General features: G+C 42.5%; 3 protein-coding genes across 6 annotated transcripts; 2 read left to right on the top strand and 1 right to left on the bottom strand.

Moving 5' to 3' along the window:
- Positions 1 to 59007: 59007 nt before the first annotated feature.
- Positions 59008 to 120005, bottom strand: EDA14 (embryo sac development arrest 14). Of its 4 annotated transcripts, XM_086778713.1 has the most exons (10): positions 119825 to 120005; positions 119638 to 119695; positions 119460 to 119550; positions 91183 to 91274; positions 90939 to 91032; positions 90714 to 90793; positions 59844 to 59933; positions 59617 to 59716; positions 59371 to 59491; positions 59008 to 59272 (listed from the first exon to the last, which is right to left on the bottom strand). In XM_086778713.1, the coding sequence occupies exons 2-9, from the start codon at positions 119691 to 119693 to the stop codon at positions 59399 to 59401; spliced, it is 696 nt and encodes a 231-aa protein (XP_086634839.1). In that variant the 5' UTR covers positions 119694 to 119695; positions 119825 to 120005; the 3' UTR covers positions 59008 to 59272; positions 59371 to 59398. The 4 variants fall into 4 exon arrangements, with proteins under 4 accessions (XP_086634839.1, XP_086634838.1, XP_086634837.1 ...); XM_086778712.1 differs by having other exon boundaries at positions 59008 to 59491; positions 119638 to 119698; positions 119838 to 120001; XM_086778711.1 differs by having other exon boundaries at positions 59008 to 59491; positions 119638 to 119698; positions 119825 to 119999.
- On the top strand, positions 63312 to 64982 carry LOC147616077 (uncharacterized). Its single transcript, XM_086778714.1, has 2 exons — positions 63312 to 64402; positions 64524 to 64982. Exons 1-2 carry the CDS (start codon positions 63368 to 63370, stop codon positions 64950 to 64952), a joined length of 1464 nt encoding a protein of 487 aa, XP_086634840.1. The 5' UTR covers positions 63312 to 63367; the 3' UTR covers positions 64953 to 64982.
- On the top strand, positions 72900 to 74220 carry LOC147616078 (uncharacterized). The gene has a single exon (XM_086778708.1). The coding sequence runs from the start codon at positions 73040 to 73042 to the stop codon at positions 74078 to 74080; it is 1041 nt and encodes a 346-aa protein (XP_086634834.1). The 5' UTR covers positions 72900 to 73039; the 3' UTR covers positions 74081 to 74220.
- Positions 120006 to 144179: the final 24174 nt, after the last annotated feature.

Raw genomic sequence — 144179 nt, forward strand, 5'->3', positions numbered from 1 at the left:
AATATAATTAATCTTTGGCACAAAATGTAGATATCCCAATAACCTTTAAGGTACGCTTAGTGCCCATTTTGAATGCAACCAAGATGGCTAAGCCAATAGATCATAGATGATAAAGAGAACTACAAAGTGTATAAAAATGGTAGAGTGTAGAAATGTGACAAGAATGCAAAAGTTGATGAGACGACGCTGATGAGAAAGCTTTTGAAGATGAGCTTAAAGATACTACGTTAATGATGAGGAGAATCAACGATGATGATGGCCCTATTTATATATGCTGTTGCAGTGTAAAAAACCTAAAATTGAACAAACATAGTTCCAACTGACACTCCCCTAGGATGTCTATAAAAACCTTATAGTATGCAAATGAGCCTCAAAACACTTTGCTTGCTTACTACATCTGTGTGTGTATTTTTACCTTTGTTTGCACTCCAAATTTTTTTTAAACTAGTCCTACAATTGAGTGATAAAAGTGGCTCTATCAAGACTATTTTAAAATTTTATAAAAATCAATTTAAAATTTTATAAAACTACTTGAGAGTGATTGGTTAATGCATGTACCCATGGTAAAAGTTTTGGAAAAAAATCATGTCTAAATTTATAATTTTTTAAATTTACTAAAAATAGCATAAAAATGCTACAATAGCCTCTTCTTCAAGGAGACGTGTAATAAAAAGTGTCTTTTAACTGATATAAGGTACATGTAAATGGCCTAAATACATATATATTAAATTTTATATTGCATTCATAGTGTGCTTAAATCTTTTTTGAAGGCATTTACAAAGTTAATACCTTCAAAATATTTTTTAAAGATAGTGTGCTTAAATCTTTTTTGAAAATATTCACAAAATACATTTTAAAATTTAAACATTATTTAGAAAAATTTGCTAAATGATGACCATGGAAGGCTATATTTTAAAACTTTTTGACCCATTTTTTAAACTAATACCTTATCTTAAGAGTGTTTTCATAGTATGACTTTTTTTGAAGCAATATACATTAAGTGAAATGTATTTTCTATGAAAGCCTCTAGTATCTTGTCTTGAGATTATTTTCATAGAATGGTTTTTTTAAAAACAATATACGTTAAGAGAAATGTGTTTTTTCACAAAAGCCAGAAAAGTGGCATTCTCTTTACAAGACTAATGTTGACTTGATGAAGGACCTATTCTCAATTGGAGTAATGATAAAAAGAATTGCATAAATAATGTCCATGAAAACAAATGTGTTATATAATGACAATTCTAAGCATGACTTGTTGGTAATTGCCAAAGTTATGAAGTAAGGTAAGTTTTTTGAGATTATGACTAGTTCATACAATTTTTCTACCAATTTTGAACACTTTGATTCTAGTTTGTGCAATTTTTGCCAATTGTGAGCACTTTTATGGTAACAAATTGTGGTATAAGAGGTATAAATTATAATCACTTGAATTTCAAATCGTTAGCTTTATTAAAATAGCAAAAGATGGTGACTAGTATTCCACAACTCTTTACTTTTGGGTAAAATATGCAAAGTTTTTTGGATGGCAAACAAGTAAGTGCTAATCACATCACAATTAAATTAAGAGAAGAATTACACATTATGTACTCAAATATGTAGGGGACATCACGAATTTTAAGCATGAGATAGTAGAAAGTAAAAGTGGGTCCCTTCTTAGCAAAGAGAGCCTAATCTATGATCAATGATGAGAAGAGGCTACCATGTTAGTACTATGTCGAAGACAAAATTGATTCTTAGTGTGAAGAGGATGTCTATATGCCATCCAAGGTGAGTCATCTTATAAATATTTGCATAAAAGAAAATCATTTCACATTTAGGATCTTTGGATACCTAGCTTATGCATATATACTAAATAATAGAAGAAAACTTGATGCTAAGTTAAAGATGATGGAATACTTATAGGAAAGTAGATCTCACAAGTGTTATTTTTCTATAATAAATAGAGATATGATGTTTAATAATGAAGTCGTTTGTGACATTTTTGCTTCAACATTAGTTTAAGATAGCCTATTATTTTTTATAAAAAATAAATTTTAATCAAAATAAAAAACCTTTGTAGCCTAAAGGATCAACAACCTTTGTAGCCTAAAAGTTCAACCCATTGCTCATCTAAGTTGACATAGCATCCAATGACTATGGAAACTAACTATACATTGATGGCTACTATGTTGTAGGTGTATGAACCACTATTCTATGATGATATATGCAATCCTCCTCAAGGTAAAGCGCACATTGATAACATGACAAACACACTATAGAAGTATTAAAAAGGGGAATTGACTCCCTTGGTAGCTAGAAAAATGACATTTAGCCATAAGTAGCTCATACTAGCCTAAGAGTTAATTGCTAAGTATAAGGTTAGGTCAATGGCAATGGACATTAGCCAACATTATGGGATGGATTATGAGGAGACCTTCACTCCAATTCACTCCAATGGATAGCATCACAATGTTGTTTTCCTTACCAATGGACCAAATATGAGGAGACATTCACTCCAATGGATAGCATCAAAATGTTGTTTTCCTTTCCAATGGACCAAAGATGCAATTGAAATGAGCATCATATGTATGCAAAAGTTATTTTCTCAAAAATAATCTTAATGAATAAAGATGCATGGAGCATACACAATGACTTGTGATATAAGAGCAAGAGGATTGGTTTATAGACTTAACAGAAGTCTTCGTAGATTCATACAAAGACCTCGAAGTTATCATGCTAGAATTTAAAGGACGATGATCTATGAATAAAGTGATGGAAATTATAGTCATAGTTCTTTTATACATCAATGATGTACATGTGGTGGCCAATAATTAGGCTTCAATAGCTATAACTAAAAGCTAATAAAGTTTATAAGATCAAGATGCTATTTAACATCAAGGATATTGCCATCACTTAGTATTAAAGTTTATAGATATATGTACTACTTTCATAAGTGCAGAAAAAGTATTTGGATCGATCTCGGTTCATTAATCTCAATTGTCGATCTTGTTATCACATCATCCGGATCACCTATTCTTTCAGATCTTTACCTGTATTTGATCAGGTGATTTTCATGGACATCTTTCGATTGGCAATCCTATTTCTAGATCGCAGATATACTAAGACCGTCGACCTAATCCTTGGATTGTTGAGATCAATTAGATCGCTAGATTTTGAGATCGTAGCTTGTCCAGGTTGCCCATCTGTTATCTAAATTTCCTTAAAAAAGACAAAAAAGAATTCATAATTGCATTATTTATATGCATCTTGCATGTTTCTTCTATTCTTTTGTAACTTTATTTTCCTAAAAAAATATTGAAAAATACAAAAACATTATAAAAAGATAATTAAAAATCCATAAAGAACTCAAAAATCATAAAATTATCATAAAAAGAATTTTTGCAAGCCATTGTGGCATTGGATCAAGTTATTATGCATTACAATCAGATTGAATCATTGCTCAGTCCTATTCTAACCCTACCTTTGAATACGAGACTTTATTTCATGCATCAACATAAGGGAGTGATCCTAGACCCCACGAGTAGAATTATCCTCCCTCATTGGTACCATACACTAGTTAGGAAGCACAGCGAGAGTCCTTCAAGTTAATGTCAAAGCTCAATGCAATTGTAGATCCCATTGGACACTTGGAAGTGTTTGATCAAATGTGTGATGATACATGTGGTCGACCTGATGAGACATGAAGAATCAATTAGAAACTACATCAAGAGAGTGAGATACCTCCACTCTCGATGTGTTGACATTTTTTCCTAATGAATAGTTAATTGGAATGTTTCTAGAAGGAATCCTTGGCTTAACCTTACATAATGCTTTGTACTCTAAAAAACATAAGAACTTTGAGCCATGTTATAGGAGTGACATAGAATTCGATGATAACTTCATGGGAACCACTTCAAGGAGTTTCCTTGAAAGGACCCCATCAGAAGCATCATTTGGCATAGTGCCTTCAAAGGTCAATGTGACAAAGGGAAAGAACCGCATGCCACACAGGCAATAGAAGACCTAGCTAGCTACACTCATGCATGAAATGATTGAGCAATGGAAAGTTAGGTTAAGAAAAGCTAACATAAGAAAACCACATCTATATCCTAGACGTGAGTTGGTATGGTGTTCAACATGTCATGTTAACCACACAAGCACAGAATGCCCCTACCTAAGATCTAGACAAGGAAGAATCTGGTGTGCATACAGGAAACCATGATATTACCCATTGCTATAAGAGTTAACCTTAGAGGTAATAATCAGTCACACCATCTCCACCCGTTAATCACTTGGCTTCACCTCACCCAGGGCAGTACATGCCTCAAAAAGGAGTACTAAGAATTCCAAAATTAACTCTATCACCTCCACCCATTCATCACTTGGCTTTGCCAACACCATCGACAAGGAATATGCTTGCTAATGGACCTCACCTAGGGTAGTACATGCCTCAAAGAGGAGCACTAAGAATTCCAAAGTTACCCCTACCACCTTAACATTTGCTATAGCAACCACTCATTCTCCTCGGCGGGTGACCCCCATGAACCAATCAACCCTACAACCTCTAGTGTTGCCATATCAACCACCCTTTCTCCATGGCAGTGACCCCTATGAGCTAATTAACCCTAATGGAAATACCTAATGGGGAGGAGGAGGGAATGGGTGGGCACTATGTACCTAGAATCCTTAGAGGCTCAGAGTCACCCAAGTTAAATCCTCAGTCTCACTTCGTTTAAGATGGTGACAGTGTCTATGGTATAGTGTCTCACTATGTTCAAGATGGTGACAGTGTCTATCATACAATGTCTCACTATGTTCAAGATGGTAGCAGTGTCTACCCTATAGTGTCTCACTATGTCTAAGATGGTGACAGTGTCTACCCTACAGTGTCTCACTATGTTCAAGATGGTGATAGTGTCTACCCTGTCTATACACAAGTTGCAACATTGGTCACATGTATAAGGATCACCCATTGAGAGAAACCACCCCTAGGTCTAGTCCAAGAGCATAAGCCGATTACAAGCATTAACTTACGAAGTGTCAAAGGTGGGATATTTATGAATGGTTTCTCTTAATGTGGTGATAAGAATGTAAAATAGGAGGAGATCTGCCACTCACAAAACTGAATAAGCTTTAGTTTCTTGTAAAAGGGCGTAGACATTAGCTTGAGTCCTACCAAACCGGTGAAGTTTCGAAACATGCCATAGACACCTTAGAATTAAAAGATGAAGATCCATGAAGATAGGATAAGGGGAAGACTTCATGACGGTTCAATAGGGTTGGTTTAGGCAAGGATACAACTTCTAACATCTCTGCATTGTCTTCAGAGAATGAATTGAATCCTCAGCATGCCATGGACCAAGAAGATCTATTTATAGACTCCAAAAGTTGGTAGAGCATCCTAATTGACTTGAGGAGAAAAGGAGTCTAGCATAGGAATTGGTAAGAGCATGCTAAGTGTAATTAGATGTTGAAACTCAAGTATTTCCCACTATTGAAGTGGAAGTTGGCATAGATGCCACCTTCACTTTGCTCAAGAGAGGACCAAAAAAAGAACCAATCTATCCTATAACACAAGGGGATTTGGAACAAAGGAGATTAGGTGAAGAGGACAAATTTGAAGTCATTGCCTATCGTTGGAGATGATAAAAGAGTTTCACACTTGAAGGGGACACATTCCATATACCATTATTGGTCTTGATAGCTATGTAAGTGATAATGGACATACTCTAAGAGACATAGCAGGACTCACATTGCCTTCCTCTTTTCCCAAGTCCTGATAGCTATGCTATGTAAGTGATAGTGGACATACTCTAAGAGACATAGCAAGATACACTGCTAGCCATTAAAGCATAGGTCCTATTAGATGAATCCAAAATACTTGAGGATGGCAAGGACAAAATTAACAAACTCATCGAAGCCAAGTTCATTTATGAGATAGAGCATATGGAATGGCTATCCCTAATAATCATAGTGCATAAGAAAAATGAATCTTCATTTGTGTTAACTTCAAAAAGGTTAATGCTTTCATGATAAAAGATCACTACCCATTGCCACCATAACTGAGCATGTGCTAGAACCACGTATAAGGCAAGGAGGCCTACAATGTCCTTGATGGATTTTTGAGTTATAACCAAGTGGATATAGAACCAAGTGGATATAGAACCAAATGATCAAACTACAATAACATTTGCTAGGGAATGGGGTCACATATGCATATAGAGTTATGCCATGTCATTTGGCCTATTGAACACCCCATGCACTTTCCAAATGCTCATGTGCATGGCATACAAGGAATACCTTAGGGAAATTATTGAGGTTTTCATGGATAAACTTTGCATTAGTTCCAAATGGAAAGTGCATCTCTGGTGCTACTTGAGAAAGGCAATTGAGAAATGTAGATTGTATTGAATCTCCCCTAGAATCCACTTAAATACCAATTTTGGATAAGACATAGGGTAATACTTGGCTACATGGTTTTCAAACATGGCATTTAAAATGGATGATAGCAAGGTGAAGCTAATTCTTGAGCTCCCACCACCCACAAACTTCAAGGGTGTCCAATGATTCATGGGACACATTGTTTACTATAGACGATTCATAACAAGGCCCTTGTATAGACGATTCTATACAAGGCCCTTGTATAGACTACTTGTCATCTTTAAATGGACATATGAGTGTTAAAAAACCTATGACACTCTCAAGAAAGCTTTAGCAAGTGCACCAATATTAAGATCTCCTAAGTGAGACATTATCTTCCACGTGCACGATGTTGACACTTTGGCCTTTGCAATTGGCTACCTATTGGCACAACGAGGAGAAAATAAGATGGATTTCTCTGTTAGCTTTTCCAATTGAATGATGTTGAATAGAACTACGCCACCATAAAAAGAGAAGGGCTTTCCATAGTCTACGTAGTAAAAAAGTAGTGCCATTATCTTTGGCCAACAAATCATGTTTTTAATAGACCATCAAGTGATTCTTTACTTGGTCAATAAGCCTTGTGCTATGGGAAAAATAACCCAATGGCCTTTGATCTTGCTAGAGTTTGATTTCATTTGTGATTGTGTGGAAGGGCTCACAACATGTGCACATCAACCACTTAGTATCTTTAATGGAGAACCACTAGTTGGAGTAGAGGACACACTACTTGGTGCCCCACTACTTGTCGCACGACATCCCCTAATTGGGTCGGAGTGGAGGACACACTACTTGATGCCCACTATTAAAACTTTGCATTATTCTAGAATGGGATGAATGTTAAATATTGTATCTCTCATGCTGTCATGGAGCTGTCGGCCTATTTTCCTACAGCCGACTGCTTCATGTACAAGTATATAAGAGGTGCTCCCTTTATTCATTCATCATATCATTCCTTGCCCTATTTGCTGGTTCTTGTACTCTGTAACCTCAAGCTAATAAAGCTCAGCTCTTGCTTGAAATCTTTCTCTCTCTTATTTTCATTGCTTTCACTTGTGCACATTCTTTCATGGTATCATACGCCTAGGCTCTGGCTGCTGCACAATCTGTTCCTCTACATTTTCTACTTCCCTAGATTCTCCAGGCTATAGATCCTTCAAAACAGTGGCTGTGTTTCTCTCTCTTAGCTGCGTTTTTGCTCTACAAGCCCTCCAACTGCTGTCGGCTAGCCCTGGCTGTGTTTTCTTCTACAGAGGAAAGTGGATGAGGTCTAGCTGCTGCAGATTTAGCAAGTGCATCAGACAAGTGGCACATCAGCTCCTCTCCCTCCAAGATCTATGGAAAGGTGCTTGAGAGAGCATGTGGATTGCTTAGCTACCTACAGAGGTTGTTTGAGACATAGCTTCTTTGAGGCAGACATGGGTCCCCCCTGCATGAACAAGGAGGACAAGCTCAGTGGTACAACCTATGATCATTGAAAGCTACAGATGAAGGTTTGGTTCACACACAAGGGTCTCTGGGTGGTGGGAGATTGTTCAGGGCCACAAACAAAAGCCCGAACGCCCTACCAGCTCTAGGAAGTGGACTCAGGACCAGAAGGATGCCTTTCTCCTTCAAACTTTCAGCTTGGGAGAATCAAGACTCAAAAGCTCACTCTGCACTTATACGAGCCATCTCACCCCAGAGGTCTCCCCCATCATGGAAACATTGGATTGTGCTGCCTCTGTTTGGAGAAAGCTGATAGACCTATATGCACGGGACTCTACAATGCGGTCTGTCAACCTATTGGGTCAGCTCTTTTCTCTGGAGTTTACAGTAGGGACTTCCATGCAGTCATTTGTGATGAAGGTTAAGCCATTCATGACCAATTAGTGGCAATGGGTACTGCCCTGACCTCTTCTCAACAATTAGCTGCTCTCCTCCTCATCAGGCTTCCTGTAGATTATGACATGGTTTCCCGAGCTTTGCGGGTTCAGATCACAACACGTTCCCTCGAGTTTGATGATTTGTGTACTCTCCTCTTGGAAGAGGAGAGGAAGAGGTATCCATCCTAGTTTCTCAGGGGGAATTGAAAGTTTCATCGTTTTTTGGACTTGATCAGGCACTCTCGACAGTGCAGAAGAAAGTTCGGAGTCGGTGTTACAAGTGTGGAAAGAAAGGCCACCTGTTAAAGGATTGTCAGTCAAAGGACCAAGGCCACCTGTTAAAGGATTGTCAGTCAAAGGACAAAGGCAAAGCCAAGGACAAGGGCAAGTCTTCCAAGAAGGGCAAAGACAAGTCACATGACACTGACACTGACTCGTCTAGTGACAACCCCAGCTCTCCCAAGGCCTTACAGTCTGGAGAGAATATGACTGGTGTCCTTCTCTGATCCTAAGAGGGCATCCCCCACGTGCTGTTTTCTAGAAGCGGCTTGTGGGTGGGAGAGGGGGCTTTCAAAAGCTCTCTTATATTACATTTTAATCATGGGACCCATGTGTTGGAGTTCCAAGTATAAAGACAGGCAAGTTCACTTGATGGTCCGGATGAGTTCCAAAACTATTGGTTAGCAGAGACTATGGACAGGATGTGTTCCATGTTCATTTGTTCGAGGTTATTGGATGTGATGTGTTCACAATTCTACTTTGAGTTTGGAGCCAAGTAGATTTTCTTTTGCTCTTTATAGTGGCATTATGTTCTCTGAAGACAACAAGCTGACATGTGCATTTTTCGAGGTGTACTCTCAGTACTAGCCATGTTGAGGTGTCCATGGTCGCATCTTCATTCATCAGTTTTCTTCTGACTTTTTTGCACACTTCAAGATGCAGAGGGGGTGTTAAATATTGCATCTCTCAAGCTGTTGTGGAGCTCTTGGCATGTTTTCCTATAGCCGACTACTTCATGTACAAGTATATAAGAGGTGCTCCCTTTATTCATTCATCATATCATTCCTTGCCCTATTTGCTGGCTCTTGTGCTCTGTAACCTCAAGCTAATAAAGCTCAATTCTTGCTTGTAATCTTTCTCTCTCTTATGTTCATTGCTTCTTCTTGTGCACATTCTTTCAATGAAGAGATAGTCCACTATTTGGCTAATGATATTCCCCAAGAGAGACCCCTTAATTAAGACAAAGCACTATGCCTTATTAAGAAGGCATCCCTCTGCTAGGGAAATTGTACAAGGTTGACAAAGATGGAATCATGAGGCAATTTACTTAAGAATTTAAATATGTTGATGTCCTTAAGCAAGCCCAGTCTGGTGTGGTTAGTGGGTGTGGCTAGTGGACATTTCTCAGTATAGACATCACTGTAAAGAAATTTCTACTAGCAAGTGTGTGGTGGCCTACGTTGTTTGGAGATGTAGTAAAATTTATAAAAGGCTACATTGGATGCTAGCATTTTGCTGGGGTTTACAACTGTGAGATAGAATCAGGGATTTCATTAACGTCTTCACAATTTCGTGATCACATTAACAAAACCTATTGTTAACATATTAAAACTTGTGATCACATTGTATATTCACATGACCTAAGCAATGACCTGCCAGAACCCACTAGTCCCGTAACACCTCCGGGATTTTAGCTTTCCCGACGGGCCCGTCGGGATACCAGATATCCCGGCGGCCCGCCGGGAAAACAAAGGAACCCCGGCGGGGTTCTGTTCTGTATATAAACACTGCCCGACACCCATCATGGAACAGAACCCCGGCGGGGTTCTGTTTTGTATATAAACACTGCCCGATAAACACTGCCCGACACCCATCGTGGAACTTTTATATAAACAGTGTTTTGTATATAAACACTGCCCGACACCCATCGTGGAACTTTTGGGGAGATAGTCCTTGTTTTGGGGGCATGATATCTCTCCTCAAAGTACTTGTAGAGCTCTCGAGTTGCTAGAAGTGTCCTCTTGGGAAGAACGTCCTTATCTTAGGGGCTGTCGACTTTCCTAGTAGGCACTCCTAAGGCTATTGAGCCACTTGTCCTTAGTTCTTTGAATTGGGGGCAGGGTGTGGTTCGTAGCTAATACTTGCGGAGATTTAGGGACAAATTTGGAGTCATTCAGCTTTGCATTTGAGCTACGTAGGTAATCTACCTCATTCTGCTTTATGAATGGTTGGATGGAGCCAAGAGTCCTGCTTAGGGGCTTGTATTGGTTCTTGATACTTGATATAGTTTAGAGTAGACAAGGGTCTATTGTCCTATACTAGAGTATTGGGCAAGCATAGATCTTTGATTTTCTTTGTGAATGTTAGAGAAGGTCTATTGTCCTATAGTAGAGTATTGGGCAAGCATAGATCTTTGATTGTGTAAAGTATCCTTAATTGGGTACAAAAGGCATCCTTCATTGGGGGTACAATGTGCATGATAGTTTCGAAGTAGTTTTGTAGTAAGACCTTGCAAGATAGTTTGAAGTAGTTTTGTGTTATGTGATGATCTTTTGTATTTGTCAAGATAGTTTCAAAGTACTTTGTGTGCTAATGTATGTTTTGTAATACGTGAGTGACTTTGTTGTTTTTTCATTTGTGTATTCATTGTTACATGCTTGGTTGAATAGGTTATTTGTTCAGATGGAGGACAATGTTGGATCCAGTGATACCTCCAATAGAGTCCAAATTTTAAATAGCAGGAAAAAAAAGGCACGTGGGATAGAGTGGCAATATGCAATTAACGTTGGTGATCGATTCATAGATTGGGAGTGTAAGCTATGCCATGCAGTAAAATCAGGTGGGGCGCCTCGACTAAGAGAACACTTTTTAGGCGAACTGAAGAAAAAGTCATGTACCCACCCCTCTGCACCTATAGTCGCATAAGAGAAGAAATTCAAAAGAAAGATTCAAGAAAACATGACACTCCTACCGTTAATGTATCAAGGCAGCAAGAACACTGTTGTTCTAATCATCAAACTCCCGCTATATCGCCTACTTGTACCCCGAACGGCAATGTGCAACCAGAAAGTAATCTACCCAGTGCATCTTCCTGCAAGCAAAACTTTGACGTAGGAAATATACCCATGTGTCAAACTTCATTGCAAGAAAGCCTATGTCAAGGTCGACTCGATGATGCACAACTCGCCCTTGCTGAAGTGATTTACTTTTCTGGGAGTGCTATGATGATGGTGGACAGTGAACATTGGAAGAGAGCATGGAAGAAAATTGGTGAGTTTGGACCAGGGTTTTCACCACCTACGTACCATGCTATGCGAAATGATCTATTAGAGAAATGTTATGCGCAAGTAAAAGAACATGTACAAAGAATAATTCTTAGCAATATAGAGCTTTCTGGATGTAGTATAGTAAGTGATGGATGGTCTAATGTACAAAGAAAACCATTAATTAATATAATGGTTATTTCACCTAGAGGTGAGGCTTTCATCCGTGCCGTGGATTCAGCTGGTTCAATCAAAACTGGGGCTTACATTGCTCAAGTCATTAGCTCTGTGAGATAGAGGAAGTGGGTGCCAAAAATGTAGTCCAAGTCGTCATGGACAATGCAAAAAATTGCAAAAATGCATCCAAAATCCTACAGCGACAATATCCACATGTTTTTCTGGTAGGCTGTAATACTCATAGTTTGAATCTTGTATTAAAAGATTGGTATAAAAGTGATGATACTAAATGGTTTGCCTCAATCGTCGACACTGCTCACCAGCTTGTGAGATTCATGCTCAAGAGACAGAGAGTGTTAGATATTTTTCGACCTTGCATGTCAGTTATGTTAAAGCTTCCAGCGGAGACTAGGTTTTGCACTCACTTTTACACTTTTGAGTCTCTTCTTAGAAATAAAGATGCAGTTTGCGAAACATTTACATGCATGGCATTTCATGACTGGGAGAACACTCCACTTGAAAAAGTGAAAGAGAAAATCAAAGTCTTGAAGGCAGCGCTTACGAGAAGAAGTTGGTGGAACAGTGTGATGGATGCATACCATGTAATGATGCCTGTTATGTATGCCGTACGAAGTCTTGATCAAAGAGCGCTTAATCTCAGGAAAGCATGGATGCAATGGTGGACTGTCTAGCGGAGTTTGGAGTGTCCTGAGAAATTAGAGTATTCAGTGGTGGAAAAGCAATGGCGTGTACCATTTTCCAGTAGACAAAGAAAAGTTCTATTGAAGTACTTTCATGCTAGATGGATTAGAGCGCATTCACCACTACACAGTGCTGCTTACATGTTAGATCCTGAATATTGGAATATGGATTTGATGTCCAATGTTGAGGTAGTGCAAGATTTTTATAAAGTGGTAAACACTTTCTATAATAATGTTGATGATCGTGTAAAGTGCATAAAGGAGATGACCTCATTTCGATTGAAAGAGGGTTTATTTTCCAACTCCCTTGTTCAACAAATGGCTAAAGAGCAACCTGCATGGAAGTGGTGGATGATGAATGGTGGTGAGCATTATGCTTTATTGCGCAACCTTGCGATGAAGGTTCTAAGTCAATGCTCTTCAAACTCGGGCTCAGAAAGAAACTGGAGCATGTACAAATATATTCACAGTACTATTCGCAATCGACTTCTTGCAGATCGAGCAGATAAACTTGTTTACATGTATTGCAATGAAAAGATCTTGCGAGACATTGAAAGCGAAGAGTATGAAGAAGATATGCCCAGATGGATGTACAATTGTGATGATGTAGTAGACGAGAACTTTGATGTTGGATGCACGTTGTGCACCACCCTAGACATTGACTTAGATGAGCTTAATTTAGCAGACGAGAGAGTAAACGGTGAAAGAATTTTGGAGCAAGATACTGACATAGAGGAAGAAGTCATTTCATTAATTTCATAAAAAGTACTTGTACAAATGATCGTATTTAGAGAAATTATCAATACAAAAGTAGGATTTTTCTTTCTTAGCTTTCATCTTGAAATAAATTACGAATTGCACTAGGAGTTTCATCTAAAGGTCCTGGTGGTTTATATTCGCTAGCCATGCCGAACACTGTATAAATACCTTGATTTATTGGGACACTGCACAATGCACATGTGGAAGTATTTTGCATTTGCCTCACTAAACATATTAAGTGGTAGTAGTGTCCACAGGGTAGTATATACTAGCCGCTCCACCCATCGAATACTTTGTAACATACAAAGACATTGGGGGGTGGAGGAACTAGTAGCCTCAGCAGAAACTCCCACAAGATCAGGATGTATCAAAAAATGAGAGATGTGGTTTCCTTGGCACACAGGAGCAATACGTGAAGAGATGCTCTGTACATCTTGGCTGATCTTTGTGAGCTGCTCTTGAATCCCTCTATTGGCCGGGGGAGGAGTTGACGCTTGAGATAATCGCTCAGCTTCTTTCTCCTTCTCTGCTAGCTATGCCCCTAAGCTTTCTTTGACCTTGTTTAACTCCAATCCAATGCCCTCCACCATGAGAGCAAGTTCTTCCCTTGTGAATGTCACTGTCTCTTCACGTATGTCGTGGGTGTTGAAAGTGGCCTCTTTGGAGGCGAAGTCCACTGGAGTTTCTAGGATAAATTGTGCATATAGCATCTTAGCAAAATAGAGTGGAGCATCGGCGTTAATGGAGAGGACGACCGTACACCTCCAAGAAAATGCGCTCGGCATTAGTTTTGATATCATTGTGAGTGCAACGTGAAATCTTCCATCTTCCCTTCTTAATCTCGCCATCTGGACATGGCCATATTTCCTTTATCATCTCTGTGGTGGTTACACATTTGTTTATGTCTTTCCATTGGGCATAAGTAGGATTTGTCCATTTCGACAACCTGCATGCTGTTCTTGTAGCTTCGCAGGCTGTCAGGCCATGTGCAAGGGCCTTCATTCGCTTATATGCCTTCTTGGCTAACTCTTGATGCTCGTTTGCTTGCGCCTCTGCCATATCTGCATGAACATAAATGACTTTAGGATTTTAATGAACTGTAAAGATCAACGTAAGATAAATTGACCATTACCCTCAAAAACTTAAAGTTTAACACCACGAGAGGAGATATGTATTGCAAAGACTCAATGAGAAATATCCACTTGACTCCAAAAATACTTCAAACAATGCGTGCACATCAAATTTTGAAGAGAAAACATAAACTTAAACACCACAAGAGGAGAGAGATATTGCAAAGACTCAATGAGATAATATTTCAAACAATGGACACATCAAATGTTGAAGAGAGAAACAAAGTGCTATTCCTGAAACTTAATCTCCTGATACTGTATCATTACAAAATCAGGGTGAATGACACCGATAGCTCTACAAGAGGACGTTGTGCCCTCGTTGGGTCAGTATTTAGTGATCTAAAAAATTCAACTACTTGCAAAATTGATTTTCGCTCATCGCGATTAGGCAGAAACATCCAATTTTTGACTCTATAAATAATAGTATCCATGGTTACTTTGTCATAGGAACTATTATCCATCCACAACTCTTGTACTTTCTGCCAAAAGTCATATAAAGTTTGTAATAAATATCCCAAGGCAAAAACATCAGATGCAGGAGTGTATGCATCTGCCAAAAACGGATCATAAAGCTCCGGGGCTATCCACAGCCATTTATTTTGCTCTCTGTGCATAGGAGACCGCCTGTGCCACCTTCTCAGGGTTCTTGTCTGCTTCAAATACAAAATTGAGAGACACTCGTTTTTTGGGCGCTCTCAGCAGTAACCCCCAATCGATAATACCTATGCGTGGCTTCAACTCTTTTGTAAAATCCAACACTACATTGAATGGATGTAGGTCGGTATGTACAATTCCTGCCAGATGTGCTGCCACTAGGCCTTCCACCAGGGCATGCATAATATGTGGCATGGTTATTACTATTTGTTTTATTTTAGAAAGTTCTAGATGACTTAAAGGAATATTATCGGGCGGGGGTTGTCTCCATCCTCGATCCAAACGGAAAATTGCTCTTGTGAACTCACTGAATCTGAAGGGAACCTTCAGAAGAGTATCACCAAGCGAGCCGCCATTATAGTACGGGAAAATAGAGATCCAAGGAGATTCTTTTGTGAAGGCAATACACCTGACAATCGATAGGTGTAGAACCTGCATGCCCTGCTCTGCCTGGAAGCTCTCGAACTTGGCGTTGCCTTCTCCTTTGTAGTGCTTTCCGCAAAAAGTAATGTGCTCCGGCAAAAATGATATACCTTTAACTGTATACTCTTTTACTGTGCCAAAAACACCAAAGCCTATTGTTCGCCCTTCGAACAGAGCCTCGTGCGGGATGCCAATGAGGTGTGTGCACATAGAATTGTAGATGGTACGATTAATGACACCTGTACCACTTGCATCTGCATGGCTTGACGTTGCAACGATGACGTCTTGGGCAATGCGCACTCTTTTGGGGAGGGACTCTGCATCCAGCGCCTTCATGCGCTTGCTCTTGGCTCTTTGCTCGCTCCATACAATGTCCCATAACTATAGACGTTGCATATTAGCTTCAGGCGGGGCAGCATCTCTAAGATCACTGCATGCTACATGCATGCTCCCCAAAATGGTTCGTGTTATATGTTGATGGGTTGAAATCTGCTATCTTCTATCTATTAAGCAACTCAACGTTGCCTCCGCCGCTTCGAAGCCGACGCTGTGCATTTTCCCATATCTGGTCTATTAGATCTCGCATGAGTATCTCAGACTCATTGATCTTTTTGACGACATCATCAGCACATTGTGACACTGTGATGACTGCTTCAATGCGAATTGCTCGTAGAACGATTTTACGCTCTTCAAGGGAAAGCATGTTGGTCGTCTTCGTAAATCTAGCAAATATCACTAAACACAAAAAAACAGAATATCAAACATTATTGAAATCAACATCAAGCAAACGTGAGAGAACAGCAACAAGTGTATCATTACTTATCAATGTTCAAACAAAAACGGAATATCAAATAATTTTAATGAACTCAACATCATCCAATACATCATCAAACGTGAGAGAACAGCAACAAGTGTATCATTGCTTATCAATGATCAAACAAAAACGGAATATCAAACAATATTACTGAACTCAACATCATGCAATACATTATCGAACGTGAGACAACCGCAACAAGTGCATTATTACTTATCAAGTGTATACATTATCGAACGAGAGAGAGAGGGGGGGGAAGGAAGAGAGAGAGGTGTGACAGATAGAGAGAGAGGAAACATTAGATGACATTTTTAATAGTTTTGTGAGTTCCTAAAGAGAGGAAAATAATGTTTTGTAATCCTAAAGCACTCCTCATCTACACACCTATCATGATAGAGAGAGAGATGTGAAGTGTATCATAAGAGAGAGAGAGAGAGAGAGAGAGAGAGAGAGAGAGGAGAGGAAGAGAGAGTTGTGACAAATAGAGAGAAGAAACATTAGATGACATTTTTAATGTTTTTGTGAGTTCCTAAAGAGGAAAATAATGTACTGTTTTAATTTTTAAGTAAATAGAGGGAGAAAAAAGAAATTATTAGGAATTATGTATATTTTAAGAGAAAAAAAAGGAAATCCTTATCTACACATCTATCGTGTTGTGAAGTGTATCATGAGAGAGAGAGAGAGAGAGAGAGAGAGAGAGAGAGAAAGAGTTGTGAAGTGTATCATGAGAGAGAGAGAGAAGGGGGTAGGAAGAGAGAGATATATTCATTTTTTCGAGTTATGAATCACGATATTATAAAATAAAACATTTAGACAATATGATGTAAACTTTGATCCATGAAATACTCATGCCACGTTAGCAACCAAGTATGGCATGGATCAAACACAATAAAAACAATACAAGTCAAATCAAACAAATTTACGTCATTTTTTCGATCGCGTTAACGATCATATGCCGTAATATGCAAGCAAATTTACGATATTTTTTTGACCACGTTAACGATCAAATGCCGTAATATGCAAAAAACAATTTATGCACTAGCGGACGACACCAACTTGCCGCGTTAATGACAAAATGCCGCCCGATTCTATGGGAATACGAATAGGATATGAACATACACTGGCTACGTTACCGACCATATGCCCGCATTTGACAAAGGGAAGGGAAGGGAAGGTAACATCGCCATAACGATACTATGCTTGCCGCGTTACCGACTAGTACCGCTAGGGCGTGCCATACTTACCATAGGACACAGACTAGCCGCGTTACCGACTAAGTGCCCTAGGGTAAGCACCATTCTGAAGAATGGCCTTACACACACACCTGTCGTGTGGCGGACCACCCACATCCTACCGCGCATTGCGACAATGGGCGGCTGCCCGCACGAACACACACCCACACACACATCCCTCGTGTGGCGGACCACCCACATCCTACCGCGCATTGCGACAGTGGGCGGCTGCCCGTACGAACACACACCCACATACACACACACACACACACACACACACACACACACACACACAAGTTTCATTACCTGTGTATGCTGTCAGTAATGAACTCCCAAAGGGCCCCCCGGGCCCATATATATAGGAAATTGTACCCCGCCGGGCTGGATGATGACCCCGCGAGACCCACCGGGGTTTCCTTTTTCCCAGCGGGACCGCCGAGTATAGCAAAAGCCCGGCGGGATTTTATCCGATTACCAGGTTGCTTCCCACCGGATTTTTTGGGAACATGTTAACACATGTTATTAACAAAAAAAATTTGTGATCACGTGAATATAAAATCATTGGATAGAATGCTCCTGCACCCACCAATAGTTTCCCTACAGCCAATTGAAAAATGGAGTATTGAATTTATCAGGCCCATTAGTCCAACTGCTTATCATTACTTCCCATGGACTATTATACTAAATAGGTTGAGGCTTGTGCTACCACAAAGGCTAATGCCATATCAACATCAAAGTCCCTTTATGAGAATATAATCACTAGATTTGGGTGTCCACTTGAACTAGTAAAAGTGATAGGGAAAGTTACTTCATTACTGATGTGATCAAGTTCTTGTTTAGTAAATTTATGGTAGTACATTGCAAATCCTTGCCGTACTATCCCCAGGCTAATGGCTAGACTAAAAGCAGCACCAAGATTATCTATGTTATCCTAACTAAGACAATTGAAGCCTCACTTACTGACTAGGAAAATAAGTTACTAGTCATATAGAACCACCCATAAGGTGCTACTCTATGGGCATATAGGACCACCTACAAGGTGGCCATCCACACCACACCTTTCAACTTGACATACGGAATGTAAGCTACTAGTCATAGAGAACCAACCACCCACAAGGTGTGCTGCTCTATGGGCATATAGGACCAACTACAAGTTGGCCACCCACACCACACATTTCAACTTGACATATGGAACAAATGTCATCATGTCCATGGAATTCTTAGTACCAAGCTTAAGAATTGTCATCAAGGAAAGGTTAACAGGAAACATCTTGACTAGTCAAGCTAATCGAGTGCCCAAAGGGAACCTATACTCCGACCATGTCTCTGAAGAAGAGGTCGATTCTTTACTTGCCCATAGGGATAAGTAACCAAGTTCCTTCAAATGCCTCACCCAAGACAATTCAACTTGACATATGGAACAAATGTCATCATGTCCATGGAATTCTTAGTACCAAGCTTAAGAATTGTCATCAAGGAAAGGTTAACAGGAAACATCTTGACTAGTCAAGCTAATCGAGTGCCCAAAGGGAACCTATACTCCGACCATGTCTCTGAAGAAGAGGTCGATTCTTTACTTGCTCATAGGGATAAGTAACCAAGTTCCTTCAAATGCCTCACCCAAGACAATTCAACACTCACCAGCATACCCCCTAACATACGGAATGTAAGTTACTAGTCATATATAACCACCCACAAGGTGCTACTCTATGGGCATATAGGACCACCTACAAGGTGGCCATCCACACTACACCTTTCAACTTAACATATGGAATGTAAGTTACTAGTCATAGAGAACCAACCACCCACAAGGTGCTGCTCTATGGGCATATAGGACTGTGAGATCCCACTATGCAGGAAGACAGATTGGCTGTGTAGACACTGTGTGCCATTGGGTGTATGTATGCACATTGAGGTCACTGGTTGTGACATTTGAGTGTACTACAGTACCGTTGCAAAAAATACAGCAGTTGTGCTGGACAAACCAGTGTGCTATTTCTGGTAAATTTGTGTGTCTGGCAAGATGTCAAATGATGGCATAAACTAGATTGTTGTTGCTGAGAAGCTTGATAAGAACAACTTCCATGCTTGGAGATTGAGGCTGATAAATTTCCTGATGGGAAAGGGCTACTGGGACTATATAGAAGGTGAGCATGAAGAGGCACCGGAGATACCGGACATCAATCTGATTTTGCTGCAGCAGATGTGAAAGAATTCAAGGATTGGAACCAAGGAGCCATAAAAGTTATGTATTGGCTCTCTATCAGTATACAGGACACCATGATTGGACACATACAGGATGCCAAGTCCCCCAAGGAGGTGTGGGATACCTTGGTAAAACTCTATGAAACGAATACCAAGGCACGAAAGATACAGTTGAAGAATGAACTTCATATTGTGGAGAAAAAGAGTATGTCTATGAATGACTATGCATTGAAGATAAAGGGTATTCTGGAATCCCTTGCATCTATTGGTGTTTCAGTAGATGATGATGATAAGGTGGAAGTTTGTCTACGTGGTCTCGGGCCACAATACAAGGCGTTCAAGACGTCTATTCAAACTCGAGAAAACATTCCCAATTTTACAGATTTGGTGTCTATGTTGATTATAGAAGAGAAGACCTTGGGTGAAGACCAACAGTCTTCACAAAACAAAAACAGTCTTGTGAAGACCAACAATCTTCACAAAACAAAAACAGTTTAGAGCAACATGCCTTCTACACAAGTTCAGGAAGAGGACGAGGTAGAGGAAGCCGTGGACGCAGCCAAGGAGGTGGCCAAACAGGTAATCAGAATTATGGCTAGCAGCAGCAACAACAACAGTCCCAGAATTCACAACAACAACAACAACAACACGCAGGTGGAAGAGGCCAATTCAGAGGCAGGGGGAGCCCAAGAGGTCGTGGAAATTGGCAAAGGCAGTATAATGATACACGTGGATGCTTTTATTGTGGTAAGCCTGGACACGTGCAGGCAGATTGTTATAAGAAGCAGGCTGACATGAAAAATGGAAAATTGCAGCAAAACAACTATGCATCCTCGAGCAGAAACAATGAAGATAATGAAAGGTTGTTTGTTATGCAACATGTCGCTAATGCCATGTCTGAAAATGTAAAAGCAGCACATAAAGATGATGTATGGTACATTGATTCAGGTGCTTCGAACCACATGACAAGTCATGGGGAGTGGTTCAAGGAGATGAAAAACCTTGAAAGACCAGGTTTTGTGGAAACTGGGGATGAAACTGCTCATCCAATTGCCCATGTTGGAGATGTGCCACTGTCTATGCAAGATGGCAAAGTGAAGTACCTTGCAGATGTACTTCATGTTCCAAACATAATAAAGAATCTGGTTTCAGTTGGCTAGATGATTGAGCAGGGTTTGCAGGTTCGGTTTAATCCTGATGGTTGTTATGTTGAAGACTTTAAAGACAAGTGCAAGTTGGTTTTGCAAAAGGCAACAGAGTGGGTAGAATGTTTACATTGAATGTAAACATGCCTGAAGTGAGTGCTGCGATGTTTGCAAATGGTTCAAGAATTGTTACAGGCACAGACATTTGGCAAAAAAAGAATTGGACATGTGAATGTACAGAGAATGAAGTCTATGCAGACTAAAGGAATTGTGATAGGGCTGCCAAAATTTAAAGTTGAAGGTATGCAGAGAATATGTGAAGCATGCCAATTTGGAAAGCAAACAAAGCATGTATTTCCACGTAACAGAAATGTGAGCAAAAATGCACTAGATGTTGTGCATTCGGATGTATGGGGTCCTACAAAGACCATGTCTATGGGAGATTGTAGGTATTAAGTGTGGGTATACTTCATGAAGGAGAAGGGTGAGGTGTTCACTCACTTTCAGAATTTCAGAGTTATGGTTGAAAAGCAAACAGGGAAATATGTAAAGTGCCTAAGGTCAGATGGAGGGGGAGAGTACTTCTCCAATGAGTTCTCTGAATTTCTAAAGAAAAATGGTATTCGGAGACAGTTTACATGTAGATACACTCCGTAGCAAAATTGAGTTGCTGAGCAGAAAAACAAGCACACTGCTGAGATTGCGCGAGCATTGATGGAAGAGAAGAATATGCCGCATAGCTATTGGGCTGAGGTTGTTTCTACAGTAGTTTTCATCATGAACAGGACTCCAACTGCAGCCATACATGATGTAACTCCAGAGGAGAGGTTTATTGGTAGAAAACTTGATTTGTCTCATCTGAAAGTCTTTGGATGCATTCCATATGTGCATGTGCCAGATGAGCTGAGAACTAAGCTGGATCCAAAAGCTGAAAAATGTGTGTTTATTGGATACTCCCTTGAGCAAAAGGGATACAGGTGTTATAACCCTGCTACACGTGAGTTGAGGGTAAGCAGGAATGTTATTTCTGATGAGATGAGCGGCTGGTATGCTCCTGAAAAAGAAGCTGTTGGGGGCTGATGTGAGTGGAAATGTGGTTGCACAGAATGCAAGTCAGCAATCACAGTCTTTGAGCGGCTGGTATGCTGCTGAAAAAGAAGCTGTTGGGGCTGATGTGAGTGGAAATGTGGTTGCACAGAATGCAAGTCAGCAATCATAGTCTTTGAGTGGACCAAGAGAGTCATCATCTAGTGGTTCAGTGGATAGACCATGGAGTGGCAGGCTACGTCATAATACCAGTCCTGCAAATGTGATTAGTATATCACATAAAGGCAAAGAGAAAGTGGTTGAGACCCTTAGTATGCCTAACATTTCTGCAGGGCATTCTCATGTTAATGGAGAGTCTAGTGGCTCAGAGATGAGCCTTGATGAGGAGCTTGGGATACTAGCTATGAGAACACCTGGTATAAAGAAGGCTATGGAAGCCATGAATACAAAGCTGCGAAGATCTGGAAGAGTGAAGAATCCCGTGCAAAGGTTTACCTATGATGGTTATGTGGCACATCACTATGCATACATGGCAAAGGTTGTGCAGGTTGTAGAGCCCACATGCATTGATGAGGCTATTGGAAATGTGTGTTGGGAGAAAGCTATGGATGAGGAGATGGATGCACTATATGGAAATGAGACTTGGGATTTAGTGCAATTGTCTAAAGGCAAGAAAGCCATTGGATGCATAGGTTATGTAGAAACAGGTGATGATACTACGTACCCCATTGCACATGTTAAAGTGTCATTGTCCATGCAGGATAGCATAATGAAGTACTTGGTAGATGTACCTCATGTCCCAAACATTACAAAGAACTTGGTTTCTATTAAATAGATAGTTGAGCAGGGTTTACAAGTGAGGTTCAATCCTCAAGGGTGTTTTATAGAAGACTTCCAAAATCAATGTCGCTTGATTGTAAAGGTAACAAAAATGGTAGGCTGTTTACTTTAGATGTGAGCATGCCTAAGAAGATAGCCATGTTTGCACATAAGAGAGGTGTCATTGTAGATATTGACATATGGCACAAGTGCATTGGTCATATGAATATATAGTGGGGCTGAAGTCTATGTAGGCCTAAAATATTGTTATTGCAAGTTTGCCAAAGTTTAAATTTGATTATGTGTATTGCAACAATTACAGGTTGCAAGTATTATATTACATTCATTCATAATCACACTAGGAAAGTATGGGTTTATTTCATGATGATCGTATGGGTTTATTTCATGAAGGAGACAAGTGAGGTGTTTGCTCACTTTTAGAGATTTAAAGCCAATGTCAAGAAGGAAAAAGGCATGCAAAAAAAATGCCTAAGATTAGATGGTGGAGAAGAGTATTCATATAAGTTCAGTGATTTCTTAAGAAATCAAGGAATCAAGAGACAGTTTACAAATAGATACACTTTGCAACATAATGGTATTGTAGAAAGGAAAAATAGACATATTGTAGAAGTGACATATGCCTTAATGTCTGAAAGAATATGCCAGATTATTTTTTGGTAGAAATGCAACTACTATTTACATTATGAACATGACCCCCACTACACTTGTTCATGGTATGATGTCTAAACAAAAGTTTACAGGCATAAAGGTATTTACATTATGAATAGGATCCCCACTGGTATTACGCCTGAATAGAAGTTTACAAGTATAAAACTACTTGAAAGTGTTTGGATGTGTTACATATGTGCATATTCTTGACGAAGTGAAAATAAATTTGGATCCAAAGGTAGAGAAATGCATCTTAATTGGTTATACTTTGGAGTAGAAAGGTTATATATGTTATAACCCCACCATTCATGAGATGCGAGTAAGTATAGATGTTGTCCTTAATGAGATGAGTAGTTTGGTATGTATTAGTGAAGGCAATAGAAGATGCAGCTATAAGAAGGAATGATGTTACCCCACATGTAGAGCAATCATAGGTGCTTTCCTCTAACCAATGGATCCAATGCTAGTTCATGGTCAGGCAAGTTGAGGATAGGTACACATGTATCGCGCAAAGGGAAGGAAAAAATAGATCAACCTTTTGGGTCTCATCTATCAATCATAAATCACTCATATGTGAATGGACTCTAATAGCTCCAGGAAGAGCCTAATGAGGAGCTTGGCACTTCGTTAGTGGTGGTTGCTCCTAGTGCAAGGAAAACCATAGTTGTTTTGAGGACTGATCCAGGTGTACGTAGGTCTAGAAGGGTTAAATACCCTATTGTGGTGATAGGTGAGATATGATAAATACACAACCCATCATTGTGCTTACATGGTTAAAGTAATATAGGAGTTGAAGCCCACTTGTTTTGATAGGCACTTGGAAATAAACAATGGAAAGATGACAAGAATGAGAAGATGGCAGCATTGGTGGATGCAAATACAACATGATGGGAGTTAGTGACTTTACCTAAGGAAAAGAAGGCAATTGGATGTAAGTGGGTGTATAAGGTCAAGCATAACTCAGATGGATCAGTGAGTAAGTACAAGGCAAGATGGTTTTTGATAAAAAACAGGAGCAGGATGTAACACACACAAGAGAAGCAAACCCTAATCCATATCCATCAACCATAAAGAAGGAGAGAAGCCATAGTCACCATCTCTCTCACACACACAAAAGGAGAACACAACATAGTGTTATGTCCACACTACAAAGTAAACCTAATGTAATGTCCACACCACACATGACCAGCTGGACGTGGTCAACACACCACATGATATCTATCTACCATACTGTCACTCTGTCAGCACCCATGTGCTATCCTCCAGCTGTATACGAGCTTGATATTTCAACACTCCCCCTCAAGCTCGACATGTCCATCTCTAGGACTCCCAATCGAGTACGGAAATACTCAAACTTATCCTTACCAAGTGCTTTGGTAAAGATATCTGCAACCTGCTCATCTGTCTGCACATATGTCAAATCAACATGCCCATCTAGCACTTTCTCTCTGATGAAGTGATAGTGGACCTCAATATGTTTGGTCCTGGCATGATAAACTGGGTTGCTAGCAAGCTGAATACTACTCATGTTGTCACAATGAATGACAACTCTCATATCACTCTGTATCCTGACATCATCTAGCAACTTCTTCAACCACATAGCCTCACATGCAGCTATGGCTGCTCCACGATACTCTGCCTCTGTGGTAGATAAAGCAACTGTAGGTTGCTTTTTACTGCTCCAACTCACAGCTCCACTACCAAGGCTGAAAACATAGCCACTGGTAGATCTCCTGTCATATGCACTACCGGCCCAATCTGCATCTGTATATCCATAGACATGCATGTCTTTTCCTGCCTCATAGAAAAGACCATAATGCGCGGTAGTTTTGACGTATCTCAGAATCCGTCTCACAGCATCCAAGTGAGGTTTACGAGGACTCTGCATAAACTGACTCACCAAACCAACTGCATAACTGAGATCTGGCCTCGTAATGGTCATGTAGATAAGGCTACCAACCATTTTCCTGTACATGGTGATATCATCAAGCTCATCACCCAAATCAGCCCTAAGCTTCATGTTTTGCTCTAATGGTGTCAACATTGGTTTGCATGCTGTCATACCATACTTTGCCAGCATGTCAAGTGCATATTGCCTTTGCACCAACCATATACCCTTGCCTGTTTCTAATCACCTCAATGCCAAGAAAGAACCTCAAATCACCAAGGTCTTTCATATCAAACTCTTTGCATAAAGAGGCCTTAACCTCATCAATGCCTTTCCCACAATCACCTGTGATAATCAAATCATCAACATAAATGACTATCATCACAATACCATCATGTGTCTTCTTCACATAAAGTGAAGAGTCTGCATTTCCAACCACAAATCCAATACTGACAAGATATCTGCTGATCTTGTCACTCCAAGCACGAGGTGCTTGCTTCAAACCATAGAGTGCTTTCTTTAACCTGCAAACAAAAGTCGGATATTTTGGATGTACATAACCTTCTGGCTGTTCCATGTACACCTCTTCTTGTAGATCACCATTCAAGAAAGCATTTTTGACATCCATTTGATGTAAAGCCCAACCTTTTTGTGCTGCTAATGCAATGATAGACCTCACTGTAGCCATTTTAGCCACTGGGCTGAAAGTTTCATCATAATCAAGACCATAAGTTTGTGCATATCCTTTAGCGACCAGCCTTGCCTTATGTCTCTCTAGGCTGCCATCTGACTTGCACTTTACCTTATACACCCATTTGCATCCAATTGCATTCTTTCCTTTAGGTAACTCAGCCAATTCCCATGTATCATTTTTGTCCAAAGCATCCATCTCTTCATCCATGGCTTTCTGCCATACATGCTCTCCAATAGCCTCTGAATAGCATGTAGGTTCCACATGCTTTACCATAGATGTCATGTATGCATAATGCATAGCAAAATCTCTATATGTCAATCTTTCCACTGGATATCTGACTCTCTGGGATCTCCGCAATGCATGCGGGTCACTCTGTACACCTGTAACTCGAGCATGTGGTGGCACATATCTGTCTTGCCTAACACCAGGTGTGCGTACAACAGGTATCCCGAGCTCCTCATCCAAACTCTCTGAGCTAGAAGACTCATAACCTGTGATCCCAATTCCTTCAACTTTCTTCTTGCCTTTATCCATAGCACTACTGCCAGTGCTAACACTCTCATGTCTCAGACGTCCTGACCACGGACGGACACTGCTACTACTCTCAGCTTCTGCTCTGCTGCGCTGGCCCAGACATAGTAGTAGAACTAGAACTTGCTTGTGAGGGCAAGTTCACAGGCACATTAGCCTCAAGTGTGTCAATGACTCCCTCATCTTTGGCTTTATACCAACTAGCAAGCTCATCGAATACCACATCTCGTGAGATGACTACTTGTCTAGTTTGAGGGTTATAGCATTTGTAAGCCTTTCGATCCTGTGCATATCCAACAAATACACATTTCTCTGCCTTAGGATCCAACTTCCGTCTTCTTTCATCATGCACATGAACATAAGCTACACATCCAAAGACTTTCAGATGTCCAATATCTGGCCTGTAACCTGTAAGCCGCATCTCAGGCGTGCTTCCATGAATGGCTGCTGTAGGTGATTTGTTCAGGATATACACTGCAGTAGCACATGCTTCTGCCCAATAGTAATCTGGCATGCTCTTTTCATTGAGCATTGCCCTTGCCACTTCACATATGACACGATTCTTTCTCTCAGCCACACCATTCTGCTGAGGTGTATACCTGCATGTCAACTGTCTTCTTATCCCATGCTTCCGCAAGAAATGCTCAAATGCTTTTGAGGTGTATTCACCACCTCCATCTGTTCTCAGGCACTTAATCCAACAGCCATATTGTTTTTCTACAAGAGCTTTGAAATCCATGAATTTTTCCAGCACTTCACTCTTCTCTCTCAAGAAATATATCCATGTCATCCTGCTGAAGTCATCTATAAATGTCACATAGTATAGACTTCCTTTGATAGATGGATTTTGTGCTGGGCCCCATACATCACTGTGCACTATCTCAAGTGGTCTATTACTCATGTTTCCTTCTCTAGGAAACCTCAACCTTGCCTGCTTCCCAAACTGACAGGCTTCACAAACATGCATATGACCATCATATTTGAATCGAGGCAATCCACTGACAATGCCCCTTGTTTGCATGTTCTTTAATCTCTGTATATTGACATGTCCAATCCTCTTGTGCCACATGTCAATGTCCTGCACAATCCCATTGCTCTTTGAAAACATGGCTGAGCTCAATTCTGGTATGCCTGCATCCAATTTGAACAACCTTCCTTCCTTCTTGCCCTTGGCAACCAATCTACAGCCATGCTTAAAATCTTCCACAAAACAGCCTTTCTCTCATTGAATCTGACTTGTAGTCCCTGCTCAACCATCTGTCCTACTGATGCCAAACTCTTTGTGATGGATGGTACATATAACACTTCTGACATATTTTTCACATTTCCATCATGCATCTTCAAAGGCACACTGCCAACATGTGTTATAAGATGCTGAGTATCATCTCCTGTGACCACATAACCATTTGTATCCAATGGTTGCATCTTCTTAAACCACTCACCATGACATGTCATGTGGTTTGAGGCACCTGAATCCATATACCATGACTCATCTCGAGCATTCTGAGAATCCATTGTCCCCATAACATGCTTCATTGCAAAAAGATGGTTTGAACTCCCATCATTGTTACTGGTAGATGCATAATTTCCATGTTGTGGTCTTCCATTCCTCGCATCATTCTGCTTTTTGTAACAATCTTTTGCCAAATGTCCAAGTTTGCCACAATAATAACATTCAATCCCATTCAAATTTTGTTGAGGACCTTGCCATCGTCCTCTACCACGAGTACCTGCTCCAAATCTCCCCCTATGGGATTGAAATCCACGTCCTCCACGTGATCCAAATGATGACTGTGAATTCTGAAAATTCTGATTTGATTGTGGTTGAGTAGACCTATCATTCCAACCACGTCCTCCACGGCCTCGAGGGGTAAATCTCCCCCTGCCTCGAGAGCCTCTAGATGAGTAAAAAGCCTGATTTCTTGCATGTTCATCATTGCTTGACGAGGATGCACCACCTGTAACACTCATACCTCCAAGGCCAAGCTTCAATTCTTCCACAATGAGCAAGGACACAAGCTCATTAAAATCTGGCATTCCTCCCAACCTTACTGAGATGGAAGTGTCAAAAGATTTGTATTCTTTGCCTAAACCACGCAATGTGAGAGCAACCAAATCATCATCATCCATCGGGGCATGGATCGATGACAAGGAGTCAGCATAACCCTTGATTTCCTGAACATACTCATGTATGCTCCTATTCCTTCGTGTGACACTGTGAATCTGTTGCTTAAGTTGTATTTTCCTTGCACCAGTGTCTGTCTCATACATTCGGCACAATATACCCCATGCTTCTTTCGGTGTATCTGCATCTTGGATGTGAATGAGCAAGGCATCTGTTACACATATTGAAAAATAATGCAACACCTTCGAGGACCGCTCTACCCATTGCTTGTGAGCCAGTAACTGAGCATTATTTGGTTGAGGAGGTAGGTATGGCTCCGGATCTTCCTCCGAGACGAGACTCCATAAACCTTTGCCTTTCAAAAAACTCTTCATTCTAAACTTCCACACTTGAAAGTTAGTGCGATCAAGCTTCTCTCCAACAATCTGTATCGGACCATCTCCCATTGTTGCAAAAAAATAGAGTAGATGTACCCTTTCGATCACAGTGTACGAAGTACCTGTAATGCTCCAAATCTCTCCAAATCACATCAAATGCTTGCAAATTGTGTGCATTAACATCCCACAATGATTCACCAACAATGTACACTCGATCAAAGTTGAAATCAAATGAAACTCCTTCACAAAAAAATTTCTGGTTTTTTTCTCGCCAGTAAATTCTCGGTAACCAGTCAAGATTATGCTCTAAATCCTTCAAATCTTGTCCAAATTCAATGATTCAACTTGCATTAGCTTCCCAACACATTGCTCCAACATATCCTAGAAGGGTTTGATCAAATTCTTCAAGGGGAATGAGAACCACCAATTTTTGTAACCTCTGGTTTTGAATTTTTCTGCACCTGTCAGGTACCACCTCTCACTAAAATTGCTCTATCTCCTTCAAATCTTCTCCAAATCCAAAACTTTTTGATTCAAAAGTTTAGCAACTCATAGGACTTTACTTGTACCAAAGGAATTAGGCCAATTTGATATACACAAAGATTAATGCCTTGATTAAAAATGCTCTGTTTCTGGACAGAATTTCTGCAAACCTGCACACCTCTGATAAATCACTTCAATGAGCTCCAAATACATGAAATGAGCTGCAACCAAGCATCACAAGGCCTTAGCAATGTATTTGCTAAACTCTCCAAGCTTTAAAGCATTCAATTTGGTGTCCAAATGAGTGAATTAGGATGAAATCTTTGAAAACTGTCCAGAATTCTGCATCTTCATGCACCGCCTGCTCCAGAGGGCTGTAGAGAGAGGGGAAATCACAATTGAATAGATAGGCCTCTTAGCAATGACCTAATCTACCTTGGGTATGAAGGGTTTAGCTCAATTTTGCCTCTAGCTCCTGCAATTGATCCTCCACAGGGGGTATGTTTTCTGTTTTTGTGAAAAACCAGAAATTTTTGCATAAACTCACTTTCACTTGATTTTGCTCAAATCTGTATGCATCAATCTGCTTCAAGATCCTGTATGTTGTTTGTGTCCACTTTGTTAATACATTTGCAAGCCCGAATACATGTGCCTTTGTGTATACATTTGCCAAGAGTATACATTCACTTCAAGCTTTCCATGGAAGCTTTGAGAAAAAACCAGAATTTTTCACTTGCTCTATGCACTTCAATCTTCACTGAACTTGCTCTTTGATACCTGCAATCCGCAGAGGGGGTCTTGCTACACTCACCAATGGTCCTTAGCTCTCAGATCTGATGCCGGTGTGTGCTCCACAGCTTTCTTTTGCTCCACAGCTTCAATGGCTTCCTTCACAGCTTTTTCTTCTTCTTCCCTCTTCTCTCACTCACTCACACAACACAGCTAATGAGCTCTTGGCTCTGATACCATGATAAAAAAACAGGAGCAGGATGTAACACACACAAGAGAAGCAAACCCTAATCCATATCCATCAACCATAAAGAAGGAGAGAAGCCATAGTCACCATCTCTCTCACACACACAAAAGGAGAACACAACATAGTGTTATGTCCACACTACAAAGTAAACCTAATGTAATGTCCACACCACACATGACCAGCTGGACGTGGTCATAAACACACCACATGATATCTATCTACCATACTGTCACTCTGTCAGCACCCATGTGCTATCCTCCAGCTGTATACGAGCTTGATATTTCAACAGTTTTGCCAAGGATTATGCATAAACCTGTGACATTGACTATGAGGAGATATTCAGCCCGGTTGCAACAAGAATGGTAACCGTGAGAGCTGTCATTGCTATGGCTACAAAAAAGGGGCTGGGTGGTCTTACATCAAATGGATGTAAAGAATAATTTCTTGCATGGTGATTTGTAATACATGATGTAGATTGGGTTATGAGAGTGATGCACACCCAGATTTTATATACAGGTTTATATACAGGTTACACAAAGCCTTGTATGGCTTGAAACAGGCACACAGAGCATGGTCAAACAAGATTAGGGCTACCATTAGACTTCAGATATCCAATACAAAATTTTTGCTTTATGTAAAAAATACAAATAGATGGATCATGCTATTAGTTATTTATGTCGATGACTTGATTATAACTAGTGATAGTGATATTGACATACATTTTATCAACATGCTTTGAAGCAAAAGTTTGAGATAAAGGATTTAGGTAAGCTATGATATTTTTTAGGTATAGAGGTGAGATCACACCTCATGGAATTTTGTTGGTGTGATAGGCTGTAAGCCTATTTCTATGCCATTGGAGCAGAACACAAAGCTTTTTGTGGTAGATAGATACAAGTGAGCTTTTGGAGAAACCCACTATATATAGGTGCATAGTGGGTAGCTTAATCTACATGACCATTACTAGGCTAGACTTAAGCTATACTGTTGGACTTGTGATCATGTAGCTTAATCTACATGACCATTACTAGGCCATACTTGAGCTTTACTTTTGGACTTGTGAGTCAGTTTATGTAGTCCCCCACGCTACAGTTGGATGTGGCTAGATGAATTCTCAATAGGTACATAAATTCCACAGTTGATTATGGACTTTTTTATGAGACTGGCATAGAGACATGCGTACACAAATTCTAATTGGGCTAGTAGTGTTGCACATAGGAGATCTATGAGGGGCTTATGTTTTCTTTTAGGAGTGCTGCCTATGAATTGGAGTAGAAAAAGAAATAGCCAACAGTTGTCTTGTTAAGCACAAAGGTAGAGTATAGAGGTACTAATGGTTTTGATAAGAGAAGAAGATAGAAGAAAATTTAGCCATCCATCTCTCTCTCATGTGTGTGTGTTTGCTTGCAAGGAACTCAAGCTCTCCCTCTCCCCTGCATTCTCTACACTCTGCCTCTAGAGGTAGAGTATAGAGGTGCTAATAGTTGTGAGAAGATAGAAGAAAATTCAGCCATCCATCTCTCTCTCTCTCTCTTGTGTGTGTATGTTTGCTTGTTTTGCAAGGAAATCAACCTCTCCCTCTCCCCCGCATTCTCTTTATTTATCATATCATGGTAATGTTGTAAAAGTATATTTATTATGTTATGAGCATCTAGAGGATGTCTACACATCTTAAGCATCAAGTTTGTATTATGAGGAAATCAAAAAATAAGACAAATCTATAAAAAAGACCTAGAACTAGATTTTATTATGAGGAAATCAAAAAATAAGACCAATTCTATAAAAAAGAGCTAGAACTAACAATGGGTGCCCTCTGGTCACTTACTCTCCAATGGCCTAGTGAGAAAAGGCTTATGAAGAATAAAAACCCATTCCTCATGTATGATTTCAATCTTCCCATTCGTGAAATAGAATTGAGTGTTATCTTCAACCTCTCTCTCTAACTTGCAACACTTTGTGAGTCTATGCGGGCATGCTATTGCTTAGGGTTTTTGAGGGTAATGGCCTCCTCAAGGCCTTGTAATTTATTCCTCTCCTCTCTAATCTCTTAATGTGGGTCTAGGCATTGTAAGCATGCAACTAGGGGCTTTCATTGATCACTCGAGCCATTGCTTTATTGGATGCACTACCTCTAATGCTTGAAACTGCGATGTGAAACTAAGCGCAAGAGGACCATTTTGATGAGGAGCTTTCAACAAATGATGGTGAAGCTCCACCTCAAGCTTGGAAATTTAGTAAATCCTTAATGACCCTTGCACATTAAGGCTAAACAATATTTTTAGGATTTTGGAGGGTAATGCCCTCCTCATCCTTGTAATTTATTCCTTCTCCTCTCTCCTCTTATACTACTATGGATCTAGGAATTGTAAGCATGCAACTAGGACAACTCGAGCCATTGCTTTATTAGATGCACTACCTACAATGGTTGGAGCCTTAATGTGAAACTAAGCACAAGAGGACCATTTTGATGAGAACTTTCAACACATGATGGTGAAGCTCCACCTCAAGCTTGGCAATTTACTAATTCCTTTAATGACCCTTGCACATTAAGGCTAAACAATATTTTTAAAAGCACATGAGCATCTTTTATCTATAGCGTTATCAAGATAGTGTCACCTAGCTCCTTGTAGATTCTTGTAATTTATACATCTACCTTGGGATCCATGATGAAGTAGGATGATCCCAAGAAATAAATCATTATGTTTAATTTTCTCATTAACCTTTTAAAAGACATTATCTTTGTTTAGTCTTGCAAATTTGTAACTTTGCCTTGCCTCTATGTACATTGTTAACCACATGCTAACATGTTTCTACGACAACTGTGTCCACACACTTATGTGACGAGCACCCATACTATATAATTCTATCATTTTTATAAGGAAGACATCCTAAAGACACTTATGTAATGAGCACCCATACTATATTGTAAATCTCGTCATTTTTATAAGGAAAATATCCAAAAGATGCTCCCAAGTCCTGAGCTTCAAAGAACAGACAAGAGGATCTCAGCTAATTGGGCAAACCATAAAGAAAAGCCTTGTAACTATGTTCCGCTCCCCTCGCGTCACTTACTCTTGGGCATCCTAGTGGGAAAAGGCTTGAAACTATAAAAGCTAGTTTCTCTTGTTTATAACTCATTCTCCCATTTATGCAATAGAATTGGAGTGTTCTCTCTCCCTCTCTCTTACAACTCTAATCTAGCATGTGTGGTATGCTAGGATTAGGGTTTGGGTGTGATTAGTGCTTATCTCTCATTCTCTCATGCTTTCCTCTTGCTTCTTCTCTCAGTCTTGCTTAAGTGATTATGCTATCACCGCCGCGATCGACTTTCGCAGAGATCCCACATGATCTTCGCGAGAGCGGTTGCACCACCCATGGGATTAAGAACTACCTCGGTGTGATGAGTGCAGGAGGATCGCACAACGAGCCGCTATCCACACGTGACGATGGAGCTCTTGAACACGGCTCGAGCTTGGTGGATTGGCAACTTTCCACGATAAGTTTTGGTTAGGTTACCATCTTTGGCACCACCCCGCTTCTTATCAAAGCCTTCCTTGTTCGAATATGATGGAGTCTCCATTGCCCGATGTGTCAAGTAACTATGGCATTCGGTTTTGGGTTGTTTGATTTGTTTTATTGATTATTTTGTTGTTTTTATTGTTTTGGTTTTGGTTTTTTGCATAGCTTATGATTTGGAATAGGATTAGTAAGTGTTTAAGCTAAAAAACTATAGATTTGAGTGATTAGAGAGCTCAAAAGAGAGGGTTTTTGCTTAAACCTAGAGTGTGTTATGCTAATTTTTAGCTTTCAATCATGTTTTTTGTTATATTTGTGTACATAGTAGGTTAGGAAAGTATGATATAACCTTAAACAAACCAAAAATACACAAAAAAAATCACAAATAATCTCTTAATTTTCACTAATTATCACCAATCTATTGGTTAGTGTGATTAATAAGTTTATAGAGAGCAAAAAACCAAAAAAATAAGCCTAATTGCTTGCAATTGGACTAATTGGAGTGAAATTAGTGTTTTTCACACTTGCCTTGACCTAAATCCATGCTTAGACCACTTCCATTAGGTCACAATTAGTACTAATTGGGTCTCATTTCCTTATTTTTTTCCTCTTTTGAGTGGGTTAATTGGAGGCTTAATTAGAAGGGTTAATTGGGAATAATCATATAATTAGGTTAGCCTTGACATTGTTAATCCACCTATCAAATTCCCATCTCAAAACTCCTTACCATTAAGGAGTTTTTGGCGAGCAAAGAAATAGGGTTAAAGGATGATTAGCAAAGATTAAGGTGGATTAAGTTTTAGTCAAGTTAGAGAATCTCTAGATTAGTTAAAACCCACTTATTTGGAGTTGAAATCTAACTTTAGCCTCTTCCCACCTACTTGTCATTAAGAGGGAATCTTAGTTGTCTCCCACTCAAAAATTTAAATCCCCACCCACCCCCCCAATTCAAAATCACACGACTGTTCACACATAAGTGTATGAACATACCTACCTAAGCGTACAACCATACCTATCCAAAACAAATAGTTCACTCATAAGTATACGGATGTACCTATCTAAGCATGTGAATGTACCTACCTAAGCGTACAGACGTACCTATCCAAAAAAAAAAGTTCAATCATAAGTATACGGATGTACCTATCTAAGCATGTGTACCTACCTAAGCGTACAGATGTACCTACTCAAAAAAATAAATCACTCATTAAAGCATATAGGCGTACCTATCTAAGCGTATAGACGTACCTGCATAAGTGTACGGACATACCTGCTTGAGCGTACAGACGTACCTACATGGGAAAAAAATCTTGAAAAAAACTATTCACTTGTAAACATATGGGCGTACCTATCTAAGCATACAGACATACCTACATAAGCATACAAACGTACCTACCTAAGCGCACGGACATACCTACCCAGAAAAAAATGTTCACTTGTGAAGCCATATGTGAAGCCATAGTTGTTCCCTCACGAAGCCACAGCCATTCACTCACTAAGCCATGATCGTTCCTTCACACAAAGCCACATCCATTCACTCATAAGCATATGGATGAACCTACCCAAGAAAAAAAAACTTGAAAAAATCTCGAAAAAAAAATTGTTCATAAGCATATAAACGTACCTATCTAAGCGTATGGATGTACCTACCTAAACGTACAAATGTATCTATGCAAAAAAAAAAATATTCACTTATATAAGCGTATGGATGTACCTATCTAAGCATACGAACATACCTACCTAAGCGCACAAACGAACTACCCCCAGGAAAAAAAATCTCAAATCCTTGGGGTCATGCAAGAATGGCCCTGGGGCCATGCTTTGATGCTCTAGGGCCAATCTTGCACTAGTTGTGCATGAAAAGAATGGCCCTAGGGCCATTCTTACACCTGTTGTGCATGAAAAGAATGGCAAAAGAATGGCCTATGGCCGTTTGTTTTGCCCACAAGAGCATGTAAGAAGGTTGGGTGGCACCAAGGCTATGTTAGAATGGCCCTAGGGCCATTCTAGGATGCCCCATGGCCAAACTTGCACCTCTTGTATAAGAAAACAATGGCCCTATGGCCATTCTTGGATGCCCAAGAGCATGCAAGAAAGTTGGGTGCCACCAAGGCCATGCTAGAATGGCCCCATATCCATTCTTGCATGTAGAAGAGCATCAAGAATGGCCCTAGGGCCATTCTTGGATGCCCCATGGCCATTTCCAACATGATCTATGTGTCTTGGGGTCATGCAAGAATGGCCATGGGGCCATGCTTTGATGCCCTAGGGCCAATCTTACATGCTCTTTGAGGCCTTTAAGGCAAAGAAATGACCTCATTTGCCATGAAAGAATGGCCCTTGGGCTATTCTTGCACCGGTTGTGCATGAAAAGAATGACCCTATGGCCATTCTTGTTTGCCATTCTTGTTTGCCCAAGAGGATGCAGCAAGAAGGTTGGGTGGCACCAAGGCTTTGCTAGAATGCCTCTAGGGCCATTGTTGCATGCATAAGAGTATCAAGATTGGCCCTAGGGCCATTCTAAGTGCCCCATGGCCATTCTTACACCTGTTGTATAAGAAAAGAATGGCCCTAGGGCCATTCTCTAGCCACTCTAGCCCTTTCAAACATACCCTAGTATTATGAACAAAATTGAGTGTATTATATTTTCATCCTTGGAGATTTGCACGATCTACCCTTGACTCTATGATGTTATCATTGATAGGTATGGATGCTCGACCTAGAGACAAGGTCTTTATGATGCTAGCAACAAGGGAATGTGTTGGAGTTGGTTGCATCTCTAGAACAGATCGAGAGATGTTTTGTAGTGGCTCTAAGATCGGTCAAGGGAATGTGTATGTGTTTGTAGAGAAATGTGTGAAGGATGTAGACCTTAGAGAAATGTGTGAAGGATGTAGACCTTCCCCTTCCAAATATGGATGCAAGAGATCTAAGAGGTGCAGTTTGGACTTCCATCCATTGGCCTACAGTTAAGATAATGCCTTTTAGAGATTCTCCAAATTTTGGAGAGCAAATGGAAATGCAGATGGACAAGCCGGTCCTATGGAACCTCCAATTGTGGATGCTATACTAGTGGCATTTTCAGAGTATGACATCACAACTCGAGTCTTGGAAGAGCAAAAATGTCCTTTTATGGGATGGGAGCAACACCCAGATGATGTACAAGGGTTTGATACTATATGTGCTTCCAGAAAACTGTGTCAACTTTGAACAACTTGGTGAGCATTGTGTAGGTGTGGCCTGTTGATAGGGCGCAAGAGGGTACATTAAGTGGAAATGGTTATGAGGTGGACAACATCAACTTAGTTACGTGGCCTATCAAGCAAATTACAATGTTAGACAATACTCCATTGTAGCGCAATGTAGCCTTTGATGAAGACATGCAGGAGGGTGATGGGCGACGACGAGCGGAACACTGTTGAGTATCCAATGGTGGCTCAGGAGGTCCTAACCTTAAAAAAAAGAAGCTATACTTTCATAAAAAGAACTCCAAATGAGAGAAAACCACCAACTTCGAGTTTCTATTTGTTAATGGAATTAGTGCAAAGGGTTGCCTCGATTGATTGTTGTAAAAACAAATGTTGTCAGCTTGCAGATCGCGACATGATAATGCGCATACGCCAAGATTTTTAGGGACAATATCAAGAAATTCGGACATACTATGTATATGATGTGCATAATGCGCATAATGCGACATGATAATGCGCATAATGCGCATACGCCAAGATTTTTAGGGACAATATCAAGAAATTCGGACATACTATGTATATGATGTGCTCTATGTGTCTTTGCTACAAGACTCAAAAACAAAGAAGATTAAATATGAATTTAAACTTAATGGGATGGGTGTCTGTTTGCCGATCATGGTATGAGGTACATGGAATCCCGAAGACATCCTTTTACCACTACAGGGAAAAGTTTGAGGTTGGTGTGCATCAACATGTACATGGAAACATAGGGATAGTCCGAAGAAGCCTTGAGCATAGTGGGATGGCTAGAGCACTACTTGAGGACTTCATCAACGTTAACTCAGAGCGGATGCCTAAGAACTATGCTGGATGGCTCAAGGGAGACTCAGTTAAGGATACCCAAAACATATAAGCAGGTTGACATATTAGATGAGATCAATACAATGCTTGATCAATTGGGATATGAAAAGAAGTTATCCAAGTCTTCTTTTGGAAGAATATGGAACCAAGAGTATCCCCATGTGGCATTGACAAAGACAAGTGAGTTCTCTAAATGCAGTTTGTGTAGTTCATTGAAGGCTAGAATGGGAGCCAAGCCAAGTCTACAAGAAAGAGCAAAGATCAACGAGGAAATAAAAGTTCACATGAGTCAGCAACAGAGTTGTAGAAACATGTAGTATGCATGGCGTGCATTTTTAGAATTACAACTAGAGAAATATGTGTGCATCATCTATGATAAAATGGATCAAAAGAAGATGGCCATTCCTAGACTATGAATGGTGTAACAAAGGACACAAATTCAGCATGGCAGCAATAGGTGGCATTGATTGGTATGATCACTCATGGACATGGGGAGGGGCAGTAGATGACCCCATGATTTCGTCCTCGGAGACTAACACAACCCATTGATAGTTAACCAGTCCGTAGAGACTAGTAATACACTGTTGGACCCGAGAATAGATGACGAGTTCGATGACGCAGATCCCAGTGCTCTATTCGAGGCTAATGTCTCGGAATAGGAGGTCTCACACGAGTCTATTTTATATTTTTTTACCAGGACCCAAATGTTAGAACAAAATCAAAATGAAATTTTGACCATCCTTAGGAGTTTGCACCATTGTTTGTAGGGCTATGAGGCTATGCCTGATTTCCAGGTCATGCATTTAGCTAGGGTAATTGTCTATCTTGGTAAGGGGTGGTTGTATAACCTAGAAAAACACACACACACACACAGACAATAATGTCTCTATTGCAAGATCTACACGGTTTTTTGACCCAGTGGCTGCTTAGTAAGCTTAGATTTGAAGTCTACACGGTTTTTTGACCCAGTGGCTGCTTAGTAAGCTTAGATTTGAAGCAGCCCATGAAAGCCCGCCACCATAATCCAGACATTCACAAACCCTTCTAGTTTCAACGAAAGGCAAGGAACCCTTTTGACTCAACGTCTCTGTGTGTGTGCGCAGGAGCTTGCTGGGAATGCCGATTTCAGCAACTTCTTCTCTATAGTAGCAGTAGCATTTTCAATTCACGTGCTATTTTCACCGCCCACTTGCATTTCTCATGCTTGCAGGCTACGATGAAACTGTTGCTGCTGCAATGACGAAGCCCGCCCTCACACCTTCTAGGTGGTGAACGTTCCGGCCTGACACGTGGTCCTCGCCACTGCAGGGAATGGTAGACAATGTCACGCTCAAACTTACACTTGAGCCATTCATAGTCTATGTTATGTTAAGGAAATTTCCTTAGTCTGAGCCTCTCATATTTTCTCATATGTGAAGCCTATGTCCCATGGCTTAAACTACATTTTGAGCGTTGTGGGTGATTGCCTTCAAATTCTTTGTATGAGAGAGTCTCAAGTAGTAGTTTTAGCTTCTAAAGATGTCATTTTCACACAAAATAGACTACAAGAGGCTCAAATTTGACTTTCGAGCATCAAGGATAATCTTCTCAAACACAATAGAATCTAAGAGGTCCATGAACATCATATAATTAGAATTATCATGCAACTACAATGTACCCACATCATCTCTTTAACAATATCTTTATGTTCATTGTTCATTTCATCGCTCTCAAAAAATAGAGAATTTAATAAGGATTTGAAAAAATGGCACTTGAATAAGTGCCAAAATTCCTAAATTGGTATTAATTGGGGGATCACATCCAAAATTCCTAAATTGGTATTAATTGGGGGATCACAAAATTCCTAAATTGGTATTAATTGGGGGATCACATCCAACTTGTAAGATGCAAGTCTAGTTCCAATGTAGAACTCTACTTTAAAACAATCAACTGTCATGGATTGGCTATTGTTTGCCATGGTGAGGGGGTAGTTGTGAATGGTGTTAGGAGCAGGGACCCAATTCAAATCCCAAGATGAATCTCCCCAAGATATTAAGTTATGATTGGCCCTGGTGTGTTAACCAAGGCTAGCCACATAGCTAAGTGGCCTTTTTTAGAACACTCTAGCAGCCTTGAGATGAGCAAGTTTCACCGTTGTTTCTATTTCAGCTATTGCACCATAGAGTTCGGCTTTGTGTACCGAAATTTGAGCACTTGTACCTCTTTGGCACTACCCTTTTTGTCTCAAGGTTTGTTTCTCCTTCATTTTCTTATTAATTTGATAGAGCATATACTAGATGAGAGGCCCATTATTGTTGGCCTTGCTATCATTAAAGTACCCTTCCACCATCTCAGCTCCATCCAAGGTCTCTATCTTTATTACACCACGAGGAGTGATTTTTGTGATGCCTCTGTACTTCAGTTTCCATTTGTTATTCTTAGCATGTCACCTTCCTTCATGTATTTGTCTTTTATTTTGTCATCAAGTGCCATAGTTTTTAAACCATCAATTCATAAGTGGATCACAATCTTTGCTCACTCAGAACAAAACCAACCTCTCTATGAGGGGGTTTTGTGAAGATTATGTCTTCTTGTGATTGAAAGTCTTAGAAACAAGTGTTCTACTGCCATGACTATGTCAAGCTTAAATGTAAGCTAGAAAGATGTATAGTTAATGGCCATGTTGTAGTAGGTGGTGCAGTAGGCCCATAGTGCTAGTAGAGTACAACTTTGCTCCTAGTCACATGTGTTTGGATGCCTTTACTATCTTAATGAGGATGAAACATAACTCGTCTTTGAATGGCACACAGTCTTCTCTTGACTTAGGCATTTTCTTATGGGTGGTAAGGTGTTAATTTTTTGTACATCACAAGGAATTCCTTAAGCAAGAACTCTACCACTCCATTTATAAAATGCATACTACAATCACTCATTTCTCATTTCTAGTGGGCAACCAAAGCGAGTAAACATGTTTTCGTAAAGAAACTTAGTGGTAGATCTTTTATGATAACTTTTTGTGTAGCTTGGGCTCAACCCACTTGGTGAAGTAGTAGCATGTCTGGGTTTCCTTAGCGCGCTTGGCTAATGACACAAAGACTATGCCCCCCTTTTTAAATAGTTGTTCTAAGATTATGGGGGTTAGAGGTGATCCTTATTTTGAACCATGGAAAACGTCTTGCATTCATCACAACGTTTGATGTATTTCATTGTATCTCCAAAGAGTGTAGGCCATTATAGGCCAAATTGGAGGAATGTGTGGGCTAACATGTCTATGTGCCAAAGTTTCCTCTGTCGATGCCAAAAAATGGGCTTCCTCAAGAATGGTAATGAAAGCTTGACCCTTCTTATAAAGCATTCCTACTACTGACAGGGGTCAACCTTCTTAATGAGATGTCTGGCCCTATTTTTTTAATTATGTCCTTTTTTACATTTTTTGAAAGTCCATTAGCCAAGAAGGGTGAGATCTTCATGCTCCATTTAGATACATGGTTAATGTAAATCAAAGAAGCATCAAGATGATCACCTTCCACTTCTAGAGGGAGTTATCCATTTGGAATTCTAGAAAGGTGACTAACATGAACATGCATCGACCCCTTGGAAAAGATAAGTTTCAAAAGTGTCACAAAAACCATTTGGTGATGCAAGTGCAAGGCTTATTCACCAAATAAAATAAGTCTTGTTCATGGCTGATAAAGAAAACAAATTTGATCTATGTACTTGTTTTTTTACAGTGTACACAAACCTTCTCTCTCTATGGTGGTGTAATATATTCAGTGGTGCCATTGAGTTGACAGCTAGCAAAGGTCATAATAGAGAAGTCCATGTTGTGCTCACCTATGTTGAATTTAAACATACAGAAGATAAAAATAGTAATCTATTTGCTCATTAAAATAATAACCCCAACATGAAGCTGTATATCACTTAATCAAGATATTGCACTCGCATACACAGTAGTAGTTGTTTATGGATAACACACACGACGATGATGTATACAACCATGGTGGCTGAGCTATAAGACCATAACAAAAAAACATAGTATACTAAATACACATCTCTCATGCACATAGTTGAAATCGGATTGTATATGTAAAAAGACAATTGAGCCATGTGATACCAAAAATTTTCCACGTAGAAATATTCTTAAGTTTTTATGTTATCCCTTCCATTCTACCTACCACAATGGTTACCCATATCTTAAATTGCCTTACGTCTAGCTACTACAAATCGGCTGAGCTGTAAGACCATAACAAAAAAACATAGTATACTTAATACACTTCTCTCATGCACATAGTTGAAATCAGACTGTATATGTAAAAAGACAATTAAGCCATGTGATACCAAAAATTTTCCACGTAGAAATATTCTTAAGTTTTTATGTTATCCCTTCCATTCTACCTACCACGATGGTTACCCATATCTTAAATATGCCTTACGTCTAGCTACTACAAATTGGCGATCCTAGACTATACCACTTTATTTCACATGCTAATCCATGGCATATCATTCTGGACCATTCACACCTTTCCACCTTGTGATAACAGCTTTACCATCGACTTGGGTGATTGGCTTAGGTGACACGCAGATTAGGAAGCAATTTATGCTAACCACTCTATAGGTTAACATGGTTTCACCTACCTAACCTATAGTAAGATGCTTTTGTATCTTAAATGTTTGAACAGGCCTCAAAAGTGGTGCTAGAACATATAAAGTAGCCTTACCCTATGCTTAATGTTAAATAGGGAATGTCTACAGACTCTGTGAATATACTTTCTTAAGACTAGCAATAGAGGCCGAACCATTTTTTAGTTTGGCTAGCCTAGTGTGAAACCAATACACAATCGTTCCTTTGCAATAGAATACTTATGAGCTCCCCTCCTTCTCTTCTTACTCATATGTATACTATTAAATCTTACTTGCTTGATGGGGATATATGCTAGATAGGATTGGTTGTAGATTTTCTACTTTTGCAATGGCTTCCTCTTCTTCCTCTACCATTTAAGAAAACCATCATAAAGGACCTTCTATTTGCCTCCATCTAGGTAAAGAGATCTCTTCCGACGACACACCCCTCGGGGCACCAAAGTGAGGATGCAACATGGACGAGCTAGTGCACCCACATTGGGAAGTTGCAATTGTGTCTCTAGGCAAACGGATCTCTTCCTACACCTCATTGTGTCTCTAGGCAAAAGTTGCAATTGTGTGTCTCTAGGCAAAAGGATCTCTTCCTACACCCCATTGTGGCAACAGAGTGAGGATACGATAGACAACGGGCTAGCATACCCACATTGGGAAATTATAATTTCAGCTCTGAGGCAAGGCCCAATGACACATGCTTCAACAAGGCTAAGTTAAGCTCTTGACTTAAACACTTTTGTAAGACGATGCTAGAACATATTAAACAATCTTACCATGCTTTGGCAAGGCTAAGGTAAGCTCTTGACTTGAGCACTTCTATAAACCGGTACTAGAAGTGCTCAATTCAAGACCTTAATATCAAATAGAGAAAGTTTAAAGACTTCATGTACATAGTTTCTTAAGACTGGTAATAGTGGTATGGAGAAAGTTTAAAGATTTCGTGTCCATAGTTTCTTTAGTGGTGTGACCATTGTTAAGTTTTGGCCAGTAATAGTTTCATGGAGGCTCAAATGCATCAAGCAAGCTCATGATTTAGGCATGATGAAGCTATTGTGATGCTAAATAATAAGACTAATACTAAGTAAATAAATTAACATAATCATATCATAATGATAATGTGATGAAGTAGAATGAAGTGTATTGATCTTAAATTAGAAAGCCTCTTAAATAGGCAAGTATAAAAAGTGATTACAATAATCTAGATGCTAATGAGATACATAATCTTCTCCTAGATTGTCGCCTTGAATCTATCCTAGCCCCACTACTTTCCCATGATTCTAGCATTCCTAGATGTATGATGGGCTGATTGGCATCTTCTAGGCTACTTGCAAAAGTAGATTCCTCATCACAATAACTTGAAGGCATCTACTGATAGATAATTACAATGACAAATAACCTTAGACCAAATGAACCTTACATACATAAGTGACTATGGATATTTGGTGAACGCTATGTTAACCCAACAAATCCCCCCTCAATAAATATCTCGTTAAGTAATGGTCAGTTACCTTAGGTAACGCTATGGGTAAAAAGGTAGTCTATTGCATCCTAGTACACACAAAGGCATATGTGAGAGCCCACGCTATGGGGTAGTCGAAGATGAGGGTCTTGGTCCTTGGCTTTTTTGAAAGCCCAATCACCTGCAATTATGCTTGATGATGCATAATTGCCTTACTGTAACTTTTCACTTTTGGTATCATTCTGCTTTTTATAGTAGTCCTCTACCATGTGCCCTAGTTTGCCACAGTAATAGCACTCTATGCTATATGCACTTTGACTTCTTTGCCAAACCACATCGGCCTCTCTGGCTCCTCCTGAGTGGCCTCTTCCATGTGTTTGTACATTTGATTCATAATGTTATTGTTTCCCATGATTTCCATTTCCAAAATGGCTCTCCATCTCAGCTTCTAGATGATGATGTTCCTCTACCTCTACCTGCATCATCTAAATAGAAGGCTTGCTTATTTTGGATTTCTAGAGGATGAACCTCCCCCAATATTATCTCCTCATGGGGGATAAGAAGAGCAATTAGTTCCTAAAAACTAGGAAAGTTCTCTCGAAATCCAATATAGGTGTAAAACTAGCTGTATTCCTTGCCAAGATAATTCAAGGTCATCATCATCCCCAAAACCATATCATCATCATCTATTGTTGATCTAATAGAAGAATGGGCATCTACAAGCCTTTAACCTTAATCATTTATACTCAGCTTTCCGCTGGTCACATTATGTAGCTTCTACTTTAGCTACATCTTCTAAGCTTGGGTGTTTGTAATGAATATTTTCACCAAGGTGTTCCAATCCTCCTTTAGGTGTTTGTGTATCCTATATATGCACAATCATAGAATCTATCACACTAACAAAAATTGGTACAACATCTTTCTAGCTCTTTTATACCATGCTTTATATGCCTACACATGATGTAGAGTCTGATTTTCTTCAGCAATCTCAATCTCCTTTTCATCCTTTGTCCTATAGTCGAACCCTTATATATTTTCAGTGTGTAGTCAATCCTCTTCACTCACATCTGTTTGCCATCGGCACTTAGGCACATAGAACCAGATCGTCCCTACCTTGTGGTCCATATGCCACCTATCCATGCACCTATTCTTTCCACCGATCACCCCCAATGGTCTCGTCTGCAAGGCACTCCGAAATCAGATCCATTTTTTGCATGTGGCATCCATGCCCCATGCCAACACTTTGCATGTTTGCCTTCGATCTAATTATTTTGCTTAGTATCATCTTCTTCATTGATTTAAATTCTTGCTCAATCTAGCCCTCTTCCCATCCATGACACAATTTCAGTGTCTGCACACTCACAAGGGCTGCTAGCCTTCCATCTGTGTGTAGCACGCTTAGACTTCATGAAGATGCCCATTGGAGAATCCTCCATCTAGCCCAATCAAATGGGCTTTCCAATTGCGGTCCTTGGAGCATCAGACTCATACACCCAAGCAACAATCTTCACACAAAATAGGGACTCAATCAACCATGCTCTATTGTAATGCTTCCCTTCTTTTTGCTAACATTGCCATGCTTCAAGCACCCAGACTACCAAATGTTCACAATGCAGCTCAAGAACCACTTGGATCCATGTCTAATAAGCCATACATCGTTCATGGCTTACCAATGTCCTTGCCAGACTGGGTGTCCTAAATTCTTCCATTCTAAGGAATAACCCAACCTCATGTTAGATCTATAAACACACACACACACACACACACACACACACACACACACACATGCAATGGAGCAAAGACGTGGAGGTATGCAGGATGGCTAGCTCAATAGGAGAGAGATATGTGAAGCTCTCAACAACTAGTACAAATGAGTAGCAACCTTGAACAATGTGAGGTGTTACTTATATACTAACTGCCCCTAAGGTGTCTATTCACACCTAGATGTCTGGGGGAAAAACCTAGTGGGAAAAACTACCCTTGGGGTGAAGGACATGGGTGGTCTCACATGTAGTCCTACTATAAATAGTTGGCAAACCCCCTTGTAGTACAAACATGAGGCTTATAGAGATTTCAGATCAACCTCGGAAGGGGATGAGGCATAAAGCTTTAGGAAAGGCCTTAAACTTTTCATGTGATTAGGCTTTGGTGAGAAAATCAGCCACATTGTCATATGTACTATAATAGATTAGACTGATCTCACTTGCATGGGGTCCCTCTCTAACAAGGTGGTCGTGCACTTCAATGTACTTGGTCCTGGCATGAAAGGAGCATGAAAGACATGATACTTTGCAACTGCCATTTCACTTTGGCTATCAACAAGAATAGGAGTGGGAGTGTCTAAAGAGACACAAAGGTTTTCCATCAATCTTCTCAACCATACACATTCAACTACCACTATGAATGTTGTCCTATATTCAGCTTCATAAGACGATGTTACCACACTTGGTTGCTTCTTGGCTTAGCCAAGATATGCATGAGTTGCCAAGAGAAAAGTAGTTTCTAGATGTGTAGAATGTTGTATATCATAATCACCTGCCCAGTTTGAATCACTGAAGGCTTGCAGTTGTAAATCAACCCCTTGGCATAGAACAATCTAAGGTCTTGCATGCCTTAAGATATGTTTAACTACCTACCAATGTTTGATGCATGGGAAATGCATAAACTTTGAAAGTTGTGACACACCATACTGGATGTTTGGCCAGCACAAATAGGTTAAGCATTCAATAGCTTGAGCATAAGTGGTAATGTCGAATGATTCTTCGGAGACCTTGCAAATTGTGCTTGACCATAGGTTCCATTGGTGTAGAGATTGGTTTGCAACTTTCCATATTGAACCTTTTGAGAAATGCCTTAATGTACTTTGACTCCTTAATGACTATATATTGTTGTATAAATTGCATACCCAAATAGTAGTGCAAAAGACCAAGATCTGACACCTCAAAATTTGAGGCAAGGTCAGCCTTAAAGGCTGTGATCAAATCCTCATTGGTGTCAATCAACAGCATGTTATCAACATAAAGGATCGACATAGAGGATAACAATGAGAAAATCCTCATGGTTCTTTTTAACATATAAAGTAAATTTTTTGACAACTACTTTCTTATAACCTTGTCTAATTAAATATACATGAATTTTCTGGTACCAAGCTCTGGGAACTTGATTTAGGCCATAAAAAACTTTCTTAAGCTTGCATATTTTTTGTTCTTGGCCAAGTTGGGCAAATCCAGTGGTTTGACTCACATAAACTTCTTCCTACAAGTCATCATTCAAGAATGGTACCATCCATCCATAGTGAGCTACCAAAGCAGTAATAAATCTAATAGTGGAAGTTTGATGGCTAATTGGTACACTTTCCATCCATAGTGAGCTACCAAAGCAGTAATAAATCTAATAGTGGAAGTGGGAGCAAAGGTTTCATCATAGTCAATACCTTTTTGTCGCTGGACATAACCTTTTGCAAAACAAGCCTGACCTTAAAATTGTCCACAAATCCATCAGCATTTCTCTCGACTTTGTAAACCCACTTAGTAGCAATTACTTTCTTAGCAAGAGTTAGATCCACTCAATCCCATGTGAGGGAGCTCCCCTACCATAGCCGTGTGAGGGAGAGAGGACCCTAAGCAGTAATAAATCTAATAGTGGAAGTGGGAGCAAAGGTTTCATCATAGTCAATACCTTTTTGTTGCTGGACATAACCTTTTGCAAAACAAGCTTGGCCTTAAAATTGTCCACAAATCCATCAGCCTTTCTCTCGACTTTGTAAACCCACTTAGTACCAATTACTTTCTTACCAAGAGGTAAATCCACTAAATCCCATGTGAGGGAGCTCCCCTACCATAGCCGTGTGAGGGAGAGAGGAGGTAGTCAGCCCCAAGGGTCTCAAGCTTTAGTCATCACCACCCAGTCGTAGAAGATAAGATTAGTGTGGCTATACACACCTCCACTAATATGTGGCCTACCATCCACATTAGCTCGATCGTCTAACAATCTGATCACCTGACCGCCTAGCTCTACGGCTAGCTAGCGCTCCGGCTAGGGCATCCTCACCCCTAGACCACGGATGCACTTGTCGTTTTCACTCCGGCATTCAGGCTTCGCATCATCTGGTCGAGCTCTCACATGCTATTATAGGCTACGTGACAGAGACGTGACATCACCCCCACCCTAAGAATAGTTTTCTTCGGTGAAAACAAACTAGGGAAAAGATTTGGTAAAGTGTTCTTAGTTGCTTCCATGTTGAGGCTATCCTTCCACTTAATAAGTGCCTATCGATACATAGTTTACCTTGTGTTTTGAACTCTGAACCTAATAATCCTCTCTAGGTCATGTGGGAGTGAGGATGGCTCCAAAGAACTCAACAAAAACTTAGGGATAAACTACATTATCCTGATGGACCACTATCCTTCACAGTTTATTATCATGAAAACTGGATACATTTGAGAGTTTTTTGACAATTCAAGTATGTAGGCTATGCTATCAACATGTTGAATCTTCTTCTTATATAGCTCTACGACCATAGGACATTTAGACTGGAATCCATACATCAACCTGAATGGTGTAAATCTAGGCACTAAATGTTTCAAAGTCAATAATGTAGATCATGCGAACATAATCTATGTAGTGACTATGCACCATGAAAAAAAAAAAGTCAAGAAAGTGAACTTTTACGTGTTTTCCTTGGTGTCCCATACCACCAAAGTCACAAGAGCCTGCGTAGAACATTTGATGTCCCATACCATCAAATGATTACAAAAACTACTGTAACACAAAAACTGACCCTTCTTTCTTTTGGTTGGATGATCCCACATCTCCAAAACCCAAGAGTGATGCAGAATATCACCATGTGTATAAAGCATAATTTATTTTAACCATGTGTTCACTGTTTAGGACATTCAAAATCTAATCTCAAAATTCTATAATATTCCCTCCAGAGTATACTTGTAGAATTAATCCGATAAATCTTGGGATAAAAGAACCCCAACCACTTGGATTGTAAATTTTTACGGAATTACAATACAAAAACAAGGAAATTCACAATTGATATTTTCCAAGTTGACATAACATGTCATATACACTTCCAGTTTATCGTAAAAATGGAACATATCCCTATTCCACATAAAATATAAAAACTACGTACTCTAATATAAATATGGTGAATAAATAATAATAATAAATATCCTTAATTTTGGGTTTTACGTACTCAAAATCTGTTGATTCTGAGACTGGGATTACTATGAACCCCATAGCTTAGGATTGCTACAAATCTCAAAAATTACTCAAAATTATTGAAAGTTAGATCTCTACAAGCCTCATATCTTGAGATTACTACAAATCTCTATAAGATATCTATGAATCTCAAAAGCAAATTGAAGAGATGAAACATCCTTCTAGTTTTAAAAATATTTAACAGTTTGAGGTAAATAAAGTGGGAAGAAAGCTTCCTACTAAATGGGTCAAAACCCAACTCAAAAATCTTTGCTCAAGCGAAAGATGTTCCTCAAATTGAATCAATGTTCAAAGCTTGAACGTAACTCACACTTTCTTATAAAGCATGAACTTGGTTTGGTGTGTTGAAACCACACACAAAGGCTTGCATCTCTATGGACCAAGCAATGTGCTATACCAAGCAACCAAACAACAGTACGGTTGTTAAATAATGCAACGTGACATTGTTTTCAACAAGCTTTAGTTGGGTCAAACACTATCTGAACAAACTAGTTAAGATAGATAAACTCGTTGGAGAACCCTCTTCAAACAAATATGGTTTTTTAAAAAACATAGATTAGACCACACAAGCACATTCCTTCGGCCCAACAAACCAAAGCCAACAAACAAGTAGGTTGGTATCCATCAACTCGTGTAGCGGAAATTGACACCCTTGTGCACCAACATAAAAAGTTGGTGGAGTCCTACAACTCGTATAACTTATAAAAAGTTACAAAACTTAAAAATCACTAACCTGACAGCTCCAAGTTAGCTTTTGGAGTAGACTCGCCAAACACCAAAGAACAATGGCAACTCCGCAAGTGGTTCACCTTAAATAGAACAACTTGTTGATGTATGCCCACTGCAATTGTGCGAACACATGTTTGTGAAAACAACGTTCACAAACATAACCATAGCAGACTGGTAATCAACATACTACAATGCATAAAATACCACAAGCCTAACGGCATCACATACATATACATAGCCCACTATTATCTCATTTGAGAGCTTGCATACATCAATGCCATTTGCATCGTTCTGTACACGATAGAGGCTATATGCCTCCCATCCACACTCATGTGATAGCCTTCCCATCCTACTCTGATTGTAAAAACTAAGGATTGATTCTCCACAAAAGGATAATCCCAATCCATGCTGGGCTTTTCTCGTCTTCATAAATCCACTTCTCGCATCTCAGTACGCCATCAACTGTGTCATCATCGTACTGAGATTCCAATCCATTGCAGTGCCCCACTGGCCATGATAGCATGTGTTCACCTCAAAGATGGACTTTCCTTTGGCTCAAGGTGGGCAGGGAGGGGTGTTCCTACGACCCCAGCATGAGGCCGAGGAGCTTACTGCACCAGCAGTAGCAGCAATGAGAAGAGAGAGCTCGCTACCAGAGGGATCAACCACTTCCTATCCATGGCCAACGTAGCGGGCCAAGCTCTGCGATAGCCTTATAAAGCAACCATGGCAATTAGTACGTCAAGGAAGCCGATTAGCGCTTGGACTCACCACTGTCTATGGGAAAAGGAAATTTGGGTGCTCTGATGGGTTGAGCGACGATTCAACGGAGCTTCACAGTAGCACCCAGTTCAGCCACCTGTCGCCTATGCAGCACCGTCGACTGCTGCCGCTTGCTGAAGGCACCGGCTACTGAATCTGTCGCCTATTGAAGCTGTCTCGCTGCTGGTTGCTGCTCAGCTACCCGTCTGCCTGTATGCTGCATTGGCTGGTGTTGCTATATCCGCCGACTGTGCGCTACTACTCTTGCACCGCCTGCTACATGTCTCACCGCTGCTGCCTTAGCTACGCTTCATTTAGCTGTTGCCTTTGCTAAGTTGCTTGTGTAACTGCCACCTATGTAGCACCGCCCAGCTATGCGATGCTCAGCAGCACCACATTGTGTAGCCCCTGCTGTCGTTGCCTAAAGCTGCCGCCTTCAGCTAAGCCTAAAGCACCAACCTGACTGCGCGGCATGGCATCACTGTCTATGCATGTGGTCAAAGGGGTACAACACCAACGACAGGTCGTAAGGTTGCACAGACGAGAGGAGGCATCACAAGTTGCTAGGTGGTCAGATACCAATGTGAGGGAGCTCCCCTACCATAGCCGTGCTCGCGAGGAGGGACAGAGGAGGTAGTCATCCCAAGTTCACCTTAGAGTCTACCATAACTAAGAGGTTTTCAATCTCTAGTCACCACCCAACCATAGAGGATAAGATTGGTGTGGTTACACACACCTCCACTAATATGTGGCCTACTGTCCACATTAGCTTGGCCGTCTAATCGTCTAGCCGCCTAGCTCTATGGTTTGCCAACTCTCTAACTAGGGTATCTTTACCCCTAGACCCTGACCATCCACACTCTGGTGTTCGGGCTCCGCATCCAATCCAGCTCTCATGTGCTTACATGACATCCCAAGTACCATTTTTTTTAATGGCTTGAATTTCATCTTGCATGGATTCAACCCAATTTGGATCTTCTTAAGCCTCTTTAAAAGACTCAAGTTCATCTATATCATGTAGAGAACTAAGAAACTTAGCAATAGATGGCTTTAGTACCGCCGGATCCGGTTCAACTTTGCAAAGGAGCAAACAATTTACTATCCTACAAGGAGCTTCTAACCCATTTACGTATAAGTCTAGACTAATTCATTGTTGTTGATCTTTTAGACTAATTCATTGTTGTTGATCTTTTAGAATTTACCACATTTTTCATGCTAATCGGAAGTTGGTGCATCAATTTCTTGATCATTCTCCCCTTATAAACAAACAAGGATTAGTAAGCAAAATCTCACGAGTATCATAGACACTAATACTAGCAACAAACTATCAAACATGTGTGGGGAATTCACGTAGGTATGTTTATTGAATTCCATGAAAGGATAGACATAATCCTCAGCAAAAAGACATCTCTATACTGACAATGATTCTCTTGGTAAGAGGATTGTAGAGATGATAGCCTTTGGTTTTTGAACTCACACGGAGCAATCGGTGTTCCATCTCATGTGGAGATACTTGGTTTTAGCAATGTAATCTTGCATGGTTTCTCCCTCCTCCTGCTTGAGGTTATAGATTTGCATGACAGGGCTCTACCCAGCTCCATAAGGCGAGAATCCTACTACGAAAGTGTTGAGATGTCAAGCTCAACATGAGCTAACACTCACGAGGCGCTTGCATAACTGTTCGCCCCATTGGTATCACTAGTGGGTTTGGTATCTGGCTCTGATATATCTTCACCAGAGATTTGATATAGCTAGACTATACCAACTAGTCCACATCTACCCACTCTTCTTAGTGTGTTCACATTATGGACTGCTTGTATATACTCTATAAGTGTGTTAGTCACTTTATCTTCTTTGTAGACCTCTTGTGTTGTATGAAGAAGAAGAAGAATTTTCAGCCTCTCACCTTGTGTGTTCTCTTTTAGGGTTTGTGTGAGTGTGTGTGTGCTTGCAAGAGCTCAAGCTCTCTTCTCCCCTGCATCTTTTCATGGTATCAGAGCCTGGTTCATGCTAAGGGGGCTAAGCAGTAAGCAAGAGAAGCAAAGGAAGCGGTATGAGGGTAAGAGCTTCATCTACTCTTCCCCCTTTGTGTTTGCTATTACACCCTTGTTGAGAGCTATTTGGGAGGCACCGGCAAACAAACTCCGATTGAGAAGCTTTTTTCGCAGGAGGAGAGCTATAACGCAACTATATTGTTTGTTGGACAACCATTTTTGGGACCGAAAATGTGTTTCATGCACGTCTGGACCTCCGTTTTTCAGTTCACAGGCATTCACAAGCACTACGGGTAAATTTTGATTCTCTGCAGAATTCTATTTTTGGAACTGCAGGAAGGGCGATTGATTGTGCAAACACTGTGTATGCTGCAAAGAGGTCTCAAAGTTACCATTGGGTGTATGTATACAAAGTAAGGTCACTGGTTGTGACAGTTTGGGTGCAGTGTAGTACTGCTACAGAGAATACAACATTTTGTGCAGGACAAGCAAGAGTGTTGTTATTGGTAAATTTGTGTTATAGAAAATATATCGAATGATGGAATAAACCAGATTGTTGCAGAGAAGCTTGACAAGAACAACTTCCATGCTTGGAGGTTTAGATTGACAAATTTCCTGATGGGAAAAGGTTACTGGGACTACATTGAAGGTGAACATGAGGAAGCACCGGAGATACCGGAGATTAATCCAACTGATATGCAGCTAGAGTTCAAGGATTGGAATCAAGGAGCAAGAAAAGTCATATATTAGCTTTCTACCAGCATACACGATACTATGATTAGGTATATACAGGATGCCAAGTCACCTAAGAAGGCATGGGACACCTTGGTGAAGCTGTATGAAACCAACACCAAGGCACGAAAGATTTAGTTGAAGAATGAGTTTCATACTGTGGAGAAGAAGAATATGTATGTGAATGATTATGCTTTAAAGATCAAGGACATTGTGGAATCCCTTGTATCAATTGGTGTTTCTATGGATGATGATGATAAGATGGAAGTGTGTCTACGTGGTCTCACGGGCCACAAATACAAGGTGTTTGAGACGTCTATTCAGACTTCGAAAAACATTCCCAACTTCACAGATTTGGTGTCAATGTTGATCATTGAAGAGAACAACTTGGGTGAAGATCAAAAATCTTCACAAAACAAAAACAGTTCAGAGCAGCAGGCCTTCTACACAAGTTCAGGTAGAGGAAGAGGTAGAGGTCGTGGACATGGCCAAGGTGGTGGCTGAGCAGGTAATCAGAATAATGGTCAGCAGCACAATAGCAACAGTCCCAAGATTCACAACAACAACATATAGGTGGAAGACGCCAGTTTAGATGCAAGGGGAGCCAAAGAGGTCGTGGTAATTGGCAAAGGTAGCATAATCATACACAACGAGGCTGTTCTTATTGTGGTAAGCTTGGGCATGTGAGATTGCTATAAGAAGCAGAGTGACATGCGAAATGAAAAGGTCCAACAAAATAATTATACATCCTCTAGGTTGTTTGTTATGCAATATGTGGTTAATACTGTATCTGGAAATGATATAACAACATGTAAGGATCACGTATGGTATATTGATTCAGGTGCATCGAACCACATGATAAGTCATGGTGGTGAGTGGTTCAAGAAAATGAAGAGTCTTGAAAGACCAGATTTTGTTGAAACAGGGGATGACACTGCTCATCCGATTGCCCATGTTGGAGATGCGCCATTGTCTATGCAGGATGGTAAAGTGAAGTACCTTGTAGATGTACTTCAAGTTTCGAACCTTACAAAGAATTTAGTTTTTGTTGGCCAGATGATTGAGCAGCATTTGCAGGTTCAGTTTAACCCTGATGGCTGCTATGTAGAAGACTTTAAATATAAGTGCAGGTTGGTTACAAAAGGCAATAGAGTGGGCAGAATGTTTACATTGAATGTAAATATGCCTAAAGTGAGTGCTGCAATGTTTGTAAATGGTTCAAGAGTTGTTACAGATACAGACATTTTACATAAGAGAATTGGGCATGTAAATGTGCAAAGAATGAAGTCTATGCAGACTAAAGAAATTGTGAAAGGGCTGCCTAAGTTTAAAGTTGAAGGTATGCAGAAAGTTTGTGAAGCATGTCAATTTGGAAAGAAAACTAAACATGTATTTTCACATGACAGAAATGCGCGCAGGAATGTACTGGATGTTGTGCAGTTAGATGTATGGGATCCTGCGAAGACTATGTCTATGGGTGCCTCCACGTACTACTACGTAACATTCATTGATGACCACACAAGGAAAGCATGGGTGTATTTCATGTGAAGGAGAAGAGTGAAGTGTTCACTCATTTTCAAAATTTCAGAGTTATGGTTGAAAAACAGACAAAAAAGCATGTGAAGTGCTTAAGGTCAGATGGAGGGGGAGAATACTTCTTCAATGAGTTCTCTAAATTCTTGTGAAAGAATGGCATTCAAAGATAATTTACATGTAGATACACTTCACAAGCAAAATGGAGTTGCTGAGCAAAAAAACTAGCACATTGTAGAGATAGCAAAGCATTGATGGCAGAGAAGAATATGCCACATAGCTATTGGGCTCAGGCTGTATCTATAGCAGTTTATATCATGAATAGGACTCCTACTACAGCATACATGATGTAACGCCAAAGGAGAGGTTTACTGGCAGGAAACTTGATTTGTCTCACTTTTTGAAAGTTTTTGGATGTATTGTATATGCGCATGTGCCAAATGAGTTACGTACCAAGCTGGATCCAAAGGTTAAAAATTTTGTATTTATTAGGTATTCCCTTAAGCAAAAGGAATATAGATGTTATAATCTTACTACACGTGAATTGAGGGTAAGTAGGGATGTTGTATTTGATGAGATGAGTAGCTAGTATGCTATTGAAAAAGATGCCGTTAGAACTGATGTAAGTGGAAATGTGGTTGCACATAATGTAAATCAACAATCCCAGTCATTGATGAGTGGACCAAGAGAGTCCTCACCCAATGGTTCTGTTGATAGACCACAAAATGGCAGGCTACATCATAATACCAGTCTCATAAAAATGTAGTTGGTACATCACATAAAGGCAAAGAGAAAGTGATTGAGTCCCTTGGTATTCCTGATATTTCTGCATGGCATTATCTTGTTGATAGAGATTCTAGTGGCTCGGAGATGAGCCTTGATGAGGAGCTTGGGATTCCAGCAATTAGGACACCTGGTGTGAAGTGGTAATGTACCTCAATGTGTTTCGTCCGTCGTGCATAAAAAACTAGGTTTCCTGGCCAACTGTATACTACTAAGAGAGTCTTGGCAAGCGACATAGACTTGGCCTACGTCACCACATAGGATCAGATCGCTCACATCTTCACGAAGGCCTTGGGAGCTAAGAAGCTCCGCAGATTTCGGGATATGCTTGGAGTCCATGAGCTGGAGTTGAGCTTGAGGGGGAGTGTTGAGATGTCAAGCTCAACATGAGCTGACACTCACGAGGCCCCTGCATGACTATTCGACATTGGTATCACTGGCGGATTTGGTAGCTGCACCAACATATCTTCACCAAAGATTCGACAACTGGACTACACTGACTAGTCCACATCTACCCACTCTTCTTAGCGTGTTCACATTATGGACCGCTTGTATATACTCTATTATGTGCATTAGTCACTTTATCTTCTTTGTAGACCTCTTTTGTTGTGTGAAGAAAAAGAAGAATTTTCAACCTCTCACCTTGTGTGTTCTCTTCTAGGGTTTGTGTAAGTGTGTGTGTGCTTGCAAGAGCTCAAGCTCTCTTCTCCCCTACATCTTTTCAGAAAGTGTCTCAAGACCTTGTTAATTGGCCTTTTCAAGTGGTTTTAGTCATCTAAACCATTGGCTTACTCAAGGCAAAATCTGAATGAGTAAATCTTGTTGGGATCATCAATCTTTTCCATAGCCTCACAAATTTAATTGAACTTCTCACTGAATGGGATTCCCAGTTCTATCAAATTTAGTCATCATCCTTGAGATGTGGATTGGCTTGGTTTTGCCCAACTCTAAGTCTCTAGGTGCTATTTTGGTTGCAATCCCCCTTTCCATTTCAAAAGCCATCCTCAACATGTCTTATGTATGTTCACGTGGGAGTGGAACGTAAGGAGGTGGCTATGCAAGACACTCTATTTTAGAGCACGAGATCTCTTGACCTATGGAGTTAGGTTGCATGATTTTTCCAATGGCACTTGTCCTCCGCCTGCTTATCCTTAAGTCTTTAGAATCATTGGACAACTATTGAGGACATGCTATGAGATTGCTCTAGTGGATCCCTTTAGTGTAAATAGTCACAGACATTGGCTCTTTTCTCTTTCTCGTGTTCCTTATTGCTCATCCAAATGAAGAAGAACTAGAACTTGGTTCTGTGGTGGTAAAGACACTTCTATAATGGACTCCTATGGATAGCAGTACTGCTTGCGCCGTGTGCGCTTGCAATCATGTGTACTATGGAACATTTATCCGTGGTTGGTACACTAAAAAAGACATGTCCCGTTTGTCGTAAACAATAGCTATTGGACTACTTGTCTATCAAGGTCGGGTTGGGAGACACCAAATGTTTGAAACATTGTGGATTTTGACATGGTTTTAATGCTTTTTGTGGGAGCGAACCTTGATGTTCCAGGTTGTGCTCGTGCTCCTTCACTGTAGTTGCACCTAAAAATAAGGCAATTAAAGACCTTCTTCATAAAATTTAAGGTGTTAACAAAGCCAGTTAGTGAATTTAAAGTTTGGAGGCACGTGCGGCTCTTACAAGGGTTTCGTCGTTCCTCGACTCATGTATATATTTCACTGGCTCATCTCCTTCCAAAGCTCCTCACTTGAGATGGATCCGAAGGAGTCTAGTATTCTTAACTTAGTAGCACTCTGCTGAATGCTGATCATTTCCTAGGATCAAAGGCTTGGTGAGTTTGAGGTCGTTTGATGCATTTCAGTTGGTTGTATTGTCATTTCTAACAATTAGTCCACATCGAGTTTACATCAAAGGTTCTCGGTGTTTCCAAAGCAGATCCAAGAATAATTTTTTTTAAAGATTTGACTTTTTTTTTGGTGCTACATGCTAGGCTCATGTGTCTAGTTATCCAAAAGCAACCTTCTAAGCACTAGTAATAGTAGTCATGCCGTTAACGAAAATAGAAAAAACACCATTAAAGACCAAGAAAGCACCACGATATTACCTCATTGCCATAACAGATTGCAAGGGAGATGAAAGAACAAGGTCCTCCTCAGGTTTTTCAAGTGGGTTTAATGGTTCCCATTGCTCAGACAAGTATGCAACTTAAGCAACTACGAAACATGTCGCGTAAGCTGCCACCTAACCCAAAATTATGTCAATTGAAGTGAAAATAAGAATAATTGGTCTTGTAAGAAATGGAATTTCACTAAAAGGTTCAAAAGAGGGAGGTCCTATTACTACCAAAATTTGTGACGTAACCCCAATGCCACATAATGGATGCTACCCTTCTAAAGTCCTACAAACCAACAGGTCATGGAAGGCTTGACTTGAGCAAGACGAAGAAATAGGTTTACACTACTCGAATATTCACGTGTTTAGCCTCACGTATTCAGGTTTATGCCTCTAGGCTCACGTGACCAAGTTGACGCGTCTCTAGCCTCATATGTCCAAGCTCACGTCTCCAAGCTCACATATCCACGTTCACTTTTTTCTGAGCTCAATCTTTTTTTGTATGAGCTTATCCCTTGTATGAAAAATGTTTACCTAGGACACGAAAATCTAGAAATTAGACCTATGACAAGGTTAGCATACAATTATTGGATAATAAGTATAATTACTTTTTTAATAATTAAGGATAAGAATTTTCCTTGAAATTTGTAATTGATAAAGATTGTATGGGAAAAAAATCTTCCAAGAACATGGGTAGGTGTGCTCGTATGAGTCTTTATAGCAATAATAAGTGATCCGTAGTATATTAGGTATACCTACCTCTAGACACATCTCCACGCTCACATTTGCAAGTTCATGTGTCTAAACTCATGGCTCACGTCTCCAAGCTTACATGTCCAAGCTCATGTCTTTTTGTGTGAGACTATGGACTCACGTCTCCTCCTCAACGATTGGTTTGACCTAGTTTTTGGTAGTTTTATGATTTTTTAGACTTGACGGGATGTGACTAATGGTCTTAATCCTAGTTATTGATTCTGATACAGCTAATTATGCATTTTTCAAATGATTTTTTGATAGTTTAGCATGCTTCTAATCTACCAATTTCAAGCTCACCTTAGCAAGTTCATGTGTCCAAACGCAAAAGAGCAAGTAATAAAAAGACAAGGTGGTAGAGAGCTCGCAAGCTTGATTCCAAATGAAGAGTGTTCACTTCTCTTTAAAATAACGACTTACATAGATGGACTTGTTTTCACACTATGCCTAGCCAAGACTCAAAAATAGTGCCATGTAGTTTTTTGTGTCGAATCTATCCCTCACATAGTAGCTACAACTAGCAAGGATACATGAGTGTCGAGCACATTGAAGTCCTGACATTGACTTCAAAGCAGAATGACCTGTCCACTCCCCCCTAATGCACCCACCCCAGGACCTGCACTGAAATCAATGAGGAGAATATCCGTTAAGGCATAGCTTACTCATGAAAATTTGAATATCTTTGACTGGCTTTACGCTACATGAAGTTTCCCTCGTACAAGAAAAAACACGTGGTTTACGTCTCCCTCATCTTTTCCTTTCTTGGTGCCATTTGTAAACAGGTGCTTCTGGTGGTGAAAGAACCTCACTGCTGTTTAGCTTTCGTTTCCTCCCTTTACCCTACAGTGTGATTAAAGACAAAAAACATCACCAACAGAATAGACAAGAGAACGGGATGATTACAAACATAAAATTTGTTCACCACATGAAGGGCCTGAAGAGTTGCAAGATTATGAATTACCCACCATCAGTTCCTTTTGCATGCTCATGGTCATGACCATATTTCGCAATTTCGCAGCCCTTTCTGTCCGGTCATTCAGTTCTCTATATGCGCCATCACATAGCCTGCAGCATTTGCATTAGTTTTTTCCCTGGCTTGCCTGACTCGTTATTCTCCCTCCATGATGTTTGTGAACATTCACCAATGTCTAAGGCAGAGCTAAAATACCACATACTGAGTTAAAAAACTCACTTTTTGATGCGTTTTGGTATAACTGTTCTGGTACCACGTTCTTGTTGATGCTCAGATGTCACAAGTGGCCTCAGCTCTTTGGCTGCCTCGCTGTAAGTTACATGATAATGAGAAGAAACAACATCCTTGTGTAATATGAACTCCAATACAGCCAACAGAAAGATTACGCCTCTCTGGTTTGCATGGTCAAACATGTTACAAAATGGCGTTTGTGTGAGCATTTGATCAGCTTTGTCTACACTGGATGTTGTGTCCACCGCCATGCATGGATTAGGGTAACACACAGACAAAGTGTATAAAGTTTGATTTCTTGGGTACTACTTGCTTTATAATACAAGTGTTAGTACAAAAGGTGGACACTGAAAATTCTACTGCAAAACAATTTTCTCTGAGAATTGCAGCTACAAAATTGCAAACCATTGTTCTCCAGAATGCACGATTCTGCTGCAGGCTGGTGCATTGAAAAATTGAGGCAGGTTTGTTGAGTTCTCTGCTGCATTTGGGCTTGGGCTGGATTCTGTGCACAAGGATGAAGACACATGAACGTGAAAATTTCCCTTAAAATAGAACAATTCCGACACCCCTAGGTCCCTCCGTCATCTTCCATGGGTACTTCCCTCAGGATTGGTGGAGGTGGCTTGTTGAGGTCTGGCACTTCATTGAGGTCGAAGGCCAGGGGCACATTGATCTCTTTGATCAGATGGTTAAGTAGAGGGAGAAACCCACGAACAATGTTGTCGACTATGGTTGCCGCAAGTATCCTTCAGAGGAGGCAGCTTGAGGGAAGTCCGCCTAGTGAACCAACAAATGGACAACCTGTATGCTGGAAAATCGACCACCCCCCGCGGACCAGAGGAGGGGGGATGGCAGTTCATTGCCCCGAGGGACTACACAGCCGCATGTCAGCTGGGAGTACAACCCAAAAGGCGCAAGCCCTAAACAATCATCAGATGCAGAGAGACCATATGGCCGCGCCAAGGGAAGTCCACATCGACCTAAGGTTCATGCCTGGCAAAAGAAGGTGGTCCTCGAGCAAGTTCTTGTTCCAAATGAAGGCAAGGGGACCGTCTACAACTTTCCTTACATCGAAGGCACCACATCACTCACCACCACGGAGAAGCGGCTCCGCATGAAAAAAAGCAATGATCTGTACCACACAAAGGTCCCCGACTGACCCATAGTTGCCAGATGCACTTCTTCAAGCTCATTATCCTCATCCTTGAGGAGATGCCAAAGGACCAATGGACAAGTAAAGAGCGCCTTATTCTCGACGGCGCTGGTCTTCCTCATACTTCTGTGTGGCTTCCTCATCCCTTTGTTCCTCCACATTATTTTTTTCTTCTTCATCTTTTCTTCTTACTTCTTCGCGTCTTTTCTTCTTTGTTCCTCCAGACCAAAGAACATTTTTGCCGGAGGCCTAGGTGGTTTTTCCTAAACGCAGTATTGCCATCCATCGGATGCTCTCACTTCTTTAGGTAGCTGAGTTGAGTCACCAACCTGATGCGCCGATACCAATGTTACATGCAGGCAGTGAGGTAAACCATGGTAACACACAATAAAGCCTTCATTACTTTGGTGAGATTTTTAGCATCCATTCATTGAGTAGAGAGAGAGAGAAAAGAGAATGTAGACAACACAATATTGGTCCCCTAATACCCACTGAAAGCCACCCCACACCCCAAAACCACACCCCCCCCCTCTGCTGCATGCAGGAGTATTTGCTTATATTACTTCTTTGGAGAACTTCTGTAAAATGCTTGAGAACAAGAGTTATGACTGCCCAACGCAAAGACGAGGAAGACCCTGCGTCGATTGAGAATCCACCAATCCAAGGGCCCTGTAGAAGACTCTTCTGGGCCACTTATGCAAGTCCAGGATAGTTGTAGCCATGGTTGTTTCTCGTACGCGTACGAATCAATTCGTACGTACGATTCGTACGATACGATACCGTACGATATCATACGGTACGATATGCCAATTCTGCCCGTTTTTAGCCGTTGCGCCGCCGCCGACTACACATTTTTCTAGCCGTTTCTGTCCGTTGTTGTAGCCGTTTTGTAGCCGTTTGCTGGCCGTTTTGGGCATGCTTTGTGGCCCATGTGCCCATTGGACATGCTACATGGCCTTATAAAATGCCCACCCCCTAAGCCTCTCTCAAAGCTCTAGCCTCTCATTACTCTAGTGAAATGTAACCATCAAGCCCCCCCCTCTCTTGAGTCTTGCTCAAGTGACCATCAAGCCCCCCCCTCTCTCTCTCTCTCTCTCTCAACTCTCAACTTTCAAGCCGCTCTCTCCCCCATAGGCCCTCTCTCAAGCCTCTCTCTCTCTCAAGCCTTTAGGCTCTCTCTCTCTCAAGAGTCAAGACTCAAGCCTCACTCTCTCATTTTCTCAAGCCTCTCTCTCTCTCTCTCTCTCTCTCTCTCAAGCCTATCCATCTCTTGAATCTTCTAACTTCTCTCTCTCTATTACAATGACAAGGGAGAAGAATGAAGCCTTCAATGTGCATGCTATCCATGTAGAGAAAGCCGATGGAAAGTCCAAGTCATATAGGTGGACTTGTAAGTATTGTGGCAAACAATACACAAGTGGAGTTACTAGGCTTCTCCAACATGTTGGAAAGGTGGGGGGGCAAGTTGCACCATGCAAGGAAGTCCCCCTTGCTATATCCGATGAGATCTTCAACAAGATCAAGGGTGGATTGGGTGCTCACTATGATAGTGGTAGAAGCTCAAGGGCAGATGATGAGGTCATTTCCCCGCCTTGTGATACATCCTCCCCCGCCGCCTCCATCGGTGCCGCCTCCGCCTCCGCCTCCTCAAAGAGACAAAGGCTTGAGTCTCCCATGAGGCAAGCCACTCTAGCCCAAGCCACCGGGGGGTTCTCTTCTTCTCTATCACATCTCCGAGAACGGCAACGGCTAGCGGATATAGAGATTGCACGCACCATTATTGAGTGCAATCTCTCATTCCATGTGCTCAAGGTAGATCAATGGAAGTCAATGGTGAAAGCCATTGCAAATGTGGGCCCATGTGAAGGATGGACCGGCGTCTCCTATCATGACATGCGCAGGAAGAGGCTTGTGGACGAGAGGGAAAGAATCGATAGATCTCTCAATCCGGTGCGGGCGGCATGGTCCAAGTATGGGTGTAGCATCCTCTCCGACGGATGGAGTGACCAGAAGAAGAGAGGCATCATCAATATACTTGTCTCTTGCCCTCTTGGCACATACTTTGTGCGGGGCGTGGATTCCGGAAAGGCGGGGAGGAAAACATCGGGTGCATTCATATATCGCCATATCAAGCAAGCCATCATGGAGGTAAGTTTCAACTTTCAAATTGCACTAAAGTCTTTAAAGTTTAGGCTTTAGTATATGTGATATGATCATATGTGGCTATATCATGAGTCATGACTCAAGTCTCATACCGCATACGCTCGTTGCATCCATTCATGTGCATTGTGACATGTAGGTTGGATCGAAGAACGTGGTGCAAGTCATCACCGACAACGCTTCAAATTGCCGTCGGATGGGGAAGTTGCTCGAGAAGGACTATCCCTCCATAGTATGGACGCCTTGTGCCTCCCATTGCATTGACTTGCTCATGGAGGATATGGGCAAGTTAGTGTGGATGAAGGAAGTAATGACCGAAGCTATCTCTATTGTTACCTTCTTCACCACAAAGGTGAAGGTGCTTGCCATGTTCCGCGAACATAGCAAGTTGGAATTGAAGAAGCCTTCATCTACACGCTTCGCCTACATGTGGCTCCTCTTGGAGCGCCTCCACGATGTGAAATCCTCCCTTCGCCAAACAGTGGTCTCCACAATGTGGAATGAGTGGGATGAGCGAGAATCGGCGGAGGCCAAAGCCATGCAACGGCTTTGCCTAAAGGAGGAGTTTTGGCAGTCGGTCCGCACTATTGTCATTGCGGTCACGCCCTTCTATAGGGTATTGCGGATGACCGACATGGAGGGAGCCACCACGGGCCTTCTTGTTCACTTCATGGGAGAGGCCATAGCAGAGTTACGCGTTTCTCCTTCCATCGACGAGGAGAAGCGCGATGGTATGTTGGCCATTGTGGAGAAGGGGTGGAAGTGGATGCGAAGACCTATCCATGGTCTTGCCGCTTTATTACATCCGGCTTACAAATCACCCGCCCTCTTCACCAACGTGGAGCTACTTGAAGCCCGAGATGCTTACTTGCCCAAAGCATTGCCGGAGGATCGCCATGGGAAGTTCCTTGAGGAGCTCATAAGCTACAATGACCAAAGGGGAGGAGCCGCGTTTGCATCTACTACCTGTTGGAAGAGGGAATCCCTTGTGAAGCCCCTCTTTTGGTGGGAGACATTTGGGTATGCGCTCTCAAGCCTCCAAAAGGTGGCTTTGAGAATCCTAGCTCAGGATTGCTCTTCAGGTGCATGTGAGAGGAACTGGAGTTCCTACTCACTTGTACACACGAAGTTACGTAATCGCTTGAGCACGCAACAGTTAGAGCGGCTAGTGTATTGCCGCGCTAACTTGCGCATGCTGCGCGCAATGCAAAAGATGGAATCGGCGAGACAGGTATAAGTTACAACTTATAAGTTATAAGTTATAAGCATTCAAATTTCAAACTTCAATGTTTATTGAAATTTGGAACCAAATTCTAATACATTGCTTGTCACTTGATCATTGTACAATGTAGGTGAATGTGGATGCATTCAAGCTCACAGGGGGCACTCTTCAGAGTGTAAACATAGTGCAGGATGAGGAGGAGGAGAGGATCTATGCAGAGATCTATCGAGAGCTCGAGTCGTTTGATCGACGACCTACTCGCACTCGTCGTGGGCGTGGAGGTAGTGGCAGAGGAGTGCAAGTAGGAAGCCGTGGATGCACGGTTCGTGGTGCTCCCAGGGACATAGTGCATACCTATGTGGGGCGTGGATCGGGTAGCTCCACACTCGCTCTTGCAGATGAGGATGCTCCCTTTGGCTTCTCACATGAGCTTAGAGAGCCCGAGTTCGATGATGAGGGCAACCTTCTTAGCGATGGCGACTTCGGCGAGGCCACTGATGTGTCCTCTTCTCATGAGGATGATTTCAGCGAGAGCTCTGATAGTGATGCCTTTGTCTAGTCTCTCCTTGGGCCTTGGCTCTAGCCTCTCTTTTTGTACTCGCCCCTAGCGCGCATGATCGCATCGCACCTCTATACTTTATGTACTTTTGTTTGTCACTTCAAACTTGTTTAGTTGTTTTTAATGATATTTTGGTTTGAAACAACTTCTCTAGACTCTACCCTTCCAAATTGAAAATGTCTATGTTTGTAGGTGTTCTTTAATTTAAAAAATCGTATTTTATCGTACCGTATCCCAAAATTTCATATCATACCGAATATTCCCGTACGGTATCGTACCGTACGGTATCGTATTTTCGTACCGTGACAACTATGAGGTAGACTGGTAGTGTACACTTGATTAGTAGGATGAGAGGATCTTGCTACATCACTTGGAGATCCTTGGTATAGGTAGGCTAGACAAGTAGATTCTCAAGTTATGTACGAGGGAGAAGATTTGGACATGGCATATGCTGGCTGAATATTGAAAAGGAGCTTCAATGTTTGCTTGGAGAGGATGAAGACCAAATTCTGCTTAAATGGACTGAATTCTGCCCAATGCAAGGACAAGGGAGACCGTGCGTCGACTGAGAATCCACTAATCCAAGCGCACTGTAGAAGACTCTTCTGGGCCACTTATCAAGTCGAGTGAAACCGGCCTGACGGGCGGTGAAACAAACACTCGCACATAAAACACTTCAACGCCATTGAGGACCTAGCAAAGGAAAACAAAGAGGGGGAGCTAGAGTGCTAGTGCAAATAGTACACAGACACCGATTGGCCCCAAAACGCAGTGGCGCCCCTTGCGGTATTTCTTTAATTGATTTTAAGAGCTTTGATTACAATAAGGCTCGAAACTCAGCCGTCTCAGTAGAACCCCTGCAGCCTGCAAAGAACCTGCATCATGGCTTCTTGTCCACTCGGCATCCACAAACAAGTCTAGCCATTGTTCACATCGAAAGACTCTCTTGCATTGAGTCTGCATACAGAAGCTTTCTCCTATGATCAGGGCTGCCACAACCATCCATAGCCTCTCACACTATGAACAGCATCAAACCCTGACACATCCAATGCTTCTGCATCACAACACAGACTCCCAAACTGTCTCTCAAAAGAGAACTCGTATCACAGCACAGCATACCATACAGTTCACACACCTGTACCAACCTTCTCTACCTTCCAAGGGTACTATCCATCTCTGTCATGGATTCCCTGCCCCCTGCCCAATCAGTAGCAAGGCTGTACCAAACATGTGTCCATTCCTGTACCTTCTGCCTGCATGTGACCTATCTCCTGGAGAAACCCAAATACACGTTTCCTCGAGAAACCTACGACCTGTTTCTACATGAAACCCTTAGGCCTGTTACCCTTTGAAACTTCTGTCCTGTTTCCATACAGAACCATTCATTGCACCATTCAACAACAGTGCCAACAACAGCATACATCTAGTTACCTGTTCCCACGCAGCCATGCGAGCTAGCATCATTCCCATGTCAAGAAACATAACCAAGTGTCCTGTACTTGTAGCCAGAAACCCAAGTACATTGCTGAATTTGCAGCCAAACAAAAACAGCCCATAAACAGTTCATAAACAGTCTCAAAATATTCCTGTTGCAAGGAGGATCAGCACCATGTGCACCTTTGACCCAATAGCCACCTATGGGTGAGAGGAGCTGTACACTACAATCCAAGTTTGCCTTCAAAGAGCTGTGTGTACCTCTGCAGTCCTGGCCACCTGAGAGTCCAGGGAAACCAGCCCCTCCTTTTTGCAAAAACACGCCGTCCTTCAAAAAGCACACGCCTGGCCGCCTGAGAGATGCACTGCCGCCTATACGATGCGCACTGCCCGCACAGTACTCAACCAGCCGCCGCCTGTATCAGCTGTCGTACAGCAGCCGCCGCCTGTACCAACTGTACAGGATTGCATCGTACTTGACTGTACCTACAGTCCGTACAGGCTTGCAGTTACTGCCTGTACACCAGCCGCCAGCCAACCTGCACAGTAGGTGTCTGAACTTGCAGCACCCGTACCCTGGTCGCCAGCTCCGCCTGTACTTCCAGCCGCCAGTAAACATGCAGCCACCTGTTCCGTACAGTACTCAACCACTTGTTCTGTACGACCAGCAGTTCTATATGGGTACTCTCTACGCAGGTGTGGTTCCCTTCTCATCCACGAAGCCAGCTTGCTCGACTCCTCCCCAAAAGCAAGAGAGAGAGAGAAGAGAGAGATGTGGGCCTCCAAAAGTGGAGTAGCCTCTATAAATTGCCTAGGGACCTCCCAAGGTTTTAAAACCTTTATAACTTTAATTTTTGCCCACCAAAGGTTATAAAACCTTCTTAAATTAAAGTATCTTTGCCCCCTTCACACTTGGGGTTGTCCACACATGGGCTTCCTTCTTAACTCCAATCTGATGCCATTCACACTGTCCACCACGTCCCCGTGCTCACCTGCATACTATCCAGAGAAAAACCCAGGGTCGTGACATACGCCCCTTTGAAAAATAGCAAGTGTCCTCGATAACACTCAATAGCACAGTAAGGCATCTTATAAGCAAAGACTCCCCATATGGCAAAAACAATGGTCCTCCAATGCATCTGGATGATAAAACAATCATCCTGCACAATAGGCCACACTGTCACGTCAAAGTGACAAACCACTCTTGCTTGTTCCTTCAGAACCGACAGCAAAAGTCTAAAACCAAATGGAAACACGTTAACTGTGTTAGCCAAAAACAAAACCATGCATCATTCTACATATGACACACATATGCATGACACACATGCATTCGCAAACAATATGCTCCTCAAAATGCTCTACCTACTCTAAAGTAACAGTCTAATGGCTGCTCGCAAGCCGTACGCCCATGGACATCCCGCAGGACCCACGACTGATGGTACAACATGAGCATATGAAAGCATTCAATGCAACCAAACACTACATCCACTAAGTACTTCCCACATATGTCTCATGGCCATCCCGCAGGAGTCACACCCAGTGGTGTTTCCATGAACATAATAAAGCACTTGATGCATCATAACAATATACATGCAGCACATGTCACAATCCTCAGTATTATCCAATGTATTCTCAGTGGTACCAGGATCCAATGGCACCAGAATACAATAATACCACAAAAAGTGTATGCATACATGCACAAGTAGAGTTCGATCCATATAGCCATGAACCACACCAACTCTAGGACTGCTCGCAAGACTTATGCCCTCCATAGAGTTATCCATAGTTGCAGTTATAGTTCAAGGTGCGGCCGACTGTGAACCATACCCAACTGTACCATCTCATGTGTCTAGAACACAAGATCATAGAAGTCCCATAAGCAGATGTACTGTCAGCCTCCAGTACCTTCGGGTGAATACAAAGATGTCACCAAGCGACTCCTAGATAACAACTGAGCCTGTCTGTAACAAGGGAGCGGAGGTTCTACCCCCCTCTTGAGCATCAGGCAATGCTCCAGACCTATGCTATGCTGAACCTGAATGAGCCGTTACAAGAGTCGACTCCAACTCAAAGGCATCAAGATAAAGTTGCAAATCCTGAGGTGAATCTGCTAAGTCGCCCTCCTCCATCCACTTCGCATCCATCAATGAACAGCTCTTGAACTTCACAGGATAGCGACGGGAAACTTTACCCTGTACCTTTCTTTCCTTATGTGCCAGTATCTGCTCGGGAATAAGAACCTCGTCAAGTTCCTCCGCTTTCGTCTGAGCCTCATCTGATACATCCTCAGGCACCCAAAACCTGCTTGCACTCCACCCAAGTGATATGCACAAGTCCTCGATGAAGCATAGTAGATCACCACTGCTAAACATAGAAAGAAACTGTCTTTCGAACCCATGAACCCTCTATGAAGAAACGACCGGTGACAAACTGTCGAATGTTTTCCACCATAACACTTCAACTGCTTCTTGTTCCTCGCCGACTACCTCTTGTCCTTGGTGTCTTTTCTCCTGAGCTTCATCTTCAGCTCTTGCTCTTCACCTCATATAGACAAAGACACGCCATCCTCCACTGCCTCCTGCACTTCCTTTTCACTTTCCTCATGTTGAAGTTTTTGATGTGAAAACCACCACAGGCTCGCCTCCTTGAGAAAGTCAACGATGTCCCGGTAACGGAACCTTGAAACCGGCCTGACGGGCGGTGAAACAAACACTCGCACATAAAACACTTCAACGCCATTGAGGACCTAGCAAAGGAAAACAAAGAGGGGGAGCTAGAGTGCTCCTGCAAATAGTACACAGACACCGATTGGCCCCAAAACGCAGTGGTGCCCCTTGCGGTATTTCTTTAATTGATTTTAAGAGCTTCGATTACAATAAGGCTCGAAACTCAGCCGTCTCAGTAGAACCCCTGCAGCCTGCAAAGAACCTGCATCATGGCTTCTTGTCCACTCGGCATCCACAAACAAGTCTAGCCATTGTTCACATCGAAAGACTCTCTCGCATTTAGTCTGCATACAGAAGCTTTCTCCTATGATCAGGGCTACCACAACCATCCATAGCCTCTCACACTATGAACAGCATCAAACCTTGACACATCCAGTGCTTCTCAATCACAACACAGACTCCCAAACTGTCTCTCACAAGAGAACTCGTATCACAGCACAGCGTACCATACAGTTCACACACCTGTACCAACCTTCTCTACCTTCCAAGGGTACTATCCATCTCTGTCATGGATTCCATGTCCCCTGCCCAATCAGTAGCAAGGCTGTACCAAACATGTGTCCATTCCTGTACCTTCTGCCTGCATGTGACCTATCTCCTGGAGAAACCCAAATACATGTTTCCTTGAGAAACCTACGACCTGTTTCTACATGAAACCCTTAGGCCTGTTACCCTTTGAAACTTCTGTCCTGTTTCCATACAGAACCATTCATTGCACCATTCAACAACAGTGCCAACAACAGCATACATCTAGTTACTTGTTCCCTCATGAAACATCTGGAAACATAGAGATGCCCATAACTGTAGGTCCTTCTGTTCCTTTCTAGGAGGAAGAAAACAATCTGCTCCATGAGCACGCAGCCATGCGAGCTTGCATCATTCCCATGCCAAGAAACATAACCAAGTGTCCTGTACTTGTAGCCGAAAACCCAAGTACATTGCTGAATTTGCAGCCAAACAAAAACAGCCCATAAACAGTTCATAAACAATCTCAAAATATTCCTGTTGCAAGGAGGATCAGCACCATGTGCACCTCTAACCCAATAGCCACCTATGGGTGAGAGGAGCTGTACACTACAATCCAAGTTTGCGTTCAAAGAGCTATGTGTACCTCTGGGGGGAGATTGAACCCACTCTCTTTGTCGTGCATAGTTTGCTTTATTTATCTTCTTCTTGTCTATTTATGAAGCTTTGTTATGGCTATGGAGGTTTATTAATAGCATTGGTATCAAAAAGAAAAAAGAAAAAAGCGAGTGCTCACGAATATAGCTTGATACATTCCACTTTGGGCCATTAATATCAAAAAGTAACTTGGTCCCTAAGCTTAGCTATTTACATCAAAATTGTTGCAATTTAATTAAATGAAACTATGGGTGGGCGACCATCATCGCACATCAAAATACGACGGCTGCGCACCGGCCAAAATCCATCGCACCCACGCTACTCCGTGCCCTAATCTGCTCAACAAAAAACACAAGACACATTAAATCTCACTTATCCGCCCAGCACGACGCGACCACTACTTCACGCTCTCACGCGTAGCCAGTCACGACCATGTGGCAAATGAGCTTACCATAAATATCACATAAAATATTAAGTAATTCCGCAATTCTCATTTGCACAACATAAAAGATGTTGTAGCCATGGGCTGGTCCATAAGCATGCAACATGCTTGCTAATGCTTCTGATGCAAGACCTAAGCTAATGCAAGACCTAAGCTAAGGCTTATCTGAGAGGATTCTCCAAGTGGGTTAAGAGGACTCACTCTAGACTGACCTCTATGGTTCCTACCTAGCTCGTGCTTGACTGTCCCTCCCAGGACTGAGGGCTCACAATGGGATCACGGCGTACGACAAAAGTTCCTTAAAAAGGTACTATTATTGGCTTTCACCCGCTGATTTTACTTCTATGCAGAATCACATCAACAAACTGGAGTCATTGCGATCTAAGATTTCTGGGTGCAGGAAGGAGATTTCCTCTGAGGATATGGCCATCCGGCTACTTGCTCAATTGTCCCCAAAATATGAGAGTTTCTATTCTTTACTTCATAGTTGTTTCTTGGACTGCTACGATCCCATTCATACCGTACGGTTCATACGATACGATATCATACGGTATCGTACAATACGAGTTTTTCTTCCCTCTAAAAAAAAACTTTGAAAAAGAAATCCAAATGCTTTTAAAAAATATAGAAACCCTGCTTAACGAAGATCCCAAATGCCGCAATACTTCGCAACTTCCATGTCCACTCAGTATTCCATATGGGGTTGTTGAGAGACCTAAAAAATCTGGGAAGGTAGACCATGGTTGTTTCTCGTACGCGTACGAATCAATTCGTACGTACGATTCGTACCGTACGATATCGTACGGTACGATATGCCAATTCTGCCCGTTTTTAGCCGTTGCGCCGCCGCCGACTGCGCATTTTTCTAGCCGTTTCTGTCCGTTGTTGTAGCCGTTTTGTAGCCGTTTGCTGGCCGTTTTGGGCATGCTTTGTGGCCCATGTGCCCATTGGACATGCTACATGGCCTTATAAAATGCCCACCCCCTAAGCCTCTCTCAAAGCTCTAGCCTCTCATTACTCTAGTGAGTTGTAACCATCAAGCCCCCCCCTCTCTTGAGTCTTGCTCAAGTGACCATCAAGCCCCCCCCCCTCTCTCTCTCTCTCTCTCTCAACTCTCAACTTTCAAGCCGCTCTCTTCCCCATAGGCCCTCTCTCAAGCCTCTCTCTCTCTCAAGCCTTTAGGCTCTCTCTCTCTCAAGAGTCAAGACTCAAGCCTCACTCTCTCATTTTCTCAAGCCTCTCTCTCTCTCTCTCTCTCTCTCAAGCCTATCCATCTCTTGAATCTTCTAACTTCTCTCTCTCTATTACAATGACAAGGGAGAAGAATGAAGCCTTCAATGTGCATGCTATCCATGTAGAGAAAGCCGATGGAAAGTCCAAGTCATATAGGTGGACTTGTAAGTATTGTGGCAAACAATACACAAGTGGAGTTACTAGGCTTCTCCAACATGTTGGAAAGGTGGGGGGGCAAGTTGCACCATGCAAGGAAGTCCCCCTTGCTATATCCGATGAGATCTTCAACAAGATCAAGGGTGGATTGGGTGCTCACTATGATAGTGGTAGAAGCTCAAGGGCGGATGATGAGGTCATTTCCCCGCCTTGTGATACATCCTCCCCCGCCGCCTCCATCGGTGCCGCCTCCGCCTCCGCCTCCTCAAAGAGACAAAGGCTTGAGTCTCCCATGAGGCAAGCCACTCTAGCCCAAGCCACCGGGGGGTTCTCTTCTTCTCTATCACATCTCCGAGAACGGTAACGGCTAGCGGATATAGAGATTGCACGCACCATTATTGAGTGCAATCTCTCATTCCATGTGCTCAAGGTAGATCAATGGAAGTCAATGGTGAAAGCCATTGCAAATGTGGGCCCATGTGAAGGATGGATCGGCGTCTCCTATCATGACATGCGCACGAAGAGGCTTGTGGACGAGAGGGAAAGAATCGATAGATCTCTCAATCCGGTGCGGGCGGCATGGTCCAAGTATGGGTGTAGCATCCTCTCCGACGGATGGAGTGACCAGAAGAAGAGAGGCATCATCAATATACTCGTCTCTTGCCCTCTTGGCACATACTTTGTGCGGGGCGTGGATTCCGGAAAGGCGGGGAGGAAAACATCGGGTGCATTCATATATCGCCATATCAAGCAAGCCATCATGGAGGTAAGTTTCAACTTTCAAATTGCACTAAAGTCTTTAAAGTTTAGGCTTTAGTATATGTGATATGATCATATGTGGCTATATCATGAGTCATGACTCAAGTCTCATACCGCATACGCTCGTTGCATCCATTCATGTGCATTGTGACATGTAGGTTGGATCGAAGAACGTGGTGCAAGTCATCACCGACAACACTTCAAATTGCCGTCGGATGGGGAAGTTGCTCGAGAAGGACTATCCCTCCATAGTATGGACGCCTTGTGCCTCCCATTGCATTGACTTGCTCATGGAGGATATGGGCAAGTTAGTGTGGATGAAGGAAGTAATGACCGAAGCTATCTCTATTGTTACCTTCTTCACCACAAAGGTGAAGGTGCTTGCCATGTTCCGCGAACATAGCAAGTTGGAATTGAAGAAGCCTTCATCTACACGCTTCGCCTACATGTGGCTCCTCTTGGAGCGCCTCCACGATGTGAAATCCTCCCTTCGCCAAACAGTGGTCTCCACAATGTGGAATGAGTGGGATGAGCGAGAATCGGCGGAGGCCAAAGCCATGCAACGGCTTTGCCTAAAGGAGGAGTTTTGGCAGTCGGTCCGCACTATTGTCATTGCGGTCACGCCCTTCTATAGGGTATTGCGGATGACCGACATGGAGGGAGCCACCACGGGCCTTCTTGTTCACTTCATGGGAGAGGCCATAGCAGAGTTACGCGTTTCTCCTTCCATCGACGAGGAGAAGCGCGATGGTATGTTGGCCATTGTGGAGAAGAGGTGGAAGTGGATGCGAAGACCTATCCATGGTCTTGCCGCTTTATTACATCCGGCTTACAAATCACCCGCCCTCTTCACCAACGTGGAGCTACTTGAAGCCCGAGATGCTTACTTGCCCAAAGCATTGCCGGAGGATCGCCATGGGAAGTTCCTTGAGGAGCTCATAAGCTACAATGACCAAAGGGGAGGAGCCGCGTTTGCATCTACTACCTGTTGGAAGAGGGAATCCCTTGTGAAGCCCCTCTTTTGGTGGGAGACATTTGGGTATGCGCTCTCAAGCCTCCAAAAGGTGGCTTTGAGAATCCTACCTCAAGATTGCTCTTCAGGTGCATGTGAGAGGAACTGGAGTTCCTACTCACTTGTACACACGAAGTTACGTAATCGCTTGAGCACGCAACAGTTAGAGCGGCTAGTGTATTGCCGCGCTAACTTGCGCATGCTGCGCGCAATGCAAAAGATGGAATCGGCGAGACAGGTATAAGTTACAACTTATAAGTTATAAGTTATAAGCATTCAAATTTCAAACTTCAATGTTTATTGAAATTTGGAACCAAATTCTAATACATTGCTTGTCACTTGATCATTGTACAATGTAGGTGAATGTGGATGCATTCAAGCTCACAGGGGGCACTCTTCAGAGTGTAAACATAGTGCAGGATGAGGAGGAGGAGAGGATCTATGCAGAGATCTATCGAGAGCTCGAGTCGTTTGATCGACGACCTACTCGCACTCGTCGTGGGCGTGGAGGTAGTGGCAGAGGAGTGCAAGTAGGAAGCCGTGGATGCACGGTTCGTGGTGCTCCCAGGGACATAGTGCATACCTATGTGCGGCATGGATCGGGTAGCTCCACACTTGCTCTTGCAGATGAGGATGCTCCCTTTGGCTTCTCACATGAGCTTAGAGAGCCCGAGTTCGATGATGAGGGCAACCTTCTTAGCGATGGCGACTTCGGCGAGGCCACTGATGTGTCCTCTTCTCATGAGGATGATTTCAGCGAGAGCTCTGATAGTGATGCCTTTGTCTAGTCTCTCCTTGGGCCTTGGCTCTAGCCTCTCTTTTTGTACTCGCCCCTAGCGCGCATGATCGCATCGCACCTCTATACTTTATGTACTTTTGTTTGTCACTTCAAACTTGTTTAGTTGTTTTTAATGATATTTTGGTTTGAAACAACTTCTCTAGACTCTACCCTTCCAAATTGAAAATGTCTATGTTTGTAGGTGTTCTTTAATTTAAAAAACCGTATTTTATCGTACCGTATCCCAAAATTTCATATCATACCGAATATTCCCGTACGGTATCGTACCGTACGGTATCGTATTTTCGTACCGTGACAACTATGAGGTAGACTGGTAGTGTACACTTGATTAGTAGGATGAGAGGATCTTGCTACATCACTTGGAGATCCCTGGTATAGGTAGGCTAGACAAGTAGATTCTCAAGTTATGTACGAGGGAGAAGATTTGGACATGGCATATTTTGATCTAAAGAGGAGTCCCTAAACCTATCACCCTAGATGCACTGCTCGTATTTGTGCAAGGACGGTTCCTTAGTCATAAACGCTACACTGGGAGATCTTTGGTATTGCAATATCCATCCAAGTTCTTTGTTGGAGACAATCAGGAGATCCAACTCGGAGAGACACATCCATGTTATGGTTCCTCAAGCACTATAGACTCCTCCCCGACAACCTTCCCTCACATTCAAGCTTGAAGCTCCATAGGTTGTAAGTGTTTTTAAATTTCATATCGTAACAAAAATTCCCTTACGGTATCGTATTTTCATACCGTGACAACTATGCTTTACTTCTTACCTCAGGACGGACGAAAGCCATTACCTAGGATGAGGCGGTGCCTATGGTCCTTGATCAGCAGAGCAGATTCAAGGATTCTTCTTCAAAGAAAGGTAGCCATGCTTTTATTGGACAGAGAGGGGGGACAGCCTAACAAAGGCAAAAGTGGGGCACCTCCTTCTAAGGATTCTAAGGACTCCAAAGACTCCAAGGATGCAAAGCCAAAGGGCTCTTCAACTTCTAATTCTTCTGGCAACCAGAAGGTTTGTGATTATTGCTCCAAATAGGGGCACTTATGGTGACACTGCGGGATTCGGAAGGAAAGTCAAAGGACAAAGAGGCAAGTTCATCCGCCAAAGTTATGGAGAAGTCACCTTTCTTCACCTTGATTGATCTCGAGTCCTTTCTATACGTGAGATTTGCAAATTAGGCACTAAGGTGGAATTTATGGAGGACTCAGTGATCATTCGTGACCCTCTCACTAACAAGATCCTTTGGTAAGGCATCGAGGACCATGTCCTCTACAAACTCACGGCTCTTTTGTAACTGCTCATCACTGGAGACAATCCACAATTGGAAGACAAATGCACAAATTTAGATCACTTAACCTTAATAACTAATGAACAACAAAAGCATCTACAAATCTGAAAATGACAATGCTCAAGGTCGGAAAGGGCCGACCTCCCTCCCCCCTCAATACAATATGTATTTCTTGGAGTATTTAATGAGTACAAATTTCAAGGGCTTATAAGCCGGACTCCTCCATACATGGAGTGAATACAAATGTGACAAATATTGTAGATGTTATCGATGACAAATCCATTTGTAGATGAAGATCGTGTCAAAGGCAATCTCCCACCTTCACTGGGCTAGGCACCCGCACTACACTGGTCTTCCAAGACCATGCACCAACAAGCACGCCCGTACTAACACCTGGCAGGGTGATTCACCGCGGAGGGAAGGAAAACCTGGTACTCCCAATAAAAGCTTTCCTCCCAAATTCCTCAAGCCCGCTGACCTTCACTGGCTCTCAAAACTTGAGAGCACGGTCACGGCAAGCTCAAGGAAAGTATAATCTCACATTCTCCCAGTGAGAGTGTGATAGCAGCTACTCTGCACACAAATCAAGGAAGAAAACAAAAATAATAACAATACTCTATTGTGTCATTCTGCTTGCAACTCTTACCTGTGGAAAAGGTAGGTTGTCACATGACCAGCAGTTTATGCTTCTCTAAGACAACCTTCACTCAAATAGGTACATACAGAGCCGGTTCACAGCAAGTACATCTGGTGCAGCAGGTAATACTGTAAGCACAGTAGGTACAGTAGAGTTTTTCAGCAAGAGCAGCCCGTACAGTAGACTTTTCAGCAGGTGCAGAGGGCTGTATAATAAAGCTTCCAGCAAGTACAGCAGGTACATAAGGATTTCCAACAGGTCTTAGGTTCGCTTCAGCACGTCGTATCCAAGCTAGAGGGAGAAAGAGAGAGTGTAATCGGGTACTTGTTGTAACACCTTCGAAGAGAACAAAAAGAGTTTTTGGTACTTCTGTTTCAGCATGCCAACTAGGGGGGGGGGGGGGGGGGAGGGGGGTGGGGGGGTGGGTTCCATACACCGGTGAGAAGAAGAAAAGGAGTCGGGTTTGCTACTTCACGCCAACAGCATGGAAGAGAGAGAGAGTGGGCAAAATCGGGCCCACTCGAAGAGAGAGAGAGAGAGAGAGAGAGAGAGAGAGAGAGCATCGGGTTGGCAACATTTCTCCCCTCCACGTACTCCATCCCCCGTGTTCTCTTTATGGCAAATACATAAATTACTTAAAATGGGTTTTGGGCACCCACACTTATTGTTGCCCAAGGCCAATAACTTTAACAAGTGTGAATACATAACTTTATAAATATAAAGGTTAGGATAGCAACATTTAAAATAAATGAATATGCCAAACTCACCACCTAATCACATGCAATAAAACATGTCAGAAGATAGGGCAAGCTTCACAGCTCACTGGCAAGCGTCCCCGCTCAGTAAGTGGCACATCATGGCACGTAGCTACACATATACAAGTCAAGTGGTCCACTACCACCCAAATAGAATCGTGGCCTTGACGTGTTCTTGGCAATCCAGTAATAAAATCCATAAAAATACTTTCCCACTTATTACCTGGGATTTGCAAAGGATGTAACATCCCAGCCTGTCTAAAGCGTTTAGCTTGATTTACTTGACAATCTGACACTTGAGGACATAATCTTCTACATACCCTTTCATCTTTGGCCAATATAAAGTGTGTCTCACTAAAGCTAATGTCCTGTGTACCCCAGGGTGTCCAGTAGAAGAGGCGTCATGACACTCCTTAAGAATCTTGGACCTAATGTCTGAGACCTGTGGTACACAAAAATTGTCATTACCGAATAGTAAACCATTCCGAATCATCCACTGGCCTCCCGCAACCTGAATGGTAGGCTAGTCACTGAGTCTTGGTCAATCAATGAGCTCCTATCCTGGATCCTCCAATATGGACCAAAATAACTATCAATCCTGCAAAGCTCTCTCAATTACTGAAATAAGTCAATGGAAATCTCGGTGAACGACAAAGTATTCACCTCTCTGATCCGACTAAGCGCATCTGCAACACTATTCATGGACCCCTTGCGATAATGTATTTCAAAATCAATATCTTGCATTAACTCTATCCATCTAGCTTTTCGTCCTCTCAAATCATCCGCATCGCACACATACTTGATCGACTGATGATCAATCAATATCACAAACTTGGAGCCATATAAATCAATCAATCAATATCACAAACTTGGAGCCATATAAATCATGTCTCGAAACCTTGAGAGCGTAAATAACAAGATAAAGCTCCTTCTCAAGGGTTGGCAAACGTGATTGAGTGTCGTCTAGCTTTCAACTCTCGAAAGCAACAAGTCTACCATCTTGAAATAGAGCAGCCTCAATCGCATAGTCACTAGCGTCAGTCTCAAGAACATAAGGCCGTCTAGGATCGGGTAGTGCTAAGGTAGGTGCTTCATTAAATCTTTCATCTTATGCACTCGATCATAGTCAATGCGAGAGGGATGTATATAATCACCTTGGATACAAAACTGGGTGTTTCTATGTGCAAAAGAAAAAGAATAACTAGACCAATCTATCTGGACCTTAAGAATCTTAAACCACTCAATCCCTAATAGCAAGTCTACATGCTCTAGGTGCGTAACTGTAACTCGCGGCAGGTGCCCGGGAGACTAGGGCCTTTGACACACTTGTTGATACCATCAATGCATATTAATACACTTAAACATGGCCACAGCCTTAACACATATCCATCATCACTTTGCATAAAACATAAAAGCTCGACAAAATATCCACAAATGCTGAAAATGAAGCTTGCCCGTGTGACACCGCATAGAGGCCGGAATGGGCCGACCCCCCCCTTGGAGTATTTTATTACGCAAGGAGAATAATATCATGTACAAGCTTTGAGGGCCTTACTCTCCCCACGGGAGATGCTGGATTATCCATATACAAATGCCATAACACAGTCCAACACAAGGCAACCAAGCCGGAACATAGGCTGTAGAAATGCCGAGCCAATAATAGAATCCATATACCTCCATGTGGGTACTGATTCTTCCCCAAAAACCACGGGTCTTCATGCAATAGAGCTAGTACAACAAGTACAACTCTCCATTCAACCGGTACAATAGGTACAGTGGCTGGTATAGTCGGTATAGTGGCTGGTACAGCAAGTATAGTGGCTGGTACAATCGGTACGGTGGCTGGTACAACATGTCCAGCAAGTACAAATGCTGGTCCAGTATGTATAGTGACTAGTACAACAGGTACAATGGTTGGTACAACAAGTACAAAAGCTGATATAGCAAGTACAAAAGCTGGTACACCAAGTACAAGGACTAGTACAACCAGTACAATGGCTAGTACAACAGGTACAAAGGCTTGTACAACAAGAACAATGGCCAGAAATCATAATAAATGATTAAATACCCTTGCCTTCAGTATTTCTTCGCGATGGAAGCCTCCAAAACAGTTCGCAACAGCCAGTATTCTTCATGGGCAGCCTTCAAGAGAGAGAGAAAGAGAGTAGCCATCATTAGGGCAGCCTGTAACGGTGGTAGAGACTAGTGTGCAACAAGAGAGCCTCGAGAGAGGGCTCCAATTTATAGATTTGGGCCTCCCATGAGCTAAAATGGCAAGAGAAGGCTACAATGACAAGTGGAGAGCCACACAATAGCTGGAGTGACATGTGTGAGGCCACTTGTCTCACTTTGATATCCCAACTGGTAGACATTCTGTCATAGGCACTTTGCCAACTCTTGGTATCTCCTCAATTCCAAATGTAATGACGCGAACAGAATTTCCATCGGAATCGGACCAAAAATAGCAACTCTCCTAAATTTTAGGAGTGTGGTCCTTTGTATTCTAGGATCATCCCCCATTCCCAAAGCTTGTACTTTCCAAATATTTAGACATCCTGGAGTCCACCAAACTCCTTTCATACTGGGAAATGTCCAGGCTGGTGACAATAACATAGCCCTCCGGAATATCTCTGTGGTCCTGAATCCAGATCGGTAGCTACTCCACCTTTCGATCCCACACTTGCCGACCCGCAGGTAGGCGTACCTCATAGGTATGATCGCTAAGCATCGTGTCCAGACCCAATTTCTGCACAAGATTGTAATTAACAAAGTTGTGTGAGCTTCTGAGGTCCAGAAGAACGTGGATTCTATGGCCATTCACTTCTCCATAAACTCGGAGAAGATCGTGTAAGCCAAAAACCTTGAGTTGAACAGATAATCAGAACATGAACTAGGGTGAGAAAGTACAATGACTGAAGTACCTCTCAAAGACAACTAGTTGGTTGCCTTCGTCTTGGGTCCTACGTTGTTTTTAGCACTCTTCTTCGGGCACTCGTTACGCATGTGTCATTTTTCTTTGCAGATGAAACGTCGTCCCTCCTCCATGAGCTTCAAAGCCTTGAGGAGATGGTCTTTCTTCACTATAGTCGAGTTAGAATTCTTCGAAGGTTGGTTCGAAAACATTCCTTCTATCGTGCTAGTCATCGGCGCAGAAAACTTTCTTTTGTGCTTGTTCCATTGCTCCGTTACGAACTTGGTTTTGGAAGAGACCATCGAATCATCATAAATATGTGCAGAGTGAATGGCCTCGCCCAAAAGTTTTGCACTTGTTATTCTTGACCTGTAAACGGTACGAGTCGGCTAATCCTGCTACAAAGAAACCCAATAGAGTAGTAGAATCTCTGCTGCAAGTCTCTAAACTTCTGGAGGTAGACCTCATAAGTGAGGTCTTGGGAAGTCATGGTCAAACTGGCAACAAATTGAGCAACTATGTCGTAGTCATCCTGCTCCTTGAGGAACTCTTTCTTGAAGACTTCTTCAAACTGTGTCCAGGTTGTTGGTCCAGGTTTGAGTTCTTTCCACAAGAGCAAAGCCTTGCACGAGAGGAAACCTGCTGCTAATTGAATCTTTTTGTCATCGCCATATGGAGGAAACTGGCAGTGGACTTGCCACTTATGTAGCCACGTGTCCGCAATCTCCTTGGTACGCTGCTTTTGCTTGCCCCCAAACTGCTCCGGTGTGATATTGGAACCTAAAACAGACACCAAGATATCCATGCCCGAGAGAGTATACAAGGTAGTGGTCAATAAAGAGATGGAATTTTGCAAAGTCTGCATCTACGCGACGAACTGTGCCTAATGCTCCATAAAAGAAGCCTCGAAAGTAACTTTAAACTCCCGAAAATCAGATTTAGTCACGAAATCTTTGAAAAGATTGCCATCAACGGCCTCAGGAGCCGAACTCCGAGAGATGTGTTGCTAGAAGCCCACGCTAGGTGTTTTTTATAAGCCCCCAAAAGATTTCTGTTGTTTTGCTTTTTTTTTTTTTTTGTAAGCCACAAACAAACCGTGAAAAAGCCATTCATAACGTCGAAAAGCCACACGTTTTTTTTAAAAAAAACAAGCTGCATGCGAGTCTTTTTTTTCTTTCTTTTTCTTTGCTACGCTTTTTTTAAAAAAGAAAACGTAAGGTTCTTTTTTTTTTAAACGGAAAGCAACAAGAGGACTTTAAAAAATGTAGGCTTTAAAAAAGAAGAAACGCCGCTTTCAGTTGCCCGCCACCTGGCAACCGGAAGAAAGGTCTCCGTTGTCACCTCCGAACAACAGCGAAGTTAAAAAAACATTGCCCAACTGCTCACCGTTCGGCGTGACAGGCTTCCCGGCCTGTTTCTCACGCACAGCCGACAAGCTCTCTCTCTCTCTCTCTCTCTCTCTCTCTCTCTCTCTCTCTCTCTCTCTCTCTGGTTCACGGCCGACGATCTCTCATGCTTCTCTCCTTGCCAAAAACAAAGTCTCTTCACATGTTGTCCAAATCGACCCTTTCCAAGACCACAACCCAATCCGGGTTCGAACGATGTAAACAAGAAACCATATGCTGTCTGGAAAAAAAACAGCAGTATACATGAAAACACATTAGTCATCTCGAACTCATACCTCTTTCTTCTCTACCTACCAACTTGCACACTCTCTAAGGCTCGCTCTGATACCACTGGGAAATCCCCAGGGTCTCCTCGTAGAGCAATCCTGAAACGAGACTCGAAACCTGCAAAACAAAGCCATAAAACGTGAAGGGGGGTGCAAGCATGACTCACCACCCAACCATGACAGTCGCGGGCAAAACCCATAAGACCTGGCTGTCCCCATCAAGCCACGAGCTGAGCTAACTAGCAAGACACACCGACCAATCTCTACTTCATGACGTCCCATACCGCCACAGAGCTACCCTTGCGGGCCTCAAGATTGCTGCCAGCCTCGGCTACAAGAAGTAGGTGCACATCTGCACTAGATCCAGGCTCTTGACCACAGAGACTCAGGAGACTCTGACCAACTGGCTGACCCGGGCCACCCTTTTATAGGCTCTTGGCCAGTCACCGAGCGTCTGCACATGAGCGCCCGCCCGTCAATCCATCCCTAGCCCAGTTTGCCAATCAGCCTACCTAGCTCCAAGCTACCCCAAGCCTCGAAGCTAGTCTTGTGTGCGTGCTGCACACGGTCGATACACTCTGTGCACATGACAACTCTCATGATGGACTATATATATGGGCTACCCTCTTCCTCATTTTATCATCATTCCTTCATCATTCTTGGTGAGCAGCTTCAACCCTCTGCCTACGGAGTCCACTCCTTGCCTACAAGCTGGTTGTATCCACTCTTTTCTTGAGATTAGTTTTGTTGTTTTCGCTCATCTCTCTCTTGGAGCTTCAGCATTTTTGTCATTCGTCTACATCTTTCTGTTGCCCTCTAAGAGAGGGCTCGTCTATGGCAATCTTGCCTCAAATAGAGATCATGAGGCTGTTATAAGTGTAGAACACTCATCCACGACAATCCTGCCCCAAGTAAAACTGTGTCTGTAGCACTCAGTTGCCCAAATCATATCTACATAAGGCTGGCCAGATCCTAGTTATGCTACCACATGATCATCCTATAAACTTGAGTGCAAAACTCGGGAGGACAATCTCAAGGAATGATACCTTTGTTCCATCACTTATTGCATGTGAGATGGGGTTCTTGTATAGAACTTGATTATCCACGGATTTTATCTGTTGGATGGGGCTTGAGTTTTTTTTCGGCATGCAGATACAAAGGTGAAAGTGTGTATTATGGTTCCTTTCTTGGGAGAGTTCAATAACTTTGTATGGGATTCCGTGGTGAGTGTAACGGGAGGCGGACGCGTGTATTGGAATCGTATAAATGTGAACAAGATTACACAAGCTGGCTGACATGTCGTCCCCATAAGGTGTCCAAGTCGGTGTCCAGCCCATAGTGCTCCATTTGTCTTGTTTCTATAAGTTTAGGTCCAACCAAATGGGAAATGGCCATAAGCTGTCCAGACTTCATTAATTTTGGTCCAACCAAATGGGAACGCATTATAAGTTGTCCGGCCACTTATTAATGCGTGTGGACCTGCAAACCAATAAACCTTAGTAGTAAATGAAGTAAGCTGTAAATTGAGTGTGGACGCACTTACCACCTGCAAAACCCATAAGCCCACAGTTTTAGGCCCAAACAGGAGTGCACACACGTGTCAATAAGGTGCCCGGGCGTCCCCGGTCCCTCGGACTTCACAAGCCAAAATAACAAGCATTGTCCAGGCAACAAGACAATGTCACACAAAGTAAGATAAAGTTATGGCATGCATCATTTATGCATTGTGCACATGTAAACTTGGAGAACCACCTATCATCATTCTTGTACTTGAAAATATTCCGCCTGCCATCATAACACACCATGTGTGCATGGCCGGAATCCACACGGGCACCGCCCGAAAGTCCACAAAAGTCCTGCCATGTCCTTGGACTCATATGCATCCACTCATATGATCCATACACATGCCCAGGTATAATACATACATGCATCTGCATGTTTCTAGGCCTGACACGCATCCGCATGTCCCTAGAATATAGGGGTTTGTGACATCCCCCCGGCTTCTAATCAGTTGACCGCAATTGAAAAGCCTCTAGATAGGCCGAATCAAACCCTTTTCCAAAAGTTCATTCACCTGTGCCATAACCTCTTCTTGTTGACTAGCACTCACCCTGTATGGTGGCCTATTAGGTGGAGAGCTACCGGGAATTAGATCTATGCAATGATCTTCCGGCCTCTCGGGTGGCAACCTTGCTAGCAAAGCATTCGCAAAACAATCTTGAACTCATTCAAAAAGTTAAGCTTCTCTTGATCTAATGTACTAACATCAACACTAGAATGTTCAATGGTATCACGTACAAAAACCAAGTAAGAACAAGCTGATTTCTTTATCGCCTTATTAATTTGTACATGGCTTACAAGAGGTATGGTACTTCCAGTAGTACCAGCATCTATAGAGTGCTCACGGCCTCTATGTACAAAGCTGATTTTCTTCTCTTTGTAAGCCTTAATAGGCTCTAAACGGTGATGCCAGGGCATCCCCAACAAAACATCACAACCTGTAAGAGGAGCCACTAAAAAGCTCTCATGGTCGAGGTAGTCCTGTATATGTACACGGAGCTTACCAATGACCGGAGTTACATCAACCTGTTTGCCCTCAAAGGCGGCATCTGCATTCATTTGCATTCCCATGTCTTCCACATTGAGACCTATGGCGGCAGCCATCTGTACGGATATAAAGTTATCTGTGAAAGCATCATAAAAAAGAAACAAAGCAGGCTGATCCTTCAATTTGCCCCAAGCCTTGCATATGACTCTACTCTTGGGCTCATGCCCTGTATTACCCTGCACATCGGGTACAACATTCACAAGAGGCTTTTCCACATTAGGCTCAGCATTCTTAGGATTCTGTGGGCATTTAGGATATATATGATCTTTACTGCCACACTTAAAGCATTTTCCAGCCTTCATGTACTCTTCCAATTGCTGTTTTGAGAGCCCAAAATTGTGGCGTTTACCCCCCGGCTTCTTTTCGGAGTAATCCTTTGCATCTCGGCCATCTTTGGGAGCATTCTGAGGTGGCTGTCCACCCTTTTTCTGGTCATAACCAGTCCTGAATTTGCTCTTGTTTTGACCTGCAAATGGCTTATTTGTGGGTGCTTTTATGTGCAAGTTCTCCGCAATCATGGCTGAGTGTATAAACTCTTGTATGGTTTTATTTGGGTACACTCCCAAGCTTTGTTGGATGATGTGATGGAGCCCCGATTCAAACTTTCTCTTCTTCTCGTCCTCTCCAATCTTCATGAAGGGAGTAACCTTGAGAAGGACTTTCCAAAACTTTGCTATGTATGAAGCAACGGACTCTCCCTCATCTTGGGACAGCCAATCCCACTCCTTGCGTACATCCTTTGCAAAGTTTGGTGGTAAGAATTGATCATAAAACTGAATTTTGAAAGAAGACCAAGTTGGGGTAGCACTTCCATCAAGTATTTTTGCAAGCCACCAATCACTTGCCGTATCCTTGAGATGCATTCCCACATGCTTGAGCATAGACTTTTCCGAAAAGTCTTCATTGCAAAAAGCTATCTCAAACTGTCTAATGAAAGCAAGTGCTTTGGTAGAGTCCATCCGTCCCTGAAAGTTTTCAAACTTTACATCCTTGTCACCGGACTTGAACTCTCGAGGCTTCTTCCTTCTATGTGCATCCCTATGTACATCCTGTTCATCTCCATGGTGATGATGCCGCGATGAAGATTCATGATCCCTCTTCGTTCTCTCTTGAGCCACACTCTCCGAATGAGTGGAAAGCTCAACACGAGAACGGATATGTCTTCTTGGAGCAAAGCGGGAATGAGTAGAAGATCCCTCATCCTTACTCTTCTCTTGACCTGCATCAAGCCTAGCACTAGGGACTCTTGTCCTTTCAGCATTTGGCACTTGCTGTGCTCTTCCTGCTTGTTGTGCATCATGTGCACCACCACGGGCAGCCATGAGGGGTGGCTTCTTGAAAGCTAATGTACCATCTGCTTCGGTGTATACATCACCCTTAACCATTAGGTATGCAAGTGCAAGCTCTCGGGGTTTCTCAACATCCATTTCCTTTGCAATTGCTTCAAAAGTGACTTCATGGACCGAAGCCTTTGCCTTCACAGCCAAGACCCTTTGTACATCCGGGTCATTTTTCAATGACCTAAGCTCTTCGGTTTCAGCCCTATAGCGTCGCACTTTACGCCTCAAAGATTTCAAATCAGAATGCAATGTGTCATGAGTACCTGCATCTCCATACAGAATGCATAGTGTCATGAGTACCTGCATCTCCATAGACATCATTGCCTACACTATCTCTTGCATCCCTTGTACCATGAAATTCACGGTCCTGTGTGTTCTCCACACTGTCAGAAATGTGGCTGTCCATGACACTCAAATCAGGTCACCAGTTATGATTCCAAGCCTCAGACCATTTTCCAATGAGGGGAAAAACTGAGCTCTGATACCAATGTAACGGGAGGCGGACGTGTGTATTGGAATCGTATAAATGTGAACAAGATTCTGAGCACTTAACACTTAAGCATTACAACCACAAAGCTGAAAATGACAGTATACCACATAAAGGGGCCGATGATAGGCTGAACCCCCCCCTTTAGGTTATATTACCAAAAGAGTCTGCAAAGTACAAGATTACGGGTGCCCAGGGATTCACCACCAGCCTGCACCTGATTCTTCGAAATACATTATGAATGAATACATTTCAAAACAAGAGAATCTGTAGGTACATCCACCCTACACACAGGTACATCCGCCCTGTACAAGCCTCTTCAAAGGTACATCCGCCCTGCACAAGAGTATCACAATCCTCACAGGTACTCCGCCCTGCACAAGATGTAAATGGATCTTTAGGCCCTGTTTCCACGCAAGAAACTGATCCAGAAACCTGTGTTCTCCGCGAGCAAGTGTCCCCAATGCTTGCCCTAAGCACCTGCTATACCAGGAATCCTTGAGACACATCCATGCTCACATATTCCATTGTTGTCCGACCTGTTTTGTGCAATAACCAGTCCAAAACAGCAACTTTCTGTCGCGAGAAATCCACCTGTAAAGGGTCCTACAGCCCTGTGGAGGTCCCTAGAGCTGTCCTGTATTGTCCAAGTTGACTTTGGACACCTGTAAACCAGCCCAAAACTCGCAATAACCAGAAATTGCAGGTCTGAAATTTACCAACCAGCCCTTTAGAAGAGTGTGGGGATCGTTGTCCAAGCTTGTGTGAGTTCGGGAAGCAAGCAACCAGCCCTGTAGCAACTCCCAAAGCTCCAACCAGCTCTCCAATATGTTGAATAATGAGTAAAACAGCCCAAAAGGGCCTCTTGAGGGAGGCGCCTTTTTCAGGTGCCACCTCATTGGCCTGGTGGGTACACAAGCTGGCTGACATGTCGTCCCCATAAGGTGTCCAGGTAGGTGTCCAGCCCATAGTGCTCCATTTGTCCTATTTCTATAAGTTTAGGTCCAACCAAATGGGAAATGGCCATAAGCTGTCCAGACTTCATTAATTTTGGTCCAACCAAATGGGAACGCATTATAAGTTGTCCGGCCACTTATTAATGCGTGTGGGCCTGCAAACCAATAAACCTTAGTAGTAAATGAAGTAAGATGTAAATTGAGTGTGGACGCACTTACCACTTGCAAAACCCATAAGCCCACAGTTTTAGGCCCAAACAGGAGTGCACACACGTGTCCATAAGGTGCCCGGGTGTCCCCGGTCCCTCGGACTTCACAAGCCAAAATAACAAGCATTGTCCAGGCAACAAGACAATGTCACACAAAGTAAAATAAAGTTATGGCATGCATCATTTATGCATTGTGCACATGTAAACTTGGAGAACCACCTATCATCATTCTTGTACTTGAAAATATTCCGCCTGCCATCATAACACACCATGTGTGCATGGCCGGAATCCACACGGGCGTCGCCCGAAAAGTCCACAAAAGTCCTGCCATGTCCTTGGACTCATATACATCCACTCATATGATCCATACACATGCCCAGGTATAATACATACATGCATCCGCATGTTTCTAGGCCTGACACGCATCCGCATGTCCCTAGAATATAGGGGTTTGTGACAGTGAGCTAGCATGCACTCCTCTTAGGGGGTTTGTACTAATCACTCGTATTTTGCATTTAGGAGATACGTGGGGTTGTAACACTTGGTATCAAAGAATTAGAACTTGAAGATGTAGTTCTAGGTATAGTGCTAGAAAGAATTGATCTGCTCTACAAGCTATAGCCAATTCCACAATTGTGCATTTGACAGAGGATCTGGTATGGTAGGAGAGCTATGTCATGGGTATCCTGGCTTGGACACCGTCTTGATAGAAACACTTTCAAAGGTCATTTATGACGAGTGTTTAGATATCTGATAGTTCAATTGTTCTCAGGGAGGGAAGGTATTCTTTCTATATCCCCTAGGAACGAGGAATTACCGAATCCTCATAGGATAGGTAATTTGATTAGCTACAACAATTGACTCTGTGATGTCAGATTATCCAATTCCTCGAGAGTTGGATCGAGGGATTGTTGTGTTTCTCACGAGTTTGGTTCGAGTTGGTTTGTTTTTAGTTCCACTAAGATAGTTGGAGGACAGTGGCTCCAGATTTAGTCAGTTCCTATGGGAAGAGTTATGAGTGGAAAATCCATGAATGGTGAACCAAAAAATGGAGTTAGTTGTCAGCTGTAGTTTCAGTTTCCTCTGTTTATTTCCAAGACTCGAAATGTCTTCAACTTGGAAGCCAGTTGCGAGTTTATAACATAGGTTTCCAAGTTTTCTTTCTTACATAGATTTTGTTTCTAAGAGTGGAAACTTTTAAGGAGGGGAAGTATGTTACGTGCCTAGTACTAATCTTTAAGATTAGTGGTCTAATTCACACCGGTTAGGGGAGCCCTTGGATTAGAGGAAGCAAGCTAATACAAGCAACTAAGGCTCATGGTTAATAATACCAAGTATTCTGGCTATTTATGACCGGACAATTATTTATAGATGTAGTAGTCACTATATAAGTGAGACTTGGGGTTAGTATTGTTCACAGAGAGTTATTCACTCTATGGTCTGTGATGAACCAAGATTACCATTAGGAACATGATTGGATTCGACGGATCACGGACGATCATGCCGAAGGCCTCAATAGGCTGGCGTTGGTGGTATACAAGTGCTGACAGACATGGTTCGTGGGATTGGAGCCTTAGCCTCTGGCCCAAGGGAATTTTGCAAAAGCGAACCTCCAGTTGGCCTCCCCCCCTCTTAGGGGATTTGTACTAATCACTTGTGCTTTGCGTTTAGGAGATCCGTGGGGTTGTAACAAGTACACAAGCGGCTAAAGGTACACAAGCGGCTAAAGGTACACAATCAACAAGAGAGCTGTACATCAACTGTCAGATCTAGTAACAAGTACAGTAGGTGCAATAAGTACAATCCGTTCAGCACACCAATAGAGTGCTCAATACAAGGAAGTACACATGCAGGTACAATAAGTGGCAGCAAGAACAAAGTACAGACAAGTACTTGCACAGGTGCAGGCTATGGCACTTCAGTATGGTAGCCAGCAGAACTCCTCGGAATGAATCGACTAGCCGAGAGAGAGAGAGAGAGAGAGAGAGAGAGAGAGAGAGATACTGAGAGTCTACTAAAGACCCAATGGGCCTATGAGACCAAAGCAATACAATAATGTCCATGGCATATCTCATCATGAAATGGAAAATAAAACAGAAAGAAAACATAAACATAGGTGGGTTTAAATGACCAAAGAGGGTGCCCAACGTTTGGGCTTCCTACACATGACTCGAAGAAGAGGTCCAATAGCATCTATTCCCCATTTTTCAAAGGCTCCATAGCTCAAAATATGATGCATAGGCTCTGGAACTAGCATTCTTTTTTGAAAGACTTGGCACTCATGACAACTCCTGCACCAATGATGGATATCCCTGTTCATACTAGGCCACAGCAATCCAGATTTTAATGAAATCTCAATGCCCAAAGGTTATAAAGCCTTTGCCCAATATTTGAAGTGTTAAACAAAATACTTACCGTTAAACAAAATACTTACCACATGTTCACATGCCACAAACCATGTGAGAATACCGGGCATTCACACGGTGCATCCCTTGCCCGTGACTGGACACATCATAGGAGACAATCACACAAAAACAAGTCACGCAAAATCAGTTTCAAGCAAGCAGAGATGTGTACACATGCATTATGCAATGGAACATCTCTTGTTCCTAGAACATGTGGATAGCAAGTCTTCTCGAGCACCGAACAAGCTCAGTGGGAAGCCTAAAACTGGGGTCCATGACAGTGGGTTCCACGTCCTGGTCGCACTACGGGTAACACGAGTGCGGCCACAGTAGGTGACAGTGCAAACGAAGCTCCCTGGCCTCCCGTAACCTAGCACAAAATAGGGCAGAGCCACTTGGGCAGCCAAATGGTAACAATTAGACCCAGGTACATAACAGTTTCATAGACATCTATGTGTAGATATAACCTATTAACTTGTTCTTTACTCGTATCTTTGGCTCAGCAAGCAAGATGTGGATCTCCATCGATATTCACAACCTTTAAAAAAGAATTAAAGAGCTTTGGGATTTATGATCAAGGGAATCTAAAACCCAATTATTGTAGTAAACTGGACAAAAAAAACACAAAAATATATCTATACCAATAAAAAGTTCAGGTTATTCCCAATTCAACAAAAACCTAAGAGTGTCGTCTTGACTCCATGAGATAGCTTCAAATCATCAACTCCATCATGCAACAAAAACATGTTAAAAACAATTGTGTAAAGATGACAACTCCTGGGCACAATTTGAAAAGATAGCTTACCTATCCTCTGCAAAATATATGTGCTTGTTTGTTGGTGGCTGATCAATGGAATGTAATGAAGCTTGAAGCCGTTCCACCTTCTACATTATGTGACATGCAACAAGAAGCAAGTCATCTTCCTTACAAAAATCCTCAACAGAAAGAAATGCTTCACAATCACGCCATCCAAGTAGTTGCATCATCCTCCCTTGGCGTGATCTTACAAGACTACTTTTGTTTCCATACCTTCTGTTCACTCTGTGCTTTACTAAGCACATAGCATATATCTTGAGTCTTCATCAGCATCATTTCTTCATGTGTATATTGTTGAGCAGTGGTCCTGTGTAGCCATCAATGCTTTCAAGAGATTGACACAAAGGCTCACATTGTATTGCAGCTTACTAGCCTTCACTGTCCTGTCCTAGAGGGTGTTTGACCTATTTTAAAACCATGAAAGGACACTATAACCAGGTAGCAGCAGAACTCTTACTGTGGCCTATGAACTCCGTCAATAGTTTTTGACTTTATCATCTTGTAGTAAAACTCATCTGGATTCCGAGTTGCTGCTTTCTCCTTGAGTTTCTGAAGTATCGAAAGCAAAAAAGCGAAAGTCAATAAACACAATCAAGCAATGTACCAAATTACATAACACATACATACTTATTATGGAAGGAACAGAAAAGGGAGGAGGAATAGAAGTATAGGGACCAACCCAGAAATCTGGGATATACAAAGGAACGGCACCAGGAGAGCCCAACAGGTATAGCGAGTGTCATGAAGATCCTAACCCAGGGGAGCCCTCACACTTCAAGCACGACTCTAGATCCTTAATGATTCAACCAGTTATGAGTCTGGATTCTGACTGGGCCATCTACAAGATTATACCCCAAAACAGAGAGATACAACCCAGAATTCAGGAGCAACCAGTTATAAGTCCAGATTCAGACTGGGTCCACTACAAGATTACACTCCAAAACAGAGATACAACAGAAAATTCAGGAGAACCCAGTCAAGAGTGAAAGTGCCATAGATAATAACAAGCCCCAGCGGCCCCCATGGGCCAACCCCCCCTTAGAGTATTTTAATACCCAAGGAGAAAATATCATGTACAAGCTTTGAGGGCCTTACTCTCCCCACCGGAGATGCTGGATTATCCATATACAAATGCCATAACATAACCCAACACGAGGCAACCATAAATTCAGCCGGTACACAGGCTGTAGAAATGTAGAGCCAACAATATAATCCATATACCTCTGTGTGGGTACTGATTCTTCCCCAAAAACCACGGGTGTTCATGCAATAGAGCTGGTATAGCAAGTATAGCTCTCCATTCAGCCGGTACAGCAATAACGTGGGCTGGTACAATAGGTACACTGTAACAGGCCTTCGTAAGGGCTATGGCACGGGTACTTAGCTTAGCTTCAAGAAAACAACAACTTCACACGTAAAACCTTGAGAGAATCTGAAAATAAACAGAAGAGAGAGGAGAGAGAGAGAAGACACCACACTAGGGGTTGGAATAGCCTTGGGCCCAACCCCCCCCAACCCCCCCTAGAGTTATATTAGATAAAACTAAAACACCTTGGAGTAGTGTTGAGTACAGGCTCTTAGAGCTAGAGAGCTTTCTTGTCTTTTTACGTCTCAACAAAGAGAGAATAGCTGAATTTATAGTTCTTGCCCAAAAGCACTTTAAAAGAAATGGAGCATATGAGAAAGCTTTTGCAGGCACAAGAGCAAGAGCTGAAATTTTTGCATGAAGATCCCCATGTGCAAAGTGCCATTGAAGCAAGGAAAGCCGATGCAATGGTAGATGTGACTTTTGAGTCCATGGCACGGGAAGTGAGAAAGAAGCCAAGCGAGTTGGCACTTTCTTATCTCCTCCGCAAAGGTGACATCAAAGAGGGGAAAGATGGAGAGCTGAAATTCAGAAATCCACCTCGCTTGAAGCATGGAGATCCCATCTCAAAGGTTGAGGTCTTTTATGCAAAGGGAAAAGGTGACAGTCACCTCTCGTCATGCATCTTCTCCACAAGGCACAAAGCCTGACAGGTATATGTATGCTAGTGCTCATGGAGGGTATGATGGTCACATGCATTCAAGACATGTATCTCATGGTAGGGGTGACAGGTCTGCCACTAGAAGAGCTTTGCCTTCTGAGTTGTCCCATGGAGAGACATTGCCTTATGCAGGAAAGTCACATGTATCCGATTCTCAAGTTCGTGGAGCACATGCCACCGTGCTTCATAAAACTTCCATGATGGCCCATGGAGCCCATGAAGATAGGGCTGCCCCGTCGGATAAGGGGAAAAGAAAAAGAGAGGACCATAAGCCTCATGCCAGAAAGCTCAAGGAATTTAAAGCAGGTGACAAGTCTGTTAAGTTTGATGTTTTTCATGGAGAGCATGATGCTTCCAAAGTGCTAGCATTTGTGGCACAGTTTGACATTGCTTTTAGCGATGAGGACTTCACTGAAAGTCTAAAGTACACCATGCTAGCATGTTTTTGAAAGGGACCGCTGCTCATTGGTGGATCACTGAAAAGATCACCAAGGACCCCATTTGCACCTGGAAGAAGTTTTAAGGACAGATTCTATGCTCAGTTTTTGCCACCAAATGCGGAGCAAACTCTCACCCAAAAGTGGGATAGACTTGAGCAAGGAGATAATGAAAGTGTGCAACAGTATGTCAACAAGTTTTGGAAAGTGTTGCTGGAGGTAACTCCTTTTATGCGAATCACTGAGGATGAAAGAAAGAGGAAGTTTCGCTCCGGATTGCAACCAGCTTATCGTTCGGGCATTGAATTGCACCCGAAATATACTTTGCAACAGCTTACAGCCTCTGCTCTTGCTATGGAGCAATTGGTGCTCAAAATTAAGTAAGATCAGGGCAGTTCAAAGGGGATTCCATCCCACTTGCAAAGAGAGCAATATGCCAAGGAGGGAAAATGTTTTTTTTGTGGCAGCAAAGACCACATGTTTCGACAATGCCTTGACCGCAAACCAAAGCACGAGGACAAGCAGACCAAGGCTAATGTACATGCAATTCCCGATATGGAGGGAAACACAAATCATGATGCAAAAGAGCGGATGGTATGCAAGGCTTGGGGTCAAATCAAGGATCAACCCGCCTTATTCATGTTTGATGACTGTGCAACCGATAACTTCATCTCTATACAAACGGCAGCTGCTTTGGGTATTGAGGTTGAGAACATGGGACCCCAGATTGAAGCCGAAGCTGCTTTTGTTGGTAAAGAGGTGCAGGTTACCCCATTGATAGGGAAGTTGCGCATACATATCCAGGGCTACCTTGATAATGAACATTTCTTAGTTGCACCACTAAATGGATGTGATGTATTGCTGGGCAAGCCATGGCATCATAGGCTTGAGCCCCGCAAAGAGTACAAGACCAACATGATTTCTTTTATGCATAGAGGCCACATGCATTTCATTGATGCTGGCAAAAAAGGGGATTCCATCCCACTTGTATCTCACATCCAAATTAATAAAGCAATGAAAAAGAGTCTTTCTGCGTACTTGGTTTTTGTTCGTGATAGCATTGTACCAAGTCATCAAAATGTGGATGCTACGACTTATGATAGGCTGAATTTTCTTCATGCATTCAACGACTGTTTTGCTGATGCATTGTCAGGTGAATTAACTCCCCAAAGGCCCGAGGATCATCGCATAGATCTTGTGCCAGGTAGTTCTCCACCTAACAAACCCGCATACCGTGTGAGTGCCGCACAACAAGAAGAGATCATGAAGCAAGTAAATGAGCTTTTAGAGAAAGGTTTGGTTCAGCCTAGTTCCTCACCTTATTGCTCTCCTATGCTTCTTGTTCAAAAGAAAGACGGGTCATTCTGCATGTGTGTGGACTATAGAGCTTTAAATAAGCTTACCATCAAGAACAGATTCCCAATTCCACATATTGATGACATTTTGGATAAGCTTGATGGTTCGGCTTGTTTCAGCCGTCTTGATGTGAAGAGTGGTTATCACCAAATACGAGTGGTGCCCCAAGATGTCCATAAAACTGCATTCAGGACAGCCTTTGGATTATATGAATTTTTGGTAATGCCTTTCGGTCTCACCAATGCTCCTGCCACGTTTAATCGTATGATGGATAGGATATTCCGACCCCATCGCAAATTCACAGGAGTATTCTTTGATGATATCTTGGTTTTCTCCAAGAATGAGCAGGAACATAGAACTCATTTGGTAACAGTGTTCGAAGAGTTGTGGAAGCATAAACTTTTCATTAATGCCAAGAAAAGTGAGTTCTTCCTTTCAGAGATACATTATCTGGGTCACATTGTATCCAAAGATGGAGTAACAATGGATCCTGTAAAGATAGAGACCATTCGGAATTGGTCAGAATTGCAAATCGTACATCAAGTACGTAGTTTTCTGGGATTATGTTCATATTATAGGCGTTTCATAGGCATTTTGCTATGATAGCCACCCCTCTACATGATCTCACAAAGAAGAAAACCGCTTTTAAATGGACTTCAAAAGAACAGGATACTTTCTTGCAACTCAAGCATGCTATCATATGTGGACCTGTATTGATTGTTCCTGATTTGCAAAGATCATTCGTAGTAGAATGTGATGCCTGTGGCGATTGTATAGGGGCTGTCCTAAATCAAGAAGGGCATGCAGTTGCATACGAGAGCCGTTGTTTGCATGATGCTTAGTTTCATATGGATATCTATGACAAAGAGCTCTTGGCTGTAATTCATGCTTTAAAGATATGGAAACATTATCTTCTTGGGGCTGAATTTGTAGTCAAGACAGATCATCAAAGCTTGAGATACTTTTTATCTCAAACAAAGCTTTCAGAGAAGCAGATGAGAATGGCAAACTTTCTTTCCATGTTTCATTTTCAGATTGTGCATACTCCACCACAAAAGAAAAATGTGGTGGCAGATGCATTATCCAGGAGGCCTCATGTGGCTGTAGTCTCAGTGGCCTCTCATGGGGACTTATCTGCTATGCGAGATTTGTATCATTTGGATGCTGACTTTTGCCATGTATGGACTGGTCACTCACATGCCTCTTATGTTATCAACAAGGGTTATCTTATGAAGGATAATTGCCTATGCGTCGTGAAGGATTTGCGTCCAAAGGTTATGGAGGAATTTCACGCTACACCTTATGCTGGTCATAGAGGTATCATTCCCACTACACGCATGATTGAGAGATATTTCTTTTGGCCAAGCATCCGTAAAGACATTGAGGCTTATGTACGTGCATGTATTACTTGCCAAACAGTGAAATTTGACAGGCAAAAACCTCCAGGTTTGCTTCAGCCATTGCCTATTCCCTCGCAACCTTGGGAAAGTATTACTATGGATTTTATTATGGCCTTGCCTAGATCTCAGCATGGGAATGATGCTATTTGGACCATTGTGGACAGGTTCAGCAAGCAAGCTCATTTCTTGCCCGTCAAGAAAACCATTAAAGTTGATCATATGGTAAAGCTTTTGTTGGGGTAAAGGCGTTATGCCCACCCTTATAGTGTGTACAAGCCCATAAGTTATAGTACATAGTACACTTAGTACTTTTAATGTACTAAGTGCACTGTGTGTACTAGTGCAATATACATGTGTGATAGGGGAGTCACACACTCTCATGCCTCATGAGTTGACTTATCCCCACAACTCTCTCTCTCTCTCCCTTGTTCTTCTCTGTGTATGTCTCCCACATAACCTAACCCTAATTCCTGTTTCTCCCACACAACTGGTATCAGAGCTTAGTGATCCCTCCCTCTTCCCTCTTCTCCTTGATAGCTGAACGAGCTGCTTGCTTTGCTGCTGTCATACTACAGCTGTGGGCAGAGAGCGCTGAGCAGCGCACAGCACTGAAGAAATAGTGCAAGGCATCAACACTCGCAGCAAGGCCCTTCAGCGTGAGCAGCTTGCATCAGGGTCACAGCAGCCAGGCGGACAAGGAGTCAGGCGCAGCCAATCAAGCGAAGAAGCAGGCTGCGAACCAGAGCCAGGCGTCCAATGAAGGCGAACATACAAGCTGGCTGCTGGGCGTGAGCGAAGAGGCGACGTCAATAAAAACACGCTTGTCGCGTGTAGCAACCAGGCGAGTGTGGTAACAAAACACGTGTAGCGAGCACTAGGCGAAGGCAGGCGAACACCTCTATGAGTCGCACGTCGCGTTAGCGTTGGTAGCCACAAAAAGCGTAGGAGCCAAAGGAAACATCAATCTACGCCAAGCGTTTTGCAAGGAGAGCTACGCAGCCCAGCCCGTACAGTACCTGCAGCTGATCTAAATCTGCAGCACAGCAGGTGCATCTCCATCAACACGAGCAGCACCAGCATTAGAATTGCCCCCCTCTCCTGCAACAGCATCTGCAATCATCATTCAGCCTGCAAATTGAAGAAAAATCAGAAAATTACAAGGTATTTTTCTCAATTTTTTTTTGGGATTTGCAATTGAGCAAGTACAATCAACAATTGGGCAGATACAGGTGTCGAATTGCTCAATTTTGAGCAAAATTGGCAAAATTGGGTGACATTGGTCACAATCAGGATCAATTTACAGGACATTGGTCACAATCAGGATCAATTTGCAAGAAATTGGATGTCGAAATTTGGGGATTTTGATGTAATTGTGCAATTAAGCACTCATACATGCTGTATGATGTGAAAAATCGCACATTTGGGCAAAATTGCAGCAAATTGCAGTGCAAATCAAGGGGCTTTTGTGCCGATTTGGTTGATTTGCATGCACGCGATCGCATTTGATGCTGTGGATAATGTGCTGATGCCTTACAAGCACTCAATGTGCCTGTGAATCAAGGGGCTTTCATGTATTTGATGTATATGTGGCCAGGGGGAAGCATCGTGAACACTCTGGATGCCTTCATGTGCGTAAATGTACCATGTCTGATCAAAAATTGATCTTAAATCAAGGGGCTTTTCAAGTTCGTATGCTTGTTGAGCTTGGCAAAGCAGCAGGCAAGACATTTATGCCTTGAATCCTCAAAAATCAGCTTGCAGTCAAGGGGCTTTTGCCCAATTTCTGTTCGGGACTGTTTTATGCAGTGTTCGGGACTGTCAAAGTCTGATTTTCACTCATTTGGACAGCCAGAAGAGCATTTATTGCTACTGTACCTGCTGGTACAGATTTGGCACAGCTTTGTGCATGTTTTGGCATGGCTGTACACTGTTTTGAGTGACCAAAAGGTTCAATTTCAGCTGCTGTACTTGTCGGTACAGGTTTGGTACATCATTGGTGAGCACTTGGTACTGCTGTACAGTACTTTGGAAGGGCAACAGAGCACATTTAAGGTGCTGTCCAAAATCTGCAGCAACCAGATTTTGGTGATTTCATCACATAAAGTGGGAGAAAAGTTGCATTTGTGCTTCCGCAGTGGGAGATAAAGCTTGGGAGAACAACTGTGAGCACTTTGTGTGCTTTTGGTGCAGTGTTTGCACATTTTGCAGGGAGTCAGGCATTGACAGGTTGCATTTTGCTATGGCAACTGCAGGTGAGAGCTCTTCATTGCTTCACATCAAGAAGCTTGAAGGCTCGCATAATTATGATATTTGGCAAACCCAGTGCTACAATGTGTTGCTCCAGAAAAAGCAGCACAAGCCTATCAAAGAAAGGGGTGTGATGCCCGCTTCTCTTACTGCTGAAGAGTGGGAAGATATGGATGAGCTGGCAAGATCTACTATCATGTTGTCTGTGTCAAACTCTTTACTTTTCAGCATTCGTGAAGAGAAGACAGCTTGGGGAATGTGGCAAAGATTGCAGGACTTGTATGCCCAACAAAGTGCCTCAAGCAAAGTGTATTGGTTGAAGAAACTCATAGGTCTTCAGATGAAGGAAGGGGCGTCTATGACAGCCCATCTAAATGAGTTTAATGGTATTGTCAGCCAGGTCATTAATCAAAAGTTGGCAATGGACGATGAGTTCAAAGCCACTTTTCTATTATGCACTTTGCCAGAGAGTTGGGACACATTCAGGACAGCCACTAGCAATTCGAATGCTATGCTGTCATATGCAGATGTTGAGGGTGCTCTTCTTCAAGAAGAGATGAACAGGAAAAACAACTCTGTTGGAAAGTCCAATGCAATGAATGCACGTGGGAGATCCCAGCAAAGGGGGAAAAGCCAAGAAAGGGGAAGGAGCAAGTCTCGCTCCAAAAAGGATTTGGAATGCCATTATTGTGGCAAGAAGGGACACATTAAAAAGCAATGCTACAAATGGAAAAATGATCAAAAAGAAAAGGGAAAAGGCAAAGACAAAGAGAAGGATGAAGCCAAAGATGTAAAGCCAAAGGGCAAAAGTGGAGTCAAGATTGAAGAAATCAATGTGTCACATGCAGGTGGCAGTGAGGATGCGGTCCTCTTTACGTCTTCACTTGATGCCCATTCACTTCTTACAGGTGGTCATGGTATGCACTCATGGATCATTGATTCAGGTGCCTCCTTTCATGTCACAGGTTGCAGAGACTTGTTTGTCAGGTATACTGCTAGCAATGAAGGAGTGGTTTATTTGGGTGATAACCATGCATGCAAGATTCTTGGCAGAGGTGATGTGAGGCTTGTGTTTTCAGATGGCTCACAGCTTATGCTCCATGATGTCAGGCATGTGCCTGAGATCAAGAAGAATCTGCTTTCTACTGGACAGCTTGATGATGCTGATTATGTTACCACATTTGGTCGTGGAAAGTGGAAAATTAGTAAGGGCTCACTGGTTGTTGCCAGAGGCTCTAAGGTGGACACTCTTTACTTTATGCATGCAGGTGTTTGTCACCATGCTAATGTAAATGCAACCGAGCTGCCGGAAATCTCTATGTGGCATAGCCGGTTGGGACACATGAGTGTCAAAGGAATGGAGCAATTGTCTCGTTTGGGTTACTTGCCTTCTCTAAAGTTTTCAAGTTTTCAGTTTTGTGAGCATTGTATATATGGCAGGCAACTGCAGTGCCCCCACAAGAAAGCTCTTGGACAGAAAGATGCTCAGTTAGAGCTTGTGCATACAGATGTATGTGAGATGCCTCACCTTTCTTTGGGAGGGGCAAAATACTTTGTGTCTTTTATAGATGATGCCACACGCAAGGTGTGGGTCTATCCTCTTCGTTTGAAGAGTGATACATTCTCAGTGTTTGAAGAGTGATACATTCTCAGTGTTTCAGAAGTTTGTTGCTCTTGTTGAGAATCAAACTCGCAAAACACTGAAGGCTTTGCGTTCCGACAATGGTGGAGAGTATATGTCAAAACAGTTTCAGGACTTTTGTGATGCTAAAGGCATCAAGAGGGAGCTCTCTACTCCTTATGATCCTCCACAAAACGGGACAGCAGAGAGGATGAACAGGACCATTCAGGAAAAGGTCGTTCTATGTTGTCACATGCTGCATTACCTCATGGTTTTTGGGCTGAAGCTGTTATGACAGCTGTTCACCTTATAAACAGGTCACCTAACACGAGGCTTGGTGGGAAAGTGCCAGAAGAAGTATGGACAGGGAAGCCTCCGTCATACAAGCACTGGAGAGTGTTTGGTTGCGTTGCGTACGTGCACATACGCAGGGAAATGCGCACCAAACTTGATCCTAAGTCTCACAAATGCATATTCCTAGGATATGGTGACAGAGGTGAAATGGGGTATAGACTTTGGGATCCCGTGAATAGAAAGATCATACGCAGCAATGATGTCATTTTTGATGAAACATGCATGTATAAGGAGCCTGCAAGGCAACAGGAGCCTGGCAGAGTCATCTTTGATGATGATGGACATCATGGACAACAACCAAGGGCTGTAAATCAGCCATTACAGCAGCAAAACCAGCCCTTAAATGGTGCTGAAAATGGTCCAAATGGACAGCCAGAGATGGCAGAAGATATCCCTATGGATATACCACAGTTAGAGGAGATACCGGGCATGATATTTCAGCCTTATGGCATGGAACAGGAGCCACCAATGGGTGATATGCAGGCTGGACAGCAACCTGCAAATGATGGTCATTGGGTACGGAGGTCCACTAGACCCTCCAGAGCCCCTGACAGGTTTGTTCCAGGGGTTGACTATTTGATGCTTACTGACTGTGGGGAGCCCTCATGTTATAAGGAGGCTTTACAAAGGGCAGACAAGGCTCTATGGGAGCGTGCCATGAAGTCAGAGATGGATTCTCTGCATAAAAATGGAACTTGGAAGTTGGTGCATTTGCCTGCAGGCAAGAAGGTTTTGCCATGCAAGTGGGTTTACAGGCTCAAAGTTGCACCAGATGCAAAGCCAAGATACAAAGCCAGGTTAGTGGCTAAGGGCTTCAAGCAGGAATATGGTGTGTATGCCATGGTTGCTACTAGGCCGGACATTGCATTTGCAGTGGGAGTGGTTTCTAGATACATGGCCAACCCTGGCAAGAAGCATTGGGAAGCAGTGAAAGGTGTCATGAGATACCTGAAGGGCACACAGGATATGTGCATTTGCTTTGGCAAACAGGATGCATTAGTGCATGGTTACACGGATTCGGATTATGCCGGTCATCCAGATAACCGCAAGTCTACTACCGGTTATGTGTTTACATTCACAGGAGGTGCTGTGTCATGGATATCCAGGATGCAGAAGTGCACAGCCTTATCTACTACAGAGGCCGAGTATATTGCAGCCACAGAGGCTTGCAAGGAGGCATTATGGCTATCTCGGTTAGTGGTTGATTTGGGTTATACAGGGGATATTCCATTGTTGCATTGTGACAGTCAGAGTGCCATCCAGTTGGCAAAGAACCCTGTCTTTCATGCAAAGACGAAGCATGTGGATGTGAAGTATCACTTCATCAGAGAGGTGATAGAGAACAAGCAAATTCAGCTTGTTAAGATTCACACGGATGACAACCCGGCTGATCTGTTGACAAAGAGTTTGCCTCCGGAGCGGTTTGCTCATTGCAGACACTTGATGGGCATTGGATGAGGCCAGTTTCAGCCTTGATATGGCCTTGTATATTATCATGTACATGCTGATTTTTCTTTTCCTTTACTTAAGGGCACTTTGCCTTTAAGTGGGAGGTTGTTGGGGTAAAGGCGTTATGCCCACCCTTATAGTGTGTACAAGCCCATAAGTTATAGTACATAGTACACTTAGTACTTTTAATGTACTAAGTGCACTATGTGTACTAGTGCAATATACATGTGTGATAGGGGAGTCACACACTCTCATGCCTCATGAGTTGACTTATCCCCACAACTCTCTCTCTCTCTCCCTTGTTCTTCTCTGTGTATGTCTCCCACATGACCTAACCCTAATTGTGCAATATACATGTGTGATAGGGGAGTCACACACTCTCATGCCTCATGAGTTGACTTATCCCCACAACTCTCTCTCTCTCTCCCTTGTTCTTCTCTGTGTATGTCTCCCACATGACCTAACCCTAATTCCTGTTTCTCCCACACAGCTTTTTCTTGCTAATATCTTCAAGCATCATGGTACGCCTAAATCCATTGTTGGGGATAGAGATCCCAGGACTACGAGCCTCTTTTGGAGGGCTTTATTTGATAACATGGGTACTAAACTTGAGTTTTCATCAGCTTATCATCCCCAAACAGATGGCCAAAGTGAAGCTGCAAATTCAGCCGTGTTGGATTTGTTGAAGTGTTATGTGGCAGATCAAAAGACTGCATGGGAGAAGTATCTTCCACTTGTTGAGTTTGCCTACAACAACACGATCCATGCCTCCACAGGAAAGGCTCCGTTTGAGATTATTTATGGCAGAGTTGTATTGCCACCCATCCTTCGTACAAAGGATGAGATTTTTGCAGCTGATGAATATGTTCGTGACTTGGATGTAGCCTTTGCTCAGGTACGGACAGCCATTGCAAGGTCTCAAGATAAGCATAAAATGGCTGCTGACAAGCATAGAAGGGACATGCAAGTCAAAGAAGGTGATTGGGTTTGGCTGAAATTTGAGAAGGCCAGGCTTCGGAAGAGGCCAAGACAAGAAGGATCATATCCTAAGCTTTCTCCTCGCTATTATGGACCCTTCAAGGTGATTCAAAAGATCAATGAAGTGTCATGCAGGCTTGCTTTACCTAGTCACTGGAAGATTCACAACACATTTCATGTGAGTCTTTTTTCAGAAATATGTGGGGCAAGATCCTGACGAGCCCGTCACAGAAGATCCGCCAAAGATTGATGAGCTTGAGGAGATCCTCCAGCCAGAACAGATTGTCTTTCACAAGGAGCAAAAGCTACCTGCAGGAAAGCTTTCCAGGAGATACCTTGTGAAGTTCAAAAATTATTTGCCCATTGATGCAAAGTGGGTAAATGAGGATTATTTTACTGATTACCCACAGTTGTTACAGGCATATCTTGAGGCTTTTCAGTTGAGGACAACTCTTTAGAAGCCCGGGGGGATGTCACCAATTGGCCGACCATTTGGTCCATCTCCAGTTTTGTCTCTCGTTCACTTGAGGCCAGGTCGGTGTCTCATGTGAAGAGGCCAGTATTTTTGCTTAACATGGACAGGAGCTAGACTGGTTCCACCCGTGTGTTAGCAAGATGGTGTCGTATGGACGGGAGCCAGACTGGTGCCACCCGTGTATGACCTGGACTGTGTTCTATCCATGGGATTGTCATGCCATGGAAGAGCCAGTATTTGTGCCGTGTCTTGCCTACGGGACTGTCACTCCATAGGGAGGCTCGTGCCTGGAACTGTGTTTTACCTATGGGACTGTCACTCCATAGGAAGACCAAGATTTATGTTTTCTGTCGTGCCATTTTTGTGCCGACAGATGTTTTGTACTTGTTCCATGAACGGGAGATATGTCCATGATACTATTTGCACATGCACTCATGTTTTGCATGTTAGAAACTGTTTTCGCATGACTTGTATTCTTGTGTTTGCCTGCTTGACGTGCCACTTACTGAGCGGGAACGCCTACCAGTGAGTCGTGGAGTTTGTTCTGTCTTCTGACGAGTTTTGTTGCGTGTGAACAAGTGGTAAGTGTATTGCACTTGTTGGTTTAATAGTTTTAATTCTAACCTTTCATTTTCTAAGGTTGTAAGTTCACATTCATTTAAAAGTGGGCACCCATTATGAGCACCCACATATGGGCCAAGGTGGGGAGCCACACTTAACCCTTTATGTGTGTGGGGGTGGGTGCATGGCCACCTACCCACACCACACTTTGAAGTTGGCCGCCCCCATGCAAGCTTGGGGAGCCGGCCAACTGTGGTCGTGTAACTCTTCTCCAATCTCTACAAAAGAGAGCGACCACCCCGCTGGAAAAAGGACAGAACCGGCGATCGTCTCCTCCTCTTCAGGCTGCGCCATCTCCACCTCCACAAGCAGACAGCTGCGTTTGTTCTCCGGTTCTGCACTCTCCTCTACAGGCTGCGTGGGGCTGCCTTCTCCTCTGCAAGTGGCCATAGCAGGCAGCTGTGCTCCTACAGCCAGGCAGTTTCAGCATCACAGCAGGCGGCTCAGCAGGCGGCTGTGCTTTCTGCAGGTGGCTGCGCCTGTTCTCCAGCAAGCTGCCCTCTACACTGCAGGCAGCTGTAGCCAGGCGTTTCCTCTCCAAAGGCGGCTGCTCCCTCTGCCCAGCAGGCGGCTGCGCCACAACAGGCGGCTGCCTCTTCTCCTCTGCAGGCGGTCATAGCAAGCGACTTCCGCACCCCTCAGGCGGCTACACTAGCTCTCCAGCAGGCCACGCTTGCTTTTCAACTAGCGGCTACACCTTCTCCTCTCCAAAGGCGGTTGTTTCATCCTTTGCAGGTGGCTGCACCTCCCTTCCATAGGCGGCTATAGGCGGCTCTGCACCTCCTAGGTGGCTACACCTTCTACACAGGCAGCTCCTCCTCCTCCTCCTCGACAGGCTGCTGCGCCTTGGTGTCCCTCTCAAGTAGCTGCACACAAACACCTCGGGTATTTGTCTTCCATTTGCGAGCTACAAGTAAGTGAATTCAGATTTGTCTTCCATTTGCGAGCTACAAGTAAGTGAATTCAGATTTAAGTAAAGAACTTTGTTGTAAATCTGATAAAGGATTCTCTCTATCGCTAACACCCGTTCGGTGCCGGGTAGTCCAAGCTTTTGGAGAACCACGGTCCAAAGGTGCCGAGATCGGGAGAGCCAGGCGTTAGTACGGGAGCGCCTGTTTGTGCGTGGTCCTGGAACACCAGTGAGGCGCTCTCCGCGGATACCAGTGAAGGCATAGGACCGTAGAGACTAGACCACTCAAGTGGTCGCTCTCCTTCGAACATCTACTTCGAGTCTCTTGTTTGGTACTGTATTCATCTCAGTTGTACAAAGACATCATCTGGTTCATTGAACCCATGGAGCATTGTATTTGTTAAATACTCCCAATAATATATCATATATTGAGGGGGGGTCGGCCAGTGCTGTTGTCCATCTATCAATATTTCATTTCATTTCAATTTTCAGTTGTTATTAAGTTGTCCGTTTCAAATTGTGATATTAAGTTGTGCTATTACACGTGTGGGTGTCCAACGGAGTCTATTCCCACTTGAGTCTATTACGCGTGTGGGTGTCCAACGGAGTCTATTCCCACTTGACGGGATCGGTTTCACTTGTTGATGATTGCTCCAGATTCACATGGGTTTATTTCCTTTCACAGAAGGACCAAGCTTTTGCTCGGTTCAAGGTAACGGTGACCTGCAAGAGGATGTTGAGCAGCCTCCAAGCTTTGAGGTTCCAGGATCAAAGGGGATGGTTTACAAGTTGCGCAACAACCTTGTATGCTCCTAAGCAAGCTCCCACGGCTTGGAATAAGAAGATTAATTCCTTCTTTCTACGGACTGGATTTCAAAGATCGGTTGCAGATCCCAACCTATCTCTTTCGCGAACGCGGCATGGTCACGTTGATCATCCTTTATATGGATGACCTCATTCTCACCAGCGGTCATATGGAGCACATTGAAGTGACGAAGGCTGCCTTGTCAAAGGAGTTTGAGATGACCGATTTAGGCTTACTCCACTTCTTCTTAGGATTGGAGATCTGGCAAACCCAGAGGGGGTTCTTTGTCTCTCAACAACGGTATGTTCATGAGTTGCTTGAGGCCTTTGGGATGGAGAACTACAAGCCTATCACATCGCCGATGGACCCGAACACGAAGCTTACAGTGAATGATCCTTGTGAGCTAGTTGATGCCTCTCTGTACCGAAAGCTGGTTGGTTCATTGATCTGGTTGCTGAACACCAGATTCGACTTGAGCTTTCCTATGGGACTGTTGAGCTCATTCATGCAGACGCCGTTGAAGTCTCATTGGGACGCATGTGAAACTGGCCTCTGGTAGAAACCAAAGTGCGGTAGACTAGCAATCACCCAAATCCAATTGTAGTCTAGACAATAAACAAATAACTCCAAAACAAAAAGGAGAACGACACTTGTTGGCCCCAAAGCGTGGCGCCCCTTTCGGTATATCTTTATTCAAATTCAATGGAAAAGCTTAACTGAGTACAACAAAGCCAGTCAAGGAAAAGAAACCTGCATGTCCAATCTGGTCTTAGCATAGAGGATACACACATAGATCTATGTCCCACAAAAGCAACACACTGCTGTCTCCTCTAATCAACCAAGATAATGCAACAGGGAAGCTTTGAGCACGCATCTAGCTGTTCCATGATCGTAGCCTCAAACTCAGCCAAACAACAAATCCACAATCGAACTCTGTTTCCACCCTTCAAACTTCCACACCCCTCCTCTCACAAAGGGACAGAAGAAACAACTCTGAAGCAGTTGTAAGCCAATGGAAAGAGAGAGAAAGATATTCAGCAGGTACACTGCTGTCCCTCAATCCAATCCTCGTCAGAAACACCAGCCCTGAGAGTATAGTGTATGCTGTCCTGGATTGCAGCCACCCGCCTTTGCCTTCCAGAGCTTACACGAGGGGGGGGGGAGAGAGTTTCAGGCTGCGCCTGCTGCCTTGTCAACAGCCTGCCTGCAGTCTTCCTCACCCATCTCTCTATGTACCCGCTGTCCTACAGCCGCCTGCACCAGCCCGACTGTATGCCTATGGAGAGAACCAGCCAAGCAGCCCTGTACGTATCCCTTCAGGCGACCCTCCTCCAGAGAATTAAGCGCCCTGTTTTTGAGAATCCCTCACGCCTTCCTCCTCTCCACACTGCCAGTCGCCTTGCTCTTTCTAAAAGCAAGTGAGAGAAAAAAGGGAGAGAGGTGTGTACTTCCAAAAATGGAGTAGCCCCTTCTCTCCATAAAAATCTTAAGGCCCTAAGACCCTTTTAAGTTTATTAAAACTTATGCCTAGGGGCCACCCAAGGTTATAAACATTAGAATAGTAAATCCCTTGGTCCCCCTTCACACTTGGGGAAGTCCACACATTAACGTTTTGTTCGGGCACCCAAGTATGAACAATTAAATGTTTATCTTGCTCACCGACCACCATGCCCACACTTGTGCTGTACCAATTTCACAGGGTCATGACATACCCCCCTCTTGAAAAATGGCAAGCGTCCTCGATTGCAATCTGGTGATACACCAAGACATCCAAAGTGAAAAGTACAATATGGCAAGATCAGCGTCCCAATCTCTCTAAGCCATGCATATGTAGCAACATTCACTGCAAACCAATGGTGTAGTAATAGTTTAAGTTGTATACCACTGTGAACCATACTCAACCACAACATCCAATGTGACTAGTACACATATATCATAGAAGTCCCATAAACAGATGTACGGTCAGCCATCAGTACCTTCGGGTGAGACAAAAGCTGCGCCAAGCGCCCTTTAGATGTCATCTGAGTCTGTCTGTATCAAGGGAGTGGAGGTGCTACCCACCTCTTGAGCATCAGGCAATGCTCCAGACCCATGCTCTGCTAAACCTAAATGAGCCGTAGCAAGAGTCGGCTCCAACTCAAAAACCTGAGGTGAATCTGCCAAGTGACCCTCCTCCATCCACTTCGCATCCATCGGTGAATAGTTCTTGAACTTCACAAGATAGCGACAAGAAACTTTACCTCGTACCTTTCTTTCCTTATGTGCCAGTATCTGCTCTGGAATAAGAACCTCATCAAGTTCCTCAACTTCCGGCTGAGCCTCATCTGATACATCCTTAGGCACATCCCCACGGAAAGGTCTAAGTAGACTCACATGAAATGCATTGTGAATCCTCTAGTGAACTGGTAGCTTCAAACGATAGGTCACCTCACCAATCTTTTCCAATACCTGAAAAGGTCCATAATAGCGCATGCTCAACTTAGGGAATAAGCGCTCTTTAGTCTTCATCTTTTTGAGCCTAGCTTTCTCAAATCGCAAAAGAACCCAATCACCCAATGCAAACTCTAATGCACGTCTGTGACGGTCTGTTGCTTTCTTTTGCTTTTGCTGAGTTTTCTGGAGTGCCAACTTAACTCTCCTATAAGCTTCATCCATGTTCTCCACATACTGGTCAGCCTCAAAGATCTTATCCTTTGTGTGCAAAATAGGTGGTACCTTCTTCCCTCCTTCCACAATCTCAAAAGGCGCCTTGCCCGTCGAGGTATGGACGGTGTTGTTATAAGCAAACTCCACCAAAGAAAGATACTTTTCCCATTGTTGCTTGTGCTCTGACACATAACACTTAAGAAGATCTAACACTAGGGAATTAGCCTCTTCCGATTGACCATCTGTCTGTGGATGAAACGATGATGAAAACTTGAGAGTTGTACCCATGTTGTCAAACAACCCTCTCCAAAATAAACTCGTCATCCGTTGATCACGGTCACTAATGATAGATGAAGGCATGCCATGATACTTGAAGATGTTTGCCATGAACAACTTCACCATGTGAGCAACTTTGATCGTCTTACGCACGGAAATGAAATGAGCCTGCTTACTAAACCTGCATATGATAGTCCAAATGCCATCATTCCCCGTTTGTGTACTCGGAAGATCAAATATAAAATCCATGGCAATGCTCTCCCATGGTCTATCTGGAATAGGTAAAGGCTGAAGTAACCCTGGTGTCTTCTGACGATCAAACTTCACCTTCTGACATACGATGCATTGCCTAGCAAAGCATCAACATCTCTTCTCAAGGTCGGCCAATAAAAGAAAGCCTCAACTGCTTTTACAGTGGCATCAATACCTCTATGACCTGCATACGGTGGAGCATGACTTTCAATCATAACCTTGAGTCGTAAAAACTGCCTGGTAACACACAGTCTACCATGCATCGACAAAAAGCCATCCCTGAGAGTATAATGATCATGCCGCTGACCCTCGGACATCTGATCATAGACCCTTCCAAAATCCTCATCCTGGGCATCCTGCTCTTTCATCTCATCAAGCTCATGATGATAAGCAAGTGAAACTGCTGAGACCTGTGGCTTGCGTGACAATGCATCTGCCACAATATTCTTTTTGCCTTCCACATGAACAATCTGAAAGTGGAACATAGACAGAAAGTTGGCCCATCTCATATGCTTCTCAGAAAGTTTAGTTTGCGTGAGGAAATAATGCAAGGTCTGATGATCTGTCTGCACAGTGAAATCAGCCCCAAGTAAATAGTGTTTCCATGTAGAAAGAGCGTGAATTACAGCCAACATCTCTTTCTCATAAACCTGTAAATGCTTCTCGACATTCTGTAATATACGACTCTCATAGGCTATCACATGTCCTTCCTGCATGAGAACTGCCCCAATGCTGTTCCCACATGCATCACACTGGACAACAAAAGCCTTTCGGAGATCCGGTAATACCAATACGGGATTCGAAGTACGCTTTTCATTAAGCTTTTTAAAGGCTGCAATTTTTCGATCAGCCCATCGAAACGGAGTTCCCTTCTTTGTTACAGCATGAAGGGGCGAAGCAATCTCAGCAAAATACCGTATGTACCGCCTATAATAGGAACATAAGCCCAAAAAGCTGCGTACATCATGCACGGTCCTCAAACCTGGCCAATTGAGAATTGCTTCCACTTTCGAAGGATCCATACGGACTCCATCTTTAGACACGATATGCCCCAAGAAGTGTATCTCTTCCAAGAAGAACTCGCTCTTCTTGCCATTAATGACCAACCTATGCTTCCGGAGTTCTTCAAACACAATGGCCAAATGCTTCCTATGCTCCTCCTCTGTGCGTGAATGCACAATCATATCATCAAAGAATGTGCCCACAAATACTCTATGAGGCCGGAAAATCTTGTTCATCATCCTATTAAATGTGGCAGGAGCATTTGTCAAACCAAAGGGCATGACCAAGAACTCATATAGCCCAAAAGTGGTTCGAAATGTTGTCTTATGCACATCCCTGGGTCTAATGCGTATCTGATGATACTCACTTTTCAAATCTATCTGACTAAAGATTGTGGAGCCCTGTAAGCGGTCCAATATGTCATCGATCCTCGGAATAGGGAATCGATTCTTGATGGTGTTCTTGTTTAGCGTCCTGTAATCTATACACATGCGCCAAGAACCATCTTTCTTTTGCACTAAGAGCACATGTGAGCAAAAGGGTGATGAGCTAGGCTGAATCAACCCCTTTTTTAACAACTCCTTTACCTGGCTCATAATTTCCTCTTGTTGAGCTACACTAACACGGCACGGCGGTCTATTTGGTGGGGTACTCCCCGGGATCAGATCAATAGCATGATCTTCTGGCCTTTTCGGAGGAAGTTCTCCTGGCAATGACTCGGAAAAATAATCTTGGAACTCACATAAGAAATCAGTCCTGTCTTTATCTAACATAGACAAATTAGATTTAGACTCGTCATCTTTTGCATCCTTTACAAAAACCAAGTACGCGGAAAGATGCTTTTTCATTACTGATGAAATGGCTGAAGCCGATACAATAAGAACAAATTTCCCCGTAAGCTTTACATCCAAAATATGCTCTTTCCCTCTATGAGTCAAACTAATCTTCCTGTTGTACCTATCCACCACCGCATGTACTCTATGGCACCATGGCATACCCAACAAAACATCACCCCCATCAAGTGGCATGATAAAGAACTCCTCATTGTCCACATAACCCTGCACATGAAGCCTTAGCTTCCCAATAATAGGGCCCAATCTGCCAGCCAAATCCGGTGAGATAAAGTTGGCTCTAGCACCTGTGTCAAAGAAAATCAAGGCATTCTAATCTCTCACTTTGCCCCATGCCCTGCACAACTCAGTCTCTTCACCACCTGGCTCAGCTCCCCCTTCCTTATAATCCTTCGCCTTACCCATAGGCATTAGATTATCGTAAGGAAGTGGCTTCACAAGATTGCTACCCCCACATTCATGCCCATCATAGGGTCAACATTGCCAATTCCCACACCTGGCATACCATGCATTCCTACTGATCCCCCCATGTTTCCAAACATACCACTATGCATACCGGGCTGCATGCCCCCATACATGTTTCCTTGCATTCCAGGCTGCATGTCCCCATACATATTCCCTTGCATACCATGCTGAAAATTAGCTCCAAAATTCCCTTGCATTCCCATGCCTCCCTGAGGGTATCCCCCAATCATAGATTGGAACACGTAACCACCGCCAAAATAGCCTAGATGCATGGACTACTGAGGAATAGGTGGCTGTCCAAAAAAGAAACTCTGTGGGTTTGCACCAAAAGTGTTCTACATGTTAGGAAACGATCCAAAAGCAGGATCCTGTGGGAAGGCAGCACCACGATTGCCCTGAGGTGGGTTCCTAGAACGCTCTTTCTTCTTCTTCTTCTTAGGTCCAGAAGGGGCTCTCATAAATTCAGCAAACTTCTCACTTTGTGTGAGCGGCATAAACACATCCACTGCCCTGCCAAACGAGCTTTAAACTGGGCATCATCTTCCTCCTGACTTGGCATGTCTTCTGGCTCCGTTACATCCTCATAACGTGCATCTTCTGCAGCCTATTCTCCTGCAAGTATATCCTCAGATTCATTTCTCTCTGGAGAGGTCTCCTGCTCTTCCTCATCATCATCTTCTGTGTCTGACATCTTGCTGAAATTTTCAGCAATGGCTTTCCTCTAGCTATTTGTTGGGTTTTATGCTGTGTATGCACCCAGGGGAGTGCTAGTGATCATCAGTAGGTTACTGGGGCACTTTTTACTTCAGTTAGTGGAGGTTTTTTTCCCCAGTTTAGCTTAGTTTCACTTATAGTGGTTTATAAGTAGTTTGGTCCACCTGGCACAGTTTATGGCCGAACCATGTGAACACACTTTAGGTCACATCTTTTATATGTGGCTACTGTACTCCTTTTTATTATTATCATATGAGCAAACGTGTTCCTCTCTCTCTCACACACGCTTCCTGTTGGTGTGTCTTCCAAAACCCTAACCCTAACCACTCTTCCCTACATATTGGTATCAGAGCAGGTTCGCCTGCCCTGTCCGTACAGGCCCTTGCCATCACCTTGCCATCAGCTGCAGCTCGCCATTAGCTGTCCGTACAGCTCGCCATCAGCTGCCCGTACAGGCCCTCGCCATCAGCTGCCCGTACAGCTCGCCACTCATCTGTGGTATAGTCCTGCACAGACAGCCGTCCAGCCCACGTACAGTCCTGCACAGACAACCGCACAGTCCGTACAGGCCAGATGTCTGTCCATACAGGCGCCGGCTATTCCGTACAGCTATTCCATACAGCAGACAGCAGTCGACCAGCACCTGCTGTGTATACCTGCAGCAATACAGTCACCGCTTCTCCTCCGTACACTGCTCCGGACAGCTGTTCCGTACAGCCTACAGCCGACCAGTACCTGCAAAATCACATGGGTAAAGTTTAAAAGCTTTACATGTTTTGAAATTTGGGCGTTTTCTTTGTGAAAGTTTTTCTGGCAGATACAGGGAGGTTTTCTTGCAAAGAAACCTCTACAGGCTTTTGCAAGGCTTTGGGTGCAGAAATTTTGGGCATTTTGGCACTGTGTGAGCCCCTTTTGTTGCTCTACTCAGTCAGTGGTGCATTGTTTTGCACATTCAGAGGATTGAGAGTGCAAGCATATTTGGGTCAGTTGTATTCAGTGGAGTACAGTTGCTTTCAGGGTGGTTGTTTTTGGGTTTTTTGATACACAGGTACAACATTGTGCACTGGCATAATGGCAAATCAACAGCAGAGTGATGTGTTCACGTACTTGTCTAAGGAAGACAAGCTCGATGGCATGAATTACTCCTTGTGGAGTTTCATGCTGAGAAATGTGCTCGTGGCAAAAGGTCTTTGGGATTTTGTTAGTGGTGATGAACCACGTCTAGGTCCATTGGCTCCACAGACTCCTCCTCAAGGGGGTGCTCGTGGACGAGGACAACAAGCACAGGCACCGGTTCAGCCACAGCCTGTTCAAAGAACAAATGCCCAGAAGACATGGGATGCCAAAGATGCACAAGCCTTATCACTTATTGCATTGTCAGTACAGAGGTCTATTATACCTCATATTTGTTCAGCTGGCTCTTCACGGAATGCATGGGTGACTTTGGAGCAAATGTATGCTGCTCGTAATGAGGCACGGATCTCATTTTTGAAAAGAGAGCTGGAAAACCAGAAGATGCATGAAGGAGATGATGTGTCTAGCCACTTGAAGAAGCTGTAGGATTTGAGAGAGCAACTCATCAATGTGGATGAGATTTTTCCTGAGACACAGCTTGTATCCACCATCTTAAACTCTTTGCCAACTTCCTACTTGGCTTTTCATACCTCTTTGAACCTTAGCATGAGGAATGCTATTGAGCCCCTAAAGTATCAGGAACTTGTTGCTGAACACAAGTGCTGAACAAGCATTTGTGACAGGTCAAAAAGGGAAAGGCAAGTTTCAGCCAAAGAGTTCAAATCAGAATTCAGGTAATGGTGGTTCATCTCAGGATACATGGACAGCCCAAGAAGAAAGGCAAATGCCATTACTGTAAAAAGCCAGGTCACTACATCACAGAGTGTAGGAAGAGGATTGCCAAAGAGGAGGAGGAGGAGTCTGGGATGTCTGTAAACGATGCCTCTAAAGCTCCTCCGGAGACTGCTTCCTTTGTTGTAAACAGGGATTACTGTTTGTACACATGCAGTTATGATGCCTCTTGGTCTTCACAGGCACTCAGTGTGACTGAGCATTGATAGTGGTGCTTCAAAGCATATTACATCTCGCATGGATTTGTTTTGTAATGTAAGCCCTGCCCCTGTTGGCAAGTCCGTTCAGTATGCCAATAATGCTTCATATCTAGTTCGTGGCATTGGGGAGATTCAGCTCACAGCCATTGATGGCTCTATCCTTCGCCTTACAGATGCCTTATATGTACCAGGGATAAAGAAGAATCTGTTGTCCATTTCTTCTTTAGCACAGTGTGGTATGCAAGTCAACTTTGATGATGACAAATGCATGGTCAGAGACAAAGCTGATGCCTTGACCTTGATGCTTACTGGTACATCATGTCATGGACTCTATCAGTTGGATGCATTTCAGCCAGTGGATCAGTCTGCTTATCATGCATTCGCTCTTACTCCAGCTATGGTTGATGCGGAGTTATGGCATGCCCGCATGGGGCATGTAAATTTTGGTAGTCTTAGGCTTCTGCAGCGACATAACATGTTGACAGACCTACCTCTTATGGAGAAGCCTCCAGATCACATATGTGAAGGATGCATTTTGGGAAAAATGCATCGGTTTTCCTTTCCACTCAAGTGTCAAATTTGTCAGGCAAATAAAGCTGAACTCTTTAGACAGGCTGGGTTGTTGCATCCTTTGCAAATCCCAGGTAATAAATGGGAAAGTATTTCCATGGATTTTATTACCGGATTACCAAGAACACATCAAGGCCATGATTCTATTTGGGTTGTGGTAGATCGCTTGACAAAAATGGCTAGATTTTTACCGACCCGGAAGACTATTACAGCTACGCAATTAGCTCGGCAGTTTATCGAGCAATTGTTTAGACTGTACGGGTTACCGCAGGACATAGTCAGTGATAGGGACTCTAAGTTTACGAGTGATTTTTGGAAACTTGTTTTTGAGAAGTTGGAAACAACTTTGAATTTGAGTTCCTCAGATCATCCTCAATCTGATGGCCAGACTGAAAGAGTGAATCAGATTTTGGAGGATATGCTTCGGGCATATGTATCCAAAAGACAGAGTTCATGGGAGGATTATCTTCCTATGTTAGAATTTGCATATAACAGTACTAAGCATACGAGTACAGGGTTTAGTCCTTTCATGCTTATGTATGGTTTTCAACCTAGATCACCTGTTACAATAGGATTCTCAGGACTTCAGCATGATGCAGCACGTAATTTTTTGCAAGATATGCAAGAAATGTTACAAGTTGCGAAGGAATCTATTAGAAGTGCTCAAGACCGAGACAAGTTTTATTCTAATAGACATCGTTCACCCAGAGAGTTCTCTGAAGGAACGATGGTGTATTTGCGAGTTCCGAAAGATTTCGAGACTTTACGAACAGGTAGATCTCCGAAATTATCCCCTAGATACTGTGGACCATTTCGTGTTACACGACGGATTGGTTCAGTTGCATATGAATTGGATTTGCCTTCTCATGTGAAAGTTCATCCTGTATTTCATGTCAGTAGACTTAAGGAAGTACTGGGTGGAGCAAATCAGTTAGTTACTCCTCAAGAAATTATAGATGTCCAGGACATGACATTTGTTTCGCATGAACCTGAAAAGATTCTCGGATTTCGTGAAAGAAGACTGCGTAATACGCTTATCACGGAATACAAGATCAAGTGGAAGGATCGTGTTGAGGAGGACGCTACATGGGAGACATTGACTACTCTTCAGAGAGATTACCCTGGCTTTTTAGTGAGCTCAAGAGTGAGCTCTTAGAGAAGGGGAGTATGTCATGTGCACAGTGTGTATCTACCGTGTGCTATACGCATGCAAGACTAGTTTCGAGGCTTGGGGAAGCTTGAAACTAGGCAGGCTGATTGACGAGCTGAGTTAGGGAAATACTAACGGGCGGACACCCAAGTATGGACGGGCGGGCAGGCCAAGTGTGGACGCACGATGACCGGCCAAGAGCCTATAAAAGGGTGGCCAAGGTTAGTTATTGAGATAGTCTCGCGAGTTTGTGAGAGCTCTATGGTCTTGGAGCCTGGATCTAGTGCAGACGTGCACCTGCTTTATGCAGCCAAGGCCGGCAGCAATCTCGAGGCCCCAAGGGCAGCTTCGTGGCGGTATGGGATGTCGCGAGGAGGAGATTGGTCGGTACGTCATCCTAGTTAGCTCGGCTCGTGGCTCGGTGGGGACAGCCAAGACTGTGGGCTCGCCCACGGCTGTCATGGTTGGGAGGTGAGTCAGGCCTGCACCCCCTTGCTTGTTTGTTTGTTCGTTTGTTTGCAGGATTCGAGTTTCGAACCAAGATCGATCACGAGGGGATCCATGGGGATTTGGCACTTCGGTATCACACTTTCGTACTTTTGGGTGTCTTGCATATGCACACATACCCAAAGAGTTGAGGAGGAAGTTGGATGATAAAGCCACAAAATGTATTTTTGTTGGGTACAGCCGTGAGAGCAAGGGCTACCGGTTATATGACCCACTGTCCAAGAAGATATTCATTAGTCGAGATGTAATTTTTGATTACAAATCAGAATTATCCATGGCTAGTTATGATGCAAATCAGGCTGAAAATGATGTGTTTGAAGGCCTACTACCTATGGAGTTTCATTCCACAGTTGGTGATTCAACCCATGAGGGTGCAGGGCAGCCAGCTAATCATGAAGGTGGTGCAGAAATTCAGCAGGAGATTTGAGCCAGGAGTTGAGCCAAATATGGGGCAACGGGCTCCACAGGTTAGACATATACCTAGATGGTATTTGAGGACATTACAGGACAGCCATCTAGAGGCTCCTCTTGCTGGCCGTACTCGTAGGGAGACACGGACCAATGAGCATGCACACATCATGGATTTAAATATGGTTATGGCCGCGCTAGTTTACAGGATGATGATGAGCCTGATTCATTTGTGGATGCACGAGACAATGTGCATTGGAACAAAGCCATGCAGGATGAACTTGATTCTATTTTAGCCTCAAACTCAGCCAAACAACAAATGCACAATCGAACTCTATTTCCACCCTTCAAACTTCCACACCCCTCCTCTCACAAAGGGCCAGAAGAAACAACTCTGAAGCAGTTGTAAGCCAGTGGAAAGAGAGAGAAAGATATTCAGCAAGTACACTGCTGTCCCTCAGTCCAATCCTCGTAAAAAACACCAGCCCTGAGAGTATAGTGTATGCTGTCCTGAATTGCAGCCACCCGCCTTTGCCCTCCAGAGCTTACATGAGGGGAAGAGAGAGAGAGAGAGAGAGAGAGAGAGAGAGAGAGAGAGAGTTTCAGGCTGCGCCTGCAGTCTTCATCGCCCATCTCACTGTGTACCCACTGTCCTGCAACCGCCTGCACCAGCCCGACTGTATACCTATGGAGAGAACCAGCCAAGCAACCCTGTACGTATCCCTTCACGCGACCCTCCTCCAGAGAATTAAGCGCCTTGTTTTTGAGAATCCCTCATGCCTTCCTCTCCACGCTGCCAACCGCCTTGCTCTTTCTAAAAGCAAGTGAGAGAAAAAAGGGAGAGAGGTGTGTACTTCCAAAAATGGAGTAGCCCCTTCTCTCCATAAAAATCCTAAGGCCCTAAGGTCCTTTTAAGTTTATTAAAACTTATGCCTAGGGGCCACTTATGCCTAGGGGCCACCCAAGGTTATAAACATTAGAATAGTAAATCCCTTGGTCTCCCTTCACACTTGGGGATGTCCACACATTAACCTTTTGTCCGGGCACCCAAGTATGAACAATTAAATATTTATCTTGCTCACCGACCACCATGCCCACACTTGTGCTGTACCAATTTCACAGGGTCATGACAGCAAGATTGTGGATCTTACGATATCTGCAGGGTACGAAGGATCTTGGACTCTTCTACACCACTGGAGGTGACATGAAGGAACAAGTTCGACTCCAAGGTTGGAGTGATCCAGACACGAGGAGATCCACATCAGGCTACAGTTTTTCCCTCGGCTTAGAAGCGGTTTCATGGAGCAACAAGAGGCAGCCGACTATTGCCTTGTCATCAACACAGGCATAGTACCGGGCTACTTGCGAGGTTGCTTGGCGAGATTGGGTTTCCACAGAAGGAGCCCACGGTCATCCAATGCGATAACTAGAGCTGTATTGCTATTGCTCGAAACCCAGTCTTCCATGCCCGGACCAAGCACATAGAGATACAATATCACTTTGTTCGTGAGAAGATCTTGGCTGGTGACATCTTGCTTCTTTATTGTTTGATAGAGGACAATGCGGCGGACCTCTTTGCGAAGTCTCTACCTCAGGCTATGCTCCGGCGGCACTCCAGCTCATTGGGGTTAGTTCCACATCCAAGAGCTGAGAGAGGATGTTAGCAGTCATCTCCTGTCTGCACACTATGTCAGGGCCTTTGTTGTGGGTGTGCCCGCCCAGTTTTGGTGTGTCCCCATTTTTTCCTCACTTCCATGTATTTTTTCCATTTCTTTCTGGGTGTGGGAGGGCTGTCGGCTACCTCCATTTGCTGTCTGACCCAAATTGATGTTCTGCCCTGGCCGACTAGGCTAGAACAGGTCGTGGGCTGCTATCAACTGTGTTAGTGCTGACCGACTGGCAACCTGGGGCCATATAAAATGGCCCCTTGCCCCCCCACACTATTCATTGTACATTCCAAGATTTTATTGGTGTATATAGCAGAGTTACACTAGCTTCTCTCTCTCTCTTGCATCTGTGTATTGCTCTCTACAATAGTTGTCTTCATTTCCACTGTGCATTCTGACAGAAATAACTCTTGGCGTCCTCCCTCACTGAATTAATGCTCACACCACCCTTGCTATGTTGCTTGCTTTCATGCATCCTAGCTCTTCGTGCTGATTGGATCCATGCATGGCATGATTGACTTTGTAAAAGAGCCCATCGTGTTAGTATTCGCAAGAGAGATGCGATGCCGACAGCACACTCACAGTACCCATGCTATTTTGCTTGGTCTCATGCACCACATATGCTATGTCCGCCTCTTGAACATCAAAGAAGGCCTTTGGGCTGCTGAAAGCTCACCACCATGTAACTTGCTTGAGAATCATGGGTGCCATGGGACAAATTCGCCATGGGCTTCTAAGTAGCAAATTTATGTGTACACAAAGTAATTGGTCCAGATTGTTGCTCTCAAAATAATTGTTCAAATATCAAAAGGGAAGGGCTCATTCCCTGATTTTATAGATTTTGGAGAGAAAGGGCACCAACTCTCCCACACTAATTCATAAGTTGAGAAGCATTTCAAAGAGTGATCCTAGTACGTAGGTCATGGCAACTTTTCTGTGTGTCGATCAAATTTTATCGAACATGGCTCGTAGTACCTATGGCTTTTCTTGTTATGTGCATGTACTAGATGTCATGTACAACCATACTAGAAAAGACAAATTAGAAGCGGACAGTCTTTCAATAGAGTTGAACAGAAAAGATCTGCCACTGTGAATAGCATTCTAAAAAGATACAACGTTTTTACATTGATTATTAGGTGCACTTGTATTCTAATATAGTTAAAGAGGAGAAAAGAAAATAATTGGCACTTGTACTTCTTGTCATTATAATTTATACAATCCCTTTGACCCGACGATTTCTGAGTCAGTAGACCCATTGAGATGTACCCACCCATTGTGCTTTACATTAGAACTACATTGATGCATATAATTTTCACAGATCATGTACTTGAAATGATATTTATTAATTAATGAATATGTGAAACATCAAAGCGATAACAATCTATGCTAAATATCAGTACATGATCCTAAGGCCGCCCACGTCGTGTCCATTTTTCCCACATTAAAAAATGTAAAACTTTGCTAACCCATGGCTGCTTACCCTAATGGCGTCTTCTTTCCGATGAAAGTCACGGGCGCGAAGAACATAGTCTTTGTGTTTCTCCAGCAAGCCATACTTTTGTCTTTCACTTCTGTAAAAGAAAGAAAACAGAAAACAGCAGATGTTTAATCTAAAGTTTTGCAAACCAAGACTGCTGAACGAGTGATTTTTAACTCACGGCTGAGAACGCTCTTTATGCGCGCGCCGTTTGACAGCATTCCTCAAAGACGACATGCCTGCTGATCGTAGTAATCAATGGCAAGCAACAAAAAATACACGCATACCATCATTAGGATTTCTTCTCCCTTTTTGAACGGATTTCAGATGAGCATATCATTAACACAAGCAAAAGTTCAGCTCTTTACCTCGAGCGAAGCCCTCGAACGGAAGCTGTGTTAACCAGTTTGTAAGGTGTGTTGAACCAGTTTGTAAGGTTTTCCTCTAAGGTTCAGTCTATTACCTCTCTCTTACATTTCTAAACTAGGGCTGAGTGGCAAATGCCCCTCAATTTTAAGGTATATGCCAAGTTTGGGTAGGCTAATCATCCATAATTCTTATCCAAGTACACCTTAGTGTGCGGTTTCACATGTAGATAGAGCAGGTCATAAGACAAGCTTTATGCCTTATGAGGCCATACATGCTTGCAAAGGATTTAAACCACTACTCTAGGATTGAGGCCATCTAACTTTACCACTAAGCTAGCAACTATTCCTTTTGTTAGATGTTACAACTTCTTGTCTAACCTAGTGGGGATATCTGGCCCATGGTTCACAGCTTCCCATCCCAAGCATAATCACTAGTATTGCTAGCAATTGCTAACTAGTTACATTCATTTTCTCAAAACAGTGTAGGGCATATCAAATATCTCAAAACATAGCTTCTAAATCCATTTGAGCTAATGTAGATAGCGTTGTAGCCTCACAAAAACAGATATACTCTAGAAATTTGCATTCATGCATGGTAACCTAACCAAAACTTGTCGTGGGAAGTTGTCAATCCACCGAGCTCGAGCCATGCTCAAGAGCTCCACCGTCTCGCCGGTGAGGATCCATAGGTGTAGCAGCTTTTGATTACGGAAGTAGACGCTACTTTGGATCATGATTGCAATATGCATATTACAGTCAACTTGTGGCTCCCAAAGCTAAGGTATCATAAGAAGAAGTTATAGGTAGGGTCGATGAGGCATGAAGTATAGTTATTTGGTTGAATCTAGGGTGATCAAGAAATCCCGGGGATGGGTCATACCATTGACTAGGTTTGTGCCCTCCATGGTCCCCCCATCCAGAGATGTACCTAGATGGATATCGATGATGAAGCTTTATGTGGTGTGTGCGTAAATGATAGAGACTAGGAAGAATTGTAGGTGCACTGCATGGTCAAGGGAGAAAGGTGTGCCCGTGGTCTTAATCACCTAGACATGCCTAATCACCTAGAGATGCTTAAGTGCATTCTGCGCTCTACATTTTTTTTTGTCCTCCTCGTGGGTGAGGACTTGAAGGTTGTTTATTGGTCGACACCCAAAAAGAGGGTTGTGTACTGATTAGCCCATTTGGCTAGATTTGTGAGCTTACCCTTGAGGTTATCTTTGAGTGGCTGTATAAGTTATGACATTTGTGGCACTGCCCCTTGGTTTGGTGATGAAGTTGAGGGGCGGGGTAGAGCTTCGTGGACACAGCTCTTTTTGTTGAAAGGACTGGGCAAATTGAGCTTGTAAGTGCCCATGCTTTGTGTGTGGGCAAGTCCGTGGGATCTAGTTGATGAAGAGGGGACTTGTTTCCTCGTGGCTGCCAAACCAGCTACGTGGATTGGGCAAGTCTGTGGGATCTAGTTGATGAAGAGGGGACTTGTTTCCTCGTGGCTGCCAAACCAGCTACGTGGATTGGACAGGTACTGGCTCAATTTGTGTGGATTGGGTCAACTTTTGAGGGTTATTATGTGGGACCCAAATGATGGAGTTACCATCATTAAAGCGTTGACTTCTAAGAGATCTTTTGGCACTCATCGTTATTGAGTGATGAGGAACCATGGTTGACAAGGCTTCTTGGTTTTTTGTCGATGGGGCTTTTATTTTTGTCGATGGGGCTTTTAGCTGTGAGTAGGTTATTGATGCTTAAGGACAAGCTTTTGTTTGGGGCTTTGGGAGCCACAGTTATGTGTTTCCTTCACACGGAAGCTTTGAGCTTTAAGCACGTTGGTAGACACCCATCGTTGTTGGCTTCATTGTGCTTGATGTTGCCGAACTTTCAGTCGTTGGGCCTTTTGTCGTGCATCTCCTTAGGGATGGGGCTTTTAGCTGTGAGTAGGTTATTGATGGGGCTTTTAGCTATGAGTAGGTTATTGATGCTTAAGGACAAGCTTTTGTTTGGGGCTTTGGGAGCCACAGTTATGTGTTTCCTTCACACGGAAGCTTTGAGCTTTAAGCACGTTGGTAGACACCCATCGTTGTTGGCTTCATTGTGCTTGATGTTGCCGAACTTTCAGTCGTTGGGCCTTTTGTCGTGCATCTCCTTAGGGATGTGCTGTGTGGTGAATGAGCATAGGCTACATTCTTGGGTCACCAGAGGTGGGTGTGGATGGTCGAGGATATAGAGTTAAGGGACGACAAGGCTTGATTGTTAGTATTGGATGGTGTCGACAGTGCCCCTTCAACCAACTTTAGTGAGGCAAGAGGTGTGGTAATAGGGAAGACTGTCGGTGAGATGAGGATGGGACTTGAATGTGGAGGGTAGAGTTGAGGGTCAAGCTGTGTGTATGATTTCCTCTTCTGGACACAAGAGAACTATGGTTTTTTGTCGTTGACTTCCATGGTGGCCGTTTCTTCTCGCCAATTGATTTGGCAGTGAGTGGCATTAATCCAATTGATTTGGCAGTGAGTGGCATTAATCCATTCTTTCCCACTTATAATCTGGCCTTGGAGTGCTCCTTCATCTATTACATGAAATATGCACTCCAACTGGTTATTTCCAATGGATATTTTAGGAATGAAATACCCAACACTCTTTAAATGCATTTCATGTGAGATTTGAATGTAAGTGCTTTCAGGTAAGTATGGGAGTGCTTTCAGGTGTAAGTGCGGGTTTTCCAAGAGTTTTCCAAGTGTAAGTGTGGATTTTACAAGAGTTTTCCACACCTCCAAGAATATGCGATTGGTGTGGACCATAGGATATATGTGGGCTTTGTTATGGCTCACCCCTAACCCTCCTTGAAACATATCCAACAAGAGATTACCTAGTGAACTACAACTCTCATGAAGGATCTTTCCAATGGCCGAGCTCATAACCCTTGAGGTCTCCAAGCTCTACAACTCTTTGAGAAGCAATTCCACCATGCCTCCCTTGAGCGTTGTCACACCGCCACGTTGCACTATGGGTACGCGTCCCTCCTCTCACATCACTTCACTCACACACTCTCACTAGCATGCATTAGGGAGAGAGATTAGTAAGAGCACGACTCAATTGCACAATGGGAGAGTATATTGTATTATAAGATATATTCACTTATATACATGGCCATAAGTGTTTACACTCACTTAAACAGTGGCCAGCTGGGCACTTTAGGCTCATAAGAGGCCAATACTATTACAATAACTACTCTCATAATATATTCATGAAGTAAATCACTTAGGACTTCATCCTAATTTGCTACCACACGCTCTTGAAGTGGAAATCCCCTTAAATACTCCATTCACACCATTACGGGCGCTCGTCCAAGTTGTAGCTTTAGACACATTGCTTCATATCTTGAATGTATGACCCTTTGGTGTATCTATCATAACTCCTTGATGTAAGATAATGGTGGTAGCTCTTGTTAACCCTAGGAATGGGTTAACATCCCCCTCCTTCTTAATGGTGGTCCTCGTGATCGCGTTGAAAACCTTTGTGTGGGGAGAATTGACAAGCTTGTAGATGGCTTTGATGTTGATTGATTTTCAATGGTCGTTTTTCCTTCGGAAGGAATAAGAAGGGCTAGTTAGTAAATGAAAAGGTTAGTGGTTAATTGAGAATTCCTAACGGGTTCAGGGGGATGGGGTTTTTTGCGAATGATTGCATTTTTATATGTATGTGACCATTCTTTTCTCTTTTTTTGGGAGATTTTTTACTCACTTTGTTTTTTTGCAATCATAAGCAAGGTTACATGTGATGTGTGTTAGTGGGGATGCTAAGAGATGTTAATAATGGGAGAGAAGAGAGGGAAGGATCCGGAGGAATTTAGACTTAATCATCAAAACGAGATGGTGATTCTTAATTCCTCATTTGATTCATTGAAGCGACATTCATTATTTGAAGAAATTGGCCTTCGATGATGTCCCTTTGTGTGGCAGGATTCTTGTCAAATGTTGTTGCGTAAGACCTGTTCCTACTTTCTTCTGCCCATGTGCTTTTTATGTTTTTATGTATATTTAAGTGCTCTTATGAAGTAGATATACATGACGTACAAGAATTGAGTCATATAGACTCTTATTGAACTGCTCAGTGGAAGTAGCCACTTGTTGGTGAGTATTGAAAAAATTACGTCGACTTGCGAGGCTAATATAGATATCTTCACTAAGGATTGAAGATCATTGATTTTTGAAGATTGTAGCGTCGTTTGGAGAGGTTTGTAAATTGAAGGAAAATTCTAGGCGATGGGTTGTACCATTAACCAAGCTTTCGCCCACCATGGCCCCCCCATCCACCAGAGATGTACCTAGAAATTTGTCGATGGGGTGAGACTTTGGTGCAAATGTCCTCCAATGCATGAGTATGGATATGTACTCATGGAGTAGCTACTACATTAATTTAGCCAAAAGAATAGTAAGCCATAAGCTTAACAATTATATAATAGCTATTGAATATCGTTATTGGGAAAGTGTTAATGCGTGAGGTGGCTTAATCCGTGATATGGCTTAACTCATGAAAGTGCAGGTTATTAAGATGTGAGATTGTAAATTTGTGAGAGGGGTTAATCCATGAGAAGCTTAAATTGTGAAGTACAGGGTCTTAAACTGTGAGACTCTTAACCTATGAGAAACTTGAACTTGTGAGATTGTAGGTTTTGACCCATGAGATTATAGGTTTTGAACCCGTGAAGTTGTAGGTTTTGACCCGTGAGATTACAAAAGATTTGACCCCGTGAAATTGCAGGTTTTGACCCATGAGATTGTAGTTTTGACCCCGTGAGATTGCAAGTTTTGACCCGTGAGATTGCAGGGTTTAACACCGTGAAATTACATGCTTTTACCTCGATGGTTTTTTATTTGAAATGATTCTATGGGTCAGCTAGGGTATGACGTGTGAGCAACAGGCTCTTGTGCACTTATGCTTCACATCTAAAGGGTAAAAAGAGCATTGTGAGTTTGTCTTTGATGTGCTCATAAGTCTCCATTGCAAATGTGGGAATTGATTCTTGAATTTTTGGCTCAAATGTTGTCGAGGCAGAAGATAAGACTGTTGGTTGGTTACCATTAGGGTTGCTTGAGCACACAAGCTCTTATGTAGGTGCTGAATACACGAGAGTGGTTGAGTGACTTGCTTAGTGTTGCTTGGGCCTCCATTCTTGTCAAACTTTAGGTGAAGCTATTGGGATTGAGGTTGATGTGGTGAGGCTTTCTTCACGTTGTTTGATTTTAGCAACCATATGATGGGAGTACCATCATAGTATCATTGTTGTTGAAGCACATGCAAAGGCACCCATCTTTGATGAACATTATAAACTGGTGGGCTGATTTTAGCAACCATATGATGGGAGTACCATCATAGTATCATTGTTGTTGAAGCACATGCAAAGGCACCCATCTTTGATGAACATTATAAACTGGTGGGCTGATGGCTTTGGTGCTAAGGTTTGTATCTTTGAACAAGTTGAGGAGACTTTTTGATTCGCTTGGGAATCCAAGCTTTGGTATTATCTTGGTAGTACCCTTGTGCTTGTAGTAATCTTTTGTTATTCACACTTGTTGACTTGATGGAGTTCTTGGAGGAACTCGCATAGGTTTTTGTGGACAGTGTTGAGTACTTTTCTTTTTCCTTTTCTTTAGCCTCTGATGAGTGCTACGTTGAGGAAGAGACTTTGACTGTCGAGGAACCCAAATTTGATTGGCACCTTTGTAATAGGCTTGGGCTACAAGTAGCTACTTCTCCACCCACATTTTGATACCATTAAGATACCTTGATCTTGGCTGTCTTGGTGGAGTTTCTTTTTGGTTGATGCGGAAGGTTTGGGGCCCTCCTTTACAGTAGTTGGCACGGAGGCTGTAGGTTTGAGACTCATTGGCTTTGTTGACAATGATAAGGCTAGAGTCTCTTGTGGAGTGGATGTCAATGATGATGAGGCTTTCGAGCATGTGGTTGTCTCCTTTGGTGGGGTTTATCAATGAAGAGGCATAGGCTCTGGGGATTTTTCTTTGAATTCCTTGTTAGAGATAGATGGTTGCGCTGGGGGAACTTCTTCAGGAATGGCTATTGATTGCGAGGTTTTGGCATCAAACTTTGTTGGTGAGGATGGGGTTGAAGGAGAAGATGCTTTATCGGAGTCGGGTCGTTAACGTAGATGGTAGGTTATTGTGTAGAGAGGCTTTCCTAAAAGAGGCTTATAGCCTTTTAAGTTCAGCATCATAGAAATCCATTAAAGTTGGATCCTCTTCTTTGCAATATGGTATTGTCAACTTTTTGTTGTTGACAACTTTTTGTTGTTGACCATCATGATGACTCTACACTAGCAATGCTGCACAGTGGTGCTTGGACAAAAATACTCCATTTATTCCCCAAGATCAAATCTGCTTCTAACACATATCCAACCACAAAAAACTTGCAAGTAAGGGGGTTAGTTTCAATATACATTGTATGCTCAAAGTACCTTAAACATGGCATGTTCAAGTATTGTGTAAAGGGAATTCTTTCAGGATGAGCTGTGAGTGTTGGTTGTCCTAACAAATCCCATAACTCGAGGGTCATGAGATTATTTTCTCGTGTTGGATAAAGCTGTGCTTGAGCTATGGTGATTTTATTGGAAAGTTCCAATTCAACCAGGATCCTAGGGATCTTTTCAGTAAGATATGCTGGAAGTTCCAGCTCCTCCAAGGTCTCTTCCTCTCGTAATAGCAATTTGTACATTGCCTGCATGAGTCTTCAAGGTGACTGTTTGCATGGATTCATCTATTGAATACAACGAGTCACGTATCCAAGTTCCACCAAGGATGACATCATACTCAAGGGAATCTAGGATAACATGGAATGTAAATTCCATATCTCCACCGATTCTTTGAGTGGCATAGCTAAAGTAACTTGGAACTTCAATGCTTTGTCCATTGGCTCCTCTTGCAAGACCATTGTCTGTAGGGATAAGTTTAGGTTGTCCCAATGACACACAAGTGTCTATTGTCATGATGTTATGACTGGCTCGAGGGCTAATCAATATGTGTTTGCACATGACATCATTGCCTGTTGTAGGGAAATCTAACCATATGATGATAGAATCTTCAAGAGGAACCATGGATGTTTCAGCCTTTGTGTCAGCTTCAGATCCCATTTATGTTTCAGCCTTTGTGTCAGCTTCAGATCCCATTTATGTTTCATATTCCCATTCACTTTCATCCTCTTTGTGGCTCTTAGCTTTTTTAAGAGTACCCAATGTGTACACTGGCACACTTGGCCCTTTGACAATTATAAATGAGGTCTGTTTGGAAACTCGTGAATCCTTATAGTCCTATTCTATGGAGTCCTTTATGTCTAGGTATAACTCATGTCTTAAAGGTGCAAGTGTTGATGTTATGCTGGCTTCACCACACGAGAGAAGAGCATTCCTCTAAATGAGGTTTTGAGAGACTGCTTTAATTTTGTAAGGGAATTATCAAATTCTTCACGTGCTTTCGTGCAACCTGTCTCGAACGACTCTTCTGTAGAGATTATGTCTTCCTCTTAAAAGGAGAAGCAGCACTCCTCTGGGTTTTGTATTTTGGTTACTTTTTTAGGTTTGGCATTATTAGGCTCAATCACAACCGGTAATCTTGTAAGACATTCAACCAAGCTAAGCACGCTCTCCTAAGCTTGCTTTTTACGTTTTGCATATGTCATATGGGTGTTTGGGTGGGTTTCCATGCGATGAGATCGAATTTTCTTTTGGGTCATGTGTCGCACATATCGGCTTTGTGGTTTGTGTAGTGGCTTTTGAGGTGGATGCTTTTGCATCATGTGTGGCTTTTGGCTCTTTTAGGTTTATGTTCTCCATAGGCTCCTTTTCCCTGTCTTTTAATTCAACCTTGGTTTCAATAGTTTGTTGACCCTTGTTTTTCTTGGGTTTAAAAGGTTTTGTTTTCTGTTTTGGGTTCTGCTTTAAAGCATGTTCTTCTACCCATATTAAGGTATTGTCTTTTGCGTTCTTTTTTATCATCTCTCGTGCCTTGGCTTGTAAGTATGTAAGCACATTCAAGGGTATCATGGACAATTTCTCGTTTTGTACACTTAAGATGTTAAGAGTTATATTTTGTGAGACAAGTTGCATTGAAGCAAATCGTCTTAGGTAATCTTGGAACATGTGATCAATGCCACATCGTTCACACATGGGTCACAAGGTGTCAGTGACCATGGGCATGAAAGTATTCCAAATTGTGTAATCAGCCACCTTGTGAGGTAAACGACAACAAAAACACTAAAGTGTTCGATTAATTGCCTCTTGAGTGATTTATACCCTTTGGACTGTTTCTGTTTGGTGCACGGGAGATAGAGGTTTTGAGTCAATTGTTAATAAATTGGGACACTCATGATTAAAGGATTTACAATATATGCGATACACAGAAAAACAGGTGCCTTGTATGTACAATGGGGATTGGGATGATCGTAGTGATTGCACTGAACACAAGGCATTTCGCTCCTCACTTGTAGAGGCATTAAGGATAGTTAGTAGAGGCATTAAGGATAGTTAGTTTTGAAGGAGCTCATCACTTGTAGAGGCATTAAGGATAGTTAGTTTTGAAGGAGCTCATCCTTTCTTAGAGATGTCAATTGAAAGCTTTTAAGCAAGACTGCATAGAATTCGGGGAATGACAATTCCAAGATCAATCTTTCTTTTGCCATTGCTTCTCTTGGTTTAGATGAGGAACACCTTATAGCACGATCATCTTCTAGTATGTTGTCATCTAAATGTACTGCCTTTTTACAACATTGATCTTGATTGGATACAATGATGAAGTTATGTAAGCTGTTTTTCTTTAAGCCCATCATGAAACATCTCTTCGATTGAGAATCATTTAATTTCTCCCATGACTCACATCGTGAGTCCAAAAGTTTTATCCGAAGGATAAAGTCTCTAATGGTTTCGTTTGGGTTACGCTCAATTGAATAGAGTTCTTTTGCTGCACTCCACCGATCACCTTGTCTTGAAAAACCGTCGAAAAACCATCGATAAAGACTGTTTTCAAGGTTCTGAAGCTGGTCTTAATCACCGGCATCAATGTGATAAACCATCAACTAGCCTTGCCCTCTAAACATAAGTTCAATGCATATACTTTGGTGGGGCAGTTGGGATTTCCAAAGGCTCCGCATCTCTTCAAACATTTGAATGAATTGAATAGGGTCTCTTGTTCCGTCGTATTTGCCCATAATTTTAGAAAATTGTATGGTCGTATTTCTGTATGAGTCATTGAGGCCGTATGTGAGTGCTCTTGTTGTGGGATAGACTCATCGAGTCCTTGGGCAACCCCCCTTCCTAAACTAGTCAGTAAATCTAAGGTGTGGGCATCCAGGGGTTGAAAAAGGTTGGTAAAGATGTTACAGGGGATGTAAAACTTGATGTTAGGTAAAGAACCAAAGTATGGTGGGTTTGAAGTTACAGGGGGTGTAAAACTTGATGACACGCTTGTTATAGGCATGGCCAATGGTATTGGGAGGTGCATTTGTTGCATAGATCTCAATGGCTCGAAGATGTCAGCCATTGGGTTCAATCCTTGTGTAATCCCTGGCAATCCCTCTATTGTTGCCATGTTTGATTGCCTGAATGCTCCTTAATGAGCAAGCACATGTTTTTTTTTTGCTTTTTATATTTTCTCACAGCCCGTTATAACCTGAAGAAGCCTTGCGTTCTCTTCGTTAGGTCAAGCAAGTGTCCGTTTGCCCTAATTAACTTAGGTGCTATACGCACGTGAACCTCTTAGAGATATTTTTTTAGAAAGTGCATGATAGTAACTTCCCAGATGGAAGAGGAGGTCCTAAAATCTATTTTTCATCACTGTCTCAAGACGAAAAACATTTCTAATTTTTTTTTTCATGTTTTGCAGTGCGTTTTTTAGAGTGTTCCAAAAGGAATTTTGAAAAACTCTGTATAAGAGAGATGAATATTTTTGGAGTACTACAACTTTGTTTCCTTGAGTCGTTCGTGATTTTGTCGTTTAGACACTAAAAAAGTAGCCCAAATATGGTTCGATGTTGTTTTCATATTGTTTTTTGTGTTTTTTCATGCTTTTTGGGCTGTTTTTTTGCCTTGATTTTCATTGAATTTTGAGGAAGACAAAATGATCGATTTTGACTTTGGATGGCCTAGACCAAAGTTGAAAGAGAAAGATGTTAGCTTTCCGATGAGCCTTAGAGTGCCTTCATCGAATTTACGGTTTAGGAGATATGAGCCTCCAAACCTGGGTGTTTTCGAGAGTTTTTTTTTTGGGCCGATGGACCCCCTTTCATGTCAGGAACTAGCAAGGTGCAGTTCACGGCATGAAGTGGACTTCACAAATTTTAACAATTTTGAATTTTTTTTCTCACGTGAGACACTAGCATTTCACGACGTGAAATCGTACTTCACGGAAAAATTAAATCCGATTTTTTTTGGCGTGAACGAAGTGTTTCATGCCATGAATAGGACTTCATGGAAAAATTAAATTTGATTTGTTTTTTTTAGCGCGAATGAAGTGTTTCATGCTGTGAAACCTTAGGGTTTCATGCCGTGAACCGGACTTCATGGAAAAATTAAATTTGATTTTTTTTGGGGTGTGAACAAAGTGTTTCACGTCGTGAAATCCTAGGGTTTCACGCCATCAATCGGACTTTACGAAAAAATTAAATTCGATTTTTTTTTGTGTGACCGAAGTGTTTCACGCCGTAAACCAGACTTCATGGAAAAATTAAATCCGTTTTTTTTTTATTTTTTGGCGTGAACGAAGTGTTTCACGTCGTGAACCGGACCATGGAAAAATTAAATTCAATTTTTTTTGTGTGGACTCCTAGGGCGTGAAACCTTAGGCCGTGAAAGTGCATAAATGGTTTATAGCGTGAACCATTTTTTAAAAAGAAAATTGGAGTCTAGTAGGAAATACGAAATTATTTTTTTGGGAGGATATTTTTTGAATTTAAAATTAAAGAGATATGGGCATTTTCTTAAAAAGGTAAGTGGGAATCAAAAAAGTCAACCTTTTTATGACACCCCTTATACCCTTCATAAATGACTCCCAAAATGGACAATTTGACAGCTCATGAGCATCTACTCATTGAATGCTCATGAGCATCTACTCATTGAATGCTCATTAGCCTTAATGAGTTGTGTAAAAAAGTGATTAAAACATTAATCTTTTCGCTAATCTTTCTCTCATTAGCCTTAATGAGTTGTGTAAAAAAGATTAAAACATTAATCTTTTCGCTAATCTGTCTCTCATTTACAGTAATCAAGAACTCTAATTAACCACTAATCCCTGATTAATTCACACAATTTAGCACATCAATGGAGATAGAGTAAGGGAATGCTAATCTATGTGCATCAACCAATGAGTAAATTAATCTAAAATAGGAGATTAATTAGAATCTTAATTTTGATCTCCTCTTTTAAGGCAAAATAAGCAAAGAGAGTCAATTTCCTCCAATTGATGAAGAAATTGATGTAATTAGGTGTTTTGATGCATCTAGATGCTCTCAAAACATTAATTTTGACTACTCACATGATTAATTTAAAGTCTAATTTACACATTTTCTAATTTTTTTATCTCTTGAATAAGATTAAGCTAAAATTAATGATTTTAGTTATAGGTTTAACACTAAAGAGAGCTAACAATCACTAAAAATTGCATTCTATTGCATTATTTAATGCAATGGATGCAAACTAAGCCTAATACAAACTATATGCAAGAACATGAAAAACTACAAAAAACAACAACAAAAACAACAAATTAAGTTAAAAATTAAGCAAAAAGCATTCCTTATAAAAACAAAAGAGAGAGCTATTCTACACGAAATCACCATCAAATCCACATCTTTGGGAAACCATTAATCAAGATAATGGGCAATGGGTAATGTATAGATTAGAGAAAAATGATGGAAAAAGCCAAGGGATGGCTCCCCCCCGGCAACGGCGCCAAAAATGTTATGGCTCACCCTAACCCTCCTTAAAACACATCCACCAATAATAGATTACATGGTGAAGTGCAACTGTTGTGAGGATATTTCCAATGGCCGAGCTTGCAACCCTTGAGATCTCCAAGCTCTACAACTCCTTGAGAAAGCAATTCCACCACCTCTCGGGACGGCGAGTATTGTCACACCGCCACATTGCACTATGGGTACTTATCTCTCCTCCCACCTCACTTCACTCCCCCACTTCACTCACACACACTCACTAACATGCATTAGGGAGAGAGATTAGCAAGAGAAAGACTCAATTGCACAATGGAAGAGTATATTGTATTATGAGAGATATTCACTTATATACATGACCATAAGTATTCACATTCAGGGACATTAGGCTCATAAAAGGCCTAATGCTATTACAATGACTACTCTCATAATATATCCATGAAATACATCACTTAGGACTTCATCCTAACTTGCTACCACACGCTCTTGAAGTGAAAATCGCCAATAAATACTCAGCTACACCATTACGTGCACCCATCTGAGTTGTAGCTTTGGACACTATTGCTTCATATCTTTAATGTATGATCCTTTGGTGATATATCGTGACTCCTTGACATAAGATAGTGATGGTAGTTCTTGTTAACCCTAGGAATGGGTTAACAAGCTACAATCCAATCCATATTCTTGGTAGGTTTGGTTCTTGTGGCAGTTTAGGGGCGGAGAAAGACTTACGAGTTTTTGTGGGTGAAAGAGTACCCTTTGTGGAAGCTCACACCATTACTGGCACCCGTCCAAGTTGCAGCTTTGGACACTATTGCTTCATATCTTGAATGTATGACCCTTTGGTGATTTATCTCGTCACTCCTTGACATAAGATAGTGATGGTAGTTCTTGTTAACCCTAGGAATGGGTTAACAGGCTTGCCACATTTGTAGACCATTTGCAGTCGATAATCCAATCCATATTCTTGGTGGGTTTGGTTCTTGTGGTAGTTTGGGGGTGGAGGAAGACTGACCAGTTTTTTGTGGGTGAAAGAGTACCCTTTGTGGAAGTAGTTGGTGTTGGCATAGGATTAAATACGATAGACTATCCTTTCCAAAGGATTATCGTTATCTTTCCATTGGGAAGCTCAAAGGTAGCTGAGTTGACTATACATGGGGTGTTCTTGACCCAGCTCTCCCTCCAAGGATGACTGCTTCTTTGGTCTCACATGTGGAAACCGCATAAAACTAACAAACCAATGGATTAGAGATAGTATGTACCGTTTGTGTAAAAGACCCAAGGCTTCATATCCTTTTTTGGCTAAGCGGCTAAATTTTGACATGAGCACTGTGAAGAAATGGTTTGTTGCCTAGGGAGACCCATGTTTCCCGTGGTGGCAAAAGATTGTGGCCAGCTATTATAGATAGCAAGGCACACTTCCTTTGTATATTTTTGCCAAAGGAAAAATCTAACCATACTTGAAGGGTTACAGTTTCGTGTTGGGGTGGTGCACTCACACTCATGGTGTTAAGCAAGGTAGAGGGCTTTTAGGGTTATAAAGGTACTAGTAGGTTGGGATCACAAATGTCATTCCTAGTTTGTGATCTGGGAGTGTATCGATTGTAGCCAGGATCTACATCCAATCTTGGCCAGCTTTGTTGTCCCCATGAGAGAAACGACTGTGTTTGGCTCTCACTCTTCATCGAGGAGTTGGTGTGACAAGCTTGGCAAACAAGGAGATCTTTAGTTTTGGATGTGGTTACAAAATCTTACGCGAAGGGACTTTTTATCATGGGATATGCCTTCTATGTATGTAGGCTTACTTTGAGCATTTGATCCTATTTGTAGAGGTAGACATGTAAGGTACCCCCCATCCAAAATAGGGGAAACACTTAAGATAGTCTACTAAGTCTTAACTTGGAGAAAATTTCCTACTCATCGACACCTTAACCATATAAACATTCAAGGGTACGATTTGTAGGTAAGACCTAGTCCTATCCCGCAGGGGAAGCGTGGTCTTCTAAAAATCAAATCACCCATAGGGTAATTGATCATAATTTGGGCAACTACTAATCTTAATTCCTAGAGATAACACTTTTTTCCTTATCCATACAAGGCATAGCCACTGGCCTAGTCTTTAGAATAGAGTTGCCTGAGAACCTATTTATCTAGCGTAGGGCTTTCACTTACTCTGTTGGAAAGCTACTCGACTAATCAGGTCCCCCCGTCCATAGGATGGTGCCGTCGTCCTTATCCATGCAAGGCATGGCCACTGGCCTAGTTTTTTAGAATAGAGTTGCCAGAGAACCATTCCATCCTCCCACTTTCCACCCTACTCACACGTCAATTTGTTTTCTAATTAATCCTATCACACTGTTTAACATAAATAAACATATTTCTTAATTAAGGCCCTTTCTCAAGGTTCGTTAAAATAGCCTCTTTCCACAGTATAATAATGCTAAGATATATATGAAAAAGAAAGTTTATACAAGAATCAATTCTATTCTTTTTCTTTATACTACTGATGATCTAGAATTCGGCCTTCCAGCCTCTACATGCTGGGCAAAACCATACGGGACCATACACCTCGTCTTGTCGGTAGAGCTGGCAAGGACTCAAGCTGGCCTGTCGCTCCCTCAGCCTGCTCTGTCGGTCGATTCTCTCGCCCCTTACAGGGATGTCAATGCACTAGGGTGGGCTTATTCACCGCACCAGTCTGGGCCCTCTCAGAACTACACATCATCACAATCACTCGCCTCAATCGGTAAACCTCATTCTCCCAATGGTGGGCAAAAACGTTCTGCTTGCAGAGGGTGAGGATTGTAAGTCTCTTCACACCGGGGGGAGAGAGAGTTAAGGACAGCCTCTCCTCTCAAAAGGGTGGGGTGATTGAGAATGGGTCTTATCTGAGAGATGACTGATTAGGGGGTGCTGAGAGGAAGGCTGCAGGTATAGAGTGTGAAGGTGCAGAGTGGCAGTACAGGCTGGCAATACGGCCTTGTGTAGGGTGTAGCCTAAGGGTGTACTCTACGCAAGGAGCTACTGGCCATGGAGTACCCGAGGGTTTATATAGTTGCACGGTATGGTTGTAGGTACTCAGCAAAGTACGAGTGAAAGGACGATGTACCGTAAAAGTGTACCAGTCTCACTGGTTTACATGAGCCCGGGGAAAGGTACGGTGGTGGTGTACAGGCAAAGGTGTAGTACGCATGTACCCTTTTGGTCAGAGGCATCATGGATGTCCACATGGTGGTACGTGTGGACCATACAATGGGTGGTTGGTCTTTGGTCCTTATGCGGCCATTGTACGGGCGCCCTAGTGAGTGTGTACGGGCCTTTTTGGAGTGGGGTCTCCAAATTTAGAACGTTGACCTCGATTTGCGTACCGGAGCGCCCGAGGGGCATTTTTTTTCCCAGTGAAAATGTCCGGCCTGATCGTTGGGGTGCAGGCCGTCTGTCAATCGGACACCCGGTCGTGCATTTATTAAGGTTTAAAGATCGTCATTTTTTAAAATTAAAAATAACTAAAATTCACGTATAGGTTTGATCCAATGTCTGTTTTGGATGTGTAAATTCCTATATTAGGGTAAAATCGCACGTAGATTCTAAATTTGGACTCAAATTTTGAAGATTCTAAGTAGAAATGGATTGTTTAATAAAAATACTGATTTTTACACTATAAAAACTCATTAATTCATCTATTACAAGGATATTTTTTTATTAATGAAGATGGGCATGTTACATCGATTAATTAGAGAACAAATTGATGCATGAGTAGGGTGGAAAGTGGGAGGATGGAATGCCTCGATGGCACCATCCTATGGGACGGGTGGACCCGATTAGTCGGGTAGCTTTCCAACCGATTAAGTGAAAGCCCTATGCTAGATAAATAGGTTCTCATGCAACTCTATTCTAGAAGACCAGGCCAACGGCTGTGCCTTGCATGGATGAGGAAAAAAGCATTGTCTCTAGGAATTGAGATTAGTAGTTGCCCAAATCATGATCAATTACCCTATGGGTGATTTGATTTTCAGAAGACCACGCTCCCCCTATGGGATAGGACTAGGTCTTACCTACAAATCATATCCTTGAATCTTTGTATGGTCAAGGTGTCGAGACGAGTAGGAAATTTTCTCTAAGTTAAGACTTAGTAGAATATCTTAAGTGTTTTCCCTATTTTGGAAGGGAGGAACCTTACAATTGGTATCAGAGTCAAGTTAGCTCCTAGGACTTGCCATTTAAGGACTGTTTTGTAATGTATGTTTTACCTGACATAATGCTAATTAATAAAAATGCCTTACTAAGAACAATTTGGAACTGATGTTTGAATGATTGTAGGAAGAGGAAGATGCCTACTTGAGATTTCTAGTTTTTCAATGCATCTTCCAGACCACTTGTCTCTCTTCAAATTTCGAATTTTGTGACACCATGGTGTAGATACTAGAGAAGATGTCCCTCCCCCATTTCTCTCGTATCGAAAGAGGATAGGGTAGAGATTTTTAAAGTCGCGAGCCGAGATATTTCTTCATCCGAGCGGATCGAGTTGAGAACCTTACCACCGACGGATTCGTTGGATTGAAAAGTTGAAGATGGGCCGTTTATTTTGGTTCGTGGTGGGTACTCGTAGGCCCGACGCCTTTGTGACTATAGATGGAATTCACATACCACAGGACCGCTGGGTGTATGACCAAGTGATGCAAGTCTTACTTGCAGACAGAGTAGCCGTGTTGGGACCTAGCCCAATCCAGAGTCTACCACCCTTACCATTAGTTTTTCGAGTCTTAGAAACTATAGTGGAATCCCCATATTCGACTTATGTGGACCGCTCTACCCTTATGTCATAGTCAAGCATAGGAATTTTCCTTCATGGATGAATAAGACTAATTATATTAGTCTTATTTTAGTAATTATATTAGTCTCAAATATTTGTAATATATTTGAGACTAATTATATTAGTCTCAAATATTTGTAATAAAACTTGTCCTTGTAAATATTTGGGAAATAAAACGATTTCAATGTTTTACTTTCAAAAAAGCTTAAGCGTTGTGCAAAGTATGAATCTTGTAATCTTAAAAATTTAATGATGGATAGGACGATCAGCCTCCACTTTCCAATGCATTGTACACCGATATCCAGGAGAAGAAGCTCCTGATCAAGCAAATGCAACCTCCCTCCTTTAAGGGAGAAGATTCAAAGATTGAGAAGGATACTAAAGTCTGGATTAAAGTGATGGATAATTATTTCTATGCTGTCAGTACTAGAGCAGCAAACTAGTCTATGCTTGGATGGTTTCGCCTCACCAAAGATACTAAACTCGAGTGGAAACAATAATGTCGTGATAAGGAAGCCGCCGAGCATTCTCAAACGTGGGAATACATCAAGCAGGCCGTGAAGGAAAGATATCTTCCCTCATCCCATGAATCCATAAAGATGAACGAGTTTTTTAGTCTCAGGCAGTGCAGCTTAACTCTCGAAGACTACTATTCCAAATTTATCACTCTTTGGAAGTATGCCCCATCTATGACTACTTCCCAGTAAGTGGATCATTTTGCCAAGGTTTAAATGAACCCTTAGATTCCCGCCTTGAAGCAATGAGGCCAAGTACATTACAGGATGCTCTCATATGAGTAAAGCCTCTTGTGAAAGAACTAAGGACCGACAAAGCTAAGCCTCAAAAGATATCTTACCGTGAGGCAAACCCTAAAGATCAGCCCTACAAGAAACCCCAATAGAATTTCCCCAACTACAACCGAGGGTGGCAAAGCAAGTCTTTGTTCCCCGCTCATATACTGCTTCTTCCTCCAGAGAGAAGATCCTCTGTGTTTTGAATGCAATGGGCTGGGACACTTTAGAGCCAACTATCCCAAGTTAGCAACATCTTTTCCCCAGGGTGGCAGAGCAAATCAAGGCTGTGGAACCCATATCCACCAGGGTGTAAGAGGCGGTGGATGTGGCAGAGGCCGCGGAGGAGCAATTGCTAAAACCGCATGTACTATAAGTGAAGAACCGACCTTGGAAATGGCTGAAGAAGAGCACACCACTGTCCATGCGACGGTAGAACATCAAGGTCCAAATCAACAATTTGGTGTAATCTAAACCCCAGTCACCCCCATCGTAGTAAGCCGTTCCAGCTTTTGATTGATTGTGGCAGTACCCATTCATTTCTTTCTCCTAGGTGTTTACAAAAATTAAACTTGGGTCAAAAAACTGCTAGAAGAATGATTCTAGAGTTAGTTAGTGGAAAAGAAGTAGTATCTTGCCACTCTGTAGGCAACCTTGATTTTGAGCTGGGTAATGAGCAAACTCATGGTGGCCACTTTAGAGTCTTACCATTAGGAATTTATGATGGAATCCTTGGGATGGACTGGCTAATTGCAAACAAAGCTAGTATCACTTTTGAAAATGAGCATGGCCAAGTAATATCCGTTCAAGGGAAAACAAGTAAACCTAAATCTAGGGTAGTCAAGGCAAAACACCTTCTCAAGGGAGCACGTAAAGATAGCAAGTTTTCCTAGTCAAGCTCAACAAAGCCGTTGAACCTAGTAAGAAGACAGAACCCTCTTGGCTCCAAGAATTCTTTGACATCTTTCTTAACGAGCTTACAGGGCTACTACCTCCTCGAGAAGTCGATCATGAAATCGAGGTGTTCCCTGGAGCTCAACCCATCTCAAAAATGCCCTATAAAATGTCCCTCCCCTGAAGCCATTAAACTTAAGGAGCAACTTTCCCAACTCATTGAGCAAGGATTTGTACGCCCCAGTAGCTCTCCTTAGGGAGCACCTGTTCTTTTCCAAAAGAAGAAAGACGAAACTCTTCGCCTCTGCATAGATTATCGAGGGCTAAATCAAGTCACTGTCAAGAGAATAAGTATCCTATCCCTAGCATCGACAAGCTTCTTGATAGGCTTCACGGGGCCAAAGTTTTCTCAAAAATAGATTTGAGGTCTGGTTACTATCAAATCAGAGTCAAGGAAGCAGATATACCCAAGATAGCCTTCAATACTCGTTATGGCCACTATGAGTTTACTGTAATGTCATTCGGGTTAACCAATGCTCCTGCAACCTTCAACCGTCTAATGCAAGATATATTCTGTCCTTACTTGGATGAATTTGTGCTTGTCTTTTTTGATGACATCTTAGTCTACTCCAAGTCAATGGAGGAGCATGAGGAACATGTGCGTAGGGTTCTGCAATTGTTGCGCAGACATAAACTCTATGCTAAGAGTGCTTTTCCAACAATCAACTGCTTGATTGATTTATCCACGGGCTTAAACATGAACATAAACTCTATGCTAAGAGTGCTTTTCCAACAATCAACTGCTTGATTGATTTATCCACGGGCTTAAACATGAACATATCCATAATGGTTTGGTCATTAGAGCTATCACCACTTGGGAGGACGTCATGGCTAATGCCATCCAACTTAAGGATAACTTAGGGAGTAACAACTTCAGATTCTAAGTCTTTTATATCTGTAGAGCCAACAGTCTCATAGCACTACCACTGCAAAACCGATAGCTTAAGGTAATACTTTAGCAAAAATAACTTAAATTGACTTCTCAAAAGCCCTCCAACAAGAGGAAATGAAGGCTACAAAGGCTTCAGACAATGCGCACATGTACCCAAGGAGAGAGATACATTGGTGTTCTATTTACCGTCAAGGATATACCACTAGTGCATTTCCAATGTTAAGAGCTCGTTACAATGGTAATTGTAACTTTTGTGGGCGCTATGGTCACGAAGCCCGAGATTGCCGAACACGTCTATAGGCTATTGCTAAAATAAAATGAGACCACAACCAGCACTGTTAGCACCACAATAAACGCTAGCCCTCAGTCTTGTAACAAATCAAGCAATGGTTGAACATTCCACGCAACAAATCCTATCAAAGGGCATGCACCATGCACCCAATATGCCATTACCTGCATCAGTGTTGGAACCCCAACCATCTCCACCAAGGGTGACAACTATTAATCAAGAATATGAGGTGGATGTCAAACCCACCCCCCACCTCTTTGAGGACCCCACAGAGATTCATCGTGACTATTATGTAGTGGATGGGAGGGGAAGTCAAGCCAGTTTACCAACTTGTTGTGATGGGAAGGGGCCGGCACATTAACACCACAGCTAGAAGAATGCCTCTTCAATGTTACCACTGTCAAGGTCCCCCATCGAGTTTCGGAATGCCCTCTAAAGTTTCCTTAACTCAACCAAGCGGTACCCTCAAAGATGCCACCGACTACTTGTAACTGTTGTGGCATCGATCATTGGATTAAGGATTGCCCTAACAAGATTGTGGTTACAAGCCTGCAGCAGCCAGTGCAGCAGCCAATGATGACAGGATCCATCATCACACCCCTAAACATGATTGGGGTAAGTAATCAAACTCAAAGGTAGATCCTAAAAATTCTAGATCACACACCTTTGAATGCTATCACCCGACTACAAGCCCAAAACCAACATGTTCTCAAGCAACGATCTGTGGTCTCGGTAGCAGAATCTAAGAAGAAGAAAAATAGGAGAAAAAAGTCATTTAAGAATGGGAAAATAAAGGAAACCAAAAAGATAAATCTTGGGATGCCTCAAGTGCCAGTTTTCGTTAGGGACCTAGATGAGGACTTGGAATCCTTGGACACAAGGGCCAATCCTGAAGCGAGACTTAACCCAACACCTTACAGCATGAGCTGACCGATACAGGGTAGGGAACCAAAACCAAGAGCACAGGGAAGGAGACCCCATAGGAACCTCTAATTCCTGAAGATAAGTTTAAAACGTGGCTAAGCATGGTTGAGGATGAGACAAGAAAGAAGCGACAAAACTTGTTTCTTACCCTGAGAGGAGATTAATCAGCAACTCCAAGAATTTAGCAATTTAGTTGTTTACGAAAACACAAGAGGAGCTTAAACTAAAACCCAAGAAATTGAGTCTTAGATGCTATACAACCTAGTACCTTAACGTCTACTATTGAGATTTGCAAACCTCTAGATGTGCCGAGTGTCATCATGGAAGAGACTAAAGCCTCCACCTCTCATAGTTTGATCTTTGATTGGTTCAAGGGACAACTACCATATGGAAACCCTAAGCCCATCTCAGAGATGGATTTTCTAGTCTCATCGACACCTATTTATGGAAAGGAGATCATGAATGCATCACTAAATATCCCCAAATTGTTAGACTTTATTGTATTGCCTCACAAACCAGTACAACTATAATTGCCTCACAAACCAGTACAACTATAATTGCACGATTGAGTGGAGACCTTGAATTGTTTGAGAGCTCTCCTTAATGGAGAACTCAATGTTGGATTACCAGGCATGTCCCCAGTAGAGAATGGAGACACCTCGACTTATACTCGAGAAGAAAATACCAAATCTATGGTTAAAATTCCACTTAAGGAACTGGGATAATACTTTGAAGGTGATGAGTCTAACACACTACTACCGCAGAGGGCATCACAATAATGGTCCTAGATGGTGGTGCAGGAGTGAGCATAATCACCAAGAAATGTTAGAAGATGGCCAAGCCACGTCTAGAAGTCCCAGACATCATTGTCAAGATGGCTGATAGAACTGTCGCCAAACCTATTGGGATGCTACAAGAATTTAAGATCAAGGTTCTCAAACATCGAGTTAAACATACCTTCATTGTTATGGAATTTACTATAAACAACCCGAATCATATGAAATGATCTTAGGTCGCCCATTCATGAGAGAGGTAAAGATGGTACATGACTGGTCTAAGAACCATGTCTAGCTCCAATTCGATGATTCCATCATTAGGGTTGATCTTGTGACGAGCTGCATATATCTTATGGGTAGTGGAGGACTTTTTGAAAACTATTCAGACACCACCACTTATTCAGCCCCATTACAATAATTTACTGCTATACTTGTAGAGAAGAGACTGATACAGGGAAGGATCCATCCCACAAGGATGCTGACAAACAAGCTATTGAGCGCGTGAGGATGATCTAAATTAGATACATATGGTGGCCACACTCGATAGTTAGGGAACCAGAGGATCCATCCCACAAGGATGCTGACAAACAAGCTATTGAGCGCGTGAGGATGATCTAAATTAGATACATATGGTGGCCACACTCGATAGTTAGGGAACCAGAGGATCTACATGGATTAAACCTCCTGGTGAGGATCTCCCTAAGGTTGTGCTCCTACGAATGATTCGTGCTCTACCTTCTAATGCCGAGGGGATTGGTTATAGTGAACTTGAGTCCACATCAGATGACTCATGCTCAAGCACCAAAAGTTGTGAGTGAGGAATCTAAAACAGAGACTGAAAGCCACACAAGCTCCTCGGTACCATAAGCAAAATAGAGCTAACAATATCAAAAGAAACTGCAAGGAGTAGCTTTGAATTTGACACTGATGAGTCCCAATCCAAAGAAAGGGACGAAGCTCATCAAAATGGCAAGGATCATCTTCGAAGATGGCGGAGATGTAAATGCTATGCAGCCAATCATCATAGAAGGCTACATGAGAGGACAACTACCACCCAATGGCTACAATACATTGGTGCATTTGATGCACATCGCAAGTTTATTGACAACTGGGTAGAGATATTACAAAAAGTTATGTACCACCCAATGGCTACAATACATTGGTGCATTTGATGCACATCGCAAGTTTATTGACAACTGGGTAGAGATATTACAAAAAGTTATGTACTACAAACCTCCTTCCACTAAGTTGATAGCAAAAATTGATGTTGCAAATGAACAAAAATTAATTATTCCGTGAGGCAGAAGAAGAACAAAGAGTTGGCCTAGAAAGAGAGGGAAGCAGAAGCTGCAGCTAAGAAAGGTGAAGAAAATCAAGAACTAATACCTAACTTATGCCCTACACTTGAGCATTACAAGTCATACACCATAAGGGAACGCAAGTTAATGTTTGATAATTCCAAACGTAACCCCACAAGTGAGAGTGGAGGAGCCTATGTGTGACGGGCCTATAGATGTCAAGAAGAGAGTGGAGGAGCCTATGTATGACGGGCCTGTAGATGTCAAGAAAGTAGGGGAACGCAAGTTAATGTTTGATAATTCCAAACGTAACCCCACAAGTGAGAGTGGAGGAGCCTATGTGTGACGGGCCTGTAGATGTCAAGAAAGTAGATGTAGTAGCTGAACCAGGAGAAGATCCTAAGCCTGTCTACATAGCCAAGGACCTTAATACGGCTGATTGCATGGACATACCATGATATGAAAGGAGTTCCCACAGAGTTGGGTACAACACACCATCCCCATGGTACTTGATGTTAAACCAGTCCAATAGCAACCCTATCCATTGAAACCTAAATATGAGAGGATTGTTAAGGAAGAGATTGATAAACTCATTAAGTGTGGATCATCTATGAGATTGAGCACTCAGAATAGGTCTCACCCATTGTGGTTGCACCCAAGAAGAATGGAAAACTCAGAGTGTGTGTTTGTTGATCTCAATAAAGTGAATGCTGCCACGTATAGGGATCACTACCCCTTTCCATATTCAGAACATTTGTTCGAACGAGTTACGGGCAAGGAGGCTTATAGCTTTTTGGATGGATATTCAGGCTATAATCAAATTTTGATTGAACCTGAGGACTAAGTCAAAATAGCTTTTGTCACTAAGCATGGTGTGTATGCTTGCAAATTTATGCCATTTGGTCTAACCAATGCACCAACCACATTTCAAAGACTTTTGAATACTGCTTTTAAGGACTTCTTAAGAAAGTTTCTCAAAGATATCTTGGATGATTTATTATTTATTTATCTTCGAAAGAGCACCTAAAGTGCCTAAAAAGAGTGTTTGAAAGGTGTTGATTTTATCGCATATCCTTAAACCCTTATAAATTCCAATTTTGGGTGAAACACAGAGTTATTCTTGTGTATATAGTGTCCAAAAATGGGATTCCACTTATGAGAGCAAAATCAAGGTTATCTTGGAGTTACAACCACCAACAAACTACGAGGGATTCCAGAGATTCATGGCTGTTGGTTTATTCTTTTCTATGTAGAAATAACTCATTCATTGTATAAGCTATTGATTGTATTTATATGGACCGAGGAGTGTCAACAAGCTTATGACACAGTGAAGCAAGCCTTGGCTAGTGCTCCAATCTTGCAAACACCTAACTAGGATCTCATCTTTCATGTATACATTGATGCTTCTAATTGTGCAATTGGATGTGTCCTAGCATAGCCAATGGAACACAAATTGGACTATCTTATAAGTTTTGCAAGTCAGAACTAGATGAGGCTGAAATCAATTACACCACCACTAAGCGTGAACGGTTAGCATGGTTTATGCTGTGAAGAAATTTTTGGCATTACCGTCTTGCTCTAACAATTTTGTTTTCTATGTTAATCATCAAGCCTTGTTGTATCTAATAAACAAACCATGCTCCATGGGTGGGTAGGATCACAAGGTGGTGGTTAA

Source organism: Cibotium barometz, chromosome 39, assembly GCF_041138505.1.
Source record: "Cibotium barometz isolate CiBa-2024 chromosome 39, ASM4113850v1, whole genome shotgun sequence".
Taxonomy (NCBI): domain Eukaryota; kingdom Viridiplantae; phylum Streptophyta; class Polypodiopsida; order Cyatheales; family Cibotiaceae; genus Cibotium; species Cibotium barometz.

What these genes read in the sequence shown, in the direction of transcription:
- EDA14 (XM_086778713.1), bottom strand. Translation starts at nt 119,693, where the DNA reads ATGTCGTCTTTGAGGAATGCTGTCAAACGGCGCGCGCATAAAGAGCGT. An exon ending in GACGGAGTTCATAGGCCACA is followed by an intron (nt 91,033 to 91,182) that starts GTAAGAGTTCTG and finishes ATGGCTACACAG; the next exon opens with GACCACTGCTCAACAATATA. An exon ending in GCATGCAAAAGGAACTGATG is followed by an intron (nt 59,492 to 59,616) that starts GTGGGTAATTCA and finishes ATCACACTGTAG; the next exon opens with GGTAAAGGGAGGAAACGAAA.
- LOC147616077 (XM_086778714.1), top strand. Translation starts at nt 63,368, where the DNA reads ATGGGGAAGTTGCTCGAGAAGGACTATCCCTCCATAGTATGGACGCCT. An exon ending in AGATGGAATCGGCGAGACAG is followed by an intron (nt 64,403 to 64,523) that starts GTATAAGTTACA and finishes TGTACAATGTAG; the next exon opens with GTGAATGTGGATGCATTCAA.
- LOC147616078 (XM_086778708.1), top strand. Translation starts at nt 73,040, where the DNA reads ATGGGGAAGTTGCTCGAGAAGGACTATCCCTCCATAGTATGGACGCCT.